The 144,179-nt window shown below is 43.9% G+C and overlaps 3 protein-coding genes across 4 annotated transcripts; 1 reads left to right on the top strand and 2 right to left on the bottom strand.

Moving 5' to 3' along the window:
- Positions 1 to 42,310: 42,310 nt before the first annotated feature.
- Positions 42,311 to 51,261, top strand: LOC311110362 (methyltransferase N6AMT1-like). Its single transcript, XM_084188908.1, has 7 exons — positions 42,311 to 42,404; positions 46,055 to 46,285; positions 46,646 to 46,732; positions 46,948 to 47,038; positions 49,608 to 49,691; positions 49,782 to 49,923; positions 50,353 to 51,261. Exons 2-7 carry the CDS (start codon positions 46,155 to 46,157, stop codon positions 50,460 to 50,462), a joined length of 645 nt encoding a protein of 214 aa, XP_084045034.1. The 5' UTR covers positions 42,311 to 42,404; positions 46,055 to 46,154; the 3' UTR covers positions 50,463 to 51,261.
- A 4,105-nt stretch (positions 51,262 to 55,366) lies between these two features.
- Positions 55,367 to 88,622, bottom strand: LOC311110360 (trifunctional purine biosynthetic protein adenosine-3-like). Of its 2 annotated transcripts, none has more exons than XM_084188906.1 (21): positions 88,506 to 88,622; positions 83,619 to 83,768; positions 83,373 to 83,468; positions 82,911 to 83,085; positions 82,539 to 82,650; positions 75,313 to 75,381; positions 74,977 to 75,102; positions 74,726 to 74,813; positions 74,507 to 74,592; positions 74,040 to 74,208; positions 72,218 to 72,449; positions 71,334 to 71,431; positions 69,871 to 69,980; positions 69,278 to 69,476; positions 68,713 to 68,964; positions 68,265 to 68,417; positions 61,331 to 61,534; positions 60,883 to 61,047; positions 57,432 to 57,704; positions 57,020 to 57,135; positions 55,367 to 56,096 (listed from the first exon to the last, which is right to left on the bottom strand). In XM_084188906.1, the coding sequence occupies exons 2-21, from the start codon at positions 83,761 to 83,763 to the stop codon at positions 55,899 to 55,901; spliced, it is 3,066 nt and encodes a 1,021-aa protein (XP_084045032.1). In that variant the 5' UTR covers positions 83,764 to 83,768; positions 88,506 to 88,622; the 3' UTR covers positions 55,367 to 55,898. The 2 variants fall into 2 exon arrangements, with proteins under 2 accessions (XP_084045032.1, XP_084045033.1); XM_084188907.1 differs by having other exon boundaries at positions 71,334 to 71,428.
- Positions 88,623 to 94,423: 5,801 nt separating this feature from the next.
- LOC311110365 (uncharacterized protein) lies at positions 94,424 to 112,437 on the bottom strand (the record flags this gene model as incomplete). Its single annotated transcript, XM_084188911.1, has 6 exons — positions 112,341 to 112,437; positions 99,045 to 99,360; positions 98,389 to 98,655; positions 98,158 to 98,310; positions 96,881 to 96,961; positions 94,424 to 94,593 (listed from the first exon to the last, which is right to left on the bottom strand). Exons 2-6 carry the CDS (start codon positions 99,343 to 99,345, stop codon positions 94,424 to 94,426), a joined length of 972 nt encoding a protein of 323 aa, XP_084045037.1. The 5' UTR covers positions 99,346 to 99,360; positions 112,341 to 112,437.
- Between the last annotated feature and the right edge of the window lie 31,742 nt (positions 112,438 to 144,179).

Genomic DNA, 144,179 nt, shown 5'->3' with positions numbered 1-144,179 from the left:
AAGGCACTGCATTGCGTTACTACAGAAACGGGTTCAATCCCGGGCTGTGTCGCAGCCGGCCACGACCGGGAGACACATGAGGCGGCGCACGATTGGCCCAGCATAGTCCGGGTTAGGGGAGGTTTTGGCCGGCCGGGATGTCCTTGTCCTATCGGGCTCTAGCGACTCCTTGTTGTGGGCCGGGCGCATGCACGCTGACTTCGGTCGCCAGCTGTACGGTGTTTCCTCCGACACATTGGTGCGGCTGGCTTGCGGGATAAGCGAGCAGTGTGTCAAGAAGCAGTGCGGCTTGGCAGGGTCGTGTTTCGGAGGACGCATGGCTCTCGAGTCCGCACGGGAGTTGCAGTGATGGGACAAGACTGTAACTACCAATTGGAAATTGGGGCGAAAAATAGTACAAATAATAATAATCTCCAGTCCGGATACACACGTCTTTCCCAAAACCACCTTAAACAAAGTATTTGATCCCCTGCTGATTTTGTATGTTTTCCCACTGACAAAGACATGAGCAGTCTATACATTTAATGGTAGGTTTATTTGAACAGTGAGAGAGAATAACAACAACAAAAATCCAGAAAAACGCATGTCAAAAATGTTATAAATTGATATGCATTTTAATGAGGGTCATTATAATTTGACCCCTCTGCAAAACATGACTTAGTACTTGGTGGTAAAACCCTTGTTGGCAATCACAGAGGTCAGACGTTTCTTGTAGTTGTCCACCAGGTTTGCACACATCTCAGGAGGGATTTTATCCAACTACTCTTTGCAGATCTTCTCCAAGTCATTAAGGTTTCGAGGCTGACGTTGGCAACTCCAACCTTCAGCTCCCTCCAGAGATTTTCTATGGGATTAAGGTCTGGAGACTGGCTAGGCCACTCCAGGACCTTAATGTGCTTCTTCTTGAGCCACTCCTTTGTTGCGTTGGCAATGTGTTTTGGGTCATCGTCAAGCTGGAATACCCATCCACGACCCATTTTCAATGCCCTGGCTGAGGGAAGGAGGTTCTCACCCAAGATTTGACGGTACATGGCCCCGTCCATCGTCTCTTTGATATGGTGAAGTTGTCCTGTCCCCTTAGCAGAAAAACACCCCCAAAGCTTAATGTTTCCACCTCCATGTTTGACGGTGGGGATGGTGTTCTCGGGGTCATAGGCAGCATTCCTCCTCCTCCAAACACGGCGAGTTGAGTTGATGGCAAATAGCTCGATTTTGGTCTCATCTGACCACAACACTTTCACCCAGTTCTCCTCTGAATCATTCAGATGTTCATTGGCAAACTTCAGACGGGCCTGTATATGTGCTTTCTTGAGCAAGGGGACCTTGCGGGCGCTGCAGGATTTCAGTCCTTCACGGCGTAGTGTGTTACCAATTGTTTTCTTGGTGACTATGGTCCCAGCTGCCTTGAGATCATTGACAAGATCCTCCCGTGTAGTTCTGGGCTGATTCCTCACCATTCTCATGATCATTGCAACTCCACGAGGTGAGATCTTGCATGGAGCCCCAGGCAGAGGGAGATTGACAGTTATTTTGTGTTTCTTCCATTTGCGAATCATCGCACCAACTGTTGTCACCTTCTCACCAAGCTGCTTGGCGATGGTCTTGTAGCCCATTCCAGCCTTGTGTAGGTCTACAATCTTGTCCCTGACATCCTTGGAGAGCTCTTTGGTCTTGGCCATGGTGGAGAGTTTGGAATCTGATTGATTGATTGCTTCTGTGGACAGGTGTCTTTTATACAGGTAACAAACTGAGATTAGGAGCACTTCCTTTAAGAGTGTGCTCCTAATCTCAGCTCGTTACCTGTATAAAAGACACCTGGGAGCCAGAAATCTTTCTGATTGAGAGTAGGTCAAATACTTATTTCCCCCATTAAAATGCAAATCAATTTATAACATTTTTGACATGTGTTTTTCTGGATTTTTGTTGTTGTTATTCTGTCTCTCACTGTTCAAATAAACCTACCATTAAAATTATAGACTGATAATTTCTTTGTCAGTGGGCAAACTTACAAAATCAGCAGGGGATCAAATATGTTTTTCCCTCACTGTATACTACTCTAAACTCTCCAGAACTAATTTAAAAAATAACATTGGGTGCTTTTCAAAGCATTCAAGGCACTCTTTCCACCAACAGCCTGACAATTCCCTCATTTGTTTCCACTTGGCCAGAGTAGGGCTTCTTTGAACTTCCAGAGTAGGATTAAGGCCTAATTGCAGAAACTCGCTTGCTGGATTCTGGATCCTCCATATACTTAGGGGAATCATTGATAATTGGGACACAAACACCAGTATGCCACATGCAGGCACACATACGCAAATGCATCCACACATACAGTACATACATATGCCGATCCCTGTTGCAATACATGCAAATGCACATTCTACACATACATGCACACAGATGCATGCACATGTACACACACACACACACACACACACACACACACTTCCTAGAGGCCTGAGGTTTGTCAGGTGAAACCATCATAAATCAAGAGTGTATGACATGTCTCTGAGACCGGGGACCATGAGAGAGATGACCTATCTCCCATGTCCAAAGTCACATAGCCAGATCCACACACACACACACCCTGCTCCTGTATGCAAATATATTACTCGCCGGGGGAAGCATTGGCATACCTGTGTGTGTGTGTGTTTGTGCATGTGTATTCATGTGTGAATGAGCCCTTTTATAAGCCTGCTCCTATTCTTGGCAATGGGTGGTCACACAGGAGTCGTAGAGGCAGAGGAAAGCAGAGAAAGACTCCCCTCTCTCCTTGGCTCCTTCAGTTTGAGCCCCGATGGCTCGCCTGTTTACTTTGGTAGGGCTGACGCTGTTGCACAGCGGGACGCTGCTCTTGCCATGCTGACAGCTCATTTTGGGGAGGATAGTCACCATCGTTTTCCTCCTGAGAGAGTACAGGCAGAAATAGCTGATCCCGCTGCGCCTAGCCCCGCTACGTCAGTAAAATCGAACAGGTCCAACTTTATGATGTCTAACAGTGTCCGCTCACAGTGGAATGAATGGTAAGACCCGATATTCACAAGTCCGTCGTGAAGTATAGTATATACAGTAGGCAGTGCATGGATCACTGTTGATATTTGACTAGCAGAAACTATTCCTAACTTGAACTGTAACACACTCATACAGTGTCTTCAGAAAGTATTCATACCCCTTGACTTATTCCACATGTTGTTGTGGTAGTCATCCCAAAATAATTCTCAACCATCTACACAAAACACCCCATAATGACAAAGGGAAAACATGTATTTAGAAATTATTGAACATTTATTGAAAATGAAATACAGAAATATCTCATTTACATAATTATTTACACCCCTTAGTCAATCATTTGTGGAAGCACCTATGGCGGCAATTACAGCTTTGAGTCGTTTTGGGTATGTCTGTATCAGCATTGCACATCTGGATTTGGGGATTTCCTCCCCATTCTTCCTTTCAGATTTTCTCAAGCTCTGCTAAGTTACAATAGATGGGGAGCGGCGGTGAACAGCAATCTTCAAGTCTTTTTCCCAACATTTTCAATAGGGATTCAAGTCTGGGCTTTGACTGGGCCACTCAAGGACTTTCACATTCTTGTTCTGAAGCCATTCCAGCATTGCTTTGGCTGTATGCTTGTTGGAACGTAAATCTTCACCCCAGTCTAAGGTCGTTTGCACTCTGAAGCAGGTTCTCATTGTTCCCTCTATCCTTACCAGTCTCCCAGTCCCTGCCGCTGAAAAGCATCCCCATAGCATGATGCTGCCACCACCATGCTTCACGGTAGGGAAGGTGGTAGACAAGTGATGAGATGTGCCTGGTTTTCTCCAGACATAGCGTTTTGCATTCAGGCCAAAGAGTAATTTTATGGTCTCATTAGACCACATAATCTTTTCCATTATGCTCTCAGAGTCTTTCACTTGCCTTTTTGCAAACTCCAGGCGTGCTGTCATGTGCCTTTTTCTCAGGAGTGGCTTCAGTCTGGCCACTCTCCCATAAAGCCCAGATTGGTGAAGTGCTGTAGAGACTGTTGTCCTTCTGGCAGGTTCTCCCATCTCAGCCAAGGAACTATGTAGTTCTGTCAGAGTGGTCATTGGGTTCTTGGTCACCTCCCTGTCCAAGGTCCTTCTTGCCCGGTTGCTCAGTTTGGTCGAACAGCCAGCTCTTGGCAGAGTCTGGTTTGTTCCATATTTTTTAAATTTCTCAATGATGGAGACCACTGTGCTCTTGGAAACTTTCAGCACTCTTGAAATTGTTTTATACCCTTCCCCAGATATATGCCTCATCACAATTCTATCTTGGAGATCTACAGACAGTTTCTTGGACTTCATGGTATAGTTTCTGCTCTGCCATGCATTGTCAACTGTGGGACCTTATGTAGACAGGTGTGTTTCTTTATAAATCATGTCCAAACAATTTAATTGGCCACAAGTGGACTCAATCAAGTTGTAGTGACGTCTCAAGAATGATCAAAGGAAATTGGATGCACCTGAGCTCAATTTGGAGTGTCATAGCAAAGGGGTGTGAATACTTATGTAAATTAGATATTTCTGCAGAAATTTCTCAAAATATATTTTCACTTTGCCATTATGGGGTATTGTGTGTAGATGGGTGAAGAAACAACAACATTTAATCAATTTTTCATTCAGGCTGTAACACAATAAAATGTGGAATAAGTCAAGGGGTATGAATACTTTCTAAAGGCACTGTATATATGCCGGTCAAATATCCACTACCCTGAGAATATGGTCATTTAGCAGAGGATTCTATGCAAATCGATGCAAAGGCAGAATATTCAGTGCACATGTCCCCTCATGCAAGAATCAAACACACAACCTTGGTGTTGCAAGCACAATGCTTTAACCAACTGAGTCATCAGAACTAAGTCATAAGGCCCAGATTTGTTTTGCTGACCACATGGCCTAACCAGGAAAAACTCTGGTGGGGTCCTAGTCAACCATGCACCAAAGCAGGCAACCAACCTTATGTAGGGTCACCAGCAAACCACTACCCTAGCAACACCTTGGCCGTACAGCAATGCTGCACAATGCTTTGCCAGTGGCTCTTGGCTAACTGCTAATACCTGAGTCATCAGAACCACTATGAGTAAGGCTCTGAATTTTGGTGACCAAACCATTAGCCTAGCAACACTTTGACTGTGCAGCTATGCTAAGCTATTCCACTGTCTCTTGGATAATTTCTAACTGCGCCTCAGATCCGGTCATGGCTAGATACAGCTTATGTCAAACTGATGTTAAAAGTTGCATGTTCAGGGAGAAATTTTGCATTTTAGCTAACCCTAACCCTTTTTCTAACCTTAACCTAATTCTCCTAACCTGCAACGTTAATTCTCCTGACCTGCTGCGTAAGTTCTCCTAACCTGCTACGAAAAGTCACTTTTGTATACCATCTAGTCAAAAGCCTTAGATCCAGGTCACCAGCAAATGCTAGCCTACCTTCTCACAGTTACTCTTGGCTAACTCCTCCTTAGTTCCTCACTCCTTACCCAGAAAATATTGGTGGGGACCCAGTCAACCATACATCCAAGCAGACAACCAACCTCCTTTAAGGTCATCAGCAAACTGCTAGCTTAACAACACTTTGGCTGTTCAGCAACTATGCTATCCTATTTCAATGGCTCTTGGCTAACTGCTCCATGGTTCCTTACTAATTCCCTGATTTTTTATGAGATGTAGCGAGCTAGATAGTTGCTCGCCTAGCAAAACTTTAGCAGTACAGCAACTATACTATATTACCTCAAAGTGGCGCTCGGCTAATTGTTAACTGATCCTTGATTCTTCACTCCTTCCCCGGAAAACATTGGTGGGGTCCCAGTCAACCATACCTAAGCAGACATCCAAACTCCTTTAAGGTCAGTAAATCACTAGCCTAGCATCACTTTGGCTGTACAGCAACTATTCTGTGCTCTGCTATTCCACTGTCTCTTGGCTAACTTCTAACTGCTTATTTAACCAACTGAGTCAACAGAACCACCACGAGTCAGAATCTTTATCACCAAACCATTAGCCTAGCAACACTGGCCATATAGCAACTATGCTACTTTATTCCAGTGGATCTTGGCTAACTTCTAACCGCTCACTCCTCGTTTCCTCACTTCTTATTTTTCATGAGATGTAGCGGAGCTGCAGCGTTGGCGTGCTGCTTTAGCGCCCTGCCTGTAGTTCACTGGGGGCACATTTGGCCAACACATGTTCTCCCCTAGGGCCTTGTTCCTCGCTGGGCTGGGGTGAGGCTGGAACCCGAATCAACAGGACCACAGACCACAACAACACGGCAGCCCAGGCAAAGGGCTTAGTCAGCAAAACACAACCTAAACCTACCTAACTACCCCATTCGTCTTCATCTAATGAAATACTGTCGATCTACTTTGTGTTTGTGTGTGTGTTTGTGTGGGAGTACGGGTGTGCATGTTTACACATGTAATATACACTGAGTATACAGAGCATTAAGAACACCTGCTCTTTCCATGACATAGACTGACCAGGTGAATCTAGGTGAAAGCTATGATCCCTTATTGATGTCACTTGTTAAATCCACTTCAATCAGTGTAGATGAAGGGGAGGAGACAGGTTAAAGAAGGATTTTTAAGCCTTTGGACAATTGAGACATGGATTGTGTACATGTGCCATTCAGAGGGTGAATGGGCAAGACAAAAGATTTAACTGCCTTTGAACAGGGTATGGTAATAGGTGCCAGGCACACCGGTTTGTGTTAAGAACTGCAACGCTGCTGGGTTTTTCATGCTTAACAGTTTCCCGTGTGTATCAAGAATGGTCCACAACCTAAAGGACGTCCAGCCAACTTGACACAACTGTGGGAAGCATTGGCATCAACATGGGCCAGCATACCTGTGTCGCTTTTGACACCTTGTAGAGTCCATGGCCCGACGAATTAAGGCTGTTCTGAGGGCAAAAGGAGGGGGGGTGGGGTGTAACTCAATATTAGGAAGGTGTTCCTAATGTTTGGTATACTCACAAGGTTATGAGAGAGATCTACATGAGTCCACTAGATTATACAATCAAAACCTGATTAATGCTGGCGAGTCTTGAGTCTGGCATGTGGACAGTCAATCGCGCTGACATTTAGATTGAGACACTGAACTGCAAGTGTGAGCATCTGGGTTCAAACCAGGCTAATGCATTCCAGAAGAGTGTATGATTAGCCTGTTAAGTCAAGGCATAGGGCCTTGGGCATTGTTCAGGAGCCAATGTAACTCTTCAGGTCTTAAGCAAGGTTACTCGTCACGCGAGAGTGGTCAACAAATCACCTGCGGACACCTATAAATCTTCACTCTTTACATGTTGTCATCGCTAATTGATGTTGTCGATGGAGACCATTATAGTAGAGATTTATGTGTTCTTAAACTGTTTTATTGGTCCTGTCCTTTGGCTATTAAGTTTTATGCATAATATGTTATAATAATAATAATTTTGGGGGTGCTTATATATGTCATTTTACACACAAGAATGTAATGGAAATGTTTTTCTTGCATATCCCAACTCTCCCAGAGACACCTACAGGGAGTGGGGTCACAGCAAGGGTTGCCATTGTACAGCACCCCTGGAGCAATTAGAGTTAAGTGCCATGCTCAAGGGCACGGCAAAAGATTTTTCACCTTGTCGGCGCCGGTATTCAAACCAGCAACCTTTTGGTTACTGGCCCAACGCTCTAACCTCGAGGCTACCTGCCGCCCACATGTTAGCCCATTGGTGTGTGTGTGGGGAGTGGTGGTGGATTGTGTGTGTGTGTGTGTATGTGTGCGTATCTGTGCGCACATCTTTGTTTGCTTGCACGCACGTGGGTGCGCATATGTGTGTATCCAGTGTGTGGTAGTGTACAACAGCTGTGCCAATAAAATATTCTCATTGCTGCTGGCTCCCATCAGAGAAGGAATATCTAATTGTGTGTTTTAGGTAACGTTTCCTCCCCTATTTCCTCTCCTCATTCTAAATTACACTCACAAGTCACGACTCAGCTTTTAATTGGAGTAACCACAGTGACTTCTACTATAAGATAACATGTGCTTGAAACATGTTTATGACTCTCCAACGATGACCCATGATTAGAATAACTCCTTCACTTCTAATTCCTGTTTCTTCAGCAATATCTGAAATTCCTATAACGACCTTGCAATTTCCTATTCCGTTTTCTGGTATCCTTTAATTTAGCAGTTTGACTTTGATCACACTGCAACACTTTATATTAAGTTGTCGCGTAAAATGTGCCAACTGCCAAACGGAAGACCTTTGCAATGATTGAGATTTTTACTCCAACCAGATCCTTCTTAGAATTTGTGTCTCAAACAGTAGCCTACTAGTTATATTGAATACAGGCCTCAAATGGACCATGCATTTGCAACGGAGTTGGGTTGGTTAAATTCACTCAGGTTGAAATATCCCCACATGCGACATCGAATTGCTAGCTTTCCGGTGGAGAAGCTGGCTAAGGTGTATCAAGATGAAGGTCACGTGTGTTTCCACGACAGAAGATCCGAAATCGACTCCAGGGTGAGCTCTTGTGGAAAGAACCTATACTGTTGAGCAGCAGCATGACGATCGGTTTATTTGTTGATTTTATTAGGATCCCCATTAGCCGACACCAATGGTGAGAGCTAGTCTTACTGGGTTCCGACACATAACGAAAAAAACAAGGGTTTTTCTTTATTTTTACTATTTTCTACATTGTAGAATAATAGTGAAGACATCAAAACTATGAAATAACACATATGGAATCATGTAGTAACCAACAAAGTGTTCAACAAATCAAAATATATTTTCTATTTTAGATTCTTCAAAGCAGCCACCCTTTGCCTTGATGACAGCTTTGCACACTCTTGTCATTCTCTCAACCAGCTTCATGATGAATGCTTTTCCAACAGTCTTGAAGGAGTTCCCACATATGCTGAGCACTTGTTGGCTGCTGTTCCTTCACTCTGCGGTCCAACTCATCCCAAACCATTTCAATTTGGTTGCGGTCGGGTGATTCTGGAGGCCAGGTCATCTGATGCAGCACTCCATCACTCTCCTTCTTGGTCAAATAGCCCTTACACAGTCTGAAGGTGTGATAGTCCCACTAAGCGCAAACCAGATGGGATGGCGTATCGCTGCAGAATGCTTTGGTAGCCATGCCGGTTAAGTGTGCCTTGAATTCTAAATAAATCACAGACAGTGTCACCAGCAAAGCACCCCCACACCCCCACACCATCACAAACCCTCCTCCATGCTTCACGGTGGGAACCACACATGCGGAGATCATCCATTCACCTACTCTGCGTCTCACAAAGACACGGCGGTTGGAACAACTGTAAGTCGCTCTGGATAAGAGCGTCTGCTAAATGACTAAAATGTAAATGTCTGATTCACGCAGTCTCATCTGAACAGTTGATCTTGAGATGTGTTTGTTATTTGAACTCTGTGAAGCATTTATTTGGGCTGCAATTTCTGAGGCTTGTCCTCATGAGGTCCTCATGAGAGCCAGTTTCATCATAGCGCTTGATGTTTTTTTAGACTGCACTTGAAGTTCTTGAACTGTTCTGGATTGACTGACATTCATGTCTTAATGTAATGATGGACTGTTGTTTCTCTTTGTTTATTTGAGCTGTTCTTGCCATAATATGGACTTACACACACACACACACACACACACACACACCTTGTCACAACACAACTGATTGGCTCAAACACATTAAGAAGGAAATAAATTCCACAAATTAACTTTTAACAAGGCACACCTGTTAATTGAAATGCATTCCATTTGACTACCTCATGTAGCTGGTTGAGAGAACGCCAAGAGTGTGCAAAGCTTTCATCAAGGCAAAGGGTGGCTACTTCGAAGAATCTCAAATATGAAACATATTTTGATTTGTTTAACACTTTTTTGGTTACTACATGATTCCATATGTGTTATTTCATCATTTTGATGTCTTCACTATTATTCTACAATGTAGAAAATAGTTCAAATTAAGAAAAACCCTTGAATGAGTAGGTGTGTCCAAACTTTTGACTGATACTGTACATTTAAAAACATTAACATGTAGTGTGTATGTGTGTGCATCTTTCAGTTACACATACATGTCAATACATACACTCAACAAGTAGCTTGTTTTTTTCAACCAGGTTTGTTGGTTACTTGTACTAGGTGAGATAGAAGGGAGTTCCATGCAATCATGGCTCTGTATAATACTGTATGTTTCCTTGAATTTGTTCTGGACTTTGGGACTGTGAAAATACCCCTGTTGTAGGGTAAGTGCAAAAAATTAGGAATTTCCAACACGTTAGTGTTTCTTATGAAAAAAAGTATTTCCTCAACTCTTAGACAAGAGAGACTGGCATGCATAGTATTGATATTAGCCCTCTGATTACAATGAAGAGCAAAACATGCTGCTCTGTTCTGGGCCAGCTGCAGTTTAACTAGTTCCTTCTTTGCAGCACTTGACCATATGACTGGACAATAATACATATAAGATAAAACTAGAGCCTGCAGGACTTCCTTTGTGGGGTGTGGTGTCAAAAAGTATTTGTTTATCTTGGACAGACCTCTCCCCATCATTACATCTATATGTTTTGACAATGGCAGTTTACAATCTGAGGTAACACCAAGTAACTTAGTATCTTCAACAGCCACACCATTCATTACCAGATTCAGCTGAGGTCTAGAACTTAGGGAAATATTTGTACCAAAAACAATGATCTTAGTTTTAGAGATGTCCAGGACCAGTTTATTACTGACTGCAACAACATTTTAGTCATTTAGCAGGCGCTCTTATCCAGAGCAACTTACAGTTAGTGAGTGCATACATTATTTTTTCATACTGGCCCCCCATGGGAATTGAACCCACAACCCTGGCTTTGCAAGTGCCATGCTCTACCAACTGAGCTACACGGGGCCCAACTATTTGTTAAGGGTTTCAGTGACCTCATTAGCTGTGGTTGCTGATGAGTATATGGTTGAATCATCAGCATACATGGACACACATGCTTTGTTTAATATAAAAGAGTAGAGGGCCTAGAGAGCTGCCCTGCATTAGAGAATATTCCATTAAAGAAAACCCTCTGAGTTCTATTAGATAAATAGCTCTGAATCCATGGTATGGCAGAGGTTGAAAAGCCATAACACAGAAATTTCCTTGTTTTCCATGAAAACATACATGAAATGAGTTTGAATAGGAAATATAGCTAAATGAATAGGACATGTAGTCATTGACAAGGTTAGAAATAATGATTTTTAATTGAAAGAATAATTGTGTCCTTCAAATGTTGCTTTCGTCAAAGAATCCTCCATTTGCAGCAATTACAGCCTTGCAGACTTTTGGCATTCTAGTTGTCAATATGTTGAGGTAATCTGAAGAGATTTCACCCAATGCATCCTGAAGCACCTCCCACAAGTTAGATTGGCTTGATGGGCACTTCTTACGTACCATATGGTCAAGCTGCTCCCACAACAGCTCAATAGGGTTGAGATCCGGTGACTGTGCTGGCCACACTATTATAGACAGAATACAAGCTGATTACTTCTTCCCTAAATAGTTTTTGCATAGTTTGGAGCTGTGCTTTGGGTCATTGTCCTGTTGTAGGAGGAAATTGGCTCCAATCAAGCGCCGTCCACAGGGTATGGCATGGCATTGCAAAATGGAGTGATAGCCTTCCTTCTTCAAGATCCCTTTTACCCTGTACAAATCTCCCACTTTACCACCACCAAAGCACCCCCAGACCGTCACATTGCCTCCACCATGCTTGACAGATGGCATCAAGCACTCCTCCAGCATCTTTTCATTTGGTCTGCGTCTCACAAATGTACTTCTTTGTGATCCGAACACCTCAAACTTCGATTTGTCTGTCCATAACACTTTTTTCCAACCTTCCTCTGTCCAGTGTTCGTGTTCTTTTGCCCATCTTAATCTTTTCTTTTTATTGGCCAGTCTGAGATATGGCTTTTTCTTTGCAACTCTGCCTAGAAGGTCAGCCTTCCGGAGTCACCTCTTCACTGTTGACGTTGAGACTGGTGTTTTGCGGGTACTATTTAATGAAGCTGCCAGTTGAGGACCTGTGAGGCGTCTGTTTCTCAGACTAGACACTAATGTATTTGTCCTCTTGCTCAGTTGTGCACCGGGGCCTCCCACTCCTCTTTCTAGTCTGGTTAGAGCCAGTTTGCGCTGTTCTGTAAAGGGAGTAGTACACAGCATTGTACGAGATCTTCAGTTTCTTGGAAATGTCTCGCATGGAATAGCCTTAATTTCTCAGAACAAGAATAGACTGACGAGTTTCAGAAGAAAGTTATTTGTTTCTGGCCATTTTGAGCCTGTAATCGAACCAACAATTGCTGATCCTCCAGATACTCAACTAGTCTCAAGAAGGCCAGTTTTATAGCTTCTTTAATCAGCACAACAGTTTTCAGCTGTGCTAACATAATTGCAAAATAGTTTTCTAATGAACAATTAGCCTTTTAAAATGATAAACTTGGATTAGCAAACACAACGTGCCATTGGAACACAGGACTGATGGTTGCTGATAATTGACCTCTGTACGCCTATGTAGATATTCCATTACAAAATCGGCCATTTACAGCTACAATAGCCATTTACAACATTAACAATGTCTACACCGTATTTCTGATCAATTTTATGTTATTTTAATGGACAAATAAATTGCTTTTCTTTCGAAAACAAGGACATTTCTACAGTGAGGGAAAAAAGTATTTGATCCCCTGCTGATTTTGTACGTTTGCCCACTGACAAAGAAATGATCAGTCTATAATTTTAATGGTAGGTTTATTTGAACAGTGAGAGACAGAATAACAACAACAAAAAAATCCAGAAAAACGCATGTCAAAATTGTTATAAATTGATTTACATTTTAATGGGGGAAATAAGTATTTGATCTCCTCTCAATCAGAAAGATTTCTGGCTCCCAGGTGTCTTTTATACAGGTAACGAGCTGAGATTAGGAGCACACGCTTAAAGGCATTGCTCCTAATCTCGGCTTGTTAAATGTATAAAAGACACCTGTCCACAGAAGCAATCAATCCAAACTCTCCACCATGGCCAAGACCAAAGAGCACTCCAAGGATGTCAGGGACAAGATTGTAGACCTACACAAGGCAGGAATGGGCTACAAGACCATCACCAAGCAGCTTGGTGAGAAGGTGACAACAGTTGGTGCGAATGGAAGAAACACAAAAGAACTGTCAATCTCCCTCGGTCTGACGCTCCATGCAAGATCTCACCTCGTGGAGTTGCAATGATCATGAGAACGGTGAGGAATCAGCCCAGAACTACACGGGAGGATCTTGTCAATGATCTCAAGGCAGCTGGGACCATAGTCACCAAGAAAACAATTGGTAACACACAAAGCCGTGAAGGACTGAAATCCTGCAGCGCCCGCAAGGTCCCCCTGCTCAAGAAAGCACATATACATGCCCGTCTGAAGTTTGCCAATGAACATCTGAATGATTCAGAGGAGAACTGGGTGAAAGTGTGGTCAGATGAGACCAAAATCGAGCTCTTTGGCATCAACTCAACTCGCCGTGTTTGGAGGAGGAGGAATGCTGCCTATGACCCCAAGAACACCATCCCCACCGTCAAACATGGAGGTGGAAACATTATGCTTTGGGGGTGTTTTTCTGCTAAGGGGACAGGACAACTTCACTGCATCAAAGGGACGATGGACGGGCCATGTACTGTCAAATCTTCGGTGTGAACCTCCTTCCCTCAGCCAGGGCATTGTAAATGGGTCGTGGATGGGTATTCCAGCATGACAATGACCCAAAACACATGGCCAAGGCAACAAAGGAGTGGCTCAAGAAGAAGCACATTAAGGTCCTGGAGTGGCCAAGCCAGTCTCCAGATCTTAATCCCGTAGGAAATCTGTGGAGGGAGCTGAAGGTTTGAGTTGCCAAACGTCAGCCTCGAAACCTTAATGATTGGAGAAGATCTGCAAAGAGGAGTGCGACAAAATCCCTCCTGAGATGTGTGCAAACCTGGTGGCCAACTACAAGAAACGTCTGACCTCTGTGATTGCCAACAAGGGTTTTGCAACCAAGTTCTAAGTCATGTTTTGCAGAGGGGTCAAATACTTATTTCCCTCATTAAAATGCAAATCAATTTATAACATTTTTGACATGCGTTTTTCTGGATTGTTTTGTTGTTATTCTGTCTCTCACTGTTCAAATAAACCTACCATTAAAATTATAAACTGATCATTTCTTTGTCAGTGGGCAAACGTGCAAAATCAGCAGGGGATCAAAAACATTTTCCCCCTCACTGTAAGTGCCCCAAACTTTTGAACGGTAGTGTACGTTTTCTCAACAACAGGTTATGGTCAATAATATCTAAAGCTGTACTGAAAGCTAACAGTACAGCTCCCACAATCTTCTTATTATCAACTTCTTTCAACCAATCATCAGCCATTTGTGTCAGTGCAGTACATGTTGAGTTCCCTTCTCTATAAGCATGCTGAAAGTCTGTTGTTAATTTATGTACAGAGAAATAGCATTGTATTTTCTCAAACATAATTTTTTCCAACAGATTGCTAAGAGCTGGCAGCAAGCTGATATGCTGGCTGTTTGAACCAGTAGTCTTGGGTAGTGTCACGGATTCAGCCGAGGCTGCTCCTCCTCCTTGCTCGGGCAGGCTTCGGCGTTTGTCGTCCCCGGAGTACTAGCTACTGCCGATCGATGTTTCGGTGTTTGTCTTGTTTGGTCTTTATTGTTTACACCTGTTTCCCATTATGTTGTATTGTATTCCCTATATTACCCCCTGTCTCTCATTGGTTATTGTGTGTGATTGTTCTTTGTCATTCTGGCAGTTGCTTAGGTGTACGGGTTATTGTGTTTTCCTCCCTGATTGGAGGTTTGTTGTTTTTGTACTATATTTACTGTGTTCAGTAAAAGTACGTTGCCAGCCGCTCTGTGTCCTGCGTTTGACTTCGCTGACCGCATACACGTCGTGTGACAGAATCACACAGCTAGACATGGAGTCAGCAGGAGCGGCGGTGCCAGCTGGATCAATGGAGGAGCGCGTAGCACAACAAGCGGCCAAGATCCAGGCTCTCGGCACTGCCATGGAACGGGTGGTGAACACCATGGAGCGATGGGAAAGAGGAGGTTTGCCCACACCTCCTCCGACGATACCACCACCATCAGCTATACCCATCGCTTCACCTCCGGGGTCCAGTGGGATTCGGCTCTCGCTCCCGAGGGCTTATTATGGCACAGCGGCCAGGTGTCAGGGTTTCCTGCTCCAAGTGGAACTCTACCTGGCAACCACCCACCCGGTTTCCTCGGGATACGAGAGCGTGTCCGCCCTCATCTCCTGTCTGTCCGGCAAGGCGCTGGAGTGGGCCAACGCAGAGTGGGGGGGAATAGACGCCGCTACAGTCAACTATGCGGAGTTCACCCGCCGCTTCAGGGCGGTGTTCGATCATCCCCCAGAGGGGAGGGCGGCGGGTGAGCGTCTGTTCCACCTCAGATAGGGGAAGAGGAGCGCGCAGTAGTTCGCACTGGACTTCCGGACTCTGGCTGCCAACGCGGGATGGAATGAGGGCCCTCATCGACCACTACAGGTGTAGCCTGAGGGAGGACGTGCGTCGGGAATTGGCCTGCAGGGACACCAACCTAAGCTTCGATCAGCTGGTGGACATGTCGATTCGCCTAGATACCCTGTTGGCTACCCGCGGACGTCCGGAGTCGGGGCCGTCCATTCCATCCCCCAGCACTTCCGAGCCGAGCCCTATGGAGCTCGGGGGTGCTGGTGCTAGGCAGACCAGGAGAGAGACCAGGAGAGAGGCCGTCCCCTGCACCAACTGTGGCCGCAGAGGACACACTGCGGGTCGGTGCTCGGGAGGGTCTCCTCCTAGGAATCGAGGCAGTAGGCAGCGCACTGATGAGTCATTCCAGGTGAGTAAGCACCCAACTCACCCAGAGCTCTCTGTTGCGCATATGTGTATTAAAGTTGTGTTTCCCGAGGTTTCTCCTCACTCCCAGCATAAGGCGCTAGTAGATTCAAGCGCAGCTGGGAATTTTATCGATCGCCGGTTCACGTATAAGTTAGGGATTCCTATTGTACCAGTTGATGTGCCCTTCCCCATCCATGCCCTAGATAGCCGCCCTTTGGGGTCGGGATTGATTAGGGAGGTCACAGCGCCACTTAAGATGAAGACGCAGGAGGGCCATGAGGAGATTATACGGTTATATATATATATATAGAGAGAGAGATTGATTGATTCTCCTGCGTTTCCCGTGGTGTTGGGGCTTCCCTGGTTAACATCTCACGACCACAACATTTCATAGCAACAGAGGGCTCTCAAGGGATGGTCTGATCAGTGTGTCGGGCGGTGTGTAGGTGTTTCCGTTGGTGGCAACGACGGTAGAAAGCCCGAACCAAGTTCCCACCATGCACATTCCTCCTGAGTATGCCGATTTGGCACTCGCCTTCTGTAAAAAGAAGGCGACTCAATTACCACCTCATCGACAGGGGGATTGTGCGATAGACCTCCAGGTAGGCGCTGCGCTTCCTCGTAGTCATGTGTATCCTCTGTCTCAGGAGGAGACGGCGGCTATGGAGACATACGTCACCGAATCTCTGAGACAGGGATACATACGATCGTCCACTTACCCTGCGTCCTCGAGTTTATTTTTTGTGAAGAAGAAGGATGGGGGTTTACGCCCGTGTATTGATTACCGTGGTCTCAATCAGATTACAATCAAATACAGCTATCCTCTCCCTCTGATTGCTAGTATGACGGAGTCATTACACGGGGCGCGATTCTTCACAAAATTGGATCTCAGGAGCGCGTACAACCTGGTGCGCATTAGGGATGGAGATGAGTGGAAGACAGCATTCAGTACCACCTCGGGTCACTATGAGTACCTCGTCATGCCATACGGTTTAATGAATGCTCCTTCAGTCTTCCAATCGTTTGTGGACAAGATTTTCCGGGATTTGCATGGACAGGGTGTAGTGGTGTATATTGATGACATTCTAATATACTCCTCTACACGAGCCGAGCATGTGTCCCTGGTGCGTTGGGTGCTTGGTAGACTGTTGGAGCATGACCTGTATGCGAAGGCGGAGAAATGTCTGTTCTTCCAGGAGTCCATCTCCTTACTGGGACATCGGTTGTCCGCGTCAGGGGTGGAGATGGAGATTGACCGCGTTTCAGCCGTGCGTAATTGGCAGACTCCCACCACGGTGAAGGAGGTGCAGCGGTTCTTGGGTTTTGCCATTTACTACCGGAGGTTTATCCGGGGCTTTGGACAGGTAGCAGCTCCCATCAGCTCCCTGCTAAAGGGGGGCCCGGTGCGTCTGCAGTGGTCGGCTGAGGCGGACAGGGCGTTTAGACATCTGAAGGACCTGTTCACCTCGGCTCCGGTGCTGGCACATCCGGATCCCTATTTGGCGTTCCAAGTTGAGGTGGATGCGTCCGAGGCGGGGATCGGTGCTATACTCTCTCAGCGCTCGGGTACGCCACCAAAACTCTGCCCCTGTGCTTTCTATTCTAAGAAGCTCAGTCCGGCGGAGCGCAATTATGACGTGGGGGACAGGGAGCTGCTAGCAGTGGTTCAAGCCCTGAAGGTGTGGAGGCATTAGCTTGAGGGGGCTAAACACCCTTTTCTCATTCTGACTGACCATCGTAACCTGGAGTACATCCGGGCAGCGAGGAGACTGAACCCTCGCCAGGCTAGGTGGGCCATGTTTCTTACCCGATTTGTATTTAAGCTCACCTATAGACCAGGGTCACAGAACGCTGAGGCAGACACCCTGTCCCGACGATATGACACAGAGGAGAGGTCCATTGAGCCCATTCCCATACTTTCGGAGTCTTGTCTGGTGGCACCGGTGGTGTGTGAGGTCGATGCGGACATCGAGCGGGCGTTACGTGCCGACCCTACTCCCCCACAGTGTCCAGAGGGACGGAAGTACGTGCCGCTCGAGGTTCGTGATCGACTGATATATTGGGCTCACACGTCACCCTCCTCTGGTCATCCTGGTATTGGTCGGACAGTGTACTGCCTTAGTGGGAAGTACTGGTGGCCCACTTTAGCTAGGGACGTGAGGGTTTATGTTTCCTCCTGCTCGGTGTGCGCCCAGTGTAAGGCGCCTAGACACCTGCCCAGAGGGAAGTTACAACCCCTACCCGTTCCACAACGGCCGTGGTCTCACCTATCGGTGGATTTTGTCACGGACCTTCCCCCCTCCCAGGGGAACACTACGATCTTGGTCGTTGTGGATCGGTTTTCTAAGGCCTGCCATCTCATTCCTATGCCAGGTCTCCCTACAGCCCTACAAACTGCCGACGCCCTGTTTACTCACGTCTTCCGGCACTACGGGGTGCCTGAGGATATAGTGTCTGATCAGGGTCCCCAGTTCACCTCTAGAGTCTGGAGGGCGTTTATGGACCGTCTGGGGGTCTCGATTAGCCTTACCTCAGGTTTTCACCCTGAGAGTAATGGGCAGGTGGAGAGAGTAAACCAGGATGTGGGTAGGTTTCTGAGGTCCTATTCCAGGGCCGGCAGGAGGAGTGGTCGGGGTATATCCCCTGGGCAGAGATAGCCCAAAACTCACTCCGCCACTCCTCCACTAATCTTACGCCTTTTCAGTGTGTGCTGGGTTATCAGCCGGTCCTGGCACCCTGGCATCAGAGCCAGATCGAAGCCCCTGCGGTGGCTGAGTGGTTTCAGTGCTCGGAAGAAACATGGAACGCTGCGCATGTCCATCTGCAGCGGGCAATCAGGCGGCAAAAGGCGAGCGCCGATCGCCACCGCAGTGAGGCTCTAGTGTATGCACCGGGAGATCGGGTCTGGCTCTCGACCCGAAACCTGCCACTTCATCTGCCCTGCCGGAAGCTGGGTCGGTGGTTTGTGGGGCCATTTAAAGTCCTGAGGAGATTGAACAAGGTATGTTATAGGTTACAACTGCCCATTAATTACCGCATTAACCCCTCGTTCCATGTGTCTCTCCTCAGGCCGGTGGTAGCTGGTCCACTCCAGAAGAATGAGGTACGAGAGGCTCCTCTGCCCCCACTAGACATCGAGGGGGCTCCGGCGTACTCAGTCCGTTCCATCTTGGATTCGAGGCGTCGGATGGGGGTCTGCAGTATCTCGTGGAGTGGGAGGGGTACGGTCCGGAGGAACTGTGCTGGGTCCCTAGGAGGGACATTCTAGATCCCTCCCTGTTGAGGGATTTCCACCGGAGTCATCCGACTCGCCCTGCTCCGCGTCCTCCTGGCCGTCCCCAAGGTCGGGGTCGGCGCACGGCTGGGGCCGCGCATCAATTTCGGGGTACTGTCACGGATTCAGCCGAGGCTGCTCCTCCTCCTTGCTCGGGCAGGCTTCGGCGTTCGTCGTCCCCGGAGTACTAGCTACTGCCGATCGATGTTTCGGTGTTTGTCTTGCTTGGTCTTTATTGTTTACACCTGTTTCCCATTATGTTGTATTGTATTCCCTATATTACCCCCTGTCTCTCATTGGTTATTGTGTGTGATTGTTCTTTGTCATTCCGGCAGTTGCTTTGGTGTACGGGTTATTGTGTTTTCCTCCCTGTTTGGAGGTTTGTTGTTTTTGTACTATATTTACTGTGTTCAGTAAAAGTACGTTGCCAGCCGCTCTGTGTCCTGCGTTTGACTTTGGCTTCCCTCAAGGCCTGAGGACAAACACTTTCCTCTAGGCTCAGATTAAAGATATGACAGATAGGAGTGGCTATAGAGTCAGCTGCCATCCACAGTAGCTTTCCATCTACAGTGGGGAAAAAAAGTATTTAGTCAGCCACCAATTGTGCAAGTTCTCCCACTTAAAAAGATGAGAGAGGCCTGTAATTTTCATCAAAGGTACACGTCAACTATGACAGACAAATTGAGGAAAAAAATCCAGAAAATCACATTGTAGGATTTTTTATGAATTTATTTGCAAATTATGGTGGAAAATAAGTATTTGGTCAATAACAAAAGTTTCTCAATACTTTGTTATATACCCTATGTTGGCAATGACACAGGTCAAACGTTTTCTGTAAGTCTTCACAAGGTTTTCACACACTGTTGCTGGTATTTTGGCCCATTCCTCCATGCAGATCTCCTCTAGAGCAGTGATGTTTTGGGGCTGTCGCTGGGCAACACGGACTTTCAACTCCCTCCAAAGATTTTCTATGGGGTTGAGATCTGGAGACTGGCTAGGCCACTCCAGGACCTTGAAATGCTTCTTACGAAGCCACTCCTTCGTTGCCCGGGCGGTGTGTTTGGGATCATTGTCATGCTGAAAGACCCAGCCACGTTTCATCTTCAATGCCCTTGCTGATGGAAGGAGGTTTTCACTCAAAATCTCACGATACATGGCCCCATTCATTCTTTCCTTTACACAGATCAGTCGTCCTGGTCCCTTTGCAGAAAAACAGCCCCAAAGCATGATGTTTCCACCACCATGCTTCACAGTAGGTATGGTGTTCTTTGGATGCAACTCAGCATTCTTTGTCCTCCAAACACGACGAGTTGAGTTTTTACTATTTTGGTTTCATCTGACCATATGACATTCTCCCAATCCTCTTCTGGATCATCCAAATGCACTCTAGAAAACTTCAGACGGGCCTGGACATGTACTGGCTTAAGCAGGGGGACACGTCTGGCACTGCAGGATTTGAGTCTCTGGCGGCGTAGTGTGTTACTGATGGTAGGCTTTGTTACTTTGGTCCCAGCTCTCTGCAGGTCATTCACTAGGTCCCCCCGTGTGGTTCTGGGATTTTTGCTCACCGTTCTTGTGATCATTTTGACCCCACGGGGTGAGATCTTGCGTAGAGCCCCAGATCGAGGGAGATTATCAGTGGTCTTGTATGTCTTCCATTTCCTAATAATTGCTCCCACAGTTGATTTCTTCAAACCAAGCTGCTTACCTATTGCAGATTCAGTCTTCCCAGCCTGGTGCAGGTCTACAATTTTGTTTCTGGTGTCCTTTGACAGCTCTTTGGTCTTGGCCATAGTGGAGTTTGGAGTGTGACTGTTTGAGGTTGTGGACAGGTGTCTTTTATACTGATAACAAATTCAAACAGGTGCCATTAATACAGGTAACGAGTGGAGGACAGAGGAGGCTCTTAAAGAAGAAGTTACAGGTCTGTGAGAGCCAGAAATCTTGCTTGTTTGTAGGTGACCAAATACTTATTTTCCACCATAATTTGCAAATAAATTCATAAAAAATCCTACAATGTGATTTTCTGGATTTCTTTTCCTCAATTTGTCTGTCATAGTTGACGTGTACCTATGATGAAAATTACAGGCCTCTCTCATATTTTTAAGTGGGAGAACTTGCACAATTGGTGGCTGACTAAATACTTTTTTCCCCCACTGTATGTCAGGGTTCTTCAATTCCGGTCCTGGAGGGCCGAATCACTTCTGTTTTTTATTTCTACCTGGTAGTTAATTGCACTCACCTGGTGTCCCAGGTCTGAATTAGCCCCTGATTAGAAGGAGAGGATGAAAAACAGAGGTGTTTCGGCCCTCCAGGACCGGAATTGAAGAACCCTGATCTAAGTTGTCAATGCCAGGAGGTTTGTCATTATTGATTGATAACAATAATTTTTCCACCTCTCCCACACTAACTTTACAAAATTCAAACTTACAATGCTTTTCTTTCTCTCTTTTATTAGTTTTTCTATGCATGATACGATGGTGCACTGTTCGTTTTGGGCATTTCCTGCCTAAGTTTGCCCACTTTGCCAATGAAGTAATCATTAAAATAATTGGCAACATCAGATGGTTTTGTGATGAAGAAGCCATCTGATTTGATGAAAGATGGAGTTGAATTTGTTTTTCTGCCCATAATTTAATTTAAAGTACTCCAAATGTTTTTTTCCCCCATCATTCTTTATATTATTGATCTTGGCTTCATAATACAGTTTCTTATTCTTTTTGTTGAGTTTAGTCACATAATTTCTCAATTTGCAGTAAGTCATCCAGTCAGATGTGCAGCCAGACTTATTAGCCCTCCTTTTGCCCCATCTCTTTCAACCACACAGTTTTTAAATTCCTCATCAATCCATGGAGCCTTAACAGTTCTAATAGTCAGTCTCTTAACAGGTGCATGTTTATCAATAATTGGAAGAAGCATATTCATAAATTAATCATGTGCAGTGTCTGGTTGCTCCTTACTAATCACATCAGACCAACAAATATTTTAACATCCTCCACATAAGTCACAGCAAAATATTTTTTATAATCTCTTATACACTATTTTAGGCCCAGCTTTCGGAACTTTGGCTTTCCTGGATAAAGCCACTATATTGTGATCACTGCATCCAATGGGTACGGATACAGCTTTAGAACAAAGTTCTACAGTATTACTAAAAAATGTGATCAATACATGTGGATGATCTTGTTCCTGTAGTGTTTGTAAACACCCTGGTAGGTTGATTAATAACCTGAACCAGATAACAGGCACTGGTTACAGTGAGAAGCTTCCTCTTGAGCGGACCGCTTGATGAAAACCAGTCAATATTCTGGTCACCAAGAAAGTAGACCTCTCTATTTACATCACATACACTATCAAGCATTTCACACACATTATTTAGATACTGACTGTTAGCACTTGGTGGCCTGTAGCAACACCCCCAAATAATAGGCTTTAGATGAGGCAGGTGTAGCTGCAACCACAACACTTCAATAACACTTGACATGAGATCTAGGGATATGGCTCTGAATGTATACAGCAACACCTCCCACACATGCTTATTTATAAGCACCTGTCTCTTCTATAGATGTTATATCTTTATATTGCTACTGCTGTATCATCAAAGGAATCGCCCTAAGTGAGTCTCAGAAATGGCTAATATATGAATGTTATCTGATGTTAGCAAGTTATTGATTTCATTAACCTTATTTCTAAGACTACATATTAATATGGGCTATTTTCAGCCCTTTCCTGGGTAGCTTATCAGAGATAGACACAATATGGAAAAGAACAACAACAAAAAAACATTCAGCAGTCCATTAATCAGTTTGTGTGTGTAAGTGTGTGTCTGTGTGCTGTGGGGTTGAAGCTAGGAACCCATAAGCTTGGCTCTCTCATCCCTCCAGGCTTTTGGGACAGTGGGTGGACAATGAACCTGTCATAGCAGATGTAAGGAATGTCCCCACGCGCTCTGGCAACTTTCATGGCTGGGATAAGTTATTTCCTCTTCTGGCGCACATATTCAGGATAGTCCTCATTGAGAAAGCTGTACAGTAAGTTCCTCTCAAGTTCTTGGCACTTTCCAGAACAGCTACCTTGTCCTTTAACGTCAGGAACTTGACCACTATAGGCCTGGGCCTGTCACCTGGGCCGGAGGTGGGTTTTCCAGTCCTGTGGGCACGCTCCACCTTAATCTTTCTGTGGTCCATCTTCAGTTTCTCTGAGATAATTTCCCTCAGTTTGTCCTCAGATCTCTCCACAGCAATGTTATTCCACCTTCATTGTTCCGCGTTTAGCCGGCTAAAGACTTACTACTGACCTAGTAACCTTTTTGTTTTTTTGTTTGGGGATAGATCTGCTATGAAACTAGCAGACAGATTAGTCGATCAAATAACATTACTTTCATCATTTTTTTATACCACCCCCTCCCCTCGTTGGAGGACCTGGTGGAAAACAGAAAAAGTATCTCTATATAGAGTGCATTCGGAAAGTATTTAGACCCCTTTACTTTTTCAACATTTTCTTACGTTACAGCCTTATTCTACAATTGATCTACACACAATACCCCATAATGACCAAGCAAAAACAGGTTTTAGGACATTTTTACTAATTTATTAAAAATGAAAAAATGAAATATCACATTTACATAAGTATTCAGACCCTTTACTCAGTACTTTGTTGAAGCACCTTTGGCAGCGATTACAGCCTCGAGTCTTCTTGGGTATGACGCTACAAGCTTGGCACACCTGTATTTGGGGAGTTTCTCCCATTCTTCTCTGCAGATCCTCTCAAGCTCTGTCAGGTTGGATGGGGAGTGTTGCTGCACAGCTATTTTCAGGTCTCTCCAGAGATGTTCGATCAGGTTCAAGTCCGGGCTCTGGCTGGGCCACTGAAGGACATTCAGAGACTTGTCCTGAAGCCATTCCTGTGTTGACTTGGCTGTGTGCTTAAGGTCGTTGTGCTGTTGGAACTTTGCCCCAGTCTGAGGTCCTGAGCGCTCTGGAGCAGGTTTTCACTAAGGATCTCTCTGTACTATGCTCTGTTCATCTTTGACTCGATCCTGACTAGTCTCTCAGTCCCTGCCACTGAAAAACATCCCCACAGCATGATGCTGCCACCACCATGTTTCACCGTAGGGATGGTGCCAGGTTTCCTCCAGACGTGATGCTTGGCATTCAGGCCAAAGAGTTCAATCTTGGTTTCATCAGACCAGAGAATCTTGTTTCTCATGGTCAGAGTCCTTTAGGTGCCTTTTGGCAAACTCCAAGCGGGCTGTCATGTGCCTTTTACTGAGGAGTGGCTTCCGTCTGGCCAATCTACCATAAAGGCATGATTGGTGGAGTGCTACAGAGATGGTTGTCCTTCTGGAAGGTTCTCCCATCTCCACAGAGGAACTCTAGAGCTCTGTCAGAGTGACCATCCTGTTCTTCGTAACCTCCCTGACCAAGGCCCCTCTCCCCCGATTGCTCTAGGAAGAGTCTTGGTGGTTCTAATCCTCTTCCATTTAAGAATGATGGAGGCCACTGTGTTCTTGGAGACCTTCAATGCTGCAGACATTTTTTTGGTACCTTTCCCCAGATCTATGCCTCGACACAATCCTGTCTCGGAGCTCTACGGACAATTCCATCGACCTCATGGCTTGGCTTTTGCTCTGACAGGTTAAGTGCAGGTTGAGGGAAAGCATTTCAACATTGTCATCAAGGTAATACTTCTCTTAGCAAAAACCATGGTTTCCAAACGCGCTTTGCCATAGCTTCACCCAACTTCACTTAACCCAACGTCACTTCACCATCACTTCACCCAAAGTCACTTCACCCAACGTCAATTCCCTCTCACGTCGCCTTCCGCTGGGCGCCCACACCTCAAACAAAGGGGACAAGGGTTATAAACAGAGCCAATTACATAGGAAGCCAATCACATTGCTCCATTAATAAATCAATTAGGAACACTAAATTAGGGCAAAAGCATGCACAGTAATTAAGGGCTTTTGTCACATCGGTGACATATACAGTGGGGAAAAAAAGTATTTAGTCAGCCACCAATTGTGTAAGTTCTCCCACTTAAAAAGATGAGAGAGGCCTGTAATTTTCATCATAGGTACACGTCAACTATGACAGACAAATTGAGAAAAAAAAATCCAGAAAATCACATTGTAGGATTTTTTATGAATTTATTTGCAAATTATGGTGGAAAATAAGTATTTGGTCACCTACAAACAAGCAAGATTTCTGGCTCTCACAGACCTGTAACTTCTTCTTTAAGAGGCTCCTCTGTCCTCCACTCGTTACCTGTATTAATGGCACCTGTTTGAACTTGTTATCAGTATAAAAGACACCTGTCCACAACCTCAAACAGTCACACTCCAAACTCCACTATGGCCAAGACCAAAGAGCTGTCAAAGGACACCAGAAACAACATTGTAGACCTGCACCAGGCTGGGAAGACTGAATCTGCAATAGGTAAGCAGCTTGGTTTGAAGAAATCAACTGTGGGAGCAATTATTTGGAAATGGAAGACATACAAGACCACTGATAATCTCCCTCGATCTGGGGCTCCACGCAAGATCTCACCCCGTGGGGTCAAAATGATCACAAGAACGGTGAGCAAAAATCCCAGAACCACACGGGGGGACCTAGTGAATGACCTGCAGAGAGCTGGGACCAAAGTAACAAAGCCTACCATCAGTAACACACTACGCCACCAGGGACTCAAATCCTGCAGTGCAAGACGTGTCCCCCTGCTTAAGCCAGTACATGTCCAAGCCCGTCTGAAATTTGCTAGAGTGCATTTGGATGATCAAGAAGAGGATTGGGAGAATGTCATATGGTCAGATGAAACCAAAATATAACTTTTTGGTAAAAACTCAACTCGTCGTGTTTGGAGGACAAAGAATGCTGAGTTGCATCCAAAGAACACCATACCTACTGTGAAGCATGGGGGTGGAAACATCATGCTTTGGGGCTTTTTTTCTGCAAAGGGACCAGGACGACTGATCCGTGTAAAGGAAAGAATAAATGGGGCCATGTATCGTGAGATTTTGAGTGAAAATCTCCTTCCATCAGCAAGGGCATTGAAGATGAAACGTGGCTGGGTCTTTCAGCATGACAATGATCCCAAACACACCGCCCGGGCAACGAAGGAGTGGCTTCGTAAGAAGCATTTCAAGGTCCTGGAGTGGCCTAGCCAGTCTCCAGATCTCAACCCCATAGAAAATCTTTGGAGGGAGTTGAAAGTCCGTGTTGCCCAGCGACAGTCCCAAAACATCACTGCTCTAGAGGAGATCTGCATGGAGGAATGGGCCAAAATAGCAGCAAGTGTGTGAAAACCTTGTGAAGACTTACAGAAAACGTTTGACCTGTGTCATTGCCAACAAAGGGTATATAACAAAGTATTGAGAAACTTTTGTTATTGACCAAATACTTATTTTCCACCATAATTTGCAAAAAAATCATTAAAAATCCTACAATGTGATTTTCTGGATTTTTTTTCCTCATTTTGTTTGTCATAGTTGACGTGTGCCTATGATGAAAATGACAGGCCTCTCTCATCTTTTTAAGTGGGAGAACTTGCAAAATTGGTGGCTGACAAAATACTTTTTTTCCCCACTGTAGCTGATGCAATGCAATTTCCCAGATTTTTTATAACTGTTTTTCTCTGGTCTCCATTGATTATTCACACTCATTCTGGCCATCCTACAAGGATAAAAACTCCAATAACTTTTGAATGGATTATGAAAGAGATATGACGTTGGGTTTCTTGGATTATTATTTTACCCATTGGACAAATGTTTTATTGGACACCCTACATTTAGACTTGTCACCTACAGTCGGTAGCAGAGGGGATGAGAAACAACACTATTGATCAACACTAGTGATCATTGTAATCATTGTGGGGCTGGGATTTCAGATGGAAAAAATAAATGATCAGAGAAGGAGAGCGAATGAGAAAGGGAGTGAAAGCGAGGAAGGGGGGGGGGGTTAGTTTTGACATTTTTAAATGTGGATTAAGTGTATATGAAGCATATGACAAATTACTCTGGAGCTGTGCTTTGCAAGGGGGAGAAGAAGAGGGGATGATAGAGAGGATAGAGAGGAGGAGAAGAGGGAGGAGAAAATGAGAAGAGGGAGGAGAAAAGGGAGGAGAAGAGGGGATGGTAGAAAGAACAGAACAGGATGGTCTGACCTGCTGTGTTCAGTACAGCAGCTAGACCACATCATGGGACAGCACATCATATACTAAGCCAAAGCTTTGACTGTTTGTGACCCTAATAAGTAGTACAACTGTATCTGTGTGTCCATTCCTCAACTTTGCCTGATCATGTGTGTTCATGGTAGCCTTTACAGTACACATAGGGTGTACTACCATGCTACTAGACACAACCAGGTCAATTAAGTATACTGAATATCACACACACACACACACATACACACACTCACACACACACTCCACTAGAGCAAAGAGCAGACCCTTCATTCCCAGTGGAGACTGATCCCAGTTGTGGCTAACCCCCACCACACAGTGCTGTGTGTGGGTGTGGTGTCGTGCTGAGCCATGACTGAGCCCTGGTGGTGTATGTGACTGTGTCTGGGACAACCCTGAGGTGGTGGTGGATTGTATTATGAGGTTAGACGAAGGCCAGGGGGATTGGGGAAAGCCACTGTGAACCCCTGACCCAAGATATCTATAGCTACAGTATACTGTATCTCTCAGGTCCAAAACATTTTCACAGGGATCCCCCCAGCTTCAGCCACATGCACACAGACACACAGACACACAGACACACACACACACACACACACACACTTGGGCTAGTCCCTCCACGCAAGCATCCCCTCATCCTCTCCTCACCACAAATGGAAACCTTTTCTGTTTTTTTCTTACTGTAAAGTGGGACAATTGTTTGAATTGGGTGTCTCCATGCCCTACCCATTTTCCTGTGTGTCCACATAAATTAGCAGTGAGTTATTGTTCATAACATGCACCACTATACCGTGTAGTTCCATCTAGGTCCTTGTATCAGTTTCTGGGTCTGTATTCTCTATAGTGTGTGTGTGTGTGTGTGTGTGTGTGTGTGTGTGTGTGTGTGTGTGTGTGTGTGTGTGTGTGTGTGTGTGTGTGTGTGTGCATTTGTGTGTCTGACACTGTAGAGATTTGTGATCGGGCCCTAAACGAGGACTGGAGGTGTGAGGTGATAATGCAGGAAAAACCTGATGTTTGTTCCACATACTCCCACTGGTTGGCTAATAACTCCCATAACTCCCCAATGATACACAGTGTCAGCTTACTCTCCCACCTTTGACAGTGATAGCCTGAGCACCACTTGGGGTCAGTTAGGAGCAAAACAACTCAGTTACTGTTTTTATTGGTCCTCTGGTGAATGTAGGCCACATTCTCTGTTCATGATAGCCCCCCCACATCGCTCTCTCTCTTTCTCCTCCTATTTTTCTCCTCCTCTCTCCTATCTGCAGTATAATGCCAGACTGACTTTAACTAGCTGCAGCTGTTCACTCTCCAGTGAGTCCTGTGCTGGCTCACGTGATTCCCACACGCACACGCACACACAGACACACACACCTTGACCTGGCCTCATGCATGGAAGAAACGCAACCCTTTATGCTAGTAAGAGCTACGCTACAGTAGCTCAACATCTTTCTCTCTCTCTATCTCTCTCTTTCCCTCACTCACTCACTCTCTTCACTGTTTTGACGGGTGCAAGTTGAAGTGGGTGAGGGTATGAAGAAGAGGGTTCTTCTCGCTTCTGTTCCAGGATAAATCCTTAACTTTATCTGCTCTCTTTTACGCATGACCATGACACTATACCGCAATTCCAGTCAAAAGGATATATACTGAACAAAACTATAAACGCAACATGCAAGAATTTCAACGGTTTTACTGAGTTACAGTTCATATAAGGAAATCAGTCAATTGAAATTAATTAATTCGGCCCTAATCTATGGATTTCACATGACTGGGCAGGGGCGCAGCCATGGGTGAGCCTGGGAGGGCATAGGCCCACCCACTTCGGAGCCAGGCCAAGCCAATCAGAATGGGGTTTTATTGCGGTTGTGAGGCCTGTTGGACATACTGCCAAATTCTCTAAAAAGACTGGGAGGCGGTTTATGGTAGGAAAATTAACATTACATTCTTTGGCAACAGCTCCGGTGGACATTTCTGCAGTCAGCATGCCAATTGCACGTTCCCTCAAAACTTGAGACATCTGTGTCATTGTGTTGTGTGACAAAACTGCAAATTATAGATTGACCTTTTATTGTCCCCAGCACAAGGTGCGCCTGTTTAATGATCTTGCTGTTTAATCAGCTTCTTGATATGCCACACCTGACAGTTGAATGGATTATCTTGGCAAAGGAGAAATGCCCCCCCCCCCCACATGTTCACATGTTCAATGCTCAGGTAGCGGAGAGGAGAAGTTGTGCTTTACCTGGTAAAAATGCACAGCAAGGGGACTTTTGATATAATTATTTATAATGCAACTCCTGTGTTCCCTGATTCTTGGACACTTTTAAGCGCTCTTCGCGTCTTTCCTACATACACCAATCCGCATGGACACTTGATCAAATAAATGACATTTGTGGTGTTGCAGGATATTGTGCCTTTGATTTGTATCTCTTTGCCTGTCTGTAAATAACCTGGCATTTGTGAGTAATGTTGTCCTGGGTGCTAGTTTGTGCTTGCCGTCAACCAAATATAAGAGGTTACAAGTGGAGTTTTTGTCTGTTTGCAGTATTCAAGTTGACGGGGGTGTGTCATCTACCGTCATTCACTTCCATCATTCACTTCCGTAAGTTTACTTGAAGGACGAGTGATCTGACAGTGGTCTGACAGACATTTACGTGACAACCAGAATGCATTGTATGATGTCAACAAACATGGCGCCACCTATAGCTGGCAATTAGCTTCGCATTAGCTCATCATAATCAGTACAACATTCAAAAAAGTATTTTACACACATCATATGTGTCCATTATAATCTATGCAAGTTCATGCAAGTTCTGTTCTGACTGGAGATGCGCAAAGAAGGATTACTTTATACTATTCCAGGTATTCCTTAAAGAGGTAGGTTTTCAAGTGTCCCCGGAAGGTGGTCAGTGACTCCGCTGTCCTGGCGTCGTGGGGAAGCTTGTTCCACCATTGGGGTGCCAAAGCAGCAAATAGCTTTGACTGGGCTGAGCAGGAAATGTGCTTTCGTAGAGGTAGGGGAGCTAGCAGGCCAGAGGTGGATGAATGTATTGCCCTCGTTTGGGTGTAGGGTCTGATCAGAGCCTAAAGGTAAGGAGGTGCCGTTCCCCTCACAGCTCCGTAGGCAAGCACCATGGTCTTGTAGTAGATGCGAGCCTCAACTGGAAGCCAGTGGAGTGTGCGGAGGAGCTGGGTGACATGAGAGAACTTGGGAAGGTCGAACACCAGACGGGCTGCGGCGTTCTGGATAAGTTGTAGGGGTTTAATGGCACAGGCAGGGAGCCCAGCCAACAACGAGTTGCAGTAATCCAGACGGGAGATGACAAGTGCCTGGATTAGGACCTGTGCTGCTTTCTGTGTAAGGTAGGGTCGTACTCTGCGAATGTTGTAGAGCATGAACCTGTAGGATCGGGTTACCGCTTTGATGTTAGCGGAGAACGACAGGGTGTTGTCCAGGGTCACGCCAAGGTTCTTTGCACTCTGGGAGGAGGACACAATGGAGTTGTCAACCATGATGGCGAGATCATGGAGCGGGCAGTCCTTCCCCGGGAGGAAGAGCAGCTCCATCTTGCCGAGGTTCAGCTTGAGGTGGTGATCCGACATCCACACTGATATGTCTGCCAGACATGCAGAGATGTGATTCGCCACCTGGTTATCAGAAGGGGGAAAGGAGAAAATTAATTGTGTGTCGTCTGCGTAGCAATGATAGGAGAGACCATGTGAGGATATGACAGAGCCAAGTGACTTGGTGTATAGAGAGAATAGGAGAGGGCCTAGAACTGAGCCCTGGGGGACACCAGTGGTGAGAGCACATGGTGCGGAGACAGATTCTCGCCACGCCACCTGGTAGGAGCGACCTGTCAGGTAGGACGCAATCCAAGAGTGAGCAGCGCCGGAGATGCCCAACTCGGAGAGGGTGGAGAGGAGGATCTGATGGTTCACAGTATCAAAGGCAGCGGATAGGTCTAGAAGGATAAGAGCAGAGGAGAGAGAGTTCGCTTTAACAGTGCAGAGAGCCTCTGTGACACAGAGAAGAGCAGTCTCAGTTGAATGACCAGTCTTGAAACCTGACTGGTTTGGATCAAGAAGGTAATTCTGAGAGAGATAGCAGGAGAGTTGGCTAGAGACGGCACGCTCAAGAGTTTTGGAGAGAAAAGAAAGAAGGGATACTGGTCTGTAGTTGTTAACATCGGAGGGATCGAGTGTAGGTTTTTTGAGGAGGGGTGCAACTCTCGCCCTCTTGAAGACGGAAGGGACATGGCCAGCGGTCAAGGATGAGTTGATAAGCGAGGTGAGGTAAGTGAGAAGGTCTCCGGAAATGGTCTGGAGAAGAGAGGAGGGGATAGGGTCAAGTGGGCAGGTTGTTGGGCGGCCGGCCGTCACAAGTCACAAGATTTCATCTGGAGAGAGAGGGGAGAAAGAAGTCAAAGCATAGGGTAGGGCAGTGTGAGCAGGACCAGCGGTGTCATTTGACTTAATAAATGAGGATCGGATGTCGTCAACCTTCTTTTCAAAATGGTTGACGAAGTCATCCACAGAGAGGGAGGAGGAAGGGGGAGGAGGAGGAGGATTCAGCAGGGAGGAGAAGGTGGCAAAGAGCTTCCTAGGATTAGAGGCAGAGGCTTGACATTTAGAGAGTGGTAGAAAGTGGCTTTAGCAGCGGAAACAGAGGAAGAGAATGTAGAGAGGAGGGAGTGAAAAGATGACAGGTCGGCAGGGAGTCTAGTTTTCCTCCATTTCCGCTCGGCTGCCTGGAGCCCTCTTCTGTGAGCTCGCAATGAGTCGTCAAGCCACGGAGCAGGAGGGGAGGACCGAGCCGGCCGGGAGGATAGGGGACATAGAGAGTCAAAAGATGCAGAAAGGCAGGAGAGGAGGGTTGAGGAGGCAGAATCAGGAGATCGGAGGGAGAAGGACTCAGCAGAGGGAAGAGATGATATGATGGAAGAGGAGAGAGTATCGGGAGAGAGAGAGCGAAGGTTGCGACGGCACATTACCATCTGAGTAGGGGCAGAGTGAGTAGTGTTGGAGGAGAGCGAGAGAGAAAAGGATACAAAGTAGTGGTCGGAGACTAGGAGGGGAGTTGCAGTGAGATTAGTAGAAGAACAGCTTCTAGTAAGGATGAGGTCAAGCGTATTGCCTGCCTTGTGAGTAGGGGGGGACGGTGAGAGGGTGAGGTCAAAAGAGGAAAGGAGTGGAAAGAAGAAGGCAGAGAGAAATGAGTCAAAGGCAGACGTAGGGAGGTTAAAGTCACCCAGAACTGTGAGGGGTGAGCCATCCTCTGGAAAGGAATTTATGAAGGCGTCAAGCTCATTGATGAACTCTCCAAGGGAACCTGGAGGGCGATAAATGACAAGGATGTTAAGCTTGAATGGGCTAGTGACTGTGACAGCATGGAATTCAAATGAGGAGATGGACTGGAGGGTAGCATAGGCTGAGATGAACTCTGCCTTGTTGGCCGCAGAACGGCAGTTCCAGAGGCTGCCAGAGACCTGGAACTCCACGTGGGTCGTGCGCGCAGGGACCACCAGATTAGTGGCAACAGCCACGTGGTGTGAAGCGTTTGTATGGCCTGTGCAGAGAGGAGAGAACAGGGATAGACAGACTCATAGTTGACAGGCTACAGAAAAAGGCTACAATAATGCAAAGGAGATCGGAATAAAATGAACTAAACATCTGGGAAAGCGAGAGAGCAGGGCCTCCCTCACTTATATTTCACTGAAACACTCAAATATAACTCTCCCAACTTCCACTTTAGAAATTCTAATTGTTGTAAACTACAGCGGTTCAATGTTTCTAGGAATAACTGTCCTGTTGCGTAACAATCACATTTTGGAACAGTGAGTGCATTCTGACATCACACGCATTAAAGAAAACTCATGCTGGGGCGACCGTTAGAGATATTTGAAACTCAGGCATGAAAGGTTAATACATTTAAAAATAAGAACCAGACAGCTCAAGAGGTATCCAAAGATATTATATATATTATTATTTTTTTCCAATAAACCTTCAATATCAAACTAGCATTTACTCCTTTGTACCAAATGTTGCACTACATCCTCCTCAGTTAGCAAACACCCATTAGCAACTGTGGTGTTTCACTGAAGAGGAAAAAAATACTTTGAAATGTTTTAATACTGGTTGGTTAACGGTAGTCGCCCCATAAAATACAACTGGAGTCACGTGAGAAGATGTTGAAAAGTGGGTCACTGAACAGTATGCACAGTCAGTCAGACCATGCTGCACTGTATTAGCCAACAACAAAGTTAGCGATAGCCTCTTGACGCGTTGGCTGAGGGATGAAGGAGAACAATACTGCCAGTTGCCTCAGCCGGGCTAATCCTCGCTCATAAAGTTGTCAGTCAGACTTCTGAGGGAGAGCTGGAGGGGAGTCAAAGTCTCAAAGAACTGAGCATACAGAATTGGTTTTGTACCCATTAGCTTTAGTGCTAGAGGGAGTACTGCATAGGCAGCTCCAGTTCTGTTGGCTTTAAAGTCAATTCAATTTCATTAGCTTTTTTCTTGGCATGACGAAGCATGGATTACATTAGTTTGGCCAAATCATGACACAGAGATGACACAGAAATAACACAACATATTATTTTCAACATAGCCAATGCATGTGATGATGGGTGATATTTGATGCAATAATAAGCATGTATTACTTATACATCTTCTAACTAACTGAGACCCTCACAGCTGACCCATCCACCGTAGAGAGGGAGTTTGTGATGTGTTGTCATAGACACCCAATGCACACAGGCATAAAGGGACAGTATGGGAAATGTCAGTCCTCATCTCCAAATCTCAGACAGGCCTTCTATTGTCACTGATAAGGTATCTCCTATGCTATGTCAGTTTAAAAAACATTGGCATCGGTACAAAAATCAAAATTCCACCCTTATGCTATAGCCTCATCCATACCAGGCTATACTTAGATATAGTCTAACAGGAAATGTATGGAGTAAAAGATAAAGACCATATGGTTGTTTTTTGTGCTATACCATGTAAGCTCCCCTTTCACTCGTCTCTTGATTTTACTTGGCATGCACCTGTACAGAGTTTGTACTGGGGTATTCAGTGATTATCAAAATACACCCAAAGAAGCCAGTATTAATACCCAGAGAGAATTAGATCTTCAGGAATGATGAGCAAACACTAACTGTCGCTCCGAGTTGGGGGAGCATTCCGAGATGTCTGCCCCCACTCACGTTCACCTTGTGATGGTACAGGAGGGTTGGTAGAGAGCCATGAGGTCAGATTTTAGTGTTATCCTGAGATAAAGTGGGATGAATCCTACAAATAGCTATGGTTTCTGTCAAGCAGCTAGTTTCAACGTTGTTATGAAGAGGCCTAACTAACCTTTCTAACACTGGATTCGGCAACGGATAATACCCAGTAAGGTTAAAAACAAACACTTGCAAAGCATGCTGGGTATTATTCTAATGAGCTCTGCCCCCAAACAAATGCAAATTTGGTCGGTGCAGACCAGATCCAAATCTGAACGAATCATAGACGTCTAGGCTACGTTTCACAAGTTTGAACATCACAGTACAGTACGGCACAGTTTAGTACAGTAAAGCACAGTAGACCACAGAAGAGTACAGTACAATACAATATGGTACGGTACAGGACAGTAGAGTTTTATTCAGTAGAGTGGAGTACAGTAAAGTACAGTACAGTAGAGTAAAGTACGGAAGAGTTTAATTCAGTAGTGTACATTAGATTATAGCACAATAGAGTACAGCATCGTTTAATTCAATAGAGTAGAGTAGAGTACAGTTTAGTTAAGTACACTATACTTTACATTTCTTTACTTTACTGTACTATAGTGTGCTGTATTGTACTGTATTGTAGTGTACTATACTCTACTTTTCTTTACTGTACAAAAAAACATGTTTTCTGGAGACTTGTAGGCAGAGTGCTGATGATGTCACCCAATGTATGCGCTTTCGGTAGCCTGATTGCATCCAGACTGAGGAGAAATCCGCACACATCATTTTGTATACATCTGGCCCTTCATTGGACACTGTGATAACAAACCTCCAAACGAGCTTCAATGCCATACAACAATCCTTCAGTAGCCTTCAACTGCTCTTAAACACTAGTAAAACTAAATGCATGCTTTTCAATCGAACGCTGCTAGCACCCGCCCACCCGACTAGAATCACCACTCTCGACGGGTCGGACCTAGAGTATGTGGACAACTACAAATATCTAGGTGTCTGGTTAGACTGTAAACTCAACTTCCAGACTCACATAAAGAATCTCCAATCCAAAGTTAAATCTAGAATCGGCTTCCTATTTCGCAACAAAGCCTCCTTCACTCATGCTGCCAAACATGCCCTTGTAAAACTGACTATCCTACCGATCCTTGACTTCGGCGATGTCATTTACAAAATAGCCTCCAACACTCTACTCAGCAAATTGGATGTAGTCTATCACAGTGCCATCCGTTTTGTCTCCAAAGCCCCATACACTACCCACCACTGTGACCTGTACGCTCTTGTTGGCTGGTCCTCACTACATGTCCGTCGTTAAACCCACTGGCTCCAGGCCATCTATAAATCACTGCTAGGCAAATCCCCGCCTTATCTTAGCTCATTGGTCACCATAGCAGCACCCACCCGTAGTCTGCGCTCCAGCAGGTATATCTCACTGGTCATTCCCAAAGCCAACACCTCCTTTGGCCGCCATTCCTTCCAGTTCTCTGCTGCCAATGACTGGAACGAATTGCAAAAATCTCTGAAGCTGGAGACTCTTATCTCCCTCAATAACTTTAAGCATCAGTTGTCAGAGCACCTTACCGATCACTGCACCTGTACACAGCCCATCTGAAATTAGCCCACCCAACTACCTCATCCCTATATTGTTATTTATTTTGCTCTTTTGCACCCCAGTATCTCTATTTGCACATAATCTCTTGCACATCTAGCATTCCAGTGTTAATACTATTGTAATTATTCTGCACTATAGCCTATTTATTGCCTTACCTCCATAACTTGCTACATTTGCACACACTGTATATATATTTTCTGTTGTATTTCTGACTTTATGTTTTTTTTACCCCATATGTAACTCTGTGTTGTTTTTATTGCACTACTTTGCTTTATCTTGGCCAGGTCGCAGTTGTAAATGAGAACCTGTTCTCAACTGGCTTACCTGGTTAAATAAAGGTGAAATAAAAAATAAAATAAAACACAATGTATCCCTGACCACCTCCTGAAGTGGCTAGCCAGATCTGAACACATTGCGACTTTCGTGCATCTAGACCTGTCTTTTCAAAGCAATCTTCGTATTCTGATAGAAGTCACATGTAAGTGTCAAGTGTAGACACAGCCATAGACGTCTATAATTGGTTCAGATTTGGTCAGAACCAAATTATAGACATCTATGTTTAAGCTAAATCAAGGCCTGTCCGGACCAAATCTGAACATCTATGTTTGGACCAAATATAGGCCGGTTCGGACCGGACGTCAGTGGATGATTGGTTCAGATTTTGTTCGGACTGGACCAAAAATCTACGTCCATGGATTTTGAAATCAAGGCCATTCCAGACCGTACAAAATAATGTTTTTGAAAGAAAATGAATAAAAAATGCAGTCAAATGCTTAGCGGGTAAGCACTACTTGTCCTCTTCCAAACCTTCCAAAACAGAGGAGAGCGAAAGAAAGTAATCCCAATAATGTTTTTACTTGTCATTCAAGAGAGACCTGTGTCAGGAAAACACATACACATAGTGTACACACACGTGCACACACACACACAATCAATTTCTGGGACGGTGTGTTTGTTCATTGTAAAGATCCATGCTGCCCTCCAGTGGCCACGGATGCTAAAATAAAGCTTTTGGAGTAAAGTCAATAAACACCATCATCAGACCTTCACTCCATATTTATAGTTGCCCATGAAGTCATGGCAGATGAAAATCAAAGATTATGGATATAGAGTCTTCATATTAGGGCAAATGCTTACAGACAACACTTTTTGTGTGTCATTGTATGTTGCCATTACAATTACCGCTTAACCTTGTTGCATTCCCTGTTCCCCCTTCCCTCTTCAAAAGGACCACAATGGAAATAAGCTGTTAAGCTTTATTGTGTTATCCTTGATGATTTTCTTAAATTGTATGTGGAGGCGTCACCGGCTGGAGCGCCCTTATGTATGTATTTTACAAATTGTCAAATCAAATCAAATCAATTCAATCAATTCAATCAATCAATCCTAACTTCGCATTTTGACTTAAGTCTCCCATTGACATCAATACATGACTAAGTAAAAATGCAGCTTATTGGAAGTTAGAATTCTTTGACTAAGTGGAAATGTAGCTTTCGTGAAAGTTAGGATTTGCCCTGTAGAGGGTGACATCCTGGCTTAAGGTAGGGGGTGGCAGCAACGGGAGGGTTACTCAAATCCAGGTAAGAGTTAAAGGCAGGTCCCAGGAGGTCAGAGGTCACAGATAGGGAGGGCCATGAGCGTAGGTTGAGTAGGATCAGTGACACGACCAGATGGGCTCAACTCAAGCCAGCACATCATCATTTTTCATACAACAGCTCATAGTACACAGAAATGTAAGGAAAGGAGCTATAGAGACACCCAATCATAACACTAGCGCCTTCGTGGCCACATCTGAGCAGCCCATAGGCCTGCAGTCAGTTATTGGTGTTCAGCCCATCTATGCCCCACCTGCAATGCGTAGCCTCCATTTGGTGTGTAGGCCCCTATTAATCCATGGCTCTCTTTGAGATCCAGGAATTTATACACTAAAAACAAGTTTGCCTTTTCAATCGCCGCTTGCAAAAATTACATGTTTTTATTGCCCTGTTTTTATGGTTCCCGGTCGTGTCTGTAATCCAGAGCGAAGGAGATCGTTAACGAGTTAAACAGCACATTTAGTGTTCTAACTGAGGCAATATGGCATAGAGTATGCTAGCTCTGTATACTAGCTCTGGTCCAGAGTGTTACGGTTGAAAAGCCTCAGCATCAGCAAGCCACACTTAACTCCCAGTACCAGCACTAATCCCACTAAGCATTTACCTAAAGCAACGTCTATTTTTGGTCCTCTCTGGACCTGCTGTCTTTTTCTTTTCTTTTTTTGGTGCAGTCCGGCCCGGCCTTGATTTCAACATCCAAGGACGTTGATTTTTGGTCGAGTCCGGACCAAATCTGAACCAATCATAGACCTCTATGTTTGGTTCAGATTTGGTTCACCAGCCTTTATTTTGCCCAAACATAGACATCTACGTTTGGTTTAGATTTGGTCTGGTCCGGCCGGCCTTGATTTGGCCCAAACATAGACGTCTATAATTGGTTCAGACTTGGTCCAGACTGGTACAAATCTGAACCAATCATGGACATCTATGTTTCACAAGTTTGGACAGCACAGTACAGTAGAGTAAAGCACAGCATAGTACAGTACAGTAGAGCACAGTAGAGTACAGTAAAGTAAAGTTACCCTACTTTACTCTAATGTACCCTACTCTACTGAACTAAACTGTACTGTGCTCTACTGAATTAAACTTTACTGCACTCTACTCTACTGAATAAAACTCTACTGCACTCTACTCTACTGAATAAAACTCTACTGACTTTACCGTACCATACTCTACTGTGCTCTACTGTACTAAACTGTGCCGTAATGTGATGTTTAAACCTGTGAAACATTGCCTAGATGTCTGTGATTCCGAGTGGCGCAGTGGTCTAAGGCACTGCATCGCAGTGCTAGCTGTGCCACTAGAGATCCTGGTTCGAATCCAGGCTCTGTCGTAGCCGGCCGCGACCGGGAGACCCATGGGGCGACGCACAATTGGCCCAGCGTCGTCCAGGGTAGGGGAGGGAATGGCCGGCAGGGGATGTAGCTCAGTTGGTAGAGCATGGCGTTTGCAACGCCAGGGTTGTGGGTTCGATAAAATAATGTATGCGCTAACTGTAAGTCGCTCTGGATAAGAGCGTCTGCTAAATGACTAAAATGTAATGTAAAAATGTGATTCGTTCAGATTTGGATCTGGTCTGCACCGACCAAATTTGTACTTGTTTGGGGGCGGGATTATTAGAATAATTTCCAGCATGCTTTGCATTTACATTTACATTTACGTCATTTAGCAGACGCTCTTATCCAGAGCGACTTACAGGACAATTAGGGTTAAGTGCCTTGCTCAAGGGCACATTAACGTCATTTAGCAGACGCTCTTAGCCAGAGCGACTCACAAATTGGTGCGTTCACCCTATAGCCAGTGGGATAACCACTTTACAATTGGGGGGGGGGGGGGGGGTAGAAGGATTCCTTTATCCTATACTTTGCAAGTGTTTGGTTTTTACATTTACATTTTGGTCAGTGCATTCAACTAAGGTAGATAAACAACAACATATCACAGTCATAGCAAGAAAATAAAAATCTGTAACCGTTACTGAGTTATATTGTAGTTGAAGTGGTCTGTTGGTTTATGCTATCAGTTGGGCTACTTTGAACATCATTGCTGCCTGTTTCAAAGCTTTTGAAAAGGCTAACATAGGTGCATGTGACAGTTGGGATCAACAATAAATATTCTGTTGCAATATTCAGTTTCCTCTTTCCAATATAAATAGGCTTGTAAAATTATCATTGTGACATAATATCTACTTAATTGAGAACTTATTTGCAGTTAAAATTTGGCCATAGATGTATTTTTTTAACATCTGTAAATTACATATTTTCAACTTCTGGAAAATACCTCTTTTAGACATCTGGAAAATACGTATTTTCACATTTCGTTCAGCACCTAAAATGCACCTGTTTTCAACATCCTGAAAATACATATTTTCAACGTCTGTAAAATACATATTTTACCTTTCATTCAGCACCTAAAATGCACCTGACATCAACGTTTGGAAAAGACATCTAAAAGATATATTTTCAATGTCATTTTGCTTACTGGGACAGGCCTATTTAATTAATATAGAAAGGGGAAACACTTGAAAGTAGTCTCTTTTCAGAATAGTTCACTGAAGCATGCAGTAGCCTAGGTCTGTGTCCCAAATGTCACCCTATTCCCTTTAGTGACTACTTTTGAGCAGGGCCTATTAATAGAATAGGGTGTCATTTGGTATGCAATTTAGGAATATCACCAGCAGGACACAGTGTCAACAAGGACGAACCCACCACCCGCCTGGTGCCTTCATGTCTGGTTATGGCGTGTAAGCCCAACACACTGGGAGCAATAATATCACCAGTCTCTTTGGTTGTTAACCAACCCACATAAACTATAATGGCCATATGACACGCAGACTTGAGATATACACGCAGACTGCTGCGTGTACAGTACCAGTCAAAAGTTTGGACACACCGAGTCATTCAAGGATTTTTCTTTATTTGTACTATTTTCTACATTGTAGAATAATACTGAAGACATCAAAACTATAAAATAACACATATGGAACCATGTAGAAACAAAAAAAGTGTTAAACAAATCAAAATATATTTTATATGTGAGATTCTTCAAATAGCCACCCTTTGCCTTAATGACAGCTTTGCACACTCTTGGCATTCTCTCAAGCAGTTTCACCTGGAATGCTTTTCCAACAGTCTTGAAGGAGTTCCCACATATGCTGAGCACTTGTTGGCTGTCTTTCCTTCACTCTGCCGTCCGACTCATCCCAAATCATCTCAATTGGGTTGAGGTCGGGGGATTGTGGAGGCCAGGTCATCTGATGCAGCACTCCATCACTCTCCTTCTTGGTAAAATAGTCCTTACACAGCCTGGAGGTGTGTTGGGTCATTGTCCTGTTGAAAAACAAATGATAGTCCCACTAAGCCCAAACCAGATGGGATGGCGTATCGCTGCAGAATGCTGTGGTAGCCATGCTGGTTAAGTGTGCCTTGTATTCTAAATAAATCACAGACAGTGTCACCAGCAAAGCACCCCCACACCATCACACCTCCTCCTCCATGCTTTACGGTGGGAACTACACATGCGGAGATCATCCGTTCACCCACAACGCATCTCACAAAGACACGGCGGTTGGAACCAAAAATCTCAAATTTGGATTCCAGACCAAAGGACACATTTCTACCGGTCTAATGTCCATTGCTCGTGTTTCTTGGCCCAAGCAGGTCTCTTCTTCTTATTGGTGTCCTTTAGTAGTGGTTTCTTTGCAGAAATTCGACCATGAAGGCCTGATTTACACAGTCCCCTCTGAACAGTTGATGTTGAGATGTGTCTGTGACTTGAACTCTGTGAAGCATTGATTTAGGCTGCAATTTCTGAGGCTGGTAACTCTAATGAACTTATCCTCTGCAGCAGAGGTAACTCTGGGTCTTCCATTCCTGTGGCAGTCCTCATGAGAGCCAGTTTCATCATAGCGCTTGATGGCTTTTGCGACTGCACTTGAAGAAACTTTAAAAGTTATTGATATGTTGAGTACTGACTGGACTTCATGTCTTAAAGTAATGATGGATTGTCGTTTCTCTTTGCTTATTTGAGCTGTTCTTGCCATAATATGGAATTGGTCTTATAGGGCTATCTTCTGTATACCCCCGTACCTTATCACAACACAACTGATTGGCTCAAACGCATTAAGAAGGAAAGAAATTCCACAAATTAACTTTTAAGAAGGCACACCTATTAATTGAAATGCATTCCAGTTTGTTTAACACTTTTTTGGTTACTACTTGATTCCATACGTGTTATTTCATAGTTTTGATGTCTACACTATTATTATACAATGTAGAAAATTGTACAAATAAAGAAAAACCCTTGAATGAGTAGGTGTGTCCAAACTTTTGACCGGTAGTCTATATCTGCTGATGTTGATTAAAAAAAATCAGAAATCAGCATCAATCAACATCAGTACTGTTAGTTGACTCATTTCCCTCTAGTAACTTTTTTATTCTACTCTTTTATTCTAATCTTCCACTTTAAAAAAAAATAATTCCCATCATGATTATTGCAACCCGTCTGCTACTCAGGACTACAATTCCCACAATGCACTGCAACACAACAGGAAGAAACATCTAGCTAGCTTCACGTGCTCCTCTTCCTCAGCTTCAAGCAAACGTATCATACCAAAAACTTCAGGTAAATGTAACTTGTAGCTATATAATCTAACAATGAACAATTGCTCTAACATTGTCAGTCAGTGTCGTTGAATTTGGCATGTAAATGCTTTACATAGTGATAGTGCAACGTCTTTTAAACGCATTCTCGTAAGCCTAGCTAACGTTAGCTAGAACGCTAACGCGGGGTCATTCAGCTCTCCTCATCAAATCAGTCTACACCGACTAATGCCGCGTTCAGAACAACTCAGAAATCTCCGACCTCCGAGCGTTCAAGACAACTGGGAACTCGGAAAAAACGAGATCCGACTGGGAAATATTGTGGAAAAGTTAAGTAATTTCAATAATTCAATTGACAAGGTGAAACTCATATCGTGGATTAATTACAGAAAAAGTGAAATAGGTCAAGCCTGTATTTGTTTTAATCTTGATGATTATGGCTTACAGCTCATGAAAACCCCAAATTCAGTATCTCAGAAAATTAGAATATGACATAAGACCAGTGAAAAAAGGACATTGAATACAGACATGTCGGCCTTCTGAAAAGTATGTGCTTTTACATGCAGTCAGTACTTGGTTGGGGCGCCTTTTGCATGAATCACTGCATCTATGCGGCGTGGCATGGAGTCGATCAGCCTGTGGCACTGCTGAGGTGTTATGGAAGCCCAGGTTGCTTCGATAGCGGCCTTAAGCTCGTTTGCATTGTTGGGTCTCATATCTCATCTTCCTCTTGACAACATTTACATTTTAGTCATTTAGCAGACGCTCTTATCCAGAGCGACTTACAGTTAGTGAGTGCATACATTTTAATTTTTTTATACTGGAATCGAACCCACAACCCTGGCATTACAAATGCCATGCTCTACCAACTGAGCTACATCCCTGCCGGCCATTCCCTACCCTGGACGACGCTGGGGCCAATTGTGCGCCGCCCCATGGGTCTCCCGGTCGCGGCCGGCTACGACAGAGCCTGGATTCGAACCAGGATCTCTAGTGGCACAGCTAGCACAGCAATGCAGTGCCTTAGACCACTGCGCCACTCGGGCACACGTGGGACCAACATGGGACCAACACTCAAAGTGTTGGTCCCATGTTTCATGAGCTGAAATAAAAGATCCCAGAAATGTTCCATACGCACAAAAAGCTAATCTGGGTGCTCGTCGTCCTCACCAGGGTCTTGACCTGACTGCAGTTCGGCGTTGTAACTGACTTCAGTGGGCAAATGCTCACCTTCGATGGCCACTGGCACGCTGGATAAGTGTGCTCTTCACGGATGAATCCTGGTTTCAACTGTACCGGGCAGATGGTAGACAGCATGTCGTGTAGGCGAGCGGTTTGCTGATGTCAACGTTGTGAACAGAGTGCCCCATGGTGGCGGTGGGGTTATGGTATGGGCAGGCATAAGCTACGGACAACAAACACAATTGCATTTTATTTAATTTGAATGCACAGAGATACCATGACGAGATCTTGAGGCCTATTGTCGTGCCATTCATCCGCCTCATGTTTCGGCATGATAATGCAAGGCCCCATGTTGCAAGGATCTGTACACAATTCCTGGAAGCTGAAAATGTCCCAGTTCTTCCATGGCCTGCATACTCACCGGCCTGCATACTCACCAGACATGTCACCCATTGAGCATGTTTAGGATGCTCTGGATCGACGGTTATGACAGCGTGTTCCAGTTCCCGCCAATATCCACCAACTTCACACAGCCATTGAAGAGGGACAACATTCCACAGGCCACAATCGGCAGCCTGATCAACTCTATGTGAAGGAGATGTGTCGCGCTGCTTTAGGCAAATGGTGGTCACACCAGATACTGACTGGTTTTCTGATCCATGTCCCTATCTTCTTTTTTTCCTTCTTTTTTTTAAGGTATCTGTGACCAACAGATGCATATCTGCATTCCCAGTAGGGCTGGGCGGTATACCGTATTTTACAATATACCAGTATTGATGCACGGACCGGTTTGGGTTTTTACTTTACCTTCTACAACGGTATTTGAATGTTTGGTTTGTTAAATGTGATATCCCGTGTGTAATGTCCATTTTTATAGTTTACTTCGCTACTTGAGTCATCTCTCTCCATGCCGCTTTCCACACAGACCTAGCCCCGCCCGCTGTCACTTAAGGCACGAGACACTTGCGTTTAGATTCCTAATGGTCAATTCAGCACATGCAACAACGTTGATGACAACGATGCTGTTTTCACTTGCTTCTTAATATAAATCCACTAGCGTTCTATAATTAGACTATTAGTTTGTGTTTCTTACATCTGCAAAACAGGTAGTTTGTCATTTCTTAGTAAGTTGGACCTAAATCTTGTTAGCCACTAATGCTAATCGCTAGCTAATACATGTACTGAGTCAGAGCAAACGAACTAGCTATACAGCCTGATAATACCAGTAATATCTGTATGTTTTTTTGTGCAACAGTATCTTCTAAATCAAAGAGGAATATGTTAGCTACATGAAGTAGCTAAGAGAAAACATAGGGTCCCCTAAGAATCACTTGTCAACACTTTGGTTGCTACCCTGTCACAATAACTCCTCCCTGGCATTTTCATTTGTTGTCATTTCAAACACTGCATTCAAAGTGCTCTCTATTATATTCTAACTATATAATTAGAATAATCATTATTTTTCCATGATTCCAACAGTTCGCCCAAGTGTTTTGCTCTAAATCGCAAGTAAAATCGCAATTGCAACATTTGGTTAAAAATAAGGCATAGATTGTTTGCCCATATCGTGCCTTACATGGCAGTGTGGAAATGATCTCAAATGAGTGCAGGAAATGCAGAAATGGATGAAAATGCTGAATATTATGTGGTTGAATTGAACAGGATAAAACAATCAGAATGGAGAAAGACCCATTGAAATCACTTAGAATGTATGTGTTGCCACCCTAGGGTCACGCACTACTCATAAAGCAAATGTTGAACTTTTATTATTCAAAAACATCAAATAGTGTCTAATTAAAAAAATATATTGTGATATGATATTTTGGCCATATCGCCCAGCCCTAATTCCCAGTCATGTGAAATCCATAGATTAGGGCCTAATGAATTTATTTAAATTGACTGATTTCCTCAAATGAACTGTAATATTTTTGTTCAGTGTAGGTTTATGACCCACAGCTACTTAAATATGTCTATGCACCACAGCATCGTGCCTAGCAGTTTATTAAAGTGAAAGTTAGTTGTTTATGAGTGTATAATGGTCATCAGACATTGTAAATGGCACCCAGAAAATACTCTTCTTAGCCTAATCCTTTTGTTTTTCCACACTTTTACATGGCTGGAGGCGTTTGGTGCAGTTAAAACACTGCTTGTTAAAATGTCGAAAATATGTGAAAATACTGTCATGAAGTTTTAACAGCTTCATGAAATGTTAAGAACTTCTATTGAACTCAGTCATTGGTTGCGCTCCCTAAAAAACATTTATGCCTATGGTCAGTGGTCTCAGAATTATGGCCACCCAAGGCGCTGTTTGGGTTCATTTAGTGCAGTTGTTATTTCTTGGCTGAAATTACTTCCTATGACCATCCAATAACCCCTTGACCTCTACCAGTTGTCTGAAATCTATCCTGTCTCAGAGTTCCAGCACTTTGTGTCAACCTTAGGATGACAGACATTTACCTAATAGTTCTGTGTGTGTCCATCTCTGTACAGCATCTAGTCGGGCCAAATGAGTGGACCATCAAGGATGGCCTCATGACGTGGAGCACATCACTGTCCCCTGCCTGACATTGTGTGTAAACCAGTGGGCCAGATGTCCTATCCTACCCCCTTGTACTCCCACGCGGGCCGCGGGCCTTTCACTGACGTGTACGAGCCAGCTGAGGACTCCTTCCTCTTGATCGATGCCCTTGAGCAGGATGCTGACAGACTGAAGAAAATTAGGTGAGCGGATTGTGACGATACCTGTGTTGTATTCATTAGTGCACACCGTAGCAAAATATTTTGCAACAGTAAATGCTTTGCAACAAAAATGAGTTTCTTATTGGACCAGTTCAGGTAGCCCTTCCCTGTTTCGATCTGTTTGGTATCTAGTGAAAATGACCCTTGGTTGTGTTCATTAGGCACCAAACGGAAGAAAACTGATTGAAAAGGGAGGAACTCCCTGGATTTGTCCAATAAGAATTTTCGCTTTCCGTTGCAAAACGGTTTCAAATGTTTTCTGTTGCGTGCCCTAATGAACACCACCCTAATACCTGTTACTGGTCAACAATACAGTTACTGACCTTTGACCCTCTCCTCCAGCCCCTCTGTGTGTCTAGAGGTGGGCAGTGGCTCTGGGGTGGTGTCCGCCTTCCTGGCATCCGTGATCGGACCTACAGCTCTATACCTGTGAGTAGGTGTGTGTGACAGTGAGTGAGCGAGGGACTCTGACTGACTGACTGTTTGTTGGTTTGTTTGTTAGCATGTGCGTTAGTAACATGCCTATATCTGTTTAGGACATTTTGTAAAAGATACCTTTGTCTAGAGGGCTTGTGACTTGTATGTGTGTTTGACTGGTGTGTGTTTGACTTGTGTGTGTGTGTGTGTGTGTGTGTCCTCCCCAGCGGTACCGACGTGAACCCCGAAGCAGCCCAGTGCACTCTGGAGACGTCTCGCTGTAACGGCGTTAGTCTGCAGCCCATCATCACGGACTTGGTGAGACACACACACACTAGGGATGTGCATCTTTCCCTTTCAAAACGATTAAATACGTATCTAGATACATGGGCTCAGAAACGATACGTTTTGGTTTGAAACGATTCAGTTTGATTAGAGGAACAAATTAATGCGATTCAGTTCGATGCCATCCGCCCTAACAATGTGAGTCGTTGTCCACAAAGCGGCACGGCGGGCTGTCTAGCTCCCGCCTATCCTTTCTTTGGATTGGTGGATACATCTCATTATTCTAATCCTTTTTTGAATATTCGATGGTTGTTGATGTCAACAACCTGTATTCAATGGAGAGAGATGCTGTGCTACTAGCCTCATGCCATGAATATGCATAGCCATCTTGAGACAACTCCGATATAAAGTTATCTTTCTCAAAGTTGCCGGGATGTCACGTGTCCTACTTATCTCAATACACTCATAACAACTTAAGCATTACGAAACTTCTATTAGATCAAATAAATCTCACATAGCAGATAATCTATAAAAAAAATGTTGCTGACCAAATTAGACACTCATTGACCTCCATACAAAAACTCCTTGCTTGGTGGGCGAAACAACGCTACCTGCTGGAGGGAGACAGATTTTCCACAGAGTTGGGACTCTCTCTTCCTCTCTCTCTGATTTACATTTTAGTCATTTAGCAGACGCTCTTATCCAGAGCGACTTACAGTTAGTGAGTGCATACATTAATTATTATTGTATTTTTTCATACTGGCCCCCCGTGGTAATCGAACCCACAACCCTGGCGTTGCAAACGCCATGCTCTACCAACTGAGCTACATCCCTGCCGGCCATTCCCTCCCCTACCCTGGACGACGCTGGGCCAATTGTGCGCCGCCCCATGGGTCTCCTGGTCGCGGCCGGCTACGACAGAGCCATAAGGGAAACTGGGCATCTACCACCCAACTATCAGATAAGGGGGGCAATGTTTGCTTTTTGTCCCCCCACTTTTGATCTGAAATCACCATCATCCACTAATACATTTTTCATTTTTGCAGATTCAAGGTGTTTGAGCTAGTAATGTATCAATATTTATCTTTAAAAACCAGCTATGATATAGCCAATGAATATATACCACAACTTTGGATTTCACCCCATCTCAAAATCGAATGCTTTTCATTTCCTCCTGAGTCAGGGTTGCCATGTTTGTAGTTTTCAAACGAAATTGGGCTACTTTGAAAACGATGTCACGGGTGAAAATTTATTGTTCGCGGGTTTTTGGGTTAGTTGAAAGTTGCACCGCGGACGCCATGGCAAATGTATTTCATTGTGACCTGCTCAGGGCCTAAAATTAACACCTGCCAAATGCGGATAGATTTGGGCATTGGCGGGTCTATTTCACCAGCCACGTTGGCGGGTGGTCAGAGCTCCACAGTGTGAGCATTTCACTCGCATTTGTGAATAAAAATAGTCAAGTATGATCACATTTATAGTAAAATGCTGCAGTAGCTGTTTTCAAAGTATTTCTGGCGTTTGGCTTCATAGCTTGTAAATGTAATCGCACAAAGTCAAGGAACTACGAATCCTATAGCCTATCCCTCCTCGCGCTGGAACACTGCCTGGCTGGGGGCTGTGTGCATGTGAAGAGCGGAGTGAAAGATTAATTTTTAGAAGCTTTGCCCACAGGCATAAAAGTCGGTCTAATTTACTTGAAATGAAAGTCTACTGAAGTGAGACTTTTTCCTTGTTTCTTGGCTATTTACATTGTTTTGTTCACAAGCTAGGTTGTTTTTCAATGTTTGAGTTTAAACAGCTAGGGAAGGGAAGACAATGCTGCTACAAATCAGACTCAATCTCACAGGCACAACGTGACTCTAGTCACATTACCACGGTAACCTCATAGCCCTTAAAGGGGTAGGTGAACTTGTCTCATCTGTGATATACTTTGGTTAAAAGACTCAGGTCACAAAAAAACATTAAATTAAACAATATACCACATTACTTCTTACTAGTAAAACATTTGTTTTAGAAACATTACAAAGCATGCTCATCCGTTTTTTGTTTTGTTGGTGTAATCTTTCAGAGAAAAACAATAATTTTGGCTGTTAAAAAAATCTGAGTGGCTGCTTTTAAATCTACCTGCCACAGTTGCTGGTGGACCAAAACTTTAATTTTAGGCCCTGGACCTGCTGCTGACTATCAGGCAGTGAGGCAGGCTGTTGCTGAGTGAGTGAGTCGTGGGGAGGGCAGGGGGTGTGTGTGTGTGTGTGTGTGTGTTGAGAGAGTACTGCAGAAGGCAGCATAGTCCACTATTGGTCACGTGAGTGAGAGGAGCCAGAGCAGCACTCGCGCTTGGCATGCCACATTTTTACCAGTTGTAGTTAGGCAATTTAACTCGTCATTATGGAGACACCCCTTTTTATTCCAAACCATTTTCCATTTAAGTGAAAATGCCAGAGAAGCCAGTGTTTGGAGGATATATTGGCACAGATGTTGGGCAAACCGTACCAATATATCCTCCAAACACCGGCACACACAGGCCTGGTGAGAAAGATAAACACACTTCCTCTCCATTTGTTTACCCCAACTTCACATCTGTCCTTCTCCGTTTTAGGTGGACTCTCTCTTGCCAAGGTTGTGTGGAAAAGTGGACGTTCTTTTATTCAACCCTCCTTATGTCGTCACACCATCAGAAGAGGTAGAAAACTAGACTACCATAGTGACGGAATTGTGTTTACAGTATGCGTGTTTGTATACTGCAACATCTGTGTGTGTGTGTGTGTGTCAGGTGGGTAGCCAGGGCATCGAGGCAGCCTGGGCTGGTGGGAGGTGGGGCCGAGAGGTGATGGACAGGTTCTTCCCCCTGCTTCCAAAGCTACTGTCTAATCAGGGGTTGTTTTACCTGGTCACTGTGGCAGAGAACAACCCAGGTGAGCCTCCCACTTCCTCTCTCGGTTTTGACTTCTTGGTTTGGGATGTATATCTCAGTCTACATTGATACATGCTACAATGGATACGTTACATACGGCCTGATGTTATTTGGCATTGATTAATTTTTTACTACCTTTGTGAGAAAAGCGGTCTACCCTGCATAGCTTGTTTAGGTCCATGGTTAAAATACCACTCCTTGGAATATGTTTCTGTCATTTGTGCAGAATGAGTGAGTGACACTATGACTGCAGTATGTAGGTGGGATCATTAAAATGTAATTACCATTGAATACCACAACACTGGTCTCTGCAACAAAACAAAGTGTTTCTTATTGGACAGATCTAGACAATTCATCCCTGTTTCAGTTTGTTTCCTTCCATCTGATACCTAATGAACACTACCTTACTGTAACCTGTTTCTTCCACCAGAGGAGATCACCACTCTGCTGAGGAAGTCTGGCTTGCAGGGGGTGTCCTGTCTGTCCAGACGAACTGGGCCAGAGAGCCTCTCTGTGCTGCGCTTCCACAGAACAATGTGACCCTCCCTGTCCCTCGACCACAGCTGAACCACTGACGAGACCATGAACCTGCTGCTCCGACCACACCAGGACCACAGCGGGTTCAGCTTCATCTCAACAACCAGGAGTGGTAAACTGATCCCTCCCAAGGACAGGACCGTAAATTGAGTGAAAACCATCGTGGGTTCATAGCAGCATTGGTCAAATAAGTGACCATGTCTCAAGACCTTTACCCAATGCATTATACAGTACAAAGGCTCACAGGTTGTCCATGCTAAGGAGTGTTCAAGTATCCTTGAACCTGTTTGTATTGGGAGAGGATCCAGTCTGTGTCAATATTAAAGACATGTTGTACATGTACAGTACCAGGTTGAACTGACATGCTGACTACCAGTGTTGTAAAGTACTTAAGTAAAAAATACCTTAAAGTACTACTTAAGTAGTTTTGGGGTATCTGTACTTTACTATTTATATTTTTGGCAACTTTGACTTTAACGTCATTACATTCCTAAAGAAAATAATGTACTTTTTATTCCATACATTTTACCTGACACCCAAATGTACTCGTACACTTATCAAGAGCATATCCTTGGTCATCCCTACTGCCTCTGATCTGGTGGACTCTCTAAACACAAATGCTTCTTTTGTAAATTACAGTGCTATGAAAAACTATTTGTCCCCTTTCTAATTTTCTCTACTTTTGCATATTTGTGATACTGAATGTTATCAGATCGTCAACCAAAACCTAATATTAGATAAAGGGAACATAAGTGAACAAATAACAATTACATATTTATTTCATAAACAAAGTTATGCAACACCCAATTCCCCTGTGTGAAAAAGTAATTTTTCTGATGATTTAGGTGACCTACACACATTTTAAAAAAAGATATGTCCAGCAACAACATGAAGACAGGGGCAGCATATAAGTCAATACTGATACACATTACTTGCTTCAAAAAGGCCTCATGGTTGAATTGGAAATATGTGCACCTGAGCAAGCAGGAGCTTTTGATAGAGGCTACTGAAAACATTGATGCAAGTTATTGGTAATAAGAAATTTTTATAGACTTCCATATTCTGCCCTCTTGTATAGATTTGTGAAAATGAACAGTGATAGACATTTTGCCTGAAAACAGAATTTGAAAATAATTTCTAGAAAAGGTAAACACAGCTATCTGTATGGCTTTGTAAATATGAACAACCATATTCTGGCCAATTGTATAGATTTGTAAAAAAAATTGTTTACTTTAAAAAAAATGAAAAATAACTATTTTAAACAACATCAACTGTGAACTGATTTGGGCGTGTGTGTGTTAAAGAGACAGACAGGGAGGGACAAAGAGAGAGAGAGGCTACATTACTTGTACTGAAACTGTTCTCTTCTCTCTTTCAATGCAGAAAAGCGGTCAATGACTTTCTCATTGAAATCAGGCATGCTGAGGACTAGTTTACTAGTTACTTTTTAGCTTGCTGCATGATCAAATTCAGCTGATGCGCATAGCAATGCACGTAATGGCCTTTCTTGAAATGCTCACGCACCTTTTGCCTTCTCTCGCCTCATCACACTGGCTCCATCGTAAGCTTGCGCAATGAGTTTGACTTTCACGTCGTCGGCAAAAAGACCGTTCAGTCTCTCCAAAAGCACACTGGCGATTGAGACTGAGGTTGATTCCGAGATGGGAAGGAACTCAAAAAAGCGCTCCTGCACTTTGTGGTTGTCTCTTTGATGTGAACTTCTTTCAAAGAGACAATCGAGTTGCACTGAACGCTATAGCCATCTTGATAGTAGTACGTGAATTGATTGATGCTGCTACCCGCTCTTTTCTTAGTTACGTTCATGGTTACGTTACGTATGACGAAAGCGCGTAAGTGCAAGCCCTCAGAAACCCATAGAGATTGTATTGAAAGCTCTGAAATTTGAAAAAAAAATGTTTTACATGGGAGTCTATGACAGACTTCTGGCCGATTTTCAACCTGACTGAAATCGCCCCAAAAGGGGGGGGGAGCCATTTGAAGCACGACTTTAGCCTGATTGGACATTTAGTGGCAGTGTGGCACTGTGGCAGATCAGACGTCTAGATTACAACACTGATAACTACTGTTGCCGTGATATAATTGATTAGAAAAAAATTCCCTTTTCCCGTTTGGCAGTGCGTCGCCCATATCGCCCTATTGAACAGACCGCCCCTGCCCCTTACACTCATTAACTGGTTGTGCCACCTTTAGCTGCAATGACTCCAACCAAATGCGTCCTGTAGTTGTTTATCAGTCTCTCACGTCGCAGTGGAGGAATTTTGGCCCACTCTTCCATGCAGAACTGCTTCAGTGACACGTGGGTTTTCAAGCATGAACTGCTCGTTTCAAGTCCTGCAACATCTCAATTGGGATTAGGTCTGGACTTTGACTAGGCCATTCCAAAACTTCCAATTTGTTGCTTTTTAGCAATTTTCATGTAAACTTGATTGTGTGTTTTGGATCATTGTCTTGCTGCATGACCCAGCTGCGCTTCAGCTCACAGACGGATGGTCTGACATTCTCCTGTAGAATTCTCTGATACAGAGTAGAATTCATGGTTCCTTCTATTAAGGCAAGTCGTCCAGGTCCTGAGGCAGTAAAGCATCCCCAAACCATCACACCACCACCACTATCCTTGACCTTTGGTATGATGTTCTTAGTGTGGAATGCAGTGTTTGGTTTTCACCAGGCATAATGGGACCCATCTCGTCATTTACAACTGCGATCTGGCCAAGAAAGCAAAGCAGTGCGATCAAAACACCACCACAGAGTTATATATGGAATAAACAAAACGTACAGTCAATGACACAATAGAAAATCTATATACAGTGTGTGCAAATGTAGTAAGTTATGGAGGTAAGCCATAGTGCAAAATAATTACAATTTAGTATTAACACTGGAGTGATAGATGTTCAGAAGATAATGTGCAAATAGAGATACTGGGGTGCAAATGAGCAAAATAAATAATGTAAATAACAATATAGGGATGAGGTAGTTGGGTGGGCTAATTGCAGATGGGCTGCGTACAGGTGCAGTGATCGGTAAGCTGCTCTGACAGCAACCTGCGTAACGATTTTTTAAACTAGTTTTCATTAGGAAGGTGGATAAAGCATTTATCAAAAGCTTTCACTTTTGCATGTGAAAACGCAGAACCCTTGCTTCCATTCAGCCACAAGAGCATTAGTGAGGTCGGGCACTGATGTTGGGCAATTAGGCCTGGCTCGCAGTCGGCGTTCCAATTCATCCCAAAGGTGTACGATGGGGTTGAGGTCAGGGCTCTGTGCAGGCCCAGTCAAGTTCTTCCACACCGATCTCGACAAACCATTTCTGTATGGACCTCGCTTTGTGCATGGGGGCATTGTCATGCTGAAACAGGAAAGGGTCTTCCCCAAACTGTTGCCACAAAGTTGGAAGCACAGAATCATCTACAATGCCATTTTATGCTGTAGCGTTAAGATTTCCCTTCACTGGAACTAAGGGACCAGGAACCAGGAAAAACAGCCCAAGACAATTATTCCTCCTCTACCAAATTTTAGTTGGCACTAGCATTCGGGCAGGTAGCAATCTCCTGGCATCCGCCAAACCCAGAGTTGTCCGTCAGACTGCCAGATGGTGAAGCGTGATTCATCTTGTGTGCGGCCGTGGAAACCTGTTTCATGAAGCTCCCGACTAGTAGTTATTGTGCTGACATTGCAGAGGCAGTTTGGAACTCAGTAGTGAGTGTTGCAACAGAGGACAGACAATTTTTACACGCTCCTAGACGTTTCCACTTCACAATATCAGCACTTACAGTTAACCGGGGCAGCTATAGCAGGGCAGAAATTTGACGAACTGACTTGGAGAGGTGGCATCCTATGACGGTGCCACGTTGAAAGTCACTGAGGTCTTCAGTAAGGCCATTCTACTGCCAATGTTTGTCTATGGGGATTGCATGGCTGTGTGCTCGGTTTTATACTCCTGTCAGCAACGGGTGTGGCTGAAATAACCGAATCCACTAATTAAGGGGTGTCCACATATTTTGGTATGTATAGTGTACGTCACTTATGTTTTGAGATGATTTCGCCATGGGCCAGAATGAAGCACCTGGCTCACGCCCGCCCGGTTCCAAATTTTATGCAATCAACGCTAACCAGGTGCACCCGGGGCATAATCAAATCCCCTCATAGAATAATGAAACCTCAACTGAGCAACATTTCCAGGGCTCATTCTCAATGATTCTGATTTCTTGTCTTCTGACCTCCACTCCTAAAAACGCATTGGACGGAGCTTGGATCCATTGTGCTTTGAGGAGATGAGAAGAATCGAGGAAAGACTACTTGAGAAATCCAGGGTATGCCTTAACATAATAACTGATTGGACAGGTGAACACAAATGTTCCACCACATGGCTTTCACCTGTCCAGTCATTTGTAATCGGCGATTATGTCAATGGATGCACTTTCAAAGAATTTGAATGTGGCCAAGGTCGGTCCTTTCTCCTGAAGTATGCGCTTCACTTTATACATTTGAAAGTAAATGACTAGTATAAGAAAGATGGTGGAAAATCCCTCTAACCCATGCCTACACCAAATGTGGGGAGGAGAGTGCAGATAAAGTAAAGCGGAACTAGAGAAAGAGGTAATTTGTTGATTCAGTGTTTTCAGTTGCAACATCAAGGGAATGTTGTGTGCACCCTAAATACGAACATTTAATGATTGTCAGTACAATTGAAATATTTTATGTTGGAACTCTTGGTATGTTCGTACACCTGTCCCACAACCTAATGAAATGTTTTGAGAACATTCACAGAACCGATTTTGGTTTGCCGAGAAGATTGTCATAAGCGCTTTCATTACATTTCAATAACTTTAATATCGTATGTTAAATCTGACGAAGTCTTGCTGGTTTGCCGATAAACTACAAAATAAAGTTGTTCAACATTGCAAGTTTAATGCAAGGACAGGCAGAAATAGCAGTTTTGGCATCGTCACTCAGTGTTAAAGTATATGCAGAGAACCCACTTCATACTACAACTATAATGACTTTCCCAGCTGGCATAGCAAAAACATTATTGATTGACTCATCATACAATGTCTCGAGGATATACCTAAATTCATAGTTTAAGTACTACTGTAACATTATGCGCAAGGGGAATTACTTAGTTATTTTGACATTGTAGCAATGGCACAAGGAATGTATCTGGAAGAAAACAGTGTGGCTACAGAGACGAGGGAGGGAGGTATGGTCTTTGAAGAATTCCATTATAGCCTAGTTGTTTGACCAAATATCTATTATAAACAATAAGAGGTTGACTTTTCAGCAAAAGGCTATGGGAGACATTTACTACGCAGGTCAGTAGAGCCACTGCATTTAGGTGGGGGCTAATGTATTTTGAGGTAGGGTATTTTGGGGGTGGGGGCCAGGATGTGTTTGGGCAGGTGTGGTTGTACGGTGGTGAGGTTTAGCCCTGCGTGTTGGGGTTCCAGACGATGCGTCCGTCATCCCCCAACCTCACACCGCCCCCGGCCACCAGTTCCAGGGCGGCAGGGAAGGCCCGGTGCTCTGCCTCCCGGATGCGATCTGATAGGCTCTCCTCAGTGTCATTCATCAACACAGGCACCGCCTCCTGCACAATGATGGCCCCGGCATCAACCTCTTCCTGTGGACAAAAGTTAAGGCAGGGAAATATTTAGGTCCTGTCCATAGACGACTCCATGCCCAAAAGCCTGTTTTAGCATGGGCATCGCCATTTTTAAGTAGTCAACTGGGTGGGACTTCATATGGGTTAAGGAAGGATCACATAATTTCATCCAGGTCATAACGAGGGATCAGCAAATTAATTATAATCGTGAGAAAACATTCCATAACTGCAGGTGGCAGTAAATTGTCAACATTGGCTTTATACCTGTTTAAAACACACTCCAGGTGGCAGTATGCACCCTTTCAGTTTGTTACCAACTCATAGTAGTAGAATAACTGACTACTTCAAAATGGAGATGGCCTCAATGGCACCGTCTGTGCACTCACAGACACAAAAGATGAGTCGTCTATCTAAGTCTACGGTCCTGTCCAGGAACAACCCATAGCCTCTAACCCTAGGCACTTATGTATCTGAAAGGATTGGATAGGTCTAAGCAATATGGCTATAATTCCACCTAATGTATCAGAGAAATCAGTTTGGATCAACATGTGCCTAGCCCTAGGGGGTGAGGGGTTGTTTCTGGATAAAGCCCTTTCGAAATCAAGATATGGATAACAAACTAAATGTGGAAAATGTTCTGCAGTGGAGCAGGAAACACAGGATAAGTTTGGCTTTAAGATCAGATTTCTTCAAATGTTTTAGTCATTTAGCAGACACTCTTATCCAGAGCGATTTACAGTTTGTGAGTGCATACATTTCATACTGGCCCCCTGTGGGAATCGAACCCACAACCCTGGCGTTGCAAGCTCCATGCTCTACCAACTGAGCTACAGGAGGCCCACGGGGGCTCATTTCTGATCTGAGCTCATTTCTATACCAACATGCGGTTATGATTAGTATTGGTGAGCAGAGGCAGGACCTGTTCTCAGTACAGTACTTACAGCCACAAAGTGGACGGTGCAGCCAGTGACCCGTGCCCCCGCCTGTAGAGCCTGCTTCTGGGCATTCACCCCCTTGAATGCGGGCAGCAGGGACGGATGGATGTTCAGCAGTTTTCCTACAACACACAAAATACATTAATTCTCACATATGTGCACACACTCGCACAAACATAATATCAAAGCATTGTTAATAGAGTGAAAGCGTACCCAAACACGCTCCAGCCCGATCAAAAAAAGGAAAAGAATTGGGTGTCGACTGAGGGATTTGATCATTTCAAAAAGCATTCTTTACCCCATGTAACTTCAAGGGAGAGCAAGTGAAGTTAAGAAATGCTTTTTTGGATCAAATCACCGTTTTCTGTGTGATACATAGACATCACATAAAAATACACACAAAGCTGGGTGGTCCTACCGTTCCATTTCCTGACGAAGGACCCTGTCAGGATCCTCATGAAGCCGGCGAGACACACCACCTCCACATCGAATTCCTCCAGCACGCGGTCAATGGTGCCGTCAAACTCTGCCCGGCTACCGTACAGCTTATGGTCAACTACCCGTGTCTGAATGCCGGCCAGAGAGGCCCTTTTGAGGCCCAGAACCCCCGGCCTATTGGAGATCACCACCACGATCTCTGCTGAGCTGGATGTTCTCTTGGCCTGCTCCATCAGCGCCTGCAGGTTGGTGCCTGACACACACAATACACTTAAGGCAGTGCACACTGGTATACAGATTCCATTTATAACTGGAGAACTGCAATTAGCTATGGGGCACTAGCATCCACTTAACTGCAATTCTACACATATACAGGCTCTACTTAGACATCTTTCACAGTAAGGAACCATCTACCTAATGTTGAAATTTGGGTGAAGTATCCCTTTAACAATTGCCTACAGCAGGGGTCTCAAACAGGTAGATCGCGAGCAACTAGTAGCTTGCAGCCCACCTATGAGTAGCTCGCCAAACAATTCTGAAAGTAGATGCAATTTTTACGTGTTCCACCGCAAACTGTCAAACAAATCTCACAAGTATCAGACACCGCCAGCTCACAGCTACCATTTAATGAACGCAACATTGACATTATCCCACCCCTAGTTAGCCACGATTGGCTTAAAAAGCCAAACCTAACAATATCTGCCAATTAATTTCCAGCAATATTGCCGTAGGTCTGTGTGGTGCGCTCGTTTTTATCGCTCCGTGTGTAGTAGCCAGTTTAGTCTTGTGGGTTGACAGAAATACTTTCACAATTCAAATGTTAACAGCAAAGTAGGCTTACCTGGCAGAAGTATATCATGAGTAAGTATATCATTTGTATATATTATTTGTAAACTTTGCCATGACATGAGCAGCAGCAGTACAGAACCATCGCTAGACTGGCACATTAGAAGGCACATTCCTCACTTGCTAGATGCGCAATTAAAAAAGGCCCAGATGTGGAATTAAATTTAAAAGATATATTCTGATTTGATTTAAATACTCAGAACATCCAATTTCGTTGTTTCTCCATTAACAATTGTAATTTTAAGTGATTAATAAAAGTGAGAACATAATTTGGGAAAATAGAAAACATCAGATTGTATTGGGCCCCCCTTAGAGTTGTTTATTAACCATTCATTTACCAGGTACATTGACAGAAAACAGTGCACTACTTTCTCTTGTACACCAAGAACCCGGGAAGAGTTACAGGGGAGAGAAGAGAATGTGCCCATTTGATAGCCACCCCAAAAAAAAAAATAATAGTAGCTCACGACATGTTCGATCTTTTAAAAGTAGCTCTCATGCTAGAAAAGGTTGGAGACCCCTGGACTACAGTGATTTAATGGAGATGTGTAAACTATGGCATGCACCAATAAGGGTGCTCCTATAGACATATTTCCTGGCCACGTCAAAAAGTTGTGCGTGCAGTTTCGAATCAGAAAGGGGCTTGTTTATATTATATTCAGATGCAGCGCATGCAAGTTAAACACGTTATCAGATGGTTATCGTCTACAACGTCGCAGATGTCGGAGGATAGCCAGCGAGGCAAGGTAAAATATCACAAATATAAGAATATACAGTGCCTTCAGAAAGTATTCATACCCCTTGACTTATTCCACATTTGTTGTGTTACAGCCTGAATTCACTAAATAGATCCCCCCCACCCCATCCATTTACACACACAATACCCCATAATGACAAAATGAAAACATGTTTAGAAATGTTAGCAAATTTATTGAAAATGAAATCTCATTTACATAAGTATTCACACCCCTGAATCAATACTTTCGTAGAAGCACCTTTGGCAGCGATTACAGTGGTGAGTCTTTCTGGGTAAGTCTAAAGAGCTTTCCACACCTGGATTGTGCAATATTTGCCCATTATTATTTTTAAGGACTTCAAGTCCTTAACAATTACAAGCATACCCATAACATGACGCAACCACCACTATGCTTGAAAATATGGAGAGTGGTACTCACTGTTGAATTGGATTTGTCCCAAACATAGCACTTTATATTCAGGACAAAAAGTGAATTGCTTTGCCACATTTCTTGCAGTATTACTTTAGTGCCTTGTTGAAAATAGGATGCACGTTTTGGAATATTTGTTTTCTGTACAGGTTTCATTATTTTCACTGTCAATTAGGTTAGTATTGTAGAGTAACTACAATGCTGTTGACCCATCATTAGTTCTCCCATCACAGCCATTAAACTCTGTTTTAAAGTCACCATTGGCCTTATGGTGGAATCTCTGAGCGGTTTCCTTCCTCTCCGTCAACAGAGTCAGGAAGGACGCCTGTATCTTTGTAGTGACTGGGTGTATTGATACACCATCCAAAGTGTAATCAATAACTTCACCATGCTCAGAGATTCAATGTCTGATCAATAGATACCCTTCTTTGAAAGGCATTGGAAAACCTCCCTGGTCTTTGTGGTTGAATCTGTGTTTGAAATTCACTGCTCGACTGAAGGGTATAGAGATAAGGTATTCATTCAAAAATAATGTTAACACTACTATTGCTTATTTAGGTTCGCCATTAGAAAAGCAGCTTAACACTTAAACTCAAAACATTTCAGCTTTTAATTTTTTATTAATTTGTAAAAAAATATATAATTTCACTTTGATATTATGGGTTATTGTGTTTAGCCAATGACACAAAATCTGCATTTAATCAATTTAAAATTCAGGCTGGAAAATGTCAAGGGGTGTAAATACCTTTTGAAGGCACTACACTCTATGCTCTTGATTAACCCAGTTCTACCTCATAGTCCATTCAACTCTACAGTTCATTAATAATAATTCACAACAATAGCAATAAGGCAATTCAGGGGTTAGTGGTAGATGGCCAACATATCACGGCTAAGAGCTGTGTCCTAAGAACAGCCCTTAGTCGTGGTATATTGGCCATATACCACACATCCTTGGGCCTTATTGCTTAATCATAGCAGTCAAAACAAGTTAAATCGACATCCATTGATGGAAAATGATCTGGCGAGTTTAATAAGGGCGAATTATCTTTTCTCTTACAACATTCTTAAGGTCACAATAATTATTATTTTGATGGAAAAACAAATTTAGCTTCTTAGAATATGCCGTTACAAATTACGCCGATATTCCTTCTTAATTTGCTCAATAACGCTACGGAAAAAGGGTTTATTGGATAAATGTGGCAACTGTTCTCTTGATGCATACATTTATTGTTTGCTTGACCTGGCAACGCTGGTCCCGACATCAGTGTATAGCTAATTCTGCTACAGGGATTTTTGATGAGAGCATGCACGCGCATCACTTGAACGTGACATTTGCTTGTAATAAATTACTATCTGTTGGCACTTGGCAGTGTTTTCAATTTCAGATACAGTGACACACGCCATACACACGCCACTAACCTGTGCCTGAGATGAGGACGCCTACCCTGGTCCTCTTGCGGGGGACGGTGCTGCTGCTGTCCCCTTGAGACGCTCCGTTCTGCAGGGGCCCCAGGTCTACTACGCAGGGAGAGGGGCCTACACGCAGGCTCTGCTCCAGGTTCCTGATCACCACAGGCTTGGCCCCTTCACAAACAGGCACACACACACACAAAATTCAGTAAAATGACAAAGATGAATACCACCAAGCACTGTGAGTCTTACCTGTGTGTGAGCTCATGCGTGTTTGAACCCATCAATACAAAAATTACATTTAATGTGAACATCTGAAGGGCATTTCCTCATTAACAAGATCGATTCTATACAACATACAGTTAGTTTCCTTATCGGTCTGTGAGTGTACAGAACCCATAATTTCTGAAGCATTGGAATGAGAGTTTCACTACTCATGCTTTATGTCGTCGCTCACCAGGCTGCTTGTGGGCCAGCGAGCCCACGATCCAGGCATCCTCATGGGCTTGGAGCTGCCTCAGGACCCTCTGGGCGTCCGGAAAGGCCACCACCAGCACGGCTCCAAGGCCACAGTTGAAGGTGCGCCCCATTTCCTCTTCGCACAAGCCCCCCTCCTTCTGGAGCCATGAGAACACAGGGGGGATGATCCAACGGGATGCGTCTGGGTGGGACATATAGTGCACACAGAGCAGCTCACACACACACATTCAATATGAAGTAAATACTAACCACTGTTCAGAGCTGACCCCAATTAGTCGACTGGTCGATAGGCTGTTGGTCGACCGAGATTGTTTGTTACTGCTCGACTAAAACAAACATATACACACGCCCATCTCAGTGAACTAATCCATTGCGGAGGCCTAAACTAAAACCCAATTTATGCTTGATCTGAAAACATGGAGGCTCCATATGGAGGGTGTGACGCATTTGCGGAGCCTCCAGATGCATGCATAGGCCAAATCGAGCTCCGTACCGCATCGCCATGCGCCTCCAAACATTTTTAACAATGTGGAGGGCTCTGTATAGCTCCACATTGACGTGATTGGTTGACCGTAGGGGGTACTTCCTGTATAAATGCAAACTCACTTCCTTGACAACAACTCTGCACTGCTCAGCGAAGCATGAATGCCCTGACTTCTGCTGAGGCCATATCACTGTAAATGCTGCATGGCCAATGACCATGCGCCCAGATGCACAATGTACTTCCCTCTCCAGAATGCACTCTCTCCCGCCAACTTGTGCACATTCATTGTTTCATAACTTCATTGTGTTAATTGTTTGCATTTGATTGTTAGTGTATATCAATTCCCCATTACATAAATCATCAGTTGTACATTTACCGTTAACTCCTAATCTACAAATGTTTGTTACTTTGGTTACGGTAATTTATTTTAATGCATTCAATATTATTATTCCAGTCTTCCCGTTCTCATTGTCGGAGTGGACACATTGATTGCAGAGTGCACAACCTATGCTACACTTGTGAGAAACATGTTTTGGTTTATTTCATTCCATTTACAAGTTTTAGACATTGTCTGTGGTCCTCTGTAGCTCAGCTGGTAGAGCATTTATTTTTATTTTTTTTATTTCACCTTTATTTAACCAGGTAAACCAGTTGAGAACAAGTTCTCATTTACAACTGCGACCTGGCCAAGATAAAGCAAAGCAGTGCGATAAAAACAACACAGAGTTACATATGGGGTAAAACAAAACAAAGTCAAAAATACAACAGAAATACATATAATATACAGTGTGCAAATTTAGCAAGTTATGGAGGTAAGGCAATAAAATAGGCTATAGTGCAAAATAATTACAATTTAGTATTAACACTGGAATGATGTGCAAGAGATGATGTGCAAATAGAGATACTGGGGTACAAATGAGCAAAATAAATAACAATATAGGGATGAGGTAGTTGGGCGGGCTAATTTCAGATGGGCTGTGTACAGGTGCAGTGATCGGTAAGGTGCTCTGACAACTGATGCTTAAAGTTAGTGAGGGAGATAAGTGTCTCCAGCTTCAGAGATTTTTGCAATTTGTTCCAGTCATTGGCAGCAGAGAACTGGTAGGAATTGCGGCCAAAGGAGGTGTTGGCTTTGGGGATGACCAGTGAGATATACCCGCTGGAGCGCAGACTACGGGTGGGTGTTGCTATGGTGACCAATGAGCTAAGATAAGGCGGGGATTTGCCTAGCAGTGATTTATAGATGGCCTGGAGCCAGTGGGTTTGGCGACGAATATGTAGTGAGGACCAGCCAACAAGAGCGTACAGGTCACAGTGGTGGGTATTATATGGGGCTTTGGAGACAAAACGGATGGCACTGTGATAGACAACATCCAATTTGCTGAGTAGAATGTTGGAGGCTATTTTGTAAATGACATCGCCGAAGTCAAGGATCGGTAGGATAGTCAGTTTTACGAGGGCATGTTTGGCAGCATGAGTGAAGGAGGCTTTGTTGCGAAATAGGAAACCGATTCTAGATTTAACTTTGGATTGGAGATTCTTAATGTGATTCTGGAAGGAGAGTTTACAGTCTAACCAGACACCTAGATATTTGTAGTTGTCCACATACTCTAGGTCAAACCCGTCTAGAGTAGTGATTCTAGTCGGGTGGGCGGGTGCAAGTAGCGTTCGGTTGAAGAGCATGCATTTAGTTTTACTAGTGTTTAAGAGCAGTTGGAGGCTATTGAAGGAGTGTTGTATGGAATTGAAGCTCGTTTGGAGGTTTGTTAACACAGTGTCCAATGAAGGGCCACATGTATACAAAATGGTGTCGTCTGCGTAGAGGTGGATCTGAGAGTCACCAGCAGCAAGAGCGACGTCATTGATATACACAAAGAAAAGAGTTGGCCCAAGAATTGAACCCTGTGGCACCCCCATAGAGACTGCCATAGGTCCAGACAACAGGCCCTCCGATTTGACACATTGAACTCTATCTGAGAAGTAGTTGGTGAACCAGGCGAGGCAGTCATTTGAGAAACCAAGGCTATTTAGTCTGCCAATAAGAATGCGGTGGTTGACAGAGTCAAAAGCCTTGGCCAGGTCAATGAAAACGGCTGCACAGTACTGTCTATTATCGATCGCGGTTATAATATCGTTTAGGACCTTGAGCGTGGCTGAAGTGCACCCATGACCAGCTCGGAAACCGGATTGCATAGCGGAGAAGGTACGGTGGGATTCGAAATGGTCGGTGATCTGTTTGTTGACTTGGCTTTCAAAAACTTTCGAAAGGCAGGGCAGGATGGATATGGGTCTGTAACAGTTTGGATCTAGAGTGTCACCCCCTTTGAAGAGGTCACCCCCATCTCTGGGGATCTCAGACGTTACGAAAGAGAGGTTGAACAGGCTAGTAATAGGGGTTGCGACAATTTCGGCGGCTAGTTTTAGAAAGAAAGGGTCCAGATTCTCTAGCCCAGATGATTTGTAGGGGTCCAGATTTTGCAGCTCTTTTAGAACATCAGCTGTCTGGATTTGTGTGAAGGAGAAGCGGGGGGGGCATGGGCAAGTTGCAGCGGAGGGTGCAGAGCTGGTGGCCGGGGTAGTGGTAGCCAGGTGGAAAGCATGGCCAGCCGTATCAAAATGCTTGTTGAAATTCTCGATTATTGTAGATTTATCGGTGGTGATAGTGTTTCCTAGCCTCAGTGCAGTGGGCAGCTGGGAGGAAGTGCTCTTATTTTCCATGGACTTTACAGTGTCCCAAAACTTTTTGGAGTTAGTGCTACAGGATGCAAATTTCTGTTTGAAAAAGTAAGCCTTTGCTTTCCTAACTGCTTGTGTATATTGGTTCCTAACTTCCCTGAAAAGTTGCATATCACGGGGGCTATTTGATGCTAATGCAGTACGCCACAGGATGTTTTTGTGCTGGTCAAGGGCAGTCCAGTCTGAGGAGAACCAGGGGCTATATCTGTTCTTAGTTCTGTATTTTTTGAATGGGGCATGTTTATTTAAGATTGAGAGGAAATTACTTTTAAAGAACAACCAGGCATCCTCTACTGACGGAATGAGATCTATATCCATCCAGGATACCTGGGCCAGGTCAATTAGGAAGGCCTGCTCGCTGAAGTGTTTTTGGGAGCGTTTGACAGTGATGAGGGGTGGTCGTTTGACCGCGGACCCGTTACGGACGCAGGCAATAAGGCAGTGACCGCTGAGATCCTGGTTGAAGACAGCGGAGGTGTATTTAGAGGGTAAGTTAGTCAGGATGATATCTATGAGGGTACCCATGTTTACGGATTTAGGGTTGTACCTGGTAGGTTCGTTGATAATTTGTGTGAGATTGAGGGCATCTAGTTTAGATTGTAGGATGGCCGGGGTGTTAAGCATATCCCAATTTCGGTCACCAAGCAGTACGAACTCTGAGGATAGATGGGGGGCAATCAATTCACATATGGTGTCCAGGGCACAGCTAGGGGCTGAGGGGGGTCTGTAGCAAGCGGCAACAGTGAGAGATTTATTTCTGGAAAGGTGGATTTTTAGAAGCAGAAGCTCAAACTGTTTGGGCACAGACCTGGATAGTATGATAGAGCTCTGCAGGCTCTCTACAGTAGATTGCAACTCCACCCCCTTTGGCAGTTCTATCTAGACGGAAAATGTTATAGTTGGGGATGGAAATTTCAGAATTTTTGGTGGCCTTCCTAAGCCAGGATTCAGACACTGCTAGAACATCAGGGTTGGCGGAGTGTGCTAACGCAGTGAATAACTCAAACTTAGGAAGGAGGCTTCTGATATTTATGTGCAGAAAACCAATACTTTTACGGTTACAGAAGTCAACAAATGATAGCTCCTGGGGAGTAGGAGTGATACTGGGGGCTGCAGGGCCTGGGTTAGTCTCTACATCACCAGAGGAACAGAGGAGGACTAGAATAAGGATACGACTAAAGGCTTTAAGAACTGGTCTTCTAGTGCGTTGGGTACATAGAATAAAGGGGGCAGTTCTCCAGGCGTTGTAGAAAAGATTCAGGGCATTATGTACAGAAAAGGATATGGAAGGATATGAGTACAGTTCAGGTAACCCTAAGCGTTGGGTAACAATGAAAGAGATAGCGTCATTGGAGGCATCGATTGAGCCGGTCTCGGCGTGTATGGGGGGAGGAACAAAGGAACTATATGAGGCAGTTTGAGAGGGACTAGGGGTTCTACATTGAAATTGTATAATAAGAACTAACCCAAACAGCAATAGGCAAGGCATAATTGACATGGGAGAGAGGCATAAAGCAGTCACATGTGTTATTAGAGAGAGCTAAGACAACTGGAAATAGCGATAACGTTTGGGCTAAGACTAAACAGAATAAACAGGACAGGGTACCGTGTAAAGGAACAGTCCAGCAGGCATCAGCTGTGCAGCTGAGTGATCATAAGGTCCAGTGAACAGCAATATGGGAGTCCGAGAGCAGTTCAAATTGGTGCTTCAGCACAGCTAGCAGGGAGCACAGTTGTAGTTTGCGTGTGCTAGCGGGCCGGGGCTGGCAGATGGATCTTCGTGGTCGTCGCAACGGGAAGCCTGTTGAAACCACATCAGACTATTTCGTTGGCAAACCAGTCGTGTTGGATCGGCGGGGCTCAGTGTCAACACTAGGAGGTCCCGTCCGGTTGACAGAGAGGTAGATAGCCGGGAGATGGGCCTGAGGCTAGCTCAAGGCTAACTGGTGCTTGCTATAGGGCAATGGTAATCAGCCAACAACAGGTTGCAGCTAGCTAGCTGGTTGTGATGATCCGGCGCTAGGGTCCAGTGATTCCGGCAGAAAGTCCAATAAGCTCTGGGTCGATAGCACGCTGGGTCGATAGCACGCTGTGCAGACTGGCCGACGAATTGTCCAGGCTAGAGCTAGAGCTGGCTGGTGGATAGTGTAGGCCACGGACAATGGTGAAGACGCTAACGGTGACTAATAACAGGTAGCCACCATTTTCAGCTTACGGTTCTTGATGAAAGTTATAAAGAAATAATAGAATCCTTTCCACGTTGGAATGACGCCAGGGTAGTGGGTTCGATCCCTGGGACCACCCATACACACACAAAAAAATTATGTATGCATGCATGACTAAGTCGCTTTGGATAAAGCGTCTGCTAAATGGCATATTATTATTATTCTTTTGTTTGGAGCACTCCTATCAATGTTGAGTAAGGACGCGCACATATAAAGGTCTATAGGCTACCTGGCCTGTGCGCAAATGTAGGGATATAAATGTGCGCATTTGGGGATCTGCTAGTATTTCTGATTGGCTTAACGCACCACCACTAATGACCAGTGGAGCTTCTCAAAGTAATGTTTTCTTCACGTCAAACAGCAAGCAAACAAAGTCGGTTTTCACATCCATTGAGAATTACAATAGTTCCTCAATGTATTACAAAAATCTTTCCAGCTCTCTCCCTTTCAATAACCACTCAGCCTGAAAGGGAAAAATTTAATGCTCCAAACCAATGGAAACGTCATAATATAGGACTACCTAGTTACTTCTAATTAGTTGCGTGACTTGGACTGAAATAGGTCCGATACTCATTTTGGGTGCTGGTACTGTTTATATTTAGGTGCAGGAGCGCCACAATACTTTTGAGTTAAAATTCTATAAGAGGTGCCGGTACTCAGCTCCGGTAAGCTCCTGCCCAAGTCAAGCACTGCTTCTTATCCCTTGCGCAAATAGCCTACAGCTGTGTCTGTCCCAAAATCTGAGGGCCCAGAATATTTTATACAATGTTGCAGGTTCGCTAGGGTAAGCTTCAGGCCAGGCCCAAGTTAATAGATGATACAATGTTTCAAGTTCCTTGCAGACAAGTCATGTGTAGCCAATGTAATTTATAGGATATGTATTTTTTAAATCAGGATATTTTCTACCTGCAATGTTATTTGTTGGCTTTATACATAGTTATATATTTGTACAATGGCAGAATCTGTAAAAGCCAGCAGGAGGGAAATAGTTGGGTCAGGTTATCTAGATCTCTGGCGCCTTTTTTATTTTTATTTAACCAGGTAAGCCAGTTGAGAACAAGTTCTCATTTACAACTGCGACCTGGCCACGATAAAGCAAAGCAGTGCGATAAAAAACAACAGAGTTACATATGGGGTAAACAAAACAAAGAAATGCCTTCGAGGCATCTGTCTTATTTCATCAAAATGGTAAGCCTTAAGCATCAGACAAGCTTGATGCATATAGTTGGTTTTATTAAAACACATACGGTGTGTCTATATGGAAAAATACAAGTTATTGGTCGAAAGAACAGACTACTTTCGGTCAACCAAGATTTCTTTTTTGGTTGGGGACAGCCCTACCACAGTTAGTACAATTCAAAACAGCATCAGGTATCTGATATGGACAACTGTTTCATCCTCATACATTGTTTACCACTACACTTTAAAAACATGGGCAATAAGAGAAGTGTGTGTTTCTCTCTCACCCAGGTCAACGGACAGTTCCTGAGGTAGTACTCGGGGGATGTTCTCCAATAGGCCGCCCCCAGTGATGTGGGCGTAGGCCTTGATGGCGCCGCTGCGCAGGATTGGCAGGAGCAGGCGGCTGTAGATCTTAGTGGGCGTCAGGAGAACCTCGCCTGTCAATCAACATGGGGAAAGACTTTAGACGGGGAAAAGAGACCTCTAGGGGGAATTACTTTAATTATGATACATTGGATTCATAAAGCACTTTTCAAGGACCCAGATAAACCTTACAATAGTACAATTGAACAACAGTACAAAAGATGACCAATAGAGACTGGGATAAGACAGGTAACAGGCAGGAAGATAGCATGAGAGAAGAAAGATTGGGCAGAAAAACACACAGAAATGATCTCTCAAATAAATGTAAGTTTACTCTGTGTAAGAGCTTCTATGATCTCATTAACCTACCCACGGTTTGTCCAGGTTTCCCGAAAGGTGCAGGGGAGCTGTAGGTGACTCCTGCCCTCTCCAGGACCTTCCGGACCAGGCTGAATCCGTTGCTGTGCACCCCCGAGGCGGCAACCCCGATGAGCAGGTCCCCCTCGCAAATGTCCCCCAGCCTGGGTAGCAGGGCGCCCCTCTCCACCGCCCCCACGCAGAACCCTGCCAAGTCGTACTCTCCGGGGCCGTACACACCGGGCATCTCCGCAGTCTCGCCGCCTGGATGAACGAACAGAAAAACGCACACAGTTGTTAACACAAATATATGATCAAACACACATGCATGCAGTTGCAAATGTGCGCACACACACACACACACAATGTAGAACCCAGAAATGGATGGCTGGCTCACGCCCAAGAATACAGATGGTTTCCAGTGTAGCAGCTAAAACCCTACTATGTTGGTTTTCACTACACCCCCAGTATACAGCCAGCATCTCTACTTTCTTACCACCTGGACACACAAAATATAGTGCGCACACACAGCCATCCTTGCATCTTAAGGCTGACATCCGACTGCCCCCCCCCTCACCCAGTAGAGCGCAGCCCGCCAACCCGCAGGCCTCGGCCACGCCCCCGATCACGGCGGAGGCCACGCCCACATCCAGCCGGCCACAGGAGAAGTAGTCCAGGAAGAAGAGAGGCTCCGCCCCCTGGGCCAGCACGTCGTTGACACACATGGCCACCAGGTCCTGTCCCAGGGTGCTGTGCTGCTGGCATGCCTGGGCAATCTAGAGAAGGCAGAGATGAGGGCAGAGGTCAAGTCATGAAGAGATTGTAGGATCTCAATGTCTTTGTGACTCCTAGCATAATCTCTCCTCACCTGCTTAAAACACATTGGCGAAGGAGGTCTAAGAGTAGGGACCTTGGACCTTCTACGCCAATACAGCAGAGGCGAGGAGATGGTATGTGTGGAATCACGGAAAGAGTAATTGATAAACAGCCAAAACATACGCACATGAACCTACATTTCTCTAACTGTGCTAGGCCAAAAAAATTGATACAAAAAGAACGAAAAGCCTGTACTTGGAATATATTGCTCCCTAGCTTTATTCATGCACCAAAACATGCAATGCAGCTGCAATGTCTCATATACCGTTTTTTGTTTTGAGAAGTCATGCCTACCTTGAGCTTGGTCCCTACTCCGTCTGTCCCAGACACCAGGATGGGGTCGATGAAGCCTGCAGCTTTGAGGTCAAAGAGGCCGGCAAAGCCCCCCAGCTCAGCGTTACACCCTGGTGGACAGGAAGGGAATAACAGCAACACTGGTCTTTTACAAAATGAAGAACACATTGGGGAAAAAGTTTAATATACAAAATATTGTATATTTTTTTAAATAATATTCTATCCAGTTACCTTTACATCTGGTTGATGTAAAGGTAACTGGAAAAATGAAGGAAACACCAACATAAAGTGTATTAATAGGGTGCTGTCCCACCACGAGACACCAGAACAGCTTCAATGCACCTTGGCATAGATTCTACAAGTGTCTGGAACTCTATTGGAGGGATGCGACACCATTCTTCCACAAGAAATTCCATCATTGGTGTTTTGTTGATGGTGTTCCCATTAGTGTTGAGATCTGGTGACTGACACATACACACTTTAAACAACCTATGCTCCTTTGAGACCCCTCTATCAAAGTCAATGAGATCCCATGGTAGCCAAATTAATGGGCAAGCAGGCATTTTTTATACATGTCTATAAGCATGATGGATTGTTAATTAACTCAGCAACCACACCTGTATGGAAGCACCTGCTTTCAATATACTTTGTATCCCTCATTTACACGTGTTTCCTTTATTTTGGCAGCTACATGTATGTCTTTTAAACACCAAAATAATTAATTAAATCAATTCATCCATCCGCCCACCCATCCATATGTATAATTGTAGAAAACAACTAATTTATGCTTCCTACAGCAATGTGTTCATAGATCAAAATCGAGGAAACTGTTCCAAATTCTATTTGAGTAAAACTGTGTCTACAGGTACAGTATCTGTTAAAGCCCTGGGCACTACAATACATCACTTACTTTAATTATCCAACACCCAGATAAAGTAGACAAGACAAATAACCTAATTTCTTTCCTCCGGTTCATTTCACAAGGGAAGGAAAATAATTTACCTTCTTGGACCTTCGTAATTAGTTGGATAAGGTGAAACCATGATAGGTTGACTGAGAGACTGCTTTAGTGCAGGGCATGTAATGAAATTCCCAATCCCAAACCGACCCCTAGCACCTTGTCCCTCTAAAAATTGGCTAGGTAGAGGTTTTTTCCATAATGCTTATACCAGTGTTTCCCAGCCATTCCACTTAATTGTTCAATTCCAGTACCAGCACACCTGATTTAACTAATCAGAGGCTTGATGATTAGTTGACCTGAATAGTTCAAAAAGGTGGAATTCGAACAGGCAGGGTACTCAGCGAGATTTGGGAAACTAATCATATATCCAATCTTACACAGATCATTACAAGTGGATAGGTATGAGTTTGGGAAAAGCACTGCAGCTCTCCAGGCTGTCTAGCTAGTAGCTCAGCTGTAGCCGTTCTGATTAAAGGCAATGAGAGGGGGTTGACGCGACTACCTGAGCGAGAGGTGGCCTTGGCCAACGGCTTGATCATGTCCACCAGCCGGTTGCCCGCAGCGATGTCCACTCCGCTGTCCTTATAGGTTAGGCCTCTGCTGGGGGAGGGACACACAGCAAGGGTCAGAGGTTATGGTGAGACGACCAACCAATCAGGCTACAGCTATTTGCCCTCTACCAATGTCAGTGTGACTCAACAGGCTATTGTCTGTCTATGTCAAATCAGGTGGTCCCTCAATCCAGCTTCTACCTCCCATTACCAGATTGAGTTATATCACACTAATGTAAAAAATATATATATACTGTCATGTATAAGAATGTCTTTGGGTAGACTACCTACAAATGTTTCTCTGTCCAAAGTCCATTGACCCATTCTTATCAAGGGGTACAAATCATGAGTCGTGCTAGCTAGGCCAACCTACAATTTAATGCAGATTACCTTCAGCCAATGCTTACGCCAATCCAACATAAATAACTAGGAAAAAATTCAAAATATGAAAACTAAAAGTCAAGACTGGAACTCTACACAGTAGCAGTATACAGAATGAAATGTCACTAGACAATCTCTACTGGAATGTGAGCGTTCATAGTAGGTTCATACTAAATGCACTGTTTCTAGGCCAAATCTACATGTAAACAACCGACAGACACCGAGGTAGACCTTGTCTAGGGTTACCCAATAGCCCCTCCTGTCAATATGTACTCTAATAAACAAAATATAGGGTTCTAACCTGACGATGGTCAAACTATTACAGTGAAATTATGAATGAGGAGTGTTTAGGATGCCGAAAGTCCTTTATCTGTGTGTGTGTGTGTGTTCAGTGTTAATCAGTGTTCAGTTTGTGTGTGTTTAGTGTGTCCACCCTGTCCCCTCTCACACACACCTGTGCTGGGTGAGGTGGGCGATGGCTCGGTGGCCGATGTCACGTCGGTACACGGCTCCCGGGAACCCTACGGCGGCCACGCCCCGATTGGCTGCGTGCAGGGCCATCTCCAGGGACGACCTAACAGCGGTGACAGTGAGGACACGGCCCCCGCTGGAGACCACGCCACCTTCCTTCAGCGCCGTTCCGGCGTGGAACACCTGTACCCCTGTCTCCTCCACCTGAGACAGACCTGAGAGAGTCAGAGTCGAGAGTGAGTATTATAGGGAGCGTATTAGAGGGAGTGATAGAGAGAGATGGAGGGAGGGAGGATATGAGATGGAGATAAAAATGAGTCCCTACTCTCCCCCTACTTTAATCAGTTTCCACCAATTAGCGGCAGATTTTCATGCGAATATTCTAAAATCTGCATAAAAACAAAACGCACATTTTCCCACCAGAGATGCATTTCCATCAAATTGACTTGTTGCAGGTAATAATAATAATAATAATAATAATAATAATAATAATAATAACAAGCCATTTCGCAGACGCTTTTATCCAAAGCGACTGACAGTCATGTGTGCATACATTTTTACGTATGGGTGGACCCGGGGATCGAACCCACTACCCTGGCGTTACAACCGCCATGCTCTACCAATTGAGCTACAGAGGACCTGTGCGTGATGTACTGCACATTAAAAAAACGTATACGGTTATATTCCCATGTACTGAATAAAACATACAAGTTAAATGGGTTTCCATTGCATTTTCAACTCTATTGATGGTTTTGTCACAAAATAAATGGCGTTATATCGCGAGTGTGCCCACTCTGGTCTTGGCACGTGCACTCTTTATAGAACGGCCCGCAGATACAGTGGGGGGGGGGTATAACCTACAAGAGATTATTGTGGACCCCACATTTTTTGGGGGGCCAAACAGCAGCCAAGCATCAATTATCATGTCACCCTGTGAAGTTCATAACTTATTTCATCTGTAGCCATTACAGGGGTTTCCAAACTTTTTCACTCGGGGCCCCCTTCCAGCATTACAACAAGATCTCTGGGCTAAATAAACATAATAAAAATACATTCGCTGACATGGGCTAGTTGATCTGTACATTTCTTACAATTTATAAATAGCTCTAAGGTATACAATGACTAACATGACAAGAGGAACTGATGATGCATTACCCAATTTCCAAATTGCACCTTGTGCATTCTACTATTACAACTTTCAAGAGTAAGTTTAAAGCCGGACTGAGTTCCTCGCGCCCCAGTTTGGGAACCACTGGCCTAATAAAAACTGCATGCTTTCCGAGTCGTAGTGGGATGACCACACACACACCATATCACAAAGTTTACTTCGATATGATGGTTATTATATCGATATTTGCGCATAAAAGCGTTTCCACCACCATTTCTCGTATAATAAATTTTACCGACACAAAAATATCCCACCTCGTTGGCAAAACAAAATACGCTACACATTTGGAAAGTTTACCAACAAATGTGTTGTTTCCATCAGGCCTCTCATGACATTTTTTATCCAACATGTACTTTACTCACATAAAAAGGTTGGATGAAAACCTGGTTAATGTTATGTAATTAGTTGATAGGTCGGTTGTTCAGTGTCGGTTGCGACTGACAGCAGATCTGTTCCAAACATGGGAATATTCACTAGGAATCAAACGAAAGAACACTGAGGCAAACGGAATGAAATGTGGAGGGACCTACCAGAATTTGTCCAATGGAAACTTATTTTAGTTGCAAAACATTTTGCTACGGTGTTTGACTAATGAATACACCCCAGGCAAGTAGAGCGTGGACAGAAGCGTACCTACCTGTGATTGCAACACCTTTCTTATAGGAGCCGGGGTAGCCGGGGCTGGCCATGACCACAGTGACTGCAGAGCTGTCCTGGTGCCACACAGTGGTGCTGGATGCTAACTTCCCCTGCATGGTGCTCTGGAGCACCTCGTACAGGTCACTCTTCAGCAAGGGCATCAGCACCTAGAACAGGGTCACGTTCAGTGCGAAGAAAATCTTTTGATTCAGAGTGGGGATGTAATACTGGAATGTCCATTTGCACACTGCAAAATGTTTTGGTAAGGTTTGCCCAACTGAACATGATTCAGGCAAGATCGGAATTGTCCTAATAGGCACAGATCCAGGACCAGTTCATCCTCCATTAATCTTAACCTTACCCATTAGTGGAGTGCAATTGCAAAACTTGCCTTATCAGCTCTATGATGATAAAATAGAGCAGAGACGTACCAATAACACATGCTCACACACACAGTTGACAAACCTGACACTCTGGGTCGCCGAAGCGACAGTTGAACTCCAGGACCTTGGGCCCCTGCTTGGTCAACATCAGCCCAGCGTACAGCACACCTGAAAAAGGATGACGACAGGTAAACGAGCAAGTCAGACACAAATAAACAACAGAAAGAGGGACCCAATTTTGCACCCCTTTCATTTCCACTCCACACAATAACCAGTGTGCTGCATGCAGTTCATTACTTACCCACATAGGGGGCACCCTCCTCCTTCATGCCATCCACAGTCTTCTGGAGGACAGTCTCTCTGATCTTCTGCAACAGCTCCTGAGACACCTGGACACAGACAGTGAGGACAAACAGGTGGACAAGCAATAGCAGGTGGTGGACAGACAATAGCAGGTTGTGCACAGAGAGAGACTACATACAAGTCCTACACATTCTGAGCAACGTGAGACAACGGTCGGTAGTTGTCAAGAGTGTGTGTGGGCGTGTGTACCTGCGGGGTGGGGCAGTAGGCCCCCATGCCGCCCGTGTTGGGGCCCAGATCCCCGTCCTGCAGGCGTTTGTGGTCCTGGGCAGGGGGCATGGGGGACACAGTGCAGCCATCACTGAAACACAGACACTACACGGGAGAAGAGAAAGAGCAAGTAGTTAGTAAATGCCAATAATGGAACCACATATTGAATTGTCAGGTAGTGAGCAAAATAACCATAACATTTTAAATAGGAAAAGCACATTATCCAATGTATTCTTTGCACAGATCTGTGCTATTTTGCGTGACAAATGTTTTTTGCCCACTATGTAAGAAAAAGAAAGAGGACCAGACACTCACAGACACTTCCTCTCCCTCCAGAAGTTCCTCCACCACCACAGTCTCCCCGGCAGAGCCGAATGCCTTGTCCTGCAACACACACAAACACAGGCATGCACACCTTCGCTTTAAAATGGGAGCTGGATTTGTAGAGTCAAGACGAGAGATCAAATCAAAATGTTATTTGTTACACGCACCGAATACAACTGATGTAGAAATGCTTGCTAACGAGCCCTTCCCAACTATGCAGAGTAAAACATTTTAAATGGTAACAAGAGAAATCAAATAAAGTACACAAGAATGGAGCTATATACAGGGAGAACCAGTATCAGATCAATGTGCAGAGGCACAAGGTATTTGAAGTAGATATGTACATGAAGTCAGGGTAAAGTGACTAGGCATCTGGATAGGAAATAAGAGTAAAATAAAAAAACAGAGTAGCAGCAACAAATGAGTGTAAAAGTGTGCGTTGTGTCAACATGTGTTGGTTGTGTGGGAGTGTCAATGTAGTGTGTGTGAGATTGAGTGTGTATATAAACTCAGCTAAAAAAGAAACGTCCCTTTTTCAGGACCCTGTCTTTCAAAGATAATTCGTAAAAATCTAAATAACTTCACAGATCTTCTTGTAAAGAGTTTAAACACTGTTTAGGGTCTAAACACATGCTTGTTCAATGAACCATAAACAATTAATGAATATGCACCTGTGGAATGGTCGTTAAGACACTAACAGCTTACAGACGGTAGGCAATTAAGGTCACAGTTATGAAAACTTAGGACACTAAAGAAGCCTTTCTACTGACTCTGAAAAACACCAAAAGAAAGATGCCCAGGGTCCCTGCTCATTTGTGTGAACGTGCCTTAGGCATGCTGCAAGGAGGCATGAGGACTGCAGATGTGGCCAGGGCAATAAATTGCAATGTCCGTACTGTGAGACGCCTAAGACAGCGCCACAGGGAGACAGGACGGGCAGCTGATTGTCCTCGCAGTGGCAGACCACGTGTAACAACACCTGCACAGGATCGGTACATCCGAACATCACACATGCGGGACAGGTACAGGATGGCAACAACAACAACTGCCCGAGTTACACCAGGAACGCACAATCCCTCCATCAGTGCTCAGACTGTCGGCAATAGGCTGAGAGAGGCTGGACTGAGGGCTTGTAGGCCTGTTGTAAGGCAGGTCCTCACCAGACATCACCGGCAACAACGTCGCCTATGGGCACAAACCCACCGTCGCTGGACCAGACAGGACTGGCAAAAAGTGCTCTTCACTGACGAGTCGCGGTATTGTCTCACCAGGGGTGATGGTTGGAATCGCGTTTATCGTCGAAGGAATGAGCGTTACACCGAGGCCTGTACTCTGGAGCGGGATCGATTTGGAGGTGGAGGGTCCGTCATGGTCTGGGGCGGTGTGTCACAGCTTCGTCGGACTGAGCTTGTCGTCACTGCAGGCAATCTCAACGCTGTGCGTTACAGGGAAGACATCCTCCTCCCTCTTGTGGTACCCTTCCTGCAGGCTCATCATGACATGACCCTCCAGCATGTCAATGCCACCAGCCATACTTCTCGTTCTGTGCGTGAATGTCAGTGTTCTGCCATGGCCAGCGAAGAGCCCGGATTTCAATCCCATTGAGCACGTCTGGGACCTGTTGGATCGGAGGGTGAGGGCTAGGGCCATTCCCCCTAGAAATGTCCGGGAACTTGCAGGTGCCTTGGTGGAAGAGTGGGGTAACATCTCACAGCAATAACTGGCAAATCTGGTGCAGTCCATGAGGAGGTTATGCACTGCAGTACTTCATGCAGCTGGTGGCCACAACAGATACTGACTCCCCCTTGTTTCAGGGACACATTATTCAATTTCTGTTAATCACGTCTGTGGAACTTGTTCAGTTTGTCTCAGTTGTTGATTCTTATGTTCATACAAATATTTACACGTTAAGTTTGCTGAAAATAAACGCAGCTGACAGTGAGAGGACGTTTATTTTTTGCTGAGTGTATATACAGTTGAAGTCGGAAGTTTACATACACTTAGGTTGGAGTCATTAAAACTCGTTTTTCAACCACTCCACAAATTTCTTGTTAACAAACTATAGTTTTGGCAAGTCGGTTAGGACATCTATTTTGTGCATGACAAGTAATTTTTCCAACAATTGTTTGTTTACAGACAGATTATTTCACTGTATCACAATTCCAATAGGTCAGAAGTTTACATACACTAAGTTGACTGTGCCTTTAAACAGCTTGGAAAATTCCAGAAAATGATGTCATGGCTTTAAAAGCTTCTGATTGACTCAAATTATGTAAATTAGCCTATTGGAGGTGTACCTGTGGATGTATTTCAAGGCCTACCTTCAAACTCAGTGCCTCTTTGCTTGACATCATGGGAAAATCAAAATAAATCAGCCAAGACCTCAGAAAAATAATTGTAGACCTCCACAAGTCTGGTTAATCCTTGGGAGCAATTTCCAAATGCCTGAATGTACCACATTCATCTGTACAAACAATAGTACGCAAGTATAAACACCATGGGACCGCGCAGCCGTCATACTGCTCAGGAAGGAGATGCGTTCGGTCTCCTTGAGATGAACGTACTTTGGTGCGAAAAGTGCAAATCAATCCCAGAACAACAGCAAAGGACCTTGTGAAGATGCTGGAGGAAACAGGAACAAAAGTATATACATCCACAGTAAAACGAGTCCTATATCGATATAACCTGAAAGGCCGATCAGCAAGGAAGAAGCCACTGCTCCAAAACCGGCATTAAAAAGCCAGACTACGGTCTGCAACTGCACATGGGGAAAAATATCGTACTTTTTGGAGAATTGTCGTCTGGTCTGATTAAACTAAATGTTTTGGCCATAACGACCATCATTATGTTTGGAGGAAAAAGGGGGTTGCTTGCAAGCCGAAGAACACCATCCCAACCGTGAAGCACGGGGGTGGCAGCATCATGCTGTGGGGATGCTTTGCTGCAGGAGGGACTGGTGCACTTCACAAAATAGATGGCATCATGAGGAAGGAAAATTATGTGGATATATTGAAGCAACATCTCCAGACATCAGTCAGGAAGTTAAAGCTTGGTCGCAAATGGGTCTTCCAAATGGACAATGACCCCAAGCATACTTCTAAAGTTGTGGCAAAATGGCTTAAGGACAGAGTGGCAATCAAAAAGCCCTGACCTCACTCCTATAGAAACTTTGTGGGCAGAACTGAAAAAGCGTGTGCGCGCAAGGAGGCCTACAAACCTGACTAAGTTACACCAGCTCTGTCAGGAGGAATGGGCCAAAATTCACCCAACTTATTGTGGGAAGCTTGTGGAAGGCTACCCGAAACATTTGACCCAAGTTAAACAATTTAAAGGCAATGCTACCAAATACTAATTGAGTGTATGTCAACTTCTGACCCACTGGGAATTGGATAAAATAAATAAAACCTGAAATAAATCATTCTCTCTACTACTATTCTGACATTTCACATTATTAAAATAAAGTGGTGATCCTAACTGACCTAAGACAGGGAATTTTTACTAGGATTAACATTTACATTTGACATTTTAGTCATTTAACAGACGCTCTTATCCAGAGCGACTTACAGTTAGTGAATACATATTTCTTTTTTTTTTTATACTGGCCCCCCCGTGGGAATCGAACCCACAACCCTGGCGTTGCAAACACCATGCTCTATCAACTGAGCTACATCCCTGCCGGCCATTCCCTCCCCTACCCTGGACGACGCTGGGCCAATTGTGCGCCGCCCATTAAATTTTAGGAATTGTGAAAAACTTAGTTTAAATGTATTTGGCTATGGTGTATGTAAACTTCCGACTTCAACTGTGTGTGTGTGTGTGTGTGTGTGTGTATATTATACTACAGTTCAAGAGTTTGGGGTCACTTAGAAATGACCTTGTTTTTGAAAGAAAAAAAAGAAAAAGGTCCATTAAAATAACATCAAATTGATCACAAATACAGTGTAGACATTGTTAATGTTGTAATTGGCTATTGTAGCTGGAAACGGCAGATTTCTTTATGGAATATCTACATGGGCCCATTATCAGCAACCATCAGTCCTGTGTTCCAATGGCACAGTGTTTGCTAATCCAAGTTTATCATTTTAAAAAGGCTAATTGATCATTAGAAAACCCTTTTGCAATTATGTTAGCACAGCTGAAAACTGTTGTGCTGATTAAAGAAGCAATACAACTGGCCTTCTTGAGACTAGTTGAGTATCTGGAGCATCAGCAATTGTGGGTTTGATTAAAGGCTCAAAATGGCCAGAAACAAATAGCTTTCTGAAACTCGTCAATCTATTCTTGTTCTGAGAAATGAAGGCTATTCCATGCGAGAAATTGCCAAGAAACTGAAGATCTCGTACAACGCTGTGTACTACTCCCTTCACAGAACAGCGCAAACTGGCTCTAACCAGACTAGAAAGAGGAGTGGGAGGCCCCGGTGCACAACTGAGCAAGAGGACAAATACATTAGTGTCTAGTTTGAGAAACAGACTCCTCACAGGTCCTCAACTGGCAGCTTCAATAAATAGTACCCGTCTCAACATCAACAGTGAAGAGGTGACTCCGGGATGCTGACCTTCTAGGCAGAGTTGCAAAGAAAAAGCCATATCTCAGACTGGGCAATAAAAGAAAAGATTAAGATGGGCAGTCTGAGATATGGCTTTTTCTTGGATGAGCAAACACAACGTGCCATTGGAACACAGGACTGATGGTTGCTGATAATGGGCCTCTGTACGCCTATGTAGATATTCAATAAAATAATTAAAAAATATATAAAAAAAAGCCGTTTCCAGCTACAATAGCCATTTACAACATTAACAATGTAGTGTACAATGGTAGTGTATTTAGTCTAGTGAGTGTGCGTAAGCGATACATCTCTCCCAAAAGAGCAACATTCAAGGCCAAGCCCACAGATACCATTTTGGTGACAATCAAAAGAGAAGAATAGACTGTGGTATTCTGTCAGTACAGGAGCTCAGAGAGGAGGATAAATAAGCCAACCAGAAAGCGGAAAGAGACTGGTAGTAGCTAGGGATTGGCATTTGAAATTATTTCACTATTCTAATATCATGATTTTTTTGAGGGGGGGAGGGGGGAATATCCGGATAGTCCCCAAAAAATATATAATAGCCTAATCGCTATTTGAAGTGGGGGGGAAAAGCATACGGTTGTCAGGGCTGACTGGAGGGCTAAATGCACAACCCATAGCCCATGAGGGAGAAAAATAGCTTGAAAATAAAACAACTTTGTGCGTCCTCAGAACTGTAAGCTACATTTACAGTGTGCAACTGAAAACAATACAAAGTCTAAGCCACGTGACGTCTGAAGCAGCCGTAGCTCAGTAAGCTACATAAACACTACATTCTAAAAAAAAATGTTTTACAAGAATTAAGCATTTCAAATGTCATGGTATATTCTTGTGTGGCACAATGTAACATGTCCATGTTACACTGAGCAAAAATATAAAAGCAACATGTAAAGTGTTGGTCCCATGTTTGATGAGACATTTTCCAGACGCACAAAAATCATATTTCTTTAAAATGTTTTGTACAAATTTGTTTACATCACTGTTAGTGAACATTTCTCCTTTGCCACTATAATCCACCCACCTGACAGGTGTGGCATATCAAGAAGCTGATTAAAACAGCATGATCATTACACAGATGCACCTTGTGCTGGGGACAATAAAAGGCCACTTTAAAATGTGCCGTTTTGTCACACAACACAATGCCACAAACGTCTCAAGTTGACGGACCGTGCAATTGGCATGCTGACTGCAGGAAAGTCCACCAGAGCTGTTGCCAGAGAATTGAATGTTCATTTCTCTACCATAAAACTTCCTCCAACGTCGTTTTAGAGAATTTAGCAGTACGTCCAACCGGCCTCAATAGTGCAGACCACTTGTAACCACGCCAAGCCCAGGACCTCCACATCCGGCTACTTCACCTGCGGATCGTCTGAGGGGAGGTGGGTGCTGAGGAGTATTTCTGTCTGTAATAAAGCCCTTTTGTGGGGGAAAAGAAAAGCATTCTGATTGGCTGGGCCTGGCTCCAAGGCCCACCCATGGCTGCACCCCTGCCCAGTCATGTGATCTATAGATTAGGACCTAATGAATTTCAGATTTCCTTATATGAACTGTAACTCAGTAAAACCTTTGAAATTGTTGCATGTTGCGTTTATATTTTTGTTCAGTATAATTTAAGGCCGGGGCTACGAATACAGTTTTGACCCCCGCCCCTCTGGAAACGTCTTTCTCAAATCTAAGGATCCGAATCATGTTCTGTCCATGTGTTATTTTACACACACTCACATTTTGCTCTTTACTCACCCTCTTCTGAACCCTCAACCAATTTGATGATGTAGACTCTCTCTGCCTCATTTTTGAACAGCTGCAATTTGAAAGAACATTCCAAAAATTCTGTATGTATGAAGGATACAACCTTCTGTCTGTCTGTAATGCCTATTGCCGTAGCACAAGCAAGATGCAGTCCACACATTGCATTAAGCAAAAACAATTACCGTTGTGTGATGTAATCTTTATAGTTATGCTGCCATATAGCCAGCAGTCTGCCTCCTGTTTAGCCAATGTTTGCAATGATGAAAAAAAGAACATTAAATCGCTATTGAATGCCTGTCTGTGTCTTGCTTGTTTGATATGTTGTGTAGGCTACATATAGATTGCCTAAATAGCTGCATGTAACTCCCCTCCTGAAAAAACAACATGAAATAGCTAGACAACCCGTTTGTGTCGTGCTTATGTTTGCAATAGCCTAGGCTACTGTCACAACAGACAACTACGTTTATTCAAACTATTTTGCGTACAAGCGGCAGCGGAGTCACAGAGTGACTGAACAGCAGATGAAAGGAGGTAGGCTAGTGGATCCCGCATGTGCAGAAATCTCCGTATTTTTAGCAACAGCAAGTCGGGTTTCAGAAAATCCGTAACTGCAGCCACTCCATTAATTTAAACAGACAAAGCTTGTTCATTGTTCAATAGGATCAACAACAAAAACATTATGACCACGGCAGAGCAAAATTTTAAAAAGGTTTGGAACCACTGCCCTAGGTACCCTTTGAAAGACATTAGATATGTGCCATATTGCTTATTCCAATGCAACCCTTTCTGATCCACTATCTGTGAGTGCCCACAGATACAGCATACCCTCTCCGAATCCTAGCATGCACTAATAGGGTGGGAAATGCAAAACTGACTTTGGGTCACTTTGAAACTATACCTTCATTATGTCCAGCACAGCCTGGCAGGCCTCCTCCTGGTCCTTGGCAACAATGACACCCTTCCCTGCAGCCAGGCCACTGGCCTTCACCACCAGAGCAGGAAAACTGGCCCTGGTGTCAACACAGGGGTCAGGGGTTAAAGGTCAGAGAGCCGCAAAGGCAGGGTCAATTCTATTTCAATTCAGGAGATGGGTAGAAATTCATCTCACAAATGACACATTGTTGAGATGACACACAGCGAGCAGACTCAAACTGGGGACAGACTACCTGGACTTGTCCAATAAGAAACACTGTTTTCCGTTGCAAATCATTTTCCTATGGTGTGCCCTAATGAACTCATATCTCTCCAACACCCCCACCCCGGTACTGACGTGCGGATGTAGCTGCAGGCCTCCTGGGGGTCGGTGAAGGAGCACCAGCGGGCTGTGGGGATGCCGTGACGGTCCATAAAGGCCTTGGAGAAACTCTTACTGGCCTCCAGCTGGGCAGCCTTCGCTGAGGGGCCGAAACACGGGACCCCCGCCGCTTGCAGGTCATCTACCATGCCTAAGAGAGGGGGGGCAGATGAGATGGGAACGAAAGCGAGCGGATGAATGGGGATGGGAAAGAGGGAGGGAGGGACCAGAGAAAAATGGGAGGAAAGGAAAAGCATTATATTTGCAGTGCAGTCATAATTATATATATTTTTTACACCTTTATTTATCCAGGTGAGTCAATTAAGAACAAATTCTTATTTACAATGACGGCCTGGCCAACTTGGCATTTCCATTGTACCTGTACTGTTTCAGATGGCTGAATATGAAATGGGGAAGATAAGGATGTGTGCCACTCACCTGCTGCCAGAGGCACCTCAGGCCCTACCACCACCAGCCCCACGCTATGCTCCTTACAGAACTGAGCCAGAATAGAGTGGTTACTCACAGACACCTCTGTGCAGAGGGGGGGGGGGGGGGGGGGGGGGGAGAAAGACGCACACAAATTTCAGATGCAACGGAGTGGCTAAGAGTTTTTTTTTTTTTTTGATCACCTGACATGACCAGGAATCGTATGATCATGAAATGCGATCTCCAACTTCTCACCAGAGTTGGAGATCTTTCCACAGTTGGTGGTCCCAGCGTTCCCCGGTGCCACCAGGACCTGCTGGATGTGTGGCGACTGTGCCAGCTTCCACGCCAGGGTGTGTTCCCGCCCACCACTGCCAATCACCAGCACTCGCTCTGCCATGGCAACTGAATTACAGGTAGAAGGAAGAACCAATCACACAACATACACAACACATCTTTTCACTCCCTCCTCTCTACATTTTCTTCATCTGTTTCTGCTGCTAAGGCCACTTTCTACCACTCTAAATTCCAAGCATCTGCCTCTAACCCTAGGAAGCTCTTTGCCACATTTTCCTCCCTCCTGAATCCTCCCCCTCCCCACCCCACCCTCCTCTCTCTCTGTGGATGACTTCGTCAACCACTTTGAAAAGAAGGTTGACGACATTCGATCCTCGTTTGTTAAGTCTAATGACACTGCTGGTCCTACTCACACTGCCCTACCCTATGCTTTGACTTCTTTCTCCCCTCTCTCTCCAGATAAAATCCTGCGACTTGTGACTGCAGGCCGCCCAACAACCTGCCCGCTTGACCCCATCCCCTCCTCTCTTCTCCAGACCATCTCCGGTGACCTTCTCCCCTACCTCACCTCGCTGATCAACTCATCCTTGACCGCTGGCCATGTCCCTTCAGTCTTCAAGAGAGCGAGAGTTGCTCCCCTTCTCAAGAAACCAACACTCGATCCCACTGATGTCAACAACTACAGACCAGTATCCCTTCTTTCTTTTCTTTCCAAAACTATTGAGCGTGCCGTCTTTAGCCAACTCTCTTGCTATCTCTCTCAGAATGACCTTCTTGATCCAAACCAGTCAGGTTTCAGGACTGGTCATTCAACTGAGACTGCTCTTCTCTGTGTCACGGAGGCTCTCCGCACTGCTAAAGCTAACTCTCTCTCCTCTGCTCTTGTCCTTCTAGACCTGTCTGCTGCCTTTGATACTGTGAACCATCAGATCCTCCTCTCCACCCTCTCCGAGCTGGGCATCTCCGGCGCGGCTCACTCCTGGATTGCGTCCTACCTGACCGGTCGCTCCTACCAAGTGGCGTGGCGAGAAGCTGTCTCCGCACCACGTGCTCTCACCACTGGTGTCCCCCAGGGCTCAGTTCTAGGCCCTCTCCTTTTCTCCCTATACACCAAGTCACTTGGCTCTGTCATATCCTCACATGGCCTCTCCTATCATTGCTACGCTGACGATACACAACTAATCTTCTCCTTTCCCCCTTCTGATAACCAGGTGGCGAATCGCATCTCTGCATGTCTGGCAGACATATCAGTATGGATGACGGATCACCACCTCAAGCTGAACCCTGGCAAGACGGAGCTGCTCTTCCATGATCTCGCCATCACGGTTGACAACTCCGCTGTGTCCTCCTCCCAGAGTGCGAAGAGCCTAGGCGTGACCCTGGACAACACCCTGTCGTTCTCCGCCAACATCAAGGCGGTGACCCGCTCCTGCAGGTTCATGCTCTACAACATTCGGAGAGTACGACCCTGCCTTACACAGGAAGCGGCACAGGTCCTAATCCAGGCACTTGTCATCTCCCGTCTGGACTACTGCAACTCACTGTTGGCTGGCCTCCCTGCCTGTGCCATTAAACCCCTACAACTCATCCAGAATGCCGCAGCCCGTCTGGTGTTCAACCTTCCCAAGTTCTCTCACGTCACCCCCCTCCTCCGCACACTCCACTGGCTTCCAGTTGAAGCTCGCATCCGCTACAAGACCATGGTGCTTGCCTATGGAGCAGTGAGGGGAACGGCACCTCTGTACCGTCGGGCTCTGATCAGTCCCTACACCCAAACGAGGGCATTGTGTTCATCCACCTCTGGCCTGCTGGCTCCCCTTCCTCAAAACTGTTCGCTGCTCTGGCACCCCAATGGTGGAACAAGCTCCCTCACGACGCCAGGACAGCGGAGTCACTCACCACCTTCCGGAGACATTTGAAACCCCACCTCTTTAAGGAATACCTGGGATAGGATAAAGTAATCCTTCTACCCCCCCTCCCCCCCCAAAAAAAAAAATTGTAAAGTGGTTATCCCACTGGCTATAGGGTGAACGCACCAATTGGTGAGTCGCTCTGGATAAGAGCGTCTGCTAAATGACGTAAATGTGCCCTTGAGCAAGGCACTTAACCCTAATTGCTCCTGTAAGTCGCTCTGGATAAGAGCGTCTGCTAAATGACTAAAATGTAAATGTAAATGTAATACACAAATGATCGAATCACCGAACCAGGGTGGTGCTCAGTAAGACACAACATCATGGAACTTTCAGATATAAATATATTCTGTAGAACAGAAATACTTCTCTGTCATGTAGAATAAAAGAAACGTGTCAGCTCAATACAATACATTTCTATCTGCAACCTTCAGAACATTGCACCCTACTGAATTCAATCCAGGTTAGTCTCTGGGCACTAACCGCGACAGTAAATAAAACAGTTTCTCAAATTACTTTAATTTATAATCCATAAAGGAAGCCATTTAATTGCATGTGAAAATTGACCTATGGTGCAGGGAGTCAGAAAATGAGGATCTTCCCCAAGGCCTCATCATCAGGCTGCTGTGAAAGATTGGTGACCTTTTGCTGGGGCCTAGCACTTAAATCACCTATTCATATGTCACATTGGTAGGGACACTGCCACCCATAAAAAACTGTCTCCAATTAGTTGTCATTGTCCAAGAGCCCATTCTGTGTAGGGACCCGTTAAAGACGATGCTTCCTTTGCGTAAAAAACATTTTAAGCGACACATGATGTAGCGGTGTGTTAATGACAGTAGAAATAGGTTGGGGGGACAAAAATTGTACAACCCCTTGAATACTGTATGCGTTTAATTTGCCTCAGAAAGACGTTGTACATAAGGGATGGGCAGTGGGCAGCCCTAGGGCCTCGGATCAATTTCCAAAATTGGGAACTATGTCGGGGTCTCAACTTACTGTTGCGAGTTAGAGTAGTAGAATACACAAGGTGCAATTTCAACATTTGGTTATGGATCAGCACTTTTTCTTCTAACATCAATCACTGATAGTCAATTAGGGATTGCTAAATTAGCTGGCCGCTAGCATATCTCAACTTGTTATCATGGTCCAATTAACGGCTGAGGGGGGGTGGGGGGGGGGGGGGGGGTGGGTAGGAGGGATGTAGGTACCCCACCTCTTTAAGGAATACCTGGGATAGGATAAAGTAATCCTTCTACCCCCCCACTTTACAAAAACATTTGTAAAGTTGTTATCCCACTGGCTATAGGGTGAACGCACCAATTGGTAAGTCGCTCTGGATAAGAGCGTCTGCTAAATGACGTAAATGTGCCCTTGAGCAAGGCACTTAACCCTAATTGCTCCTGTAAGTCGCTCTGGATAAGAGCGTCTGCTAAATGACTAAAATGTAAAATGTAGGTATGCAGACCCTCAAGCAACTGTGCCCCTGATTATGAGTTCATATTTTTTGTGGCCCCCACCCGCATCAAAGTTCGCTATCACTGTTGTAGATGGCTTATATTTGGGTTGAAGAAGTGATGGGTATGCCTTTGCCCCAATCAATACTCCCCACAACACAAACAAACCAAGGGGTCAGAGTTTAAACCAGTCCTATCTCCCATTTTACCCAGTTGCCAAACTTTATCGAACGTTGCAGATAGAAATGCCATGAATAGAGCCTATGTGATTTCTTATTCTACATATCAGAGGCATGTTTGATCTACTTAGCCTATTTCTATCTGAATGTTCAACCCTGTTGAATGCGCCCCTGGATGGTCATGGTTCGAAGGGATCAGTTGTCAAATTAACATCAGATTTTAATTTTCATGGCAGGTTAGGAGAACTTAAGCAGCAGGCTATGATAATTAACGTTGCAGGTCAGGATAATTTGGTTAAAAACACATTTTTACGTTAATTTGACAAAAGCTGGATCCCTTCTAGCCATGACCCCCCTGGAATGCCCTATAAGCCCACTGATACAATTCCTGAGGAGTATGTACCGTATCTAGGTTACATCAGCAGACTATCAAATATGTGCTTTTCCATACAACGCAATAGATAATGTGAGTAGCACGATGCGCGTGGTTTCCAATTAGTCGACTCGCTCCCTTTGATTGGAATCACTCACTCATGTGACTCACGAGGCAATGGGACTATTAATTTACAGAGGACAGAACTTTTGAAGAGATAATTTGCTCAAATGTACAAATGATGTTTTTAGCACAATTGATGCAATCAGTCCTAAAAACACAGGGTGGCAACGAGCAATTTTGTTACTAAGTTTGCTGACCAGTGATGGCAGTATGAAAAATGTATGCACTCACTAAGTGTAAATCGCTCTGGATATACAAAAAAATTATAATGATCCCACTGGTTACAATGTAACAAATGTGTGTGAAATAGCTCCACAAGCAAAGTTAAACTACATAGTTAGCTAGCTACAACTGTAGCCAACTAGTTACAGCTTTTGAGTTCAGCCACACTCACTGTCATCGTTTGCTAACAAGTTGTGGTCCTCTGTAGCTCAATTGGTAGAGCATTGCGCTTGTAACGCCAAGATAGTGGGTTCGATCCCCGGGACCACCCATTCTTAAAAACGTATGCACACATGACTAAGTCGCTTTGGATAAACGCGTCTGCTAAATGGCATATTTTTAAGTTCATTGACGTATCTATATATTAGCAGCCACATGCAAAAATAGTAACAAACAAAAATCATCCTCTTTCGAAATTAGCCGTGTTCTTGTATTTTACCTAGGTAGCCAACTTCCCCATGATTCCAAGTTGTAGTTAGCATCGCATCACGATGGTAAAACTTTGACTCAGTGACCACACGTGCAACACTGGAAGTTCTCATAAAAACAACTTAGTTGAAGTCTATTAAAGCCAAACTCACATGTATCTTTTGCAGTGCCTGGTTAGTATTTTTGATGACAGAGCCCACGTCCAGATGTAATTTCCTTGCCCACAGCTCGGGGAGACTGCCTATTTGCACAGGGAGTATTTCAGCGTTAAAGTGCTAGTCGAAACTAGCAATTCGTAAATTTCCGACTTGCATCTGCTTGTAGTTATACACGTGCCGCGTTCAACCAGTAACAAGTCGGACATTTCCTATTAACCTAGTTCCAACTAGCACCTGAATGCAGCATATCAACTCTCAAACCACGTGGACCCAAAATGATACGCAACCGTGTTTGTTTAGCTTTTAAACGCGGGTCAAATAATGGATAAATGTAACTTCTATAGGGCATTTATTTAGGTAGTGTCTAATAAAAGGTCTTACAATAGAGTTTATCATGTGCATATCAAGTTTTGTTTCTGTAAAACATTTGTCAACTTCCTTAGCCTATAGTCGTTTTTTCATTCAGAGAATCATGGGAGTTGTAGTTTTTAGGCCAAATCTTGTTTAATATTTTTAACCTGAAGAGCAGGGGTATTCAACTCTTAAAGGCGCTATATGTGGTCAATCCGACTTCTGCATTGGCCGTGCAGCATTTTCGATGATACGGCCTCTGTATTAGTCAGGGCATTCATATGTCTTGCTCTTAGTGGAGCAGCACAAGACCTGTTATGAAGGAAGTTGTCAAGGAAGTGAATGTGTGTTTATACAGGACCTCTGGCCCTCACCTACTGTCAACCAATCATGCCAATGCAGAGCTATATGGCGCCCACAGCATTGTAAAAGCCAATTTATGCTTCATCTGAAAAAATGAAGGGAGTAATCTATCTCACCTGTTCATGTGAGAAAGCCTACGTAGGACAAACAAAAAGACACGTAAAACAACGCATAGCTGAACACCGCAGCTCAATCAGGTGTAAGAACACTGACTATCCAGTAGCAGCTCACTTTGTTGAAGCTAATCATCCTATCTCTTCCATCAAATACACAGGCATTGAGCATGTTCCTCTACCAAGGAGAGGAGGTAACATCGAGATCCTACTACTACAGAGGAAGGCCTACTGGATATCATCTAAAAACATTGACCCCTAGTGGTCTGAATATTGACTTTGATCTCAGGCCCTTATGAATTATAATTTGTTTTATACATTTTGTCTTATAAATGAATGTATTATTTCTACAGCTAATCAGCGTACACCCAATATGTTCCGCCTGTTGATGCTTATTATTTATTATGGTTGAACCAAAAGATTACATGTAACTAAAAATAAATGAAATTGGAAACAATTAAATATATACAGTGCATTCGGAAAGTATTCAGACCGCTTAACTTTTTCCACATTTTGTTATGTTACAGCCTCATTCTAAAATGGATTAAATTGTTTTTTCCCTTATCAATCTACACACATTACCCCATAATGATTAAGCAAAAACAGGTTTTTAGAAATACGGAAATATCTAATGTACATAAGTATTCAGACCCTTTACTCAGTACTTTGTTGAAGCACCTTTGGCAGCGAATACAGCCTCGAATCTTCTTGGGTATGACGCTACAAGCTTGGCACACCTGTATTTGGGGTGTTTCTCCCATTCTTCTCTGCAGATCCTCTGAAGCTCTGTCAGGTTGGATGGGGAGCATCGCTGCACAGCTATTTTCAGGTTTGATCGGTCCGGTCTCTGGCTGGGCCACTCAAGGACTTGTCCCGAAGTCACTCCAGCGTTGTCTTGGTTGTGTGCTTAGGGTTGTTATCCTGTTTGAAGGTGAACCTTCGCCCCAGTCTGAGGTCCTGAGCGCTCTGGAGCAGGTTTTCATCAAGGATCTCTCTGTACTTTGTTTCCGTTCATCTTCCCCTCGATCCTGACTAGTCTCCCAGTCCCTGTCGCTGAAAAACATCCTCACAGCATGATGCTGCCACAACTGTAGGGATGGTATCTGGTTTCCTCCAGAGATGACGCTTGGCATTCAGGCCAAAGAGTTCAATCTTGGTTTCATCAGACCAGAGAATCTTGTTTCTCGTGGTCTGAGAGTCCTTTAGGTGCCTTGTGGCAAACTCCAAGCAGGCTGTCATGTGCCTTTTACTGAGGAGTGGCTTCCGACTGGCCACTCTACCATAAAGGCCTGATTGGTAGAGTGCTGCAGAGATGGTTGTCCTTCTGGAAGGTTCTCCCATCTCCACAGAGGAACTCTGGAGCTCTGTCAGTGACCATTGGGTTCTTGGTCACCTCCCTGACCAAGGCCCTTCTCCCCCGATTGCTCAGTTTGGCCGGGCTGCCAGCTCTAGGAAGAGTCTTGGTGGTTCCAAACTTCTTCCATTTAAGAATGATGGAGGCCACTGTGTTCTTGGGGACCTTCAATGCTGCAGAAATTTTTTGCTACCCTTCCCCAGATCTGACTCGATACAATCATGTCTTGGAGCTCTACGGACAATTCCTTCGACCTCATGGTTTGGTTTTTGCTCCAACATCCACTGTCAACTGTGAGACCTTATATAGACAGATGTGTGCCTTTCCAAATCATGTCCGATTGAATTTACTACAGGTGGAATCCAATCCAGTTGTAGAAACAGCTCAAGGATGATCAATGGAAACAAGATGCACCTGAGCTCAATTTCGAGTCTCATAGCAAAGGGTTTGAATACTTATGTAAATAAGGAGATATATATATATATATATATATATATATATATATTGTATATTAATTTGCAAAAATGTATAAAAACCTGTTTTCGTTTCGTCATGATGAGGTATTGTGTGTTGCTTGATGAGGGAAAAAAATATTTAATACATTTTAGAATAAGGCTGTAACAGGGAAGGGGTCTGAATACTTTCCGAATGCACTATATTTAAGTTTCACTCAATTCATTCTAATCAACCTAATAATTATGACACACCCCTCACTATTGTCATTGGTTACACTAATTGCACTGTTTGTCTACATAACCTGGTTCAAGCATTCATGACATTACCCTGAGGAAAGCACAATGATGCCAAAATGTTGGTGTACCCAAGAAATTACTGAGAGTTTATATATATATATATATATATATATATATATATATATATATATATATATATAGAGTGTGCGACTCTCTTTATTTATTTTTATAGCTTACAAATAAAAGGGAGTTAACATGACAAACATCACAACCTGGAACGACAACAGATACACGTTGATTGATTTGAACATTGTTTCATATTTGGTTGGTTTCCTGGACACCGATCAAGCCTAGTCCTGGACTCAACTGGTACTGTCAATGGAGAATATTCATAGAACATCATTCTTAGTCGAGGACCAGGCCTAATCTGTGTCTGGGAAACCGGCCAAATAAGTGGTAGCCAAAAATCTTGAGCACACTCAGACATATTCCTAATCTGTATCTGAGTAGAAGAGCACAAAATCACATTTACATTCCAGTGCCACATGATTTAGCTCATCTGGTATTGCACAGACAGGCCAGAGTGGCGCATTAGGGGACAGGGTTTCAAACCGTGCACCATTTCAATGTGCAGGGCACAGGAGGTTGGTGGCACCTTAATTGGGGAGAACGGGCTCATCGTAATGGCTGGAGCGGAATGCTATCAAATACATCAAAGACATGGTTTCCATGTGTTTGATGTTATTCCATTCGCGCCGTTCCAGCCATTATCATGAGCCGTTCTCCCCTCAGTAGCCTCCACTGGTGCAGGGGCATACATCAAGTAGGCTACTCTTAACGTCACACACATAAGACCACGGTCGTATTCATTAGTGCAAAACTGTAGCAAAACGATATGCAATGGAAAAGGAAAATGAGTGTTTCTTATTGGGTAAGTTCAGGGAGTAATTCCCTGTTTCGGTTCATTTTCTTCCGTTTGATGTCAGTGAATACGACACAGAAAATGTTCAAACAAGGTATTACTGTCAGGAACGGATATCCTACCTGTGCAGCAGCAGGGACTCGTTCAGGTGGGAGTAACGTTACTGAACGTTCAGATAAAAATGTATTGTGTACAACAGATATGACTGTCCAATATTATAGATAGACATACAGTTGAAGTCGGAAGTTTACATACACTTAGGTTGGAGTCATTAAAACTTGTTTTTCAACCACTCCACAAATTTCTTGTTAACAAACTATAGTTTTGGCAAGTCGGTTAGGACATCTACTTTGTGCATGAAACAAGTAATTTTTCCAACAATTGTTTACAAACAGATTATTTCACTTATAATTCACTGTATCAAAATTCCAGTGGGTCAGAAGTTTAAATGCACGAAGTTGACTGTGCCTTTAAACAGCTTGGAAAGTTCCAGAAAATGATCTCAAGGCTTTAGAAGCTTCTGATAGGCTAATTGACATCATTTGAGTCAATTGGAGGTGTACCTGTGGATGTATTTCAAGGCCTACCTTCAAACTCAGTGCCTCTTCGCTTGACATCATGGGAAAATCAAAAGAAATCAGCCAAGACCTCAGAAAAAAAATGGTAGACCTCCACAAAATTGGAGGTGTACCTGTGGATGTATTTCTAGGCCTACCTTCAAACGCATTCTGTCGCATTCTGAGATGAACGTACCTTGGTGCGAAAAGTGCAAATCAATCACAGAACAACAGCAAAGGACCTTGAGAAGATGCTGGAGGAAACAGGTACAAAAGTATCTATATCCACAGTAAACAAGTCCTATATCGACATAACCTGAAAGTCTGCTCAGCGAGGAAGAAGCCACTGCTCCAAAACTGCCATAAAAAAGCCAGACTACGGTTTGCAACTGCACATGGGGACAAAGATCGTACTTTTTGGAGAATTGTCCTCTAGTCTGCTGAAACAAAAATAGATCTGTTTGGCCATAATGACCATCGTTATGTTTGGAGGAAAAAGGGGGGCCTTGCAAGCCGAAGAACACCATCCCAACCGTGAAGCACGGGGGTAGCATCATCATGCTGTGGGGGTGCTTTGCTGCAGGAGGGACTGGTACACTTTTGTGTAAAATTTTGTGGATATTTTGAAGCAACATCTCAAGACATCAGTCAGGAAGTTAAAGCTTGGTCGCAAATGGGTCTTCCAAATGGACAATGACCCCAAGCATTCTTCCATAGTTGTGGCAAATTGGCTTATGGACAACAAAGTCAAGGTATTGGAGTGGTCATCACAAAGCCCTGACCTCTATCCTATAGAAAATGTGTGGGCAGAACTGAAAAAGCGTGTGCGAGCAAGGAGGCCTACAAACCTGACTCAGTTACACCAGCTCTGTCAGGAGGAATGGGCCAAAATTCACCCAACTTATTGTGGGAAGCTTGTGGAAGACTACCTGAAACGTTTGACCGAAGTTAAACAATTTAAAGGCAATGCTACCAAATACTAATTGAGTGCATGTAAACTTCTGACCCACTGGGAATGTGATGAAATAAATAAAAGCTGAAATAAATCATTCTCTCTACTATTATTCTGACATTTCACATTCTTAAAATAAAGTGGTGATCCTAACTGACATAAGACAGGGAATTTTTACTAGGATTAAATATCAGGAATTGTGAAAAACTGAGTTTAAATGTATTTGGCTAAGGTGTATGTAAACTTCCGACTTCAACTCGATCTGTATCACTGTTATGAGTTGTGTCTGAATAGGGAATTGAGTCAGCTCTATCAATTCTATCGTTTCTAGCTGTTTTTCAGCGTTTCACCTCACTGAATACACCTGGGACAAGTTCAGCAGGGTACAACGCTGTGGGATGTTCTGATAGAAATATATTATGTAGAACAGACAAGCATCTCTTACCTGTAGAATAAGGAACCATGTCAGCCCTATTAATGAAATTTCTATCACCATGTTCTGAATGTTTCCCCTCACCGAATACATGCAACAAAAGTGGGAAGGTCAAAGATGTATTGTCCAATCACAGCAAGATTTTTGATAATGATGTGTCCACTGTCCAGCCATATCAAAGCAAAGGGAGTTCAGGGGTGTGGAGAAGCTCCTGCCCTAGGTCTGAGTCTCTGAGGGCGAAGAACGTCACACCTGAACTGTACGCTGCGGGGATCACGACGTGGCTCATCCTAAACTGATCTTCATCATCATGGTCTTCCTCACGAATCATCTGCCTCACTTGACCTAAGGGAGTAAAGGACCACACCCACACAAACGAACAGGTGTGCGCACATACGCACACTCGTCATTGACATCCTGCTTTGGCAGAAATAAATTGTTTGTATGTGTTCTTCTGAGACAAAGAGTGAGAGAGAGAGTGAGACAGTGAGAGAGAGAGACAGAGAGAGAGAGACAGACAGACAGACAGAGGGCGCCTTCCTCTGCCGAGGCATTACTGATGCATGCCAGATCTTAAAAAGCCTGGATAGCTATTTTACGTATCAGCAAACCACATTAGGGGTGGGCGATATGAGCTAAAATTCATATCACGATATTTTCCACTGTCCAGACGATATCGATATGATATAACGATATATGACGTAAAAAAATATGAATCACATTTTAATATCCCTTCTTGCTTAAATTATATTAGTTAAGGAAAAATGTATTTGAACCTTATATAACCAGAAAGAGTGAGGCATTGGACCGTATGGACCTGAAAAGTTTTTATTTGTATTGTGCAAACATGCATTCCGTAAACATGAGGTAGGTAGGCCTATATATATATATATATATATAAATTAGATATTAAGTAAAATTAAATAAAAAATAACAGGAGATAAAGAAAATAAGGTAATTACAAATTCAAATACGTGTGTTTGTTTTGGCTACGGTCCGTAGATATGTAAAAAACTAACCGTTTGAAACTAAACCTTTCAAGCCTCAACCATCAATTATCAACAATATCAACAAATCTTCACTAGAACTTTCTTCACAAGTTCCGTGCCAGGAATACCAGCATGTTGACTGTTTCTGGCTTTAGTGCTGCCCTGTGACATGTCACCACATTGCCCCCAGTGCTGAATGCCCTCTCAGAGGGGGCACTTGTGGCAGGGATGCATAAGTATTTCTTTGCCAGACAACTCACACGTGGAAAATTAGATCCGTGAAATCGCCACCACTCCAAAGGATCAGACTCGCTGTCTGCTGCCGTTGCCAGAATGTAGCTATTCAGCTCTTGCTCAATGATCTGCCTCTCTGAACATGAGGCAGGTGCACTGCTGGTCTGCTTAAAGAAGCTCCCAAGGCTCTTCTTGGGCTTCTTGCCTGATTGATGAGCAGTGGAAGCTTCTTTCTCCCTGTCAGTGTGATCCTCTGCAAGAGACGATTTTCCCAGGGCTGTGTTCTCCACCAGGAGGGCTTCGGTCTCTGAGGCAGCTCTCACCTTAAAAAATGAAAATAATTAAACTTTATTTGTATAGCACCTTTCATACATAAAATGCAGCCCAAAGTGCTTTACATTTGAAGCAATAAAACAAGAACAAATGAATAAATACCTTAATGTCCTCCAGTTTCTCAGCGGACATGTACCTGGTCTTGAACCTTGGATCTAGAAAGGTAGCCATGGAGAGCAGCTCATCTGTTGCAGGGTCAGTGTACTTGTTATTCAAGTAATCAAGAACCTTGATCTTGATCTCTTTGGTCAGTTCTGTATCGTCCTTGCTCAGATTTAGAACCTCTGCATTTAACAGATTGATGACAGGCTTCAAATAGGACACGCTCACATACGCTTCTCCTGACAGGGCATCTGTAAAGTCCTGGAGTGGCTTCAGTGCTGCTGTGACTGATTCCAAGACCTGGATGTCTTGCCAGGTAGGTACAAGGTGCCGTGTCTTTTTGTCCCCTGCCAGGACCTGTGTAATGGCCTTTTCCTGCTCCAGGACTCTTTCCATCATTTTCAGACGAGATCCCCACCTTGTCGGAGATTCTGTGATGAGCTTGTGCAGGGGCAGGCTTAGTTCATTCTGTGCTGTCATCAGGGCCTTCTGCTTTTTCCAGCTGTATGAGAACGTGCTAACCACCTTTTTGCAAACCCCTGTGGCCCGGGAAATCGCACACCCCTGTGGCCCGGGAGCGTTTTGGACACTCCTCTCTGGAAATTGGGAATAAGAAATCAAAATAATAGGGTGAAAAATAATCGAATCACAATACAATAATAATTAATAATAATGCATTTTTATATAGAAATCACAATACAATATAACTTTTAATCTTTGTTTGAGGATTTACGGCATTTACATTCAACTGTTACACATTTTACAAATCTGATGTGCTTAGATTTAGCCTACGGTACATGGCTGATGTGAGCTGTATTTTTTCTTAATAATAAGCATCATACAGGGTAGGCCTAGGCTACAGTCCTGAAACTTACCAATAGCATTGTGCAGCCTGTGTCCGAAACATCCAAGGTTTGCCCACTTGTTCAGCTGCAATGCCTTGATCATGTTCGATCCGCTGTCGGTCGTCATACAAACTTGACGCGACTCTTTTAATCCCCAGGACGACAGTATGTCCCTCAGCCCACCTGCAATTATTTCCCCGGTGTGGTCGTCTGGGAAATAAGACGTCTGTAGGCACTTACTTTTCAGTTTCCAGTCACCGTCTATGTAATGGATTGTGAGGCTTATATAAGGTTCTGTGGTACGACTTGACCATAGATCGGCAGTAGTGGAGAAGAATGGAATGTTATTTATCTCACTGTAAACTCTGTCCCAGCATTCTGTGTAAAGCTGTGGCAGGCATTTTTGGCTAAAATATTTGCGGCTCGGGATCTCATATCTTGGGTCCAGAGTTTGAATCAACTTTCTGAACCCCTCTTTCTCCACAGTTTGAATCGGTACCATGTCCTTCGCTATGTGATTTGTAATCGCAGCTGTGATGTCTATCCATTTTTTGCTCGTCTTCTCATAGCAAGTACCGGCAGCAAATGATGATATAATTGATTGTTGAGTGCGAGTCTGGCTTGTCTTCGGGCGAGCTCCTGGGCTTACTGTCTCACGCATTCTGGTGCATTGTTCATACTCACGGACATGTATGTTTTTTAAGTGATTGAACAGGTTGGTCGTGTTTCCACCTTTTGCTAAGACAACACGACGACACAACTTGCATAGGGTAGTGTTTTGGTCGGGGTCGGAGATTTTAAAGCCAAACCAGTTCCAAACAACAGAGGTGCCCCCTTTCTTCTTAACCAATTTATCCTCCTGCTCTTGAGCAACATCAATTTCTGTGTTTTCGCTCATCCTGGATTGTAAAGTTTTCCCCCAATAGTTAACCTGCCTCCTAACTGCAGCTGCCTGCACACTTCTTTGTTGCTAGCACTACATGCGTGCAACAAGTGCATGCGACGTGCGCTCATAAAAATAGGTCAACATATTAACATACATTCTTTTATTCGTAAGAACCAAGAAAGGTTGGATAAAAAAAAAAAAAAAAAGATGTAGCTACTTAGTACTATCACTCAGTTGAAATTTGGAACAAAAAAATATTGATGCAAAATTCGAATTTATGAATTCTGAATAAATCGCGGTATCCATGATATTGCTAAATCCATATCATGGCGCGGCACAATACCGGTTTTTACTATCAAACCGGTATATCGCCCACTCCTAAACCACATCATATGTTATAGCAATCTGTCAGTTGATGACACAGTCGATGACATGGCACACAACCATTGGTTGATGCATGCAACATCTGAACAGGGGAACATGACCAGAGTAACAAAGAGTGGTGAAATCTCTCTCTCACCCTCCACATCCAGGGCTTTCCAGCGTGGGTCAGACTGGTCGTCTGATAGGCTAGACAGAGGGGCGTCAGCTGTCAATCTCAGCAGCACATCCTCTCGACGTATCAGCAACACAGATTCACTGCAGAGTCGCTGATGCACCTCCTGCTCACTCACTGGGACATAGAATGCATGAAGTCACACACAGACTATACTCTCTCTCACACACACACACACACACACACACAACTTACCCACATCCAGGGGGTTGGTCATATAGACAGTGTTGGGTCCGACCCCAAAGATGAGTTGGTGGTGCCATGCGTCGGGAACCTCCTCTCCCTCGGGCACTGCCAGTTGCATGTTCATGGTGGCCACGGGCACTGCCCCTCTCTGGATCCACCGTGCCAGCCAGGGTACCAGCCTCACCCGCCGGCGAGGGTGGAGGGGGAAGTGGCAACCCAGCACGCGCCCACCACTGGCCTGCTCCGCCCCAGCTATCAGCTGTGAGTGTGTGGCGCCTGGGAGAGGGGAAGAGACAGAAAGGAGGCTGTATCACAGATATACAACAGTGGAAAATAAATACAGAAACACACAAGCATGCACACATACACACAAACACAGTTGACAGAGCATTTGGTGGTTATGGTTGAGGGCTTGTGGTCCAGTCAGAGAAATGGTGGTATAGTGAGGAAGTTCTAAGGGTGGTCGGTTGTGGTCAGAGTAGACTGCTGGGTGAGTGTTGTGGTTGGCTGTTGTGTTAAGTCAAATTAGGGTTGGAGCCAAGGATTCTTGTCATAAATTGTGGTTATTAGGTTAGAGTTTGCGGATGTGGTCAGGTGATTATTGTGAAAACAGTGCACGGTTGTTAGCTAAATAGAATGTGCAGTAAGTGGTCAACGGTCAGTACCGGCCTCGCTCCGGGAGAACAGGTAGTCGGGCAGCGGTGCCTCGTTCCTCCTCAGGCGCGTCCGCACACACCGGTCAGCCTTCTCCGGTGCCACGACGATGCCGAGGGCCTGTAGGACGTCCACTACGGCCGTTGCCCCACAGGCGGACGCTCCTATCTGCTTGGTCTGCCTCTCCACTGCCTCCTGGATAGACCATAACATAGCCCCTTGTCCCTGCCTCTCCTCTTCATCTTTGGGACATTGGGATGCACAGCAAGCAGTTTCAGTCTGCTTCTCCTCACGAGGATGCACTCCCTCCATCTTTACAAGCAACACCTGCTGAAAAACGACATGTATGATGATCATATTTATTTTTTAGACTGCATTGTATATTGATATGCTTGACCAATATAGACTTATCAGAATCACTGTTATGATTTGTGTAGTTATGCTAGGTCTGTGAGAATCGCACATGGAGCCTTTTGATACGAATCTACATTTGGGGAATACGGAAGTATCCCAATAATAGACTAAAGAAGCCTCACATTCCTCCTTATAGTCCAAGGACCTTACAGTACATGTTCTGTTTAAAGGCAAATAGTCTCTGGCAGCCAAAACAGCCAAATACTCCATCTAAACGTGAATCAATTCTCTAGAAACATAAAGCCCTTTACTTTCGTATCACATCAAACTAATTTCACAAATGCAAAATATACACTTACACTGTTTTAACCGTTTTTAATACAGTTGCAGCCGACAGTATTTTTCAGTGACAACACAGGTGCAATCCAAACAGCAAAATAAAGTTCCGAACCGGTTCGAACCCAAAAAAGTAACGGTTTATATCGTTCCTTTCTGTTACATTTTAAACTTCTGAAATCTATATATTTTTTTATATACATTTAACACTACATTAAATGACTTCACCAAACAGTGTGGATAAAGCAGCTTGCTATGGAGCGTTCCAGCTATAGTTGTTTACATGCATTGGACAGACAAGTGTAGGGCGCGAAATGTGACTGAAATTTTGCGGGTGGGGAGAGAGCGAGAAAGGGTGGAGGAGAAGGTTTGGCTTGAAGCGCTGGGCATCTTGTTATGACATGCATTATCTGAAATAGGCCAGAGATACGGCAGTCAAAAGGTGGCAAGCGGAACGGAAGCGGAAGATGGCAGACAACAAAAAAATGAAGGAAAGTGGAACATATTATGAATAATTATGGAGTGGGGGATTGCACAAGACTTCTGGAAGATCTGATGAAGGAGAAGATGGCGGACAAGAGAAAAGTAGAAAAGTGGAATATGTTATGAGTGAATATGGAATGGAGGATCACACAGAATGTTTGGAAGAGCTACAGAAGGAAATGGAACGTGACAATAGTGAGGATGAATTACATGTGGTGGCAGGTGCAGTGATGACCACCGAGAGGGAAGCGGTGTGGTGAGGAAGGTTGGCGTCAAGTGCAAAAAGAGGGATACATGCTCCAGTAGTTCAGAGATGGAACCTGACAAGAGTGAGGATGAAGTACCTGTGGTGAGGATCGCCGAGTTCGAGCCTTGTCCCAATGATGAAAAGGATGATACTGGCCCAGTGGGAGTGAGATTTGTGGAGAGAATGGATCATTCTGGCTGACCCATATGTGGTGTCAAGTTGGGTGGAGAAGAGGTTGGGGACTGTTGAGTCGGTGAAAGTAACGCAAAGTGGACCCGTGATGATTTATTGTGTTTCTTCCGTCCAGAGGAAGCGGGCCACGTGACAACGGACAAGAACTGTGACTTGCTTTGTTCTCCGGAGCGGGGCGCCGTTGAAAGGAATGATAACGGGGGTGGCATTAAGTATTGAGGAGGATCAGCTGGAAGTGAAGATTCCTGGTGTCTGTGATACCCGCCGTTTGGTGCTACGCAGACCCGGTGGAGAGCGTGGTGAAATGGAGAAGACATTGTCCTGCTGAGTTTTGATACTGAGTCTTTGCCTGACAAGGTCAAGTTAGGATGTGTCAGTTATCCCGTGAGAGATTTTGTTCTGAAAATACTACAGTGTTTTAGGTGCCAAGCTTATTGTCATGTTGCAGCAGTGTGTAGGATGGAGATTCCTAGATGTGAGAAGTGTGCAGGAGGGCATGAGAGGAAGTAATGTGTAGTATCGGTGGAGAAAGTTGTGCGTGTTAGCTGTGGGGGTGCCCATGGGGCTGGAGATCGGAGGTGTCCGGTGAGAGAAATGCAGGTTGAGGTTGCCAGGGTCAGAGTAGTACAGAAAGTGTTGTATGCTGAAGCAGTGAAGAGAGTGGTAGAGGAAGATGGCCGTGCGTTGCATTCTGGGAGATTCTAGGACAAGTAGAGCTCTCCTTCAAGGAGTGAATGGGAGTCAATTGGGTGCTAGCTCAAAAACCCAACATTAGTATGAATTTCGTCAACAAAAAGTACAACATTACAAAACCTTTCAGAGATGTGAGATAATTAACCTGTTCTCTGTAATATCGTATAGCTTTGGAATAGCAACATTATGTACTTTCGAGGAAAATAGGTAGGTTTCTCGACTCATACCCCGACTTTGAGAAGGGATGGCGTGACGATTAGCTTAGCAACTGCGTGACGCCGCATGACAACACGAGGTTAATTTGTCCCTTATTTTAGTCACAATATTAAAACCTGTCTCTTGCAATCACGTTGCGCTTATAAAATTGAACGCAATTGGTAGACAGTCTGCTGGGTAAGGCGTTATACATTCCTCCATTCATTGCAAAATGGGATTCCTATCTCTTCCTTTCTCTAATATCTCTGATTAGGTCCACCGAATTATACCTACGGAGGAGCGGCTTCTATGAAGGAACTTTGAATGACTTTGAACTTTTGAGAGTTGGCTTAACGTTAGACCAGAGCAACAAGCTTGTGTGTGCCAGTAGCGGTTAGGGTGACCACATGACCTGGATTGTGCGGGACAGTCACGCATTTTGACCCTTTGTCCCGCAACGAAACAATCATGTCCCACATTTTATCAACAAATTCAATTAAAGTCACAATATTACAACCCGTCTCTTGCATTCACGTTGCACTTATGAAAATATTTATATCATAAGGATGTGGTAGCCTAAGCCTACTGGTGATGTTAAACACTTCTCCAATCGTTGTTGAGATCTGATATTCTGCGCATCATCATTTCAACTTCAACATCATCTAATCACCTATGCTTAGTCTAATAGTGACAACTAAAAGACACCAAAAACGATTTTGTCCAATCAACTTAAGCTAAATATGGTGTGGCTGTCCATGGTACTGATTTCTGTGTGTGTAAGTTTGTTTGTTTGTTTGTTTGTTTGTTTGTTTGTTTGTGTGTGTGCATGCAAGTAGAAAAAACATGTTGACTCACCCTATGCCAATGCCATCCTCCTCTTTCATGATGCCTAAACGGTCTATGACTCTGTCATACAGTACACTGTTTTTGTTTTTGTTGTCCTAGGCTACCTGGCTATAATGCTTGCTCGCTAGCCTAACTTCCATTCATGGGCAAAGATGCGCCAGGCCACCTAGTAAACATTAATATACTACATGTTAAACTTCCATTCTCTCAGATCAGGGGCACAATGTATGAATTTATGGTTGGATCAGAATCGCCGTTATAATCATTGGCCAGTACGAAGAATTAAGTAAAACCACAAGTCCAAATCCCTACCTCCATGACGTTTGGCATCCCTTGACAACTTTTTTGGTGCACTATGACCATTCACAGCTGAGATCACTCAGTTTAGCTCAACGCTGGTTGGCTATTATTTTATTTAAAAAATGATCAAGGGAGGCCAAATGCTTGCATCCTTGCAACAATGTTATACTCTATTTTGACCAGACAGCATCAGATAGATAGCTGTTTCGTTCGCTCGAATGCTTTCTCCGGTGAGATACATTCAGCCTCTTGTGAATTGAATAAACATTTATGAAACACAGAGAGATGAAAGATCAATTATTATAATATTTTTTGGGGAAGCCTGCTTCAAATCAAATCAAATATTATTTGCCACATGCGCCGAATACAACAGGTGTAGACCTTACAGTGAAATGCTTACTTACAAGCACTTAACCAACAATGCAGTTTTAAGAAAATAGAGTTAAGAAAAAAATAGATAAGTAAAAAATAAAAATAACATAATTAAAGAGCAGCAGTAAAATAAAAAGAACAGTAGGGAGGCTATTTAGAGTGGGTACCAGTACAGAGTCAATGTGCGGGGGCACCGGTTAGTCGAGGTAATATGTACATGTAGGTAGAGGTTGAGTGACTATGCATAGATAATAAACAGAGAGTAGCAGCAGCGTAAAAGAGGGGGAGAGGGGTTTGGGGAGGGGACAATGCAAATAGTCTTATGGCTTGGGGGTAGAAGCTATTAAGAAGCCTTTTGGACCTACACTTGGCGCTCCGGTACCGCTTGCCGTGCGATAGCAGAGAGAACAGTCTATGACTAGGGTGGCTGGAGTCTTTGACCATTTTTAGGGCCTTCCTCTGACACTGCCTGGTATAGAGGTCCTGGATGGCAGGAAGCTTGGCCCCAGTGATGTACTGGGCCGTACGCACTACCCTCTGTAGTGCCTTGCGGTCGGAGGCCGAGCAGTTGCCATACCAGGCGGTGATGCAACCAGTCAGGATGCTCTCGATGGTGCAGCTGTATAACTTTTTGAGGATCTGAGGACCCATGCCAAATCTTTTCAGTCTCCTGAGGGGGAATAGGCTTTGTCGTGCCTTCTTCACGACTGTCTTGGTGTGTTTGGACCATGATAGTTCGTTGGTGATGTGGACACCAAGGAACTTGAAGCTCTCCACCTGTTCCAATACAGCCCGTCGATGAGAATGGGGGCGTGCTCAGGCCTCTTTTTTTTCCTGTAGTCCACAATCATCTCCTTTGTCTTGATCACATTGAGGGAGAGGTTGTTATCCTGGCACCACACGGCCAGGTCTCTGACCTCCTCCCTGTCTCATCATTGTCGGTGATCAGGCTTACCACTGTTGTGTCGTCGGCAAACTTAATGATGGTGTTGTGCCTGGCCATGCAGTCATGGGGGAACAGGGAGTACAGGAGGGGACTGAGCACGCACCCCTGAGGGGCCCCCGTGTTGAGGATCAGTATGGCAGATGTGTTGTTACCGACCCTTACCACCTGGGGGCGGGCCGTCAGGAAGTCCATGATTCAGTTGCAGAGGGAGGTGTTTAGTCCCAGGGTCCTTAGCTTAGTGATGAGCTTTGAGGGCACTATGGTGTTGAACGCTGTGCTGTAGTCAATTAATATCATTCTCACGTAGGTGTTCCTCTTGTCCAGGTGGGAAAGGGCAGTGTGGAGTGCAATAGAGATTGCATCATCTGTGGATCTGTTGAGGCGGTATACAAATTGGAGTGGGTCTAGAGTTTCTGGGATAATGGTGTTGATGTGAGCCATGACCAGCCTTTCAAAGCACTTCATGGCTACAGACGTGAGTGCTACGGGGCGGTAGTCATTTAGGCAGGTTACTTTCACGTTCTTGGGCACAGGGACTATGTTCGTCTGCTTGAAACATGTAGACTCCTTAACAGCTTCTACCCCCATGCCATAAGACTGCTGAACAATTAATCAAATGGCCAACCGGACTATTTACACTGACACCCTTCCCCCGTTTGTTGTTACACTGCTGCTACTCACTGTTTATTATCTACACATAGTCACTTTACCCCTACCTACATATACAAATTATCTCAATTACCTCAACTAACCTGCATCCCCGCACATTGACTCAGTACCCCTACCCCCTGTATATAGCCTCGTTATTGTTATTTTATTGTGTAATTTTTTAAACTTTATTTAGTAAATATTTTCTTCACTCTATTTTCTTAAAACTGCATTGTTGGTTAAGGGCTTGTAAGTAAGGATTTCACGGTAAGGTCTACACCTGTTGTATTGTAGCGTCATACCCAAGAAGACTCAATGCTGTAATCGCTGCCAAAGGTGCTTCAACAAAGTACTGAGCAAAGGGTCTGAATACTTACAGTTGAAGTCGGAAGTTTACATACACTTAGGTTGGAATCATTAAAACTCATTTTTTAACCACTCCACACATTTCTTGTTAAAAAACTATAACTTTGGCAAGTCGGATAGGACTTTTACTTTGTGCGTGACACAAGTAATTTTTCCAACAATTGTTTACTGTAAGTCGCTTTGGATAAAAGCGTCTGCTAAATGGCATACTATTATTATTATTATTATTATTATTTACAGACAGATTATTTCACTTATAATTCACTGTATCACAATTCCAGTTGGTCAGAAGTTTACATACACTAAGTTGACTGTGCCTTTAAACAGCTTGGATAAGTGTCTGCTAGATGACTAGTCATGTGTAATCCATAGATTAGGGCCTAATTAATTTATTTGAATTTACTGATTTCCTTATATGAACTGTAACTGAAATTGTTGCATGTTGTGTTTATATTTTTGGTCAGTGTATTTAGTCAGGCAATGTCCACATTATCCTCACATATTTTAGAATGTAATAACAATTTGAATATCAATGCATTGGCAAGGCCTAGAAAATGCATTATTCTTCAAGTGGTAATGGCCTACTTTTTTAAAAACACTTTTGCATGCTTTCTGGGGAGGGGGGTTCTATATTAGGCCCTATATGTACAATTATATAAATTATACAATTGTATAACATTGAGGTCCTTGGAAATTACAATGAAGTGCTTGAAAAAGTCCCTGAAAGTCCTTGAATTTGACTTGCCAATGTCTTTATGAACCCTGCGTAAAAGGATGTGTAGTCCTAGGCCTATGTTGTTGTAAAGTTGGAGTTATGGGCCAATTTGCATACATTCCTCTAAGTACACATGTGGAACTGAATGAAAATCCTTTTTATTTTTGTTTCAAACCATTTAGAAATGTTGATCCCAATGTCACACAGTAAATACTCTGAGTGGATTTCAGAGCAGATGATATTAACAAGCTACAGATTAGCCTACCTTTATTGTTTCCATCAGAGCACATTTATCATATGGTGTGCGCTGTTTAGTTTTGGCTGCATCATGAGAATAAAATGTGACCATTCAGCACAATCATCCTCAAATCTCATAAGACATTACGTGGTGTTTTTGGTCTTACATAACGTTATAGTATGCTATTATATTCAGGCTGTTATGCAGAGTACTAATTAATCCTTCATTAAGTGATCTTGTGAGATTCATTGCTCCAGTAGCACTACGCCCCTGATTATACTCAGTTTTCTAAAATGACCACCAACCAGCTCCAGAGTCATATTGGACAGGATTCACATGTCCATATCTCCATAAATAACTGGTCCATACAGCCCAATGATGGCTTAAACTGTTTGAGGGGGTCTGGAGAACAACATCAAATGGCCCAAGGATGCCATACAGTATATGTATCCTTTAAAATATTTTGTAGAAAAGTGGTGAGAAAGTGCCCCAAAATCTACCCAAATGGCTGATTCTTGAACATACTTTCATCCTAATTTTCAGTGTTTTATATTTAAACACTTAAAATGGTCAAATGGGTGTTCCTTAAAGTCTACTAATTACAATGATATAAAATATGATATTCTGTACTTTGTCAATTTCAACAAATGTGACAAGAAACCTTCCCTGTACTTACTTCCCTGTACTTAAAATATTGAAAATGGACATGAAGCCATTCCAATAGAACACTACCTTTTTGAATGGGAGGTATGGAACACGATACTAAAAGCCAATTTATGCTTGATCCGGATTTGTGGTCCAGAGGCTCCGTACAGAGGGTGTGACGCAATTGTGGAGCCTCTAGAGGCTTGCGGAGGCCAAATTGAGCTCCGTAAACTGATTATGTGCACCGCCCAAATTTTTTAACAATTCGAAGGGCTCCGCATAGCGCCGTATAGCTCTGCAATTACATGATTGGTTGACGGTAGGTGGGGGCGGTACATCCTGTATAAACACAAACCCACTTCCTTGACAACAAACATGGAGAACTCCTGGAAAGAGATTGGGGAGTTAATGGGGATAGATGCGGTAAAAAGGTCAATGGAATGCAGACCGTGGGGGATAGAAGGACGCTGGATTGACGCACATTCAAAAAATCTGATCTAACAAAGTGGATATTTGTGAAATCCATCATGATTGATGTATTGTAACAGGCCCACAATGTGGTTACTAAAATCTTATTTGGATATATTTGGCTGTTTTCGCTGCATAGCATTTAGAAGTTGTCCCTTTTCAGGTTTAGAAAAAGTTACTGCTAAACGCTAACTCCTATTCGTATAAAATGGTAGTATAGCTAGCATACAGATGGGGAGATTCGGGATGGAGATGCATGTGGGAAAACGGTGCAGCCTTTTGGCTTATCAGTGAATGCTGTACGGCCACTGCAGATGTCGGATTGACCATGCAGAGCCTTTAAGGCTACCATTACTTATTATGCAAGCACTGTTTTGTTATATATCATTCTAATCCACAAATATCACACAATATTTTAAAATCATTAGGAGCATGCTGAAAATTTATCCTCTTAATTGAGGGATCAAAATATTCCCCCAAAATCTGTGATTTGGACAGCATTTTGGGCACATTTTTGGTCGTATTTTCAAACATCAACAAAAAAAAACATGATCCGTCCGGCCGCGACCGGGAGACCCATGGGGCGGCGCACAATTGGCCCGTCGTCCAGGGTAGGGGAGGGAATGGCCGGCAGGGATGTAGCTCAGTTGGTAGAGCATGGTGTTTGCAACGCCAGGGTTGTGGGTTCGATTCCCACGGGGGGCTAGTATTAAAAATAATGTATGCACTCACTAACTGTAAGTCGCTATTGATAAGAGCGTCTGCTAAAAAATGACTAAAAAAAATAAAAAAAATAAAACAGTACTCTGTAGGGTAGCACCATGGTGTAGCCAGAGGACAGCTAGCTTCTGTCCTCCTCTTGGTACATTGACTTCAATACAAAACCTAGGAGGCTCTTGGTTCTAGTACTGAAAGCATAAGCTGCAGCTATCTAGCAGTGCATAAAATGTGGTGAGTAGTTGATTCAAAGAGAGAGAAAGAAAACAGTTGAACAGTGTTCAACAAATTAATTTCTTCAAAAATGATGGAGAAGCAAGAGAGAGAGATTGTCATTTTTTTTCACTTTCAGTTTCACTTACTTAGCTAGCAAATGCAGCTGGCTAGTTTAGTTACTCAAACACCCAGCTCAAACAGAGGGATGCTATGTTAGCTAGCTGGCTATGACTATCCAACACAACATTGGAACTCTTCCAAGTCAAGGTAAGCTTTTGATTTTATTAATTTATTACCACCGGGGCCCGCCGGACTAACTGCTTACACTGTAACGTTACTACATGATTGTAGCAGGTTTCCTAACGCATTAGTTATATTAGCTATGTTGATTAGGACGTTACTTTAGCTAAGATGGGGCAACGATGTCGGCTGTGTGTAGCAGTTCTGACATGGTTTGGAACGTTTTTATCGCCTGGTCACATACAGCTGATGTGTTGTTCATTGAAGTCCACAAACGAAGGGAAAAGGTGAGAGGAGGAGAGTGCATAGAGGCTAGAATGAATACAACGTGGCTGCTCTGAAAGTGAACTCTGTTTATGCGTGATCAGGGGTGTATTCATTCAGCCAATTCTGTTGAAAAACATTTCTTAAACGGAAGCAAACAAAACAGGGATAGAAATACCTGAATTTGTCCAATAGAAACTATTGTTTGCAACTGTTGGACTAATGATTACACCCTAGATAAGCTAGATGCAGGCAAGAGTGTGCAAGGTGGTATTGAATGTGTCACTGTCTGTCCATGTGTAACTGTCTGTCACCTCAAATTTTTATCTCGACCTGTGTGCACCTACGTTGTAAACTTTCATTCATAGGCTAGGTTGTAGCAACCTCATGATGGGTATAGGGAAAATTTGAGTATCATGTAGTAGCCTAAACCTTTCGATGTTATATTGAACTGGGTGAATGGAATATGAATGACAGTCATCCAACATGCTGTAATAGAAATAAGGCCATGCTCATAAAAATAAATAAATAAATTGTCCTCCATCATAAACAGCACTGACCACCACTGTTTTTTACATAGCTGCTGGAATATGATCAAAATGACCTCAATATGACCCCTATTAAGGTCTTAAGAGTTTTGATCAGAATTATTGTCTACCTGTCGGGTTTATTTAGTGGGTAAATAACATTACAAAGTCATTTTTTATACTGTTTGGAATGATTTTACCCTATTTTCTAACAGGAAATCTGGATGGCAGCCATTTTATTAAGATGGCCACCCTGGTTGAATGACAGGCTTCCCAGACTGGCTCCAATCTTTAGCTAATGTTCCTTAAGGTATCTAGTGTTAGAGTACCAAGTTTGATACATGTGTCATAAAATGGAACAATTATTTAACCTATCCCTGGACTATGTTGTCAATTAGGCGCTAAAGCTAGTTAACACCCCGGCCATCCTACAATCCAAACTAGATGCTCTCAATCTCACACAAACTATCAACGAACCTACCAGGTACAACCCTAAATCCGTAAACATGGGCACCCTCATAGATATCATCCTGACTAACTTACCCTCTAAATACACCTCCGCTGTCTTCAACCAGGATCTCAGCGATCACTGCCTTATTGCCTGCGTCCGTAACGGGTCCGCGGTCAAACGACCACCCCTCATCACTGTCAAACGCTCCCTAAATTTTTTAGCAAGCAGGCCTTCCTAATTGACCTGGCCCAGGTATCCTGGATGGATATCGATCTCATTCCATCAGTAGAGGATGCCTCGTTGTTCTTTAAAAGTAATTTCCTCTCAATCTTAAATAAGCATGCCCCATTCAAAAAAAAACAGAACTAAGAACAGATATAGCCCCTGGTTCTCCTCAGACTTGACTGTCCTTGACCAGCACAAAAACATCCTGTGGCGTACTGCATTAGCATCGAATAGCCCCTGCGATATGCAACTTTTCAGGGAAGTTAGGAAATAATATACACAAGCAGTTAGGAAAGCAAAGGCTAGCTTTTTCAAACAGAAATGTGTATCCTGTAGCACTAACTCCAAAAAGTTTTGGGACACTGTAAAGTCCATGGAGAATAAGAGCACCTCCTCCCAGCTGTCCACTGCACTGAGGCTAGGAAACACTATCACCACCGATAAATCTACAATAATCGAGAATTTCAACAAGCATTTTGCTACGGCTGGCCATGCTTTCCACCTGGCTACCACTGCCCAGGCCACCAGCTCTGCACCCTCCGCTGCAACTTGTCCATGCCCCCCCCCCCCCCCCCCCCCGCTTCTCCTTCACACAAATTCAGACAGCTGATGTTCTGAAAGAGCTGCAAAATCTGGACCCCTACAAATCATCTGGGCTAGAAATTGTCGCAACCTCTATTACTAGCCTGTTCAACCTCTCTTTCGTAACATCTGAGATCCCCAGAGATTGGAAAGCTGCCGCGGTCATCCCCCTCTTCAAAGGGGGTGACACTCTAGATCCAAACTGTTACAGACCTATATCCATCCTGCCCTGCCTTTCGAACGTTTTTGAAAGCCAAGTTAACAAACAGATCACCGACCATTTCGAATCCCAACGTACCTTCTCCGCTATGCAATCCAGTTTCCGAGCTGGTCATGGGTGCACCTCAGCCACGCTCAAGGTCCTAAACGATATTATAACCGCGCTCGATTATAGACAGTACTGTGCAGCAGTCTTCATCGTCCCGGCCAAGGCTTTCGACTCTGTCAACCACTGCATTCTTATTGGCAGACTAAATAGCCTTGGTTTCTCAAATGACTGCCTCGCCTGGTTCACCAACTACTTCTCAGATAGAGTTCAATGTGTCAAATCGGAGGGCCTGTTGTCAGGACCTATGGCAGTCTCTATGGGGGTACCACAGGGTTCAATTCTTGGGCCGACTCTTTTCTCCGTGTATATCAATGATGTCGCTCTTGCTGCTGGTGACTCTCAGATCCACCTCTACGCAGACGACACCATTTTGTATACATCTGGCCCTTCTTTGGACACTGTGTTAACAAACCTCCAAACGAGCTTCAATGCCATACAACACTCCTTCAGTAGACTCCAACTGCTCTTAAACACTAGTAAAACTAAATGCATGCTCTTCAATCGAACGCTGCTGGCACCCGCCCACCCGACTAGAATCACTACTCTCGACGGGTCTGACCTAGAGTATGTGGACAACTACAAATACCTAGGTGTCTGGTTAGACTGTTAACTCTCCTTCCAGAATCACATGAAGCATCTCCAATCCCAAGTTAAATCTAGAATCGGCTTCCTATTTCGCAACAAAGCCTCCTTCACTCATGCTGCCAAACATGCCCTCGTAAAACTGACTATCCTACCGATCCTTGACTTCGGCGATGTCATTTACAAAATAGCCTCCAACACTCTACTCAGCAAATTGGATGTAGTCTATCACAGTGCCATCCGTTTTGTCACCAAAGCCCTATATGCTACCCACCACTGTGACCTGTACGCTCTTGTTGGCTGGTCCTCACTACATATTCGTCGCCAAACCCACTGGCTCCAGGCCATCTATAAATCACTGCTAGGCAAATCCCTGCCTTATCTTAGCTCATTGGTCACCATAGCAACACCCATCCTTAGTATGCGCTCCAGCAGGTATATCTCACTGGTCATCCCCAAAGCCAACACCTCCTTTGGCAGCCATTCCTTCCAGTTCTCTGCTGCCAATGACTGGAACGAATTGCAAAAATCTCTGAAGCTGGAGACTCTTATCTCCCTCACTAACTTTAAGCATCAGTTGTCAGAGCACCTTACCGATCACTGCACCTGTACACAGCCTATCTGAAATTAGCCCACCCAACTACCTCATCCCCATATTGTTATTTATTTTGCTCATTTGCACCCCAGTATCTCTATTTGCACATCATCTCTTGCACATCTATCATTCTAGTGTTAATACTAATTGTAATTATTTTGCACTATGGCCTATTTATTGCCTTACCTCCATAACTTGCTACATTTGCACACACTGTATATATATATTTTATCTTGTATTTTTGACTTTATGTTTTGTTTTACCCCATATGTAACTCTGTGTTGTTGTTTTTTATCGCACTGCTTTGCTTTATCTTGGCCAGGTCGCAGTTGTAAATGAGAACTTGTTCTCAACTGGCTTACCTGGTTAAATAAAGGTGAAATAAAATTTAAAAATAAAAGCGTCTAGAAATGGGTTAACTGACACGTGACCGTGGTAGCTAGCTACTGTATAGCAAGTTAATCTTATCATCAAGAAGTCCCAAAGAGAAGTCTCCACAAAACCGAATGTAACGTAATTTTTTTAAGGACACCAACCTTAAGACGAACCTAGTTTTGCTCAGCTTCCTGATGTCTGCACTTGCAAGTTGCATTTACTGTAATTTCAGTGTATGCAATGACAAGAAAAAGCAACTGTTTAGCCTGCTATTTGTTACGTAGATTCCGGTTCTTTTGGTACATGCTCTGCCTGGATTGGACGATAACATTTCCATGACGTATTACTATTGGTAGACAAATATGTCAGTCACTCATGGCACGCAACGAATACATGTCTTGGAGAGTAGTTGTCTGTACTTACGGCAGCGAATGAGAGGGGTGAACACTATGACCACACGAGGGCAGTGATATCCATTATTTTCCAGGTAAGTCAGATGACTGTCTGCATAAAAGTTGAGGGATACTTTTAATACCTTCACTTTCATCCTCATCAGACACTGATATAAGAACTGCATTTTGTTCTGGGCAAAATATGTTAACTAACAGGTATGTTTCTGCATTTACTTCTGTTCAATGTCATGAGGAGGTAAATTATTTATGAATGATTCAATCAAGAATAACAGCATTTATGTAGTCAATCTTTAACAACTTTTTGATTCAATTAATGTTGTCATAAAAAGTTGCACCTCTACATTGACACATTGTGTTTCATTTAAAACAGTTGATTATGTATGACGTATAGCGTTGTAAAACAGGCTCAATATAGCCAGTTAAAGCATTACACTGGCAGATTGCAGGCTAAAAGTACATTAACAATGTCATTCTACAAAAACTTGTATGTATACCGGTATTATATTTGTTTGTTTTAATTATTGTCTTCATTATCTCCATTATTTTGCTGTGGACAGTAGTTGGCATGTTGGCCTCTGTGTGCCCCACTGATAAGTCTGTTACTATATTCTGCCATACAGACATAATTTTTTTTTGTTGAAAATAGTGATTGAGATGGATCATAGGGTGATAATTTCAGATATGTATTTTCCAACATGGCACCAGTACACTTGCAGGCTAAGCACCGAAACAGAACATGTTACTCCTTGGTATTTTGAACCTTTCTTTCAATAAACCCCTGAAGCCATCCTAGATGTGGTCTCAAATTCAGATTAACATAATACAATTAATCATACTTTGCTATATGAGCCACATTACAATTCCCACCAAGTCGTCCCACCAAGTGTTCGCGACCCGGGTTTGCTTCCCTTCCCCCTGCTAACTACATTGGTGTCAGAAGTAGGATGGCGGTTGTGAGGCCATCGGAACTCAAGGCCCGGACGTGTGAGGGGTCTGAGTAGTCGAAGCACGGGCCTTCCCATTCAGAGGGGCAGTGTAACGATCCTCGCTAAATGAGCTACGTTGCAATTCCCACAAAGTGAGTTAACCCTATTGGTAAGATGAGTTGGGTGTTTGCCTTTCATACCAGCAACCTAGCTTCACTTCCCTGCCCCACCATTCGCTACAATACCGTTGGTAATACAAAGTAGGCATACAGTCTATCAAACGTTGAAGGTTCGGCCTGGGTAGAATTTCATTAACTAGACACAGACAGACTCTGGAGAAGAAGAAGGGAAACCTGACACAGCCACAAGAGTGTGAAATATGAACCTAGTAAACATGTATTTGCATAAAGCACATTATATGTGGTGCCAAAATATGAAGATGTCTTCTTGACATGTTATGTAACACAGACACTAGCCACCATCTAACAATGAGGTTTTGAGGCGGTACTTAAAAAGCTGTAGTGTACCCTTACAGACAGGCAAAAAAGCCTTATCTGAGGAAGTGATGGGGGAAATTGCGATACTATTGTTTCTTTTTTGTTTTTTTTATTTATTTATTTTTGTTTGGGGGTAGATCAGCTTTAATATTGCAGATATATTGTAACTTCCATCAATGTAATTGTCTGCATCACATCCAATCCCCCATATGTTTTTTCTCTCTCGCATATATATATATATATATATATATATATATATATATATATATATATATATATACATATACAGTGGGGAGAACAAGTCTTTGATACACTGCCGACTTTGCAGGTTTTCCTACTTACAAAGCATGTAGAGGTCTGTAATTTTTATCATAGGTACACTTCAACTGTGAGAGACGGAATCTAAAACAAAAATCCAGAAAATCACATTGTATGATTTTTAAGTAATTAATTTGCATTTTATTGCATGACATAAGTATTTGATACATCAGAAAAGCAGAACTTAATATTTGGTACAGAAACCTTTGTTTTCCATTACAGAGATCTTGTGTTTCCTGTAGGTCTTGACCAGGTTTGCACACACTGCAGCAGGGATTTTGGCCCACTCCTCCATACAGACCTTCTCCAGATCCTTCAGGTTTCGGGGCTGTCGCTGGGCAATACGGACATTCAGCTCCCTCCAAAGATACATATACACATTCATACATATACATACATATATATACACATATCCTTTAAAAAAATATATTTTCCTTTATTACTTTCCAACCCCATGACCCCTTCCCTAATTGGAGTAAACTAGTGAACAACAACGCTTAGGCCTCTACTTCCAGCTTATACGGTATATACATTTTATGGACACTGTCAATTTTACAATAATTCTATTTTGTTTGTTTTTACGCCTGAACTTCCTCTACCCTCAAACTCTCCGATCATTTTCATGATGTCCATCCGGTTTGCTTCTATATGCCATATCTTTCTAACTGCGCTCTTTCACAAAAGCTCTCAACCAATAATCTATATACTTATTATGGACACAGTATGCTTTACATTAGTTATCTTGTTGTTATTAGTTGTTGTTAGTTGTTATTAGTCCCATCCTTCAGCTCGATTCAACACCTCCCATCTATCTCTTAACACCATCCATATTGGATTTCTATTTGCCATATATTTTTCAACTGTACTGTGATGTTTCACAAACGTTCTGAACCCTTCTATTCTCATTGTTTCTACAGATTGTAAATTGAAAATATTTTTTTTTGCTAAAAGTATTATTATATTATTGACCGATTGACTATGACTTTTCAGATCACCCAATAGTGCTATCTGCAGGGTTAGCTCCAGGTAAATATTGCAATCCTTCAGCCATTCCTGGACCTGTGACCAAAAACAAGCTACAAATGGACAGTACCAAAACAAATGAGCTAATGATTCTGTCTCTTCGCAGCAAAATCTGCAGAGCTGGGAAGATTGTATCCCCCATATAAATGACATTCTATTGGAAGCAAGAATTGTGTATAATAATTTAAATTTTAAAATTCATAAACACTATGCCATCGGTACGTCAAAAACCTATTCCCAAATATTATCTAAATGGGACGGCTGTCAATCCTTTGGTCCTAAAATGAAACGTATGCTTTTTTATTTATCACAATTTTCTTTAATCAATGATGTTCTTTAATGCAGGGCAGCCAAGTTCCTTACTTCTTCCCCCTTCCACTTTCCTATTCCATTTTTGCGGTAATGCTGCAATTATTTGGTTGTAATTTTGGGTAGAGCAGTCATTTCCATATGTTTTTGATAGCTGCATGTGCTACATAACGCCACCAGTCTTACCTATGATATCATTTACGAAGATTTATACCTTAAAATTTTTTTTTTTTAAACAATAATGGTTTTCATCAATTAGTATATATGAGTTTAACCACAATATTTGTTGCATTATTTGTTCTGTCGTTTCTGGAGGATTCAATTGAAACTGCAACCGATTTCTTTTTCAAATAACTGAAAGTGAGAGGTTGTAATCTGAATAAAGGGAAAAAGGCCATTCTTGACCATGGGGTGAGACAATCTTACAAATTTTCTACAGAACCAGTTGGGATGTAAGTATAACTTTTGTATGACTGAAGCTTTTAGTCATAGGTCTAATGCTGTAATATGTAATAATAGACAGGTATTTACAGGTATTTACAAATAGACAGGCATTTACCTTTCCATGGTAGCAAGATCTTTGCTAACTTTCTATTAAAATGTATTGGAGTGAGATCATTTATTTCATTTGGGATATGTATTCAGAGTATATCCACATCACCATTAGATCATTTTATTGGTAAACTACATGGTAATGTAACATTTAATTTTTTTTGTGATCCAATACGTATATAGTACATTTATCATAATTTGGTTGTAATCCAGAGAGGTTAGAAAATGTATCTAGATCCTCTATGAGGCTGTGGAGTGAATGAAGTTGTGGATTTAAAATCAGATGTGGTGAATCATGGGTGACTCCGTCATTTGTAACCAGTTTCATTAAATTCATTTTGGTAGCATTTCTATGTTGAAGATAAAAAAATAAATTTGGTGCATTTTTCCCCATATTCCATCCAGTTTACTTTATTTTTATAATATATTACACTTGATCTTTCTTGAATAAGTTCCTCAATTTCTCTAATTTCTCTAATTTATTCTGAGCCTCTATGTTAGAGTTTTTATTGCTATCTATCTGTTCTGTTAGACCTTCTATTTCCTTTGTTAGTATTGACTTTTTTAACATAAATTGCTTTTGTTTTCGAGATGAGTACTGAATTGCATGGCTTCTAAGTGCAGATTTAAAAGTGTCCAATACAATATTTGTTGTACCTATGTTATGTCAGAAAAAATCAGTTATAAATTCCTCTGTCCTGGTTAAAAACAATTGGTTATCATCCAATAGGCTTTGATTAAATTTCCAATATCCTCGCCCACGTGGAAATTCAGTAAGAGTAATGTATATGCTAATTTTATGATGATCCGACCGCATTCTGTCCCCTATCAACACTTTTTAAACCTTTGTTGCCAACGAGAATAACATAAGAAAGAAGTAAAGACGACTAGCTTGATTGAGTCTCTGCCATATATATCTCACTAGGTCAGGATATTTAAGCCTCCATATACAGTTGAAGTCGGAAGTTTACATACACTTAGGTTGGAGTCATTAAAACTCATTTTTCAACTACTCCACAAATGTCTTGTTAACAAACTATAGTTTCCTCCAGCATCTTCACAAGGTCCTTTGCTGTTGTTCTGGGATTTATTTGCACTTTTCGCACCAAGGTAAGTTCATCTCTAGGAGACAGAACGCGTCTCCTTCCTGAGCGATATGACGGCTGTGTGTTCCCATGGTGTTTATACTTGCGCACTATTGTTTGTACAGATGAACGTGGTACCTTCAGGCGTTTGGAAATTGCTCCCAAGGAGGAACCAGACTTGTGGAGGACTACAATTTTTTTCTGAGGTCTTGGCTGATTTCTTTTTATTTTCCCATGATGTCAAGCAAAGAGGCACTGAGTTTGAAGGTAGGCCTTGAAATACATCCACAGGTACACCTCCAATTAACTCAAATGATGTCAATTAGCCTATCAGAAGCTTCTAAAGCCATGACATAATTTTCTGGAATTTTCCAAGCTGTTTAAAGGCACAGTCAACTTAGTGCATGTAAACATCTGACCCACTGGAATTGTGATACAGTGAATTATAAGTGAAATAATCTGTCTGTAAACAATTCTTGGAAAAATTACTTGTGTCATGCACAAAGTAGATGTCCTAACCGATTTGCCAAATCTATAGTTTGTTAACAAGACATTTGTGGAGTGGTTGAAAAACGAGTTTTAATGACTCCAACCTAAGTGTATGTAAACTTCCGACTTCAACTGTAGCTGTACCAGGATATTTGCATTGCTACTAACTAACCCACCAATTGTTCTCCACTATTCCCCCCGCTAAAGCCCCTCCCCATCCCAAGTTGGGTTGTCATCCCAATGATCGGCATACTACCCCCGTCCCCCCGGATCCCTAGGTCCCCCGAGAGGCCAGGACCCATCCTTCGAAAACTGCACACAGTGCCACCCACAAAACAGAAGCATGTCAACCGCCAGTGAGGGAAAAAAGTATTTGATCCCCTGCTGATTTTGTACGTTTGCCCACTGACAAAGAAATGATCAGTCTATAATTTTAATGGTAGGTTTATTTGAACAGTGAGAGACAGAATAACAACAAAATAATCCAGAAAAACGCATGCCAAAAATGTTATAAATTGATTTGCATTTTAATGAGGGAGACAAGTATTTGACCCCCTCTCAATTAGAAAGATTTCTGGCTCCCAGGTGTCTTTTATACAAGTAACGAGCTGAGATTAGGAGCACACTCTTAAAGGGAGTGCTCCTAATCTCAGTTTGTTACCTGTATAAAAGACATCTGTCCACAGAAGCAATCAATCAGATTCCAAACTCTCCACCATGGCCAAGACCAAAGAGCTCTCCAAGGATGTCAGGGACAAGATTGTAGACCTACACAAGGCTGGAATGGGCTACAAGACCATCGCCAAGCAGCTTGGTGATTATTCGCAAATGGAAGAAACACAAAAGAACTGTCAATCTCCCTCTGCCTGGGGCTCCATGCAAGATCTCACCTCATGGAGTTGCAATGATCATGAGAATGGTGAGGAATCAGCCCAGAACTACACGGGAGGATCTAGTCAATGATCTCAAGGCAGCTGGGACCATAGTCACCAAGAAAACAATTAGTAACACACTACGCCGTGAAGGACTGAAATCCTGCAGGGGCCGCAAGTTCCCCCAGCTCAAGAAAGCACATATACAGGGCCGTCTGAACTTTGCCAATGAACATCTGAATGATTCAGAGGAGAACTGGGTGAAAGTGTTGTAGTCAGATGAGACCAAAATTGAGCTCTTTGGCATCAACTCAACTCGCTGTGTTTGGAGGAGGAGGAATGCTGCCTATGACCCCAAGAACATCATCCCCACCGTCAAACATGGAGGTGGAAACATTATGCTTTGGGGGTGTTTTTCTGCTAAGGGGACAGAACAACTTCACCGCATCAAAGGGATGATGGACGGGGCCATGTACCATCAAATCTTGGGTGAGAACCTCCTTCCCTCAGCCAGGGCATTGAAAATGGGTTGTGGATGGGTATTCCAGCATGACAATGACCCAAAACACACGGCCAAGGCAACAAAGGAGTGGCTCAAGAAGAAGCACATTAAGGTCCTGGAGTGGCCTAGCCAGTCTCCAGACCTTAATCCCATAGGAAGTCTGTGGAGGGAGCTGAAGGTTCGAGTTGCCAAACGTCAGCCTCGAAACCTTAATGACTTGGAGAAGATCTGCAAAGAGGAGTGGAACAAAATCCCTCCTGAGATGTGTGCAAACCTGGTGGCCAACTACAAGAAACGTCTGACCTCTGTGATTGACAACAAGGGTTTTGCCACTAAGTACTAAGTCATGTTTTGCAGAGGGGTCAAATACTTATTTCCCTCATTAAAATGCAAATCAATTTATAACACATTCTGGATTTTGTTGTTGTTATTCTGTCTCTCACTGTTCAAATAAACCTACCATTAAAATTATAGACTGATCATGTCTTTGTCAGTGGGCAAACGTACAAAATCAGCAGGGGATCAAATACTTTTTTCACTCACTGTATATATATATACAGTGGGGAAAAAATGTATTTATTCAGCCACCAAGTTCTCCCACTTAAAAAGATGAGAGAGGCCTGTAATTTTCATCATAGGTACACGTCAACTATGACAGACAAAATGAAGACTTACAGAAAACGTTTGACCTGTGTCATTGCCAACAAAGGGTATATAACAAAGTATTGAGAAACTTTTGTTATTGACCAAATACTTATTTTCCACCATAATTTGCAAATAAATTCTTTAAAAATCCTACAATGTGATTTTCAGGATTTTTTTTTCTCAATTTGTCTGTCATAGTTGACATGTACCTATGATGAAAATTACAGGCCACTCTCATCTTTTTAAGTGGGAGAACTTGCACAATTGGTGGCTGACTAAATACTTTTTCCCCCCACTGTATATATTCAAATTATATTCAAATATTTTGCATATCTTAATTTCCATCATTATCAATTAATATGCGTAATAATGTCGGAAGTTCATGCGAAAGATTGTTACCTGTAACCCGGATTGCCATTATATTACATTATATTTTTGTTAAGGAATTATTATTTTAGCAAACAATTATTGTGGTTCATCCTATATTCTCCCTAACATCCTTACCCCCTTGCAACAGATGTGGGATACACACACACGCACATACTCTAACACACTCAACCCCTTTCCTCCACAATCAACCATAAGCTCAGATGCTCAATGGTTGTTATATCCATCCCAGAGCCCAACTCAAGAAAGGACCTGATTTACGAATGCATATACAGTTACAGCTGTTTGAGAAAGCATGCAAGATTGAGCAAAACTTGACAACAATTTGAGATTTGATTAACCTATGTCAAGTCTTAGTTGATGAAGATCAGATCCACCCTCTTCCCCTGAGACACAAACACTCTGGTCCCCCGTTGTAACCATTTTTCCCAAGCATCTCCATGCAGTCAGAACTTTGATTATTTTGTGCCATCAGGGCCACAATAATATGCCCCCTCTCTGATGGTCCGAGTGTGACCCCATCCCCATGGGTTACTGCAGCCAGCACTGCCACTACCTGGGTGGGGGTACCCCAACGGAATCCCCATCGGCTAGGTACAAAGTCGTCAAGGTTCTCATTAGCAGCTTTGAGAATTTCCTTGTATATTATGCTCTCCCATCAGGGGGCTCTGGCTTTGTAGTACCAACCCAGCCAGGCAGGCTCAGAATATTGAGGGGGCGGTGCTGCTCTAGTAGGTCTCTGATCGCATTTATCTTTCTGTTTTTGCTGCATATAGGCAACTTACAGCAGGGCCATAAAACAGATGGGGACTTCTCTTTGGTGTATGGGTCGCTCAGGTGGGTGTCTAGGATATAGGGTTTGGGGACCGTTCTATCATGATAGGACAATAAAAAAAATGATTAGATGTATACTTCATAAAAAATGTATATCCCTCATCTGCAGAAAATTGAAAGCCCTCTCTCACAACCCCTGCTCAGAGACACACGTTGGTTCTGGGATATGCAAACATTTCCTTTCTCACTCAACGCCACACTTTTCCAAACACAAAAACGCACACCACACCTTCCATCACAATACATCCACACTGTCAAGGATTCTGCCGAGGCTGCCCCTCCTCCTTGCTCGGGCAGGCTTCGGCGTTCGTCGTCACCGGAATACTAGCTGCTGCCGATCTATGTTCTATGTTTCTATGTTGCACCTGTTGTCTATTGTTACACACCTGTTGCCCATTATGTGATCACTCCTTCCCTATTTAACCCAGTGGCTCCCAATGTGTTTTGTGCGTGGTTGTTTTTCATTTCGTGTGTCATTGGTGAGCGGGTTAGTTCCTCCCTGTGTGGAGGTATTCTGTGTTGTATTCTTTACTTTTCTCAGTAAAGTACGTTTCTTCGAGTTCTGTGTCCTGTGCCTGACTTCGATCCACCGCATTACACTGACACTCGTGACACACACATACCCACATACTGTACCTTCTATGTCTTCTGTTTGCTATGTTTTTATCTCCACTATGTTGATTGAGTATTTGTGTTCTAATTAGTTATATTTGAAGATGTATTATTTCGCTTGTTATCGTTTCTTGTAATTCCGTCTTATCCCTTTATAAAATACTATAAATGTGTTTTATTATTACAATCCCTACCATGGCTAATATTGGGTGTTCCATTATTCGACTCCTCTATTAGAACTTTCAGAATAGCCATGGAGTAGTCTTTGTGTCTGTGAACATTTAGTTGTCAATATACAGTTTATCGACTATGAGAGCAACACGCTTCCCTTTTAATCTATTTTCCTTGAAGATTGGGTACAGAACTTTGCGCCGTTCTGCAATCTCCCTCGGGAACTGATCATTCATGCCTATTTTTGTGCCAGCAAGTATTTTACCTCAAGTGGGATTTGAAGCACTGTCCTTCACAATTTTTTCTGGAACCTCTCCTTCTTTTTCTTGGATACCCGTAAGTACTAGATTTTCTCTCATCGATCTAGTCTGTATGTCTAGTAAGGCTTCTCTCAGAAAGTTGTTCTCTTTTTAAGTTCCTTAATGTCCGTTTCTATCTTAGTGACTGTCCCTTTTAGCTTTTTTGTATCTTTCTCCATTATCGCAGCTTTTTCGTCACTCATTTCAAGACTCGCCTTCAACTCCTTTACATCATTACTGACCAACTCTAGTATGCCCAGTTTGTCATTTATCGACTTCAACAGATCGCTTTCCACTCTTACCAGTCCCAGTGGTGAAAAGCATAAATCATCTGTATCCGTCAAGGAGTTGCGTTTTCTTTTGGAGATTGATTCTCCTCGTTTATCCTCCGTCATGTTTGAGTGTTGCTTGTTGTTGTAATATTTGTCGATAAATTCCTCTAGCCTTATGATTTGTTTTGTGCTATTATCCAGATTGAATGTTATTACCCACGAGTACATGAAGTGCTAATATTTAGTCTAACTTACTGATATTGATAATTACGTTTTTATCTTGAGGTCACTTGCACCGCTGTGTGTTCAATTCGCCATTTTGTCACGTCACCACAGCCACACCACCAAATACTGTTGTTGCCGATTGTACCTGAGCTAAATCTTGTTCTCCATCTTCTTTTTAAATGGTAAGCCAACGTGTTTTCAGCACTTTTATCTCCATGACTGATCAAAACTCATTTTTCAATGTCTCTCTCTTGTCCCGTTGCAGCAGAAATATAGTGAGCAATATGTTTGGAATATCGAATCGCAATAAAATTGCAGTATCGAATCGTAATACATAAAGAATCCTGATAAACTATACAAAAGTATGTGGACACCCCTTCAAATGAGTGGATTCGGCTATTTCAGGCACTCCCGTTGCTGACAGGTGTAAAAAATTGAGCACACAGCCATGCAATCTCCATAGACAGATATTGGCAGTAGAATGGCCTGTACTGAAGAGCTCAGTGACTTTCAACGTGGCACCGTCATAGGATGCCATCTTTCCAACAAGTCAGTTCGTCAAATGTCTGCCCTGCTAGAGCTTCCCCGGTCAACTGTTAGGGCTGTTATTGTGAAGTGGAAACGTCTAGGAGCAACAACGGCTCAGCCACGAGGTGGTAGGCCACACAAGCTCACAGAACGGGACCGGCTAGTGCTGTGAACTTGTTGCAACACTCACTACCGAGTTCCAAACTGCCTCTGGAAGCAACTTCAACACAATAACTGTTCGTCAGGAGCTTCATGACGCAATTTGACTCTGGAGCAGTGGAGACGCATTCTCTGGAGTGATGAATCACGCTTCACCATATGGCAGGCCGACGGACGAATCTGGGTTTGGCGGATGCCATGAGAACACTACCTGCCCGAATGCATAGTGCCTGGAGAAGAGCTTCTGCTAAATGACTAAAATGTAAAATGGGTATTCAACGGATTCTGTGACTGCTCTTACTGGACAAGAGGTCCTACTCCCCTACTCCTGCACTCCCAGTGAGCAACCCACCCTAGTCTGGCAGAGGAGCGACCACACAGTTGTCAACTACTACATCGATGACAAAACTGTTAACGGCAATGACAACACCCTCGCTATCGGAGCACAACTCAGCTCTTCCTGAACTTAGAGGTTGGGAACTGCTCCCTGCTCATCACCAATGTCTCTGTCACAGACGAAGGAACTTACACACATTACTACAAGACTTCCAACGCTACACTCATTTACGCTAATGTGATTCTTACCATCGTCGGTGAGTGATGCCGGTGCCGTTCCCTTCTGTCTGAGTGGTTTTCAATTGCTTTTTTAAATGTCATACATGAGAGATTTTGGCTGAATAATAATTAGTAATTTCTCTAGTTAAAATGAGATTCTGCTTTGTTTAATTTGTCATTGTTCATTTGAATGTTCAATCATCAATTCATTCCCTCATCTCATCACTGCATGAAAAGAGGGCTCTACAGTATGACATTTGAGGAAATGTACCATATTTGAGGAGATTTTACTCGTGTCCACCAATTTACAACTCAAAACACAAGTTCTAAATTTTACATTTACATTTTAGTCATTTAGCAAACGCTCTTATCCAGAGCGACTTACAGTTAGTGAGTGCATACATTTTTCATACAGGCCCCCTGTGGGAATCAAACCCACAACCCTGGCGTTGCAAGCGCCATGCTCTACCAACTGAGCTAAATGACCTGGAAACACCCCCCCCGTGTCCATTCCAGCAAACTACAGCACACATCTATAGTGACCCATCAGTGAAGGAAGCTCTCCTCATGAAACGTACCACTGTGAGGCCAGGGAGGGGTATCCTGAAGGGAGGATCCACTGGACACTGAATGGCCAGCCTGTTCAACCACCCCCCGCAACTGCTAAACATCTCTGTTACCTGCCTGACAGGTAAGCCCAGTGTAAACATGACTGGGCATGTTCCAGGTCGTCTTTATTGCAGATGCACTGCACAGATTAGAGTGTGGTAGAGAACCCTTGACTGCTACTCAACATTATTGTTACTTGCCAGTGGAAATATGGCTGTGGACATGTTCCAGGTTGTCTTTATTACAGTCGGACTGCGTGGAATAAGTGATTTACAAATTATTTTGCATCCCAAATAACTACTCATTATGTGATTAAGATTAGCCATTATACACCTCGCCTTGCTCAAATTGATCACCTCAAACACGTTGTATGACTGTGGTCACGTTCCAGGTTGTCTTTATTGCACTTGCGCTGCACAGATTGCTAGATCTGCAGCAGTGTTTAGCGTACCTAGGAGCCATAAGCAACATTCTGTGATGCACAGCACGGCTGCAATAAAGATGACTAGAATGCACCCAATAACAAGCCAACTCAGACCCTAAATGTGACTTCCTAACATTATCATGTGCCTGTAGATGGGTAGCTTACAGTGTATTTTGCGTCCATAGCGGCCAAAACAAACTCAAACTCAATGTACTGCACACCACATAGTGCCTTGCCATGTGTAACTTCGCCATATTATTGTGTAGGGTACCATGATCAATATTTGACAAGCACTTTACAAATAAATTTACACTTACGAATTCTACTGAAGTGTGATATATTAGCCTAGCCACATACTGTATCTCTTGCCAACTCCATTGCCAAGCCAAACATGACAAGTTGGCATGATAGCACTAACAGTTCTTGGACCAGGCTAATGATATACTGGTATTCAAAATGTTTATATAGTGGGGAAGAGGGGCTACCATCATTGGATAGTTTCTTGGAGGTGCATAGGAGTGTCTTGGAGATGTATAGGAGTGTCTGGGAGGTGCATAGGAGTGTCTGGGAGGTGCATAGGAGTGTCTGGGAGGTGCATTGGAGTGTTTGGGAGGTGCATAGGAGTGTCTGGGAGGTGGATAGGAATGCAGTTGGCAACCTCCAGAAAACCCCTCAAGCTTCATCATTCAAGTGAAGTTGAGTGATACAAATTAATTTTGTGGTAATACAGTATGTGGTTAAACTGTCATCAGTATGTAGTTACAGCTCTCCATTTTTCTCTGTACTGATAGGGCAGGAAATGTCTGCTTTCAAAGTGATACTTTAGTTATTAGTTAGTGCTTATTGTATGCTAACCTTTTGAATATGTGCATAAATTGAAATGTGTGGCTGATCTGATAAGACAGTATATATGTAACTGAGATTAGGAGGTCATATCATAAAGAGTTTCTGTTCCATGTGTGTTTTTGTCCAGACAAATACGAGAAAACATTTAGGTGATGTATCTAATTCCACATCTACAGTGGGGGAAAAAAGTATTTAGTCAGCCACCAATTGTGCAAGTTCTCCCACTTAAAAAGATGAGAGAGGCCTGTAATTTTCATCATAGGTACACGTCAACTATGACAGACAAATTGAGAATTTTTTTTCCAGAAAATCACATTGTAGGATTTTTTATGAATTTATTTGCAAATTATGGTGGAAAATAAGTATTTGGTCACCTACAAACAAGCAAGATATCTGGCTCTCACAGACCTGTAACTTCTTCTTTAAGAGGCTCCTCTGTCCTCCACTCGTTACCTGTATTAATGGCACCTGTTTGAACTTGTTATCAGTATAAAATACACCTGTCCACAACCTCAAACAGTCACACTCCAAACTCCACTATGGCCAAGACCAAAGAGCTGTCAAAGGACACCAGAAACAAAATTGTAGACCTGCACCAGGCTGGGAAGACTGAATCTGCAATAGGTAAGCAGCTTGGTTTGAAGAAATCAACTGTGGGAGCAATTATTAGGAAATGGAAGACATACAAGACCACTGATAATCTCCCTCGATCTGGGGCTCCATGCAAGTTCTCACCCCGTGGGGTCAAAATGATCACAAGAACGGTGAGCAAAAATCCCAGAACCACACGGGGGGACCTATCAGTTAACCACTTAACTGAGGAACTCAATTTAACCTTGCGCAATACCCTAGATGCAGTTGCACCCCTAAAAACGAAAAACATTTGTCATAAGAAACTAGCTCCCTGGTATACAGAAAATACCCGAGCTTTGAAGCAAGCTTCCAGGAAATTGGAACGGAAATGGCGCCACACCAAACTGGAAGTCTTCCGACTAGCTTGGAAAGACAGTACCGTGCAGTACCGAAGAGCCCTCACTGCTGCTCGATCATCCTACTTTTCCAACTTAATCGAGGAAAATAAGAACAATCCAAAATTTCTTTTTGATACTGTTGCAAAGCTAACTAAAAAGCAGCATTCCCCAAGAGAGGATGGCTTTCACTTCAGCAGTAATAAATTCATGAACTTCTTTGAGGAAAAGATCATGACCATTAGAAAGCAAATTACGGACTCCTCTTTGAATCTGCGTATTCCTCCAGGGCTTAGCTGTCCTGGATCTGCACAGCTCTGCGAGGGCCTGGGATCGGGAGAGACACTTAAGTGTTTTAGTACTATATCTCTTGACACAATGATGAAAATAATCATGGCCTCTAAACCTTCAAGCTGCATACTGGATCCTATTCCTACTAAACTGCTGAAGGAGCTGCTTCCTGTGCTTGGCCCTCCTATGTTGAACATAATAAACAGCTCTCTATCCACCGGATGTGTACCAAACTCACTAAAAGTGGCAGTGATAAAGCCTCTCTTGAAAAAGCCAAACCTTGACCCGGAAAATATAAAAAACTATCGGCCTATATCGAATCTTCCATTCCTCTCAAAAATTTTAGAAAAAGCTGTTGCGCAGCAACTCACTGCCTTTCTGAAGACAAACAATGTATACGAAATGCTTAAGTCTGGTTTTAGACCCCATCATAGCACTGAGACTGCACTTGTGAAGGTGGTAAATGACCTTTTAATGGCGTCAGACCGAGGCTCTGCATCTGTCCTCGTGCTACTAGACCTTAGTGCTGCCTTTGACACCATCGATCACCACATTCTTTTGGAGAGACTGGAAACCCAAATTGGTCTACACGGACAAGTTCTGGCCTGGTTTAGATCTTACCTGTCGGAAAGATATCAGTTTGTCTCTGTGAATGGTCTGTCCTCCGACAAATCAACTGTACATTTCGGTGTTCCTCAAGGTTCCGTTTTAGGACCACTATTGTTTTCACTATATATTTTACCTCTTGGGGATGTTATTCGAAAACATAATGTTAACTTTCACTGCTATGCGGATGACACACAGCTGTACATTTCAATGAAACATGGTGAAGCCCCAAAATTGCCCTCGCTAGAAGCCTGTGTTTCAGACATAAGGAAGTGGATGGCTGAAAACTTTCTACTTTTAAACTCGGACAAAACAGAGATGCTTGTTCTAGGTCCCAAGAAACAAAGAGATCTTCTGTTAAATCTGACAATTCATCTTGATGGTTGTAAAGTCGTCTCAAATAAAACTGTGAAGGACCTCGGCGTTACTCTTGACCCTGATCTCTCTTTTGACGAACATATCAAGACTGTTTCAAGGACAGCTTTTTTCCATCTACGTAACATTGCAAAAATCAGAAATTTTCTGTCCAAAAATGATGCAGAAAAATTAATCCATGCATTTGTTACTTCTAGGTTAGACTACTGCAATGCTCTACTTTCCGGCTACCCGGATAAAGCACTAAATACACTTCAGTTAGTGCTAAATACGGCTGCTAGAATCCTGACTAGAACCAAGAAATTTGATCATATTACTCCAGTGCTAGCTTCCCTACACTGGCTTCCTGTTAAGGCAAGGGCTGATTTCAAGGTTTTACTGTTAACCTATAAAGCGTTACATGGGCTTGCTCCTACCTATCTTTCCGAGTTGGTCCTGCCGTACATACCAATACGTACGCTACGGTCACAAGACGCAGGCCTCCTAATTGTCCCTAGAATTTCTAAGCAAACAGCGGGAGGCAGGGCTTTCTCCTATAGATCTCCATTTTTATGGAACAGTCTGCCTACCCATGTGAGAGACGCAGACTCGGTCTCAACCTTTAAGTCTTTACTGAAGACTTATCTCTTCAGTAGGTCTTATGATTGAGTGTAGTCTGGCCCAGGAGTGTGAAGGTGAACGGAAAGGCTCTGGAGCAACGAACAGCCCTTGCTGTCTCTGCCAGGCCGGTTCCCCTCTCTCCACTGGGGTTCTCTGCCTCTAACCCTGTTACAGGGCCTGAGTCACTGGCTTGCTGGTGCTCTTTCATGCCGTCCCTAGGAGGGGTGCGTCACTTGAGTGGGTTGAGTTACTGACGTGATCTTCCTGTCTGGGTTGGCGCCCCCCCTTGGTTTGTGCTGTGGTGGAGACCTCTGTGGGCTATACTCGGCCTTGTCTCAGGATTGTAAGTTGGTGGTTGAGGATATCCCTCTAGTGGTGCGGGGGCTGTGCTTTGGCAGAGTGGGTGGGGTTATATCCTTCCTGGTTGGCCCTGTCCGGGGGTTTCTTCGGATGGGGCCACAGTGTCTCCGGACCGCTCCTGTCTCAGCCTCCAGTATTTATGCTGCAGTAGTTTATGTGTCGGGGGGCTGGGGTTAGTTGGTTATACCTGGAGTACTTCTCCTGTCTTATCCAGTGTCCTGTGTGAATTTAAGTATGCTCTCTCTAATTCTCTCGTTCTCTCTTTCTCTCTGAGAACCTGAGCCCTAGGACCATACGTCAGGACTACCGGGCATGCTGACACCTTGCTGTCCCCAGTCCGCCTGGCCTTGCTGCTATTCCAGTTTCAACTGTTCTGCCTGCGGTTACGAAACCCCTACCTGTCCCAGACCTGCTGTTTTCAACTCTTAATGATCGGCTATGAAAAGCCAACTGAGAGACCTGAGCCCTAGGACCATACGTCGGGACTACCGGCCGTGGTGACTCCTTGCTGTCCCCAGTCCGCCTGGCCTTGCTGCTATTCCAGTTTCAACTGTTCTGCCTGCGGTTATGGAACCCCTACCTGTCCCAGACCTGCTGTTTTCAACTCTTAATGATCGGCTATGAAAAGCCAACTGAGATTTATTCCTGATTATTATTTGACCATGCTTGTCACTTATGAACATTTTTGAACATCTTGGCATGGTTCTGTTATAATCTCCACCCGGCACAGCCAGAAGAGGACTGGCCACCCCTCATAGCCTGGTTCCTCTCTAGGTTTCTTCCTAGGTTTTGGCCTTTCTAGGGAGTTTTTCCTAGCCACCGTGCTTCTACACCTGCATTACTAGCTGTTTGGGGTTTTAGGCTGGGTTTCTGTACAGCACTTCGAGATATTAGCTGATGTACGAAGGGCTATATAAAATAAAATTGATTGATTGATTGACCTAGTGAATGACCTGCAGAGATCTGGGACCAAAGTAACAAAGCCTACCATCAGTAACACACTACGCCACCAGGGACTCAAATCCTGCAGTGCCAGACGTCTCCCCCTGCTTAAGCCAGTACATGTCCAGGCCCATCTGAAGTTTGCTAGAGTGCATTTGGATGATCCAGAAGAGGATTGGGAAAATGTCATATGGTCAGATGAAACCAAAATATAACTTTTTGGTAAAATCTCAACTCGTCGTGTTTGGAGGACAAAGAATGCTGAGTTGCATCCAAAGAACACCATACCTACTGTGAAGCATGGGGGTGGAAACATCATGCTTTGGGGCTGTTTTTCTGCAAAGGGACCAGGACGACTGATCCCTGTAAAGGAAAGAATGAATGGGGCCATGTATCGTGAGATTTTGAGTGAAAACCTCCTTCCATCAGCAAGGGCATTGAAGATGAAACGTGGCTGGGTCTTTCAGCATGACAATGATCCCAAACACACCGCCCGGGCAACGAAGGAGTGGCTTCGTAAGAAGCATTTCAAGGTCCTGGAGTGGCCTAGCCAGTCTCCAGATCTCAACCCCATAGAAAATCTTTGGAGGGAGTTGAAAGTCTGTGTTGCCCAGCGACAGCCCCAAAACATCACTGCTCTAGAGGAGATCTGCATGGAGGAATGGGCCAAAATCAAATCAAATCAAATCAAATTTTATTGGTCACATGCGCCGAATACAACAGGTGCAGACATTACAGTGAAATGCTTACTTACAGCCCTTAACCAACAGTGCATTTATTTTAAACAAAAAAAGTAAGAATAAAACAACAACAAAAAAAGTGTTGAGAAAAGAAGAGCAGAAGTAAAATAAAGTGACAGTAGGGAGGCTATATATACAGTAAAATAAAGTGACAGTAGGGAGGCTATATATACAGGGGGGTACCGTTGCAGAGTGCGGGGGCACCGGCTAGTTGAGGTAGTTGAGGTAATATGTACATGTGGGTAGAGTTAAAGTGACTATGCATAAATACTTACTTAACAGAGTAGCAGCAGCGTAAAAAGGATGGGGTGGGGGGGCAGTGCAAATAGTCCGGGTAGCCATGATTAGCTGTTCAGGAGTCTTATGGCTTGGGGGTAGAAGCTGTTGATAAGTCTTTTGGACCTAGACTTGGCACTCTGGTACCGCTTGCCGTGCAGTAGCAGAGAGAACAGTCTATGACTAGGGTGGCTGGAGTCTTTGACAATTTTGAGGGCCTTCCTCTGACACCGCCTGGTATAGAGGTCCTGGATGGCAGGGAGCTTTGCCCCAGTGATGTACTGGGCCGTACGCACTACCCTCTGTAGTGCCTTGCGGTCAGAGGCCAAGCAGTTGCCATACCAGGCGGTGATGCAACCAGTCAGGATGCTCTCGATGGTGCAGCTGTAGAATTTTTTGAGGATCTGAGGACCCATGCCAAATCTTTTTAGACTCCTGAGGGGGAATAGGCTTTGTCGTGCCCTCTTCACGACTGTCTTGGTGTGTTTGGACCATGATAGTTCGTTGGTGATGTGGACACCAAGGAACTTGAAGCTCTCAGCCTGTTCCACTACAGCCCCGTCGATGAGAATGGGGGCGTGCTCAGTCCTCTTTTTTTTCCTGTAGTCCACAATCATCTCCTTTGTCTTGGTCACGTTGAGGGAGAGGTTGTTGTCCTGGCACTACACGGCCAGATCTCTGACCTCCTCCCTATAGGCTGTCTCATCGTTGTCGGTGATCAGGCCTACCACTGTTGTGTCGTCGGCAAACTTAATGATGGTGTTGGAGTCGTGCCTGGCCATGCAGTCATGGGTGAACAGAGAGTACAGGAGGGGACTGAGCACGCACCCCTGAGGGGCCCCCGTGTTGAGGATCAGTGTGGCAGATGTGTTGTTACCTACCCTTACCACCTGAGGGAGGCCCGTCAGGAAGTCCAGGATCCAGTTGCAGAGGGAGGTGTTTAGTCCCAGGATCCTTAGCTTAGTGATGAACTTAGAGGGCACTATGGTGTTGAATGCTGAGCTGTAGTCAATGAATAGCATTCTCACATAGGTGTTCCTCTTGTCCAGGTGGGAAAGGGCAGTGTGGAGTGCGATAGAGATTGCATCATCTGTGGATCTGTTGGGGCGGTATTCAAATTGGAGTGGGTCTAGGGTTTCTGGGATTATGCTGTTGATGTGAGCCATGACCAGTCTTTCAAAGCACTTCATGGCTACAGACGTTAGTGCTACGGGTCGGTAGTCATTTAGGCAGGTTATCTTAGAGTTCTTGGGCACGGGGACTATGGTGGTCTGCTTGAAACATGTTGGTATTACAGACTCAGTCAGGGACATGTTGAAAATGTCAGTGAAGACACTTGCCAGTTGGTCAGCACATGCTCGGAGTACACGTCCTGGTAATCCGTCTGGCCCTGCGGCCTTGTGAATGTTGACCTGCTTAAAAGTCTTTCTCACATCGGCTACGGAGAGCGTGATCACATAGTCGTCCGGAACAGCTGGTGCTCTCATGCATGCTTCAGTGTTGCTTGCCTCGAAGCGAGCATAGAAGTGGTTTAGCTCGTCTGGTAGGCTTGTGTCACTGGGCAGCTCGCGGCTGTGCTTCCCTTTGTAGTCTGTAATAGTTTTCAAGCCCTGCCACATCCGACGAGCGTCAGAGCCAGTGTAGTATGATTCAATCTTAGACCTGTATCGACTCTTTGCCTGTTTGATGGTTCGTCGGAGGTCATAGCGGGATTTCTTATAAGCGTCCGGGTTAGAGTCCCGTTCCTTGAAAGCGGCAGCTCTACCCTTTAGCTCAGTGCGGATGTTTCCTGTAATCCATGGCTTCTGGTTGGGGTATGTACGTACGGTCACTGTGGGGACGACATCATCGATGCACTTATTGATGAAGCCAGTGAGTGATGTGGTGTACTCCTCAATGCTGTCTGAAGAATCCCGGAACATGTTCCAGTCTGTGCTAGCAAAACAGTCCTGTAGCTTAGCATCTGCGTCATCTGACCACTTTTTTATTAACCGAATCACTGGTGCTTCCTGCTTCAGTTTTTGCTTATAAGCAGGAATCAGGAGGATAGAGTTATGGTCAGATTTGCCAAATGGAGGGCGAGGGAGAGCTTTGTATGTGTCTCTGTGTGTGGAGTAAAGGTGGTCTAGAGTTTTTTTCCCTCTGGTTGCACATTTAACATGCTGGTAGAAATTAGGTAGAACGGATTTAAGTCTTCACAAGGTTTTCACACACCAGCAACAGTGTATGAAAACCTTGTGAAGACTTACAGAAAACGTTTGACCTGTGTCATTGCCAACAAAGGGTATATAACAAAGTATTGAGAAACTTTTGTTATTGACCAAATACTTATTTTCCACCATAATTTGCAAATAAATTCATTACAAATCCTACAATGTGATTTTCTGGATATTTTTTTCTCATTTTGTCTGTCATAGTTGACGTGTACCTATTATGAAAATTACAGGCCTCTCTCATCTTTTTAAGTGGGAGAACATGCACAATTGGTGGCTGACTAAATACTTTTTTCCCCCACTGTATCTCAATAGTTGCACTGCATATTGTCCAGAACAGTCATCATTGTAAAGAAGATGAGAGAGACAATAAAGGATGACAATTTTAAAGGCCACCTGGCTCGTCTGCCTCTTTGATCCTTATGCAACATGTAAGTAAAGTAAGCCTTGACGGAGCCTGTTTCTATAGTGTGAGGCATCTTGGTCAACAAGTACATGTACACCCTATGGACGCAGGTTGACATTTGTCATGAGTCTTGCCCTGGAGGCAGAAGTGAGCGCTTTCTGATAAATGGGCCAGCTGCCAAGTAAAAATTGTCTATATCGTAAAAATCCATGAAAACAAAAATGGGCCTTTTTGTCTTAATTTAAGGTTAGGGTTAGGCATTAGGGTTAGCAGTGTGGTTAAGGTAAGGTTTAAATTCAGATTTTATGACTGTGGCAGCTAGTGACCACTCTGCAGAGCTGTCTTCGTACTGTAGTCATCTCAATAAATGGCCACCTGCCTATGGACAGGACACTAATTCTGAGTGCCAAGCAGACAGGCATTGCATAACTTGACCGGGGATCAAAACCCTAACCTTCCAATGTTAGGGCAGACACTAACCACAAGGCCACTAAATTGGTTGATGAGTTGATTGGTATGCCACATGTACCAATAGTATTTGATGTTAGAGTTTGATGATGGTTTCTGTTCCTACAAAAGGTCACACCCGTCACAACTGATTGCTCAATAGTTCATAGCAATAATCTAATGCCTTTCATAGTGATGATTGATTACTATTATTTGGGCAAAGCAACATACACTATATATACAAAAGTATGTGGACACCCCTTCAAATTAGTGGATTTGGCTATTTCTGCGACACCCGTCGCTGACAGGTGTATAAAATCGAGCACACAGCCATGCAATCTCCATAGACAAACATTGGCAATAGAATGGCCTTACTGAAGAGCTCAGTGACTTTCAGGATGCCACCTCTCCAACAAGTCTGCTAGAGCTGCCCCGGTCAACTGTAAGTGCTGTTATTGTGAAGTGGAAACGTCTAGGAGGAACAGTGGTAGGCCACACAATCTCACAGAACGGGACCACCGAGTGCTGAAGCGCGTAGCGCATAAAAATCGTATGTCCTCGGTTGTAACACTACTGAGTTCAAAACTGCCTCTGGAAGCAATGTAAGCGCAATAATTGTTTGTCGGGAGCTTCATGAAATGGGTTTCCATGGCCGAGCAGCCGCACACAAGCCTAAGATCATCGTGCGCAATGCCAAGCGTTGGCTGAAGTGGTGTAAAGCTTGCCACCATTATACTCTGAAGCAGTGGAATAGCGTTCTCTGGAGTGACGAATCACGCTTCACCATCTGGCAGTCCAACAGACAAATCTGGGTTTGGCGGATGCCAGTAGAACTCTACCTGCCCAAATGCATAGTGCTAACTTTAAAGTTTGATGGAGGAGGAATAATAGTCTGGGGCTGTTTTTCATGGTTCGGGCTAGGCCCCTTAGTTCCAGTGAAGGGAGACCTTAATGATAGAGCATACAATGACATTCTAGACGATTCTGTGCTTCCAACTTTGTGGCAACAGTTTGGGGAAGGTCCTTTCCTGTTTCAGCATGACAATGCCCCCGTGCACAAAGCGAGGTCCATATGGTTTGTCGAGATTGGTGTGGAAGAACTTGACTGGTTTGCACAGAGCCCTGACCTCAACCCCATCGAACACCTTTGGGATGAATTGGAACTCCGACTGCGAGCCAGGCCTAATCACCCAACATCAGTGCCCGACCTCACTAAGGCTCTTGTGGCTGAATGGAAGCAAGTCCCCGCAGCAGTGTTCCAACATCTATTGGGAAGCCTTTCTAGAAGATTGGAGGCTGTTACAGCAGAAAAGGGGGGACCAACTCAATATTATTGCCCATGATTTTGGAATGAGATGTTCGACGAGCAGGCGTCCACATACTTTTGGTCATATAGTGTACAAGGAAGAATGCAATTGATAGATAAGCAGTCACAGTATGCACTCATCTCTTTTGATGTGTTTGTTTGTCTTGGCAACCCCTTTGATCAATCTTGACTTGGCATCTGGGCTCCACGGTGTCTGATGGATTAAGTGATACTGGATCAAGATGACTCAAGCTCTGTCAAAGCATTTGCTCACAATAGCCGACCTCTACACATATACTCTAACCATAACATGATGACCATAACTTGTGACAAACAGCCCATGACAACAAGCTACGTATTGGGATGCATCCATGTGTGATCAACGGAAACGGTGCTAACATACCTGGGTAATAGGTAATATCGTAGATTGTCCCATATTCATAAAGCCTCTCATAGTAGGAGTGCTGATCTAGGATAAGTTTTTCCTTTTAAATCATAATAAATAAGTGGGAAGACCTGATCTTAGATCAGCGCTCCTACTCTGAGATGCTTTATGAATATGTACCCTGGACAACAGGCAACATTTTTTATGTTGTCCCGTATTCATAAAGTGTCAGAGAGTGGGAGTGCTGATCTAGGATCAGTTTTGCCTTAATCATAATGAATAAGAGGGAAAACCTGTTCCTAGATCAGCACTCCTACTCTGAGATGCTTTGTGCAATGGTATTTTTACGTGTCTGTCCTTCTTCTACACAGGAATAAAGAGATTGTAGTTCTTTATGAACCCCGTGTAGCTCAGTTGGTAGAGCATGGCGCTTGCAACGCCAGGGTTGTGGATTCATTTCCCACGGGGGGCAAGTATGAAAAAATGTATGCACTCACTAACTGTAAGTCGCTCTGGATAAAAGCGTCTGCTAAAATGACTAAAATGTTTTTTAAAATTATAAATATCCCCCAACGCCTCTAGGTGTCAGTCTTGCTTCACACACTCTCTTACTGCACACTATGGGTATCATTAAGGTACCATCAATTGGCATACTACAGAAGCTGCGTTGATGTTGATGCTTAGTGGAATCGCCATACAGTCTATGTTAACTCCTTTTTCTATGCTCTGGTTTCCACAAATTCCTTTGATGCATGGGGAAGCCCTGTCATGAGCCTACTTTTTATGCAGTATCACCCTATGTGTGCTGTGTCCTCATCACATGTATTTCTCTGGTTATATCCCTGTCCTCTCTAAAGGGTATAAGATGGTGTATATCTGACAGGGTCTATGGCTGGTGGGCTGAAACAGATTCAGATTTAAAGCCACAGTCGTGAAGATTTGCAGTCATTTCAATTATATACCCCATCATTTTGAAACATATGACTCATGGATGGATATACACTATCCAAAAGTATATGGACACACCTTCAAATGAGTGGATTCTGCTATTTCAGCCACACCCGTTATTGACAGGTGTATAAAATCGAGCACACAGCCATGCAATCTCCATAGACAAACATTGGCAGTAGAATGGCCCACACTGAAGAGCTCAGTGTCTTTCAACGTGGCACCGTCATAGGATGCCACCTTTCCAACAAGTCAGTTCATCAAATTTCTGCCCTGCGAGAGCTGCCCCGGTCAACTGTAAGTGTTGTTATTGTGAAGTGGAAACGTCTAGGAGCAACAAAGGCTCAGCCGCAAAGTGGTAGGCCACACAAGCTCACAAAACGGGACCGCCGAGTGCTGTAACACTCACTATCGAGTTCCAAACTGGTTCTGGAAGCAACGTCTGCACAAGAACTGTTCGTCGGGAGCTTCATGAAATTGGTTTCCATGGCCGAGCAGCCGCACACAAGCCTAAGATCACCATGCGCAATACCAAGTGTTGGCTGGAGTGGTGTAAAGCCCGACGCCATTGGACTCTGGAGCAGTGTAAACACGTTCTGTTGAGTGATGGCTCACACGTCACCATCTGGCAATATAGAAATTACATAAACATGTCCTTAACTTGACCAAAGAGCTGTCGTACATGTCATGTCCATTCATGACCACTTATGTCAGATGACATACTCTGTCACATACTATGAAAGGTAGCGTCTTGCATTATGACTCAACAGACATGGCACCATATAGAGATAGAATGATAGTGGTTATGTCTTATATGGTTATTGTCATTGTGTTTTATGACACGTATTTAAGATCAACTTTAACTAGTTGTCCCTAGTTCTGTCATACGACAGTCATTCTATCTATTGACGGGTAGCATCTTGGGTTATGACTGAACTGATATGACACCATAGACATATAATGACAGTTGATATGTATGTGTTGTATATGGTTATTGTCATTGTATTTTATGACACTGACGGATTTGAGTTGAAGGTTAACTAGTTGCCCCTAGTTTTCTGTCATAACTACAGTCATTCAACTGTATGCCATCTCTGCACTGCAGCCTTACTTTAGCTGTGGTGTCATGATGGTGTAGACTAGACTACATGGCATATCAAAACAGTAATGTCAACAATCTGAAATCAAACAGCTTTTCAATGACTGTGATGTAAATCATATGAGACACGGGTAACCTTATAATTATTTTGATTCAGTCTAAGCCATGTCGGCAGTATCTAGGTGGGGCTCATTGTCTTATTTCACGGAGCCATTCGGGGACCACTTGTCATAGTTGGTAGAGTGGTGACCAACATGTTGTGTTATCTAGCTTGTAGTAAACTATGTGTGTGTGTGTGTGTGTGTGTGTGTGTGTGTGTGTGTGTGTGTGTGTCTGTGTCTGTGTGCGTGCTTGGTGTGTGTGTGTACGCATGTCTTTATGCTGCATTAATTGTATATTCATTGCACAGCCAAATGGTAAAGTGAACTACCCATTGTGCTTTTAAGTCCAAGCCATTTAGCTTGTATGCAAAAGAGAATCCCATGCTGAAAATAACATTTCAATTAATTAGAAGACCTTGCCTCATCTGAAAAGGTAGCATAGTTATACCATATTAGGCCACATTATTATTGTTAGTCTCCCTTGCTACACATGCAGCTAAAAATGAATAAAAAAAATTCAAATAAAAAAACAGAACCATACAATCCTACAGCCCCTGTGGACATCTATTTTTAATAATGGTGCGAAGACGAGTCTATTTAAACACTATCTCCGTGACCTCTCTCTGTGCCTCGACTGTGGGGACCAAACGGATTAACCACTTGCTTCTGAGGTTAGCTGACTCATAATAAATGTAGCTAACGCTTTCAAATACCCATAATGTTGCATTAGTATTGAAATGAGCTACACTTTTGTGTGTGAGGGTGGTTCCGGGTCTAGGTAGACACACATGGAATAGTGCCTGAGGGAGATGGAATGCACAGAGATCCCAATAGCTTGTCTCCCGTATCCACAAAGTCAACATGGTTAACATCACTTACATGTAGAGAGAGAGGGGAGAGACGAGGAGGCAATTGGTTGAATGCTCATGTCTCCGCTTGCCACACACTAGTCACATACTTGGGCTAAAAACAAACAAATGTGCATGAGTATGTTCCAGCTCAATGAGAAAAGCGGTCGGCAAGTAATTTAGAAAGCTGGACTGAACTAACGGTTTAGGCTAGCATGTATTCTGTTCAAAAGTCTATCAACCCTAAAGCATATGCATGGCTTTCAAATGTTTTTACCTCATTCTCCCATCCATTCACAAAGCAATTTATTTATTCAATATATTCAACAAGTAAGTAGCGCATGGGAAGCTAAAGACCAAAGCAAGGTGATGCTATGATATCTAAGGAAACAGTCACAGAAAGCAACCATCTTTGACACAACAACACCTGTACATTCTGTACAGTGTATGGTTGTCACCATAAAATTAATTACATGTAGACTCACAGTGAATGGGATCATCTATGGTTGTGCCATATAGGGATTTAGAATAAAGGTCCCTTACCTCTTAGTTTTGACCAGGAGAAGTTGTCTGGTTCCCAGCCGGAGATATGGGTTTGGATCCTGCTGCAGCAATCCGGGTCACGGTACCAAGAAATGTGGTGGAAAAACCACTCAGAAGACAGTCCGATCTCAATATACAAAAGCTTTATTATGAGCATGCATGCAAGGGAAAACCAATTTGACTCACTCTTTGTTCTTACAGAAATGTTATACAGACTGAGAATGGGTATTTCTGCCCATCACCACAGATAGTAGGCCCAGAGAAAGACTATTTATACCAAGGACATGTCCACTCCCCCACACATCCTGGGATAACAGGAACAATGAAAAATTGCCTCACAGAAAGCCAGAACAGGGCAGCTCAGAAACAGCTACAAAACAAACTGGTCACACCACACGTCGAGGAAAAGAGAAACCCCACAGACAAGACGAGGAACAGGATGACCCGCATCCCCCCCAGGTATATACAAGACAACAAATCATATTTCCTCCTCCACACTCGCTCTCTCTGATGCTCGTAACATAATCTGCCCAGTGACTTCTCCTCTCAGGTAGGAAAACGCACCAATCACAGGGGGTGCTCATCATTCTAAATGACCTTCTGACAGTAATGGGGGAGCGAATGTGATTCTGTATAACCAGAGCTTGAAAACAAGAAAAAAACACTGTGTTCTAGTTTACCTGAAGAGTCTAGTTCATGTTTGGAGAGTATCTTCGCCATAGAGATACATTTTTTATGAATGACAGGATCTCTATAATCATCACCCTCTGCAATTCATTAACTATCATTTCACTGGCGAGTACTTGTCTCTGTGAGGATGTCACGTTCGTTGAATGACGAGTCAGACCAAGGCGCAGTGTGATATACGTACATGTTTATTAACTTATAAACACCACGACAAAACAACAACCAAAACGTGAAGTCCAAGGTAGAACACACAACATACCTTACACGGAACAAGATCCCACAACTACACAGTGCCAATAGGTTGCCTAAGTATGAGCCCCAATCAGAGACAACGAGCGACAGCTGCCTCTGATTGGGAACCACACCGGCCAACATAGATCTATACATACTAGAATACAACATAGAAAAAGCACAACAAGGAATATACACACCCTGACTCAACATATAAGCGTCCCCTGAGTCAGGGCATGACAGTACCCCGCCCCCCCCACCAAAGGTGCGGACTCCGACCGCACAACATAAACATAACAGGGTAGGGGCCAGGTGGGCATTCCGCCTCAAAGGCGGATCCGGCTCGGGGCGTGAAGACCTCTCACTCTCCGCCTCCCTGTTGCGCCCCTGGTCTGGTCTGGACCTCGGCGCGCTGCTTCCCCTCTCCTTCCTCCCACGATACGCCAGGCCCTGTCTGGACCCTGGTGTGGGAGACCCCGAACCTGGAGAGGGGCTGACATCATGGTCTGGACTGGAGCCGCTGACCGGAGCTGGACTGGGCACCGGTGGAGCGGACTGCTCTGGCTCCGGAGTGGAGCCGCTGACCGGAGCTGGATCAGGCACCGGTGGAGCTGACTGCTCTGGATCTGGAGTGGAGCCGCTGACCGGAGCTGGACTAGACCCCGGTGGAGCGGACTGCTCTGGCTCCGGAGTGGCGCAGCTGACCGGACCTGGATCAGGCACCGGTGAAGCGGGCACGGGCCGTGCCGGACTGGACAAACGCACCACTGGTCTGGTGTGGGGAGCAGGCACGGGCCGGACCGGGCTGGCGACGCGCACCACTGACTTGGTGCGAGGAGCAGGAACAGGCCGGGCCGGCGAGGCGCACCACTGGCTTGGTGCGAGGAGCAGGAACAGGCCAGGCCGGGCTGGGCTGGCGACACGCACCACTGGCTTGGTGCGAGGAGCAGGAACAGGCCGGGCCGGACTGTGGAGGCGGACTGGAGGTCTGGAGCGGAGAGCTGGCACAACCCATCCTAGCTGGATGCCTACTTCCGCACAGTATGTGTGAAGCATCAGTACAGAACGCACTGGGCTGTGCACGCGCACTGGCGATACAGTTCGTAGAACTGGCGCAGGATATGCGGGACCGAGGAGGCGTACTGGAGACCAGGAGCGTTGAGCCGGCACACCCCGTCCTGGCTGGATGCCCATCTTCGCGCTGTGCAAGCACAGGACGTACAGGACTGTGCCGGCACACTGGCGACACAGTACGTAGCTCCGCATAACAGAGCATGCCCAGTCATACGCTTACTCGCATGAGTACGGGGAGTTGGCTCTGCTCTGACACTAGGCTCCGCCAACCACCCCGTGTGCCCCCCCTCCAACATTTTCTTGGGGCTGCTTCTCGGGCTTCCTCCTCGACCGGCCTCCTCCGTGTTGCCGTTGCTCCAAAAATCTCTTCCCATGACCACAAATTGCCCACCTGTGACATGGCTACTCGCTCCGCCTGGGCACGTTGCTTGGTCCTCGTTTGGTGGGATCTTCTGTCACGTTCGTTGAATGACGGGTCAGACCAAGGCGCAGCGTGATATACGTACATGTTTATTAACTTATAAACACCACGACAAAACAACAACCGAAACGAAACGTGAAGTCCAAGGTAGAACACACAACATACCTTACACGGAACAAGATCCCACAACTACACAGTGCCAATAGGTTGCCTAAGTATGATCCCCAATCAGAGACAACGAGTGACAGCTGCCTCTGATTGGGAACCACACCGGCCAACATAGATCTATACATATTAGAATACAACATAGAAAAAGCACAACAAGGAATATACACACCCTGACTCAACATATAAGCGTCCCCTGAGTCAGGGCGTGACAGTGGAGGAAAATATGGATTTAATTATGTATTTGATAATAATAATAATGAATTGGTCTTATATAGTGCTTTTCCAGATGGTATGGGAGAAACTTAATGTACCATCAAAGTTAGATATCTTAGAGATTCTGATATGTTACCAGTTAAAGCCATGGCTAAATCATGTAATGGCTCATTTAAGATCAACATTTGCATAAAAAGGTCAATCTTCAAGTGATTCACTTCCATAGAGATGGAAGAGAGCACCTCCTATCTTTGCAATGATGTTGCTGCCCATGCTAAAAACAGGCTTTGTGGCAAGTAAGCATCTATGTTCACTTCACATGTTCAACATGATGTTGGCCACAATGGCTAATGTCAATGTCCAGACCCTATATCCACCCCTTATAATGAGTTTAAGTGGTTTCAGACAGTTTTATGAGCTCAAACACATTTCATCTGATGTCTTTATATGTTTCAGATAAATGCCCAAAGTTTACAGCATTATGAATTTCAAGCATCATATATCTGCTTTCAAGTTCCTATACAACCATTGCAGAGATTTCAGGTGAGTTTACAGCATAGTGAATACCACAAGTGTGCCCTCAAGTTCCTAGAACCGTGAAGCACATATCTGACGGTGAGAAATAGGATAAGTAGAATAACGAATAGCATAGGTGGATTTTCTTTCTTCATAGTTGTTACAGTATATATATATATATATATATATATATATATATATATATATATGTAAGCATACACTTTACAGTTGGGATTATAGGGCCTACTTTCACACCAAGCAGATACTGAAAGTATTCCAAACAAAGATTGTGATTGATGAAGCAGGGATGAGAGGGAAGATATTAAATAAACTATGATACACCCCCACCCACCCCCACCCACCCCGCAGTAATACATCACCATGGTAATACGAAAATAACACATAGGAATTATCATGGATTTGCATCTTTAAAATGTATGTTGGGTTCCCATTCCCCTCCTGTGTAGGTGAAAGAGCAGTAGGACACTGATTAGAAGTAATCTATTTGGTAAAGCTACAGAATAACATTTACATTTTACATTTACGTCATTTAGCAGACGCTCTTATCCAGAGCGAATTACAGTTAGTGCATACATTCTTCTTTTTTTTTTTTTTCATACTGGCCCCCCGTGGGAATCGAACCCACAACCCTGGCGTTGCAAACGCCATGCTCTACCAACTGAGCTACCTCCCTGCCGGCCATTCCCTCCCCTACCCTGGACGACGCTGGGCCAATTGTGCGCCGCCCCATTGGTCTCCCGGTTGCGGCAGGCTACAGCAGAGCCTGGATTCGAACCAGGATCTCTAGTGGCACAGCTAGCACTGCGATGCAGTGCCTTAGACCACTGCGCCACTCGGGAGATCCAAGAATAACTATTGAGTTCAGGGTGCGTCCCAAATGGCACCCTATTCCCTATTTAGGGTACTACTTTTGAACAGGGCCCATAAGGAATAGAGTACAATTTGGGATGCAACCCAGGTCAAAGATCAAGTAGAGAAATCCAGTAGATCATTATAATCTATAGGAGATTAACAAGAAGGGCACCAAAGGGTAAATCACCCACTTACTAAAAGAACAATTAAATAGTCTATTGAATGAACTCCAATGAGGTTATAATAACCTCTGAGGTGATATGGCTTTACTGTTAGAGATATTTTTTTCTGAGCAGACCTGGGTTTCAACTACTTCAAAAATCGATTAAAAGACGTAATCTTTGCCTGTTTGAGCTTGCCTGGTTCAATCAACCAATAGAACAGTGTCACAATTGCAAACCAGCCCAAATGGCCCTCCAGGCTGACTTAAGCAAATGCTGAAAATATTTGTAAATCCCCTGTAGCTCAGTTGGTAGAGCATGGCGCTTGCAACGCCAGAGTTGTGGGTTCGTTTCCCACGTTTCCCATGTAAGAGCGTCTGCTAAATGACTAAAATGTAATATTTCTAAGTATTCAAACCCAGGTCTGTTTCTGATTTATTTACTCCATCCAATGTTGAATAAATAATTTTTTCGTGAAGTTAGTCATATATCCTACAGTGCTCAAGCTGAGGTTAAACACTTTATTGTGCTAACGTTTCATTCTAGGTACTGTATGTGTATATCACACCTCACTTTATTAAATCCCACCTGACATTACATTAGTCTTTGGCTCAAACATGAGCTAAGTAGGTCCTCCGCTGTTGTGAGTG

The sequence above is a fragment of the Coregonus lavaretus genome (genome assembly GCF_964263955.1).
Source record: "Coregonus lavaretus genome assembly, contig: SUPER_35_unloc_4, whole genome shotgun sequence".
NCBI classification, from domain to species: Eukaryota; Metazoa; Chordata; class Actinopteri; order Salmoniformes; family Salmonidae; genus Coregonus; species Coregonus lavaretus.
Note: the sequence above shows the minus strand (reverse complement) of the source record. Positions and strands in the feature narration are given on the sequence as shown.

Coding starts and splice junctions, on each gene's coding strand:
- LOC311110362 (XM_084188908.1), top strand. CDS start 46,155: ATGTCCTATCCTACCCCCTTGTACTCCCACGCGGGCCGCGGGCCTTTC. Junction 46,286..46,645: donor GACAGACTGAAGAAAATTAG/GTGAGCGGATTG, acceptor CCTCTCCTCCAG/CCCCTCTGTGTGTCTAGAGG. Junction 46,733..46,947: donor GGACCTACAGCTCTATACCT/GTGAGTAGGTGT, acceptor TGTCCTCCCCAG/CGGTACCGACGTGAACCCCG.
- LOC311110360 (XM_084188906.1), bottom strand. CDS start 83,763: ATGGCAGAGCGAGTGCTGGTGATTGGCAGTGGTGGGCGGGAACACACC. Junction 74,209..74,506: donor TCGGCGACCCAGAGTGTCAG/GTTTGTCAACTG, acceptor ACCCTGTTCTAG/GTGCTGATGCCCTTGCTGAA. Junction 68,965..69,277: donor GGCGGGCTGCGCTCTACTGG/GTGAGGGGGGGG, acceptor TCGTTCATCCAG/GCGGCGAGACTGCGGAGATG.